We start from the raw sequence: 132,212 nt of genomic DNA, 5'->3' as shown, positions 1-132,212 counted from the left end.
TACCCTGCTGCCCAGGTGAGGTTCTAGCCCACTCTCCCCTGTGCTGTAGCTGGTGAGGGATATGGCCACTTTTTCCCACTCTCATGGCCCCAGGACCAGGTCTCACACTTGGCATAGATGCTGAGGGATGAGGGATGGAAGGAGGACATTCTGTGCTACCACCTAGCAGACACGGCCAGGTCTCCTATGCTCATGCCCTCAGGCTGGCTCACCTGCAACCCGCACATCCAGAGCCTTCTCTCCCGAGTGCTGCAGCAGGTGAGGGGCAGAGACAGCTCTCCTGCTCACTTGACACCTTCAAGGCCTATCCTCCCACCTGTCCAGGTGGCAAGAGCAAAAGGGAAGAGAGGGAAATCTCTCCTTTGCTGATGCCATCACACAGCAGATATGAGGCAGGGACAGCTCTCCCGCACTCACACCCTTGGGGCCAGCTCACCAGCAACCCTCACATCTAGGAATGCACCCTTTCCTTAGTCCACTGAGTCCAGTTCTGCTGCCTGTATGTACAAAGGTTTGGGCCATCTACTGGATTTTGACAAACCTGCCTCTGGGAAGGTTCTTGAGGAAAACTGACTATCTCTGCCCAAGAAGCCATCAACTACAAATAGCCCCTTAACTGCTGGTTGCTCCCCCGCTGGATCCATGCTGGTAATTCGACTGGCTTGATCTTGGGCAAGTCAGAATTTTCTGATCATTGGAGAAACTTAGCCACCAAAGATACCACAGCTGTTCTTCCCTTGAATGGATAAAGGTGTTTATAAATGGTGACTCCTGACTTTAGGGATTGGCTCAAAGGATTTGAGGACAATTTACTATTTCACACACACACAAACACACACACACACACACACACACACACAGAGAGAGAGAGAGAGAGAGAGAGAGAGAGAGAGAGAGAGAGAGAGAGAGAGTTTGGGATATCCAACTCTGGCTTACATTGACCACACCACTCATTAAAACTCACTCAGCACTCAGGAAGCTACTAGGGTGTGATTTCAATTTTTTAAAGCCTATTTTTAATGCTTTAACCTCTTTTTTAGTCCACTACCCTCTAGAGGTGATGGAAAAGAAAAGGATATGGAGAAAATGGACCTGTTTAAACCTGTTTGTTTATTTGCTTGATTTTTGGAACAACAAAAATCATCTATGTTGTTTAAAAATCTATAGTTTAGGGGCTGGGGATTTAGCTCAGTGGTAGAGCGCTTACCTAGGAAGCGCAAGGCCCTGGGTTCGGTCCCCAGCTCCGAAAAAAAGAACCAAAAAAAAAAAAATCTATTGTTTAGTTTATAGGTCAGTAGCGGCAGCTCAACCTATTTATAAATATTTTATAGATATATCAATAGTCTAGTTTGACAGAGGTTAACAACAGCGGTGACACGACCTAGTAAAGACAGCGAGGCCTCAGCTTTGACGTAAGTCAATAGAAGGGACCAAGGAGGAACGACAGAAAAAAGTTCTTGACTGTGTCTCAGAGAAGCAAAGATTAGTCAAGGTGTGAGACCAACAGGTGTCATATAGCCAGCTCTATAAACAAGCCTTGCTCTCTCTCACTCATTGTCCATCAAGTTCTATTTATATTCCCTCTAAACATCACATGGCCTCAACACTGACATCTGTCTCAGCTGACATCACTCTGTCAGTAAGCCCGAGTCCACAAAAAAGACAAAAAACTAGAACACACCACCAAAAGTTTTTTTGGTATGGTGTTTTCTATGGAGTCCCAACAAATAGAGCTGAACTACACAATATAAGACAGACCAATACATACATGTCATCAACAACAAAAACTTTTACCTGGTGTCCTTTCACATGTTTAATAGAATATCCTTTCTCCTATGTCTGCTTCAATAAAACGTTCATTCATGAGTCTTCCTTAGCCTTTCATCTGTATCCACTTCAAGAGAACACTCCTCCACATGTTTGCCCCAACACTACTGACTTTCTAAAATCCCTTACGTTGTCGCTTCACCAGGGTCTCTTACCGATCCAGAACTATCACTGCAATTGACTGGCAGTCAGTAACATGTGAATGAATGCACACGGCATCCAAACACCGATGCAGACTCATAACTGAACTTAAGGTGTTGAAAGACAACCAGTAGTCTTCACTCAACAGCCTACCTAGAAAACCTCTGATCCATCTCAGTCCAACCTACCAGGTACATGGTCTGAAACACAAGGGTCAAATGGCCACATCATACTGGCGTAGACAAGTAGATGCTCCCACATAACCCGATACCTGCTTTAACTAGACCGTTCTTGTGTATTTGTTTCCCAACTCCTTATATTGGTTTTCTATCACAGCTGCTGTTGTGCTAGTTGATGTTATATAATGTGAAAGATAAAAAGTGCACGGGTGGTTAAGATGGCTCAGCGGGTAAAGGTGCTTGCGGCATAAGCCTGAAGACCTGAGTTTGATCCTCAAAACCACAGAAAGGTGGAAGGAAAGAGCCTACTCCACAAAGCTACTTTTTGATCTCCATGTGTGCACACCTGTGCATACACATCATGCACATAACAGTAAACAATTTTCAGACTTAAAATAAATAAAAAGGAAAGCTGTTCCTATAGTGATGAAGCAGAACACTTTTGAAGGCTTTAAGGGGTTACCAAAGTTATTCATCAGGGATGGAGTGGAATTTAAACAGACCAAGGAAAGCTGTGGAACTCCAGGAATGCTTGCGACAGAAGTATCTGTTCAATTAGTTCTTTAATTTTTTAATATTATGTAATTTCATCCATACCCCCTTCATTTATTCCCTCTACCCCCCCCCATATACTCCGATTATGTAAGTTCAACCTACTCAGCCTGTATAATATTACTCATTTGTATATTTTTAGTGCTGACCATTGGTACTGAATGAACGATGAGTGTGCTCTATGGGAAGACCATTTCTCCCACTTTCAACATTCCTCAGCTGCCTGTAGGGCTGAGGCCTCATGGGCTTTTCCTCATCTCACTAGCATGTTTATTGGAATATAATCCTTGTTAGCACATACTTAGGCATTGTGTGATGAGACGTCAGAGGCGTAATGTCCAACATTCCTAGGGGGCCCAGTACATGGTTTTTGCTCTGGTATGGGATTTTGTGGGAGTTCCTGCAGCTTTATTCCACCTTGAGGGAAGAGAAGGGGACTTTACAACAATGTGTCTGGTGGACACAGAGAGTCACTCAGTGGACTCCACTCATTAAGAAGCTTTTGGAAGATGAATGAACATTCAAGCTATCTTAGCAAGATACAAATTATTATGACTTTCGGATTGCCTTGACTTAGAAAACTGGCAATCCAAGTCCACAGTTACACAGGCTTTGGTGAACTGTAAAAGCAGGAAGGAGTGGGAAACCAGAGTGGCCCAGGAAAGGAAGGGGGCTAGAGTGCACCAACTTTACTTTCCCTGCAGCTGAAATGCCTCAGTCTCGCTCCACCTCTTTCCTGGCAACATCATGGCAAAGGGCAGGGATATCGAAGAGAGATCACCTACAACAAATATAACAGAAGACAGAGACCAGATATAACAGAAGAGAGAACCTATAACAGATACTGAAGAGAGAGTGACTGTAACAGATAGAAGAGAGATCACCTACAACAGGTGTAACAGAAGACAGAGAGAGAGCTATAACAACCACTGAAGAGAGCGACTTTAACTTTTATTGTTGCTTTGGGTGCTCTGGTTAGTAAGATGGGGGGGGCTTTTTATTTCTCCCTAATAAGGGTTCTATAAAAGATTAAGACAAAACATCACCTCTCATCAATGAAACGTCTCTTTGCAACAGAGACCACTACAGAAAACCACAATCAACGCAGAATCGTGAAGTCCAGTCTCAATGGATGATACATCTACAAAACCTTCCAGCATCCAAGGCTCAGGGAACACCGTGGAAGGGGGTTAAGAAAAGCCAGAGGATCGGGGAGTTTGCTGTGAAGTTGTGTCTCCTAATAACATCAGAAGCTACACTCAAAAAGTCTCACCCGATGTGAGCTGAACAAGGAGGACACCAGTGGACACGACAAACTTGATGGGGGAAAAGTCCACAAAGAACTTTGATGGTTGCCTCCACAAAGAACTAGAGACAAATGAGGAGAGCACACCAATTGGTTGTGCAGTGCCAGTCAGCCCTGAAAATACATACAATTAGCATGTACTCCATAGGTTTTATTTAAGAAAATTGTGTGTGTGTATGTGTGTGTGTGTGTGTAAATACATGTATGTGTGCACACAATAATAACTTATGATAAAAGAGACCACACAAGTTTGAAGAAGAGCGAGGAAGGGTATATGGACATATTTGGAGGGAGGGAAGAAAGAATGTTATAATTAAATTACAATCTCAAAAATAAACAACAGCAATAAAAGAAATGAAGTCAAAGGTTCCTTGTTCCTTGTTGCTACCGGATTTGCCGTGATGGTCAATACACAGAGAAGAGTGCCTTGTTCATCGCTACTACGTCTTAGATTAGAGTCTCAGCCTAGAACAGGAAAGCCAACTCGTCTGAGAAAATCAGGTTACTACTGGATGCACAACAGGAGTTAGTCCTTCTTCTCTAAGGTGCCATTGCCACATATGTTTTCCCTGAAGGAAACATGGTTTAGGAAAACTTCAACTCAAAACATCAGCTTCTATAAGTCAATCTCCTGGGACCTGCCAGGTGCTCGGTTTTGGGCACATGAATGGCATGTGCCCCAAAATATACCAGATTGTGTCCTCTCCTACTGCCAGACCTCAGCAGGACATTTTGGATGCTGACATAATCACCATTTTCCAGGACGAGAGTGCCACTTGCTGGTTTGGGGTAAATGGAGTAGAGTCAGGACTGGGCACGGTTTCTGAAATATGAACCTCCCTGACCCTGAGACACTCAGTCCCTGAGACCTCATCCGGTTGTTGTCATGAGACACCATGGCTGAGCAAAGATAACCGAAGTTCTGAAGCTCAGGTCAGAGCTTCCTTGGCTGTAAGAGCACAGGGCAGCCCCACCCTCTGTGTTTGTCTCTGATAAGCTTCTACCAGCCCTCCCTCACCCAGGAGTTCTTGGATGGACTTCAAGATAAACACTGCCTCCATCTCTACAGTGTTTCACAAGCCAAGATCTGGAGAGCTATGGGCATTAGCATTTTCTTCTCCTCTTGCCCGTCTGAGCAACCACTGCAGCAAAACACACCTAACACTCAAACAATCAGAATCTGGAACTGACCATCTGTCTGCAACTCTCAGAACACCCGGTCCTGAACGGTTGGAGAGTTCAGCATGGCCCTGATCTGGTGCCTTTTCCAAGGCTTATAGAATATCCAGATAGTGTCAAGCAAGAGTAATTTGAAGACGATGACGACACGGGATCAGAAAGGCAGATTAAAGGTGGAACACCAGTTAGACACCAATCATGTATAGCTCAGAAACTCAGTTAGCAAACACCACCTGTATCTCAAGCCTTGAACTAAGCTCTCAGGGACACGGTGCATGCAGAGACAACGGCCTGAGCAGATCAGGGTGGATTAGTTAGCAGTGCTTGCAGTAATAAGTCAGAGAGAAAAACTGTGGGCCTGGAAGAAGGCTGTGGCATGGGGGACAGGCAGAGAGATGGGCGTCAAGTGGAGTAACTGCAAATACTGCAGGCAAATAGTTTACATTCAACTGCGAAAGTCACAGATTTAGCTCAGACATCATTAAAGAGGGCAAAGTCCCTTCTTGAGCTTCACATACAGCCATAAAGGAGACTGCTTCCGATGGTCATGACAGCAGGAAGCATACAGGGGAGGGAGGGCCATGTAGCAGAGGACTTCCATTCTGGAGTGAAAGGGACTGGAACCCTGGAGGTTAGAACAACAGAGAGTATGGTTCTAGGGACCAGATATGAGTGTGTCTTGACCAAATTGAGCTATGTTGGGATCGAATTCATGCAGAATGCATAAGTGACTTTCAGACTACTTAGAGCCACACAACCATTACCATAACCAAGCCATAACATTTTCATTACTCTCCAAGAAACTCTGTTCCCATCTGTAGCCACTGTCTTCATTCCCCAGCTGACCTTTAAAGGCCTAGAAAACCATAGTGTCTACAGATTTGCCAGCTCTGAATACTGAAATCACACAAAATGTAACATTTAGAATGGCATCCACTACTTAGTATTCTTTTAGTTTTTGAGACATGCTATATTGCATGCACTGACCATACTATCAGATTGTATAATTATTAATGTGAATCTGTGAGGGGGTGGGGTGAGGGGAGGTTAACAGTAGAGTTCAAGTGGAAGACAGAGGCATTTGTGGGAATCACTTCTATTCCTCTACCATGACCTACTGAGCTAGCCTAGGGCACTAAGTTTCGATGGAAGCAAGCACCTATACCTACTAAGCCATCTGACGGCCTACTTGGCCGTGTGTCTTGCTTCTCCAGTCATGAGTATTCTACTTGTCTCCACTATGTGGATGTATGAATGAGAATCCACCTACAAGCCTTTGTGTGAATGCCTGTGTCTACCCCAAGGCACACACACAGCAAAGGGATTCCTGGTATGCAGTTCTACATTTAACTCTGAAAGACTTGCCATTCCCACAGAGGCCATAGCGATCACCTTTACATCCCCCAGAAAGGCACAACTTCTCGACATCTCTGTCAAAACTTGTTTCTAAATTTATTATGGTATTCCTAGTGTGTGTGGGGGGGTGGCCTACATTGAAGTTCTGATTTGATGATCCCTAACAACTGACGATGTTGAGCCTGTTAAAGAGGCTTCTAGAAGCATGATTTCACAGGAGTCTATACTTATATTTTGTCTATCGTGAATGTTTCTTTTAATTTATTCATCATTTGGTAATTTCACACATGTGTACAATTTGTTTAAGGATCATCTGCCCCTCGTTCCCCAGACAACTCTTCTCAGAGCCCCCCCATTCTCCTTCCAATTTCTTGCTCCCTTTCTTTATAACTCACCGAAGCCAATGGGTGCTGGCCATGTATGTGCACATGAGCATGGAGTCACCCACTGGAGCTTGAGCAACCTACCTGAGGTCACACCCCTGAAAAGAACTGAGTCTCCCTCCCCAGGAGCCATCATGTTCATAGCTCCTCAGTCAGGGGTGAGGCCTGGTGAGCCCCCACTTCATGCATGCCTAAGTGTTGACTGACTGTAGGTTTTAGGCAGGCAGCCTCAACAGCATTGATGACTGACTGCCAAAGAACCTCCCCGACCTGGGGCTCTCACAGTCTTCCCACACATCCTCCCTGCAGTGTTCCCGAGCCTCGGGGCAGGGAAACCATTCATGTGTCCTGTGTAGGGTTAAATATTCCATGGTCTCGTTTTCTCTGTATCGGTGGTCTGTTTTCTTGAGTTGTTTTTTTTTCCTAATAAATTACAAATGCAAGCCCCTCTGATACGATGCAAAATCTTCAAGCATTTCCATCCCTTCTGTCTACTTCTTTACCCTTACTCAGTAGTATTCTTGGAAATCCAAGTCATTTTCACAAATTTCAGGGTATGTATTTGTTCTTTTGTGATTTGTGCTTTTGCTGGTTTTTTTTTTTTTTTTTTTTTTTTTTTTTTGGTTCTTTTTTTTGGAGCTGGGGACCGAACCCAGGGCCTTGCGCTTCCTAGGCAAGCGCTCTACCACTGAGCTAAATCCCCAACCCCTGCTTTTGCTGTTTTTAATCTAAGAAAACAATGCTGTCTGGCCCCAAATCACTCAGATTCAGTTGTTTTCTTTCAATTTTATCGATCCTCTCTAGAGCCTTTGAATTGGTGAAGGCAGACTGTGAATGTGAGGATAATGCTACCATTACAACATTAAAGTTTCAGGTCCAGCTGTTCTCAAGGGGACTGTTCCTAAACTGCTATGGGGTTGCAAAGCATGACAGGTACAATGACAGAAAAGAAATCAACTCAGCAACGAGGTACTGAGATGACAGAACAAGAGCCTTGAGAAGTAGAGTAGGCATTACACAGGATATGGCCACACAATTAGGAAGCACAAGGGCTGCTCAAGCTTCTAATGGTTCATCCAGTTCCAGAGTTCTCTGTGGCTCCAGGAACATTAAAACACATTGAACTTTTTAACCTAAAAAATGGCAATATGTCACTTTAATGGTTCTTGTCCTAGTAATCTGTGTATATTCATGTGTGCAGTATACACATATGTGTGTGGGGGTGGGGGTGCACATCCACATCCACCGTGACTGTTGAAAGATGTAGGATGCATAACTCACTCTTCATTGCCTTAAGACAGGGTCTCTTCCTACACCTGGAGGAGCCCAGTGATCCTGGTTCCAACACTCTCACAGTGCTGGGGTCACAAGTGCACATAACCATCCCCAGCAGTTTATGTAGGATCTATGGGTTTGGGCTTGGGCCCTCACACTTTCACAGTCTTTACTGAATTAAAGATAATATTTCTTCAGCTGCGTATTTTGCATTGTTCCCTACTCCCAGGGGACTCAGTCTATTAACGAGTACAATTGTTTCTCTTTTTTCTTCTCTATGAAGAATAGAATTGATGACGTTCATGATAACTCCATCCTTGAGTAGACTTATGATTAGGCCAGTCTGGCTCAAGAGACTCCAGTATTCCTAGGTGCAGAGCTCACAGAGACATGTATGCCAACACAGACCACCTGGCAACACAAAGACTTGCTGCCCACTTCCGTCAAGTCTGGCTTCAGAGCTATTAGAATTACCAAGCTGTGCTGTTTAAACCAGAGTTTGAGTTACTTTGTCCTAGGACTGCCCTAGAACGTTAGCACCACAGTTCCACAGAGAAGCTCAGAATTTGGAAATAGATCCAAACACCCCTCAAAGGGGGGAACCTTCTAAGGGAACTGTCCTCCAGAGTGTCCACAGGTCTTGACACCCAATGGACAAGGAGACCGATTTGCTCCACACAGTATTCTCAAGGACACAGTGATAAAGAGCACTGGGAAGCCATGGAAACCTTAAACTCTCCTAATGGAAAGTAGTAGAAAAATGTAAACTAGCACGGGAGGAAGTGGGGACTGAGGAGGCGGCTCAGTGGGTGAGTGTGCTTCCTCTGCAACCAGAGAACCTGAGTGCAGATCCATGGCTGCCTGTGCCTGTATCCCAGCTTTGGAAGATGGACACAGACAGGTGAATCCACTGGCCAGACAGGCTAAGTAAAACTTCAAGCTTTTGCTTCTGAAAGAGACCCTATCTCAAGGCAATAGGCAAAAGGCTAGAGAAGACATCTTACGTCCTCTCCATGTGCACACCTGGGCACCCATAACCACTGACCTGTGTGCATACAGCACGCACACAAACGCAAAGTTTTTGTTTTAAACTTGAGATTTTGGCTGTACAAACCCTAAATGTTCAAAATACAATATAAATCAATTCTTCCTTGGCACAGCTTTGTTTTTGCATAAAGAAACACGGGCAGCTTAGTTCAACTATACAGTACATAACTCAAGAACGAGCATCAGTCATAGCTAGAGAGTCAGTTCTGTGGAAAATAGTGCCTGTTGCACAGATCCCCAGCCCCATGTATAATCAAAGCGATGTATTCTTATTCTCAACATTGAGGGAGTCAGAGACAAGCAGATCCTGGGCTCACTGGCTGGCCCAGCTGAGCTTAATTTACAAGTCAAGCGAGGGATTCTGTCTCAAAAAACCAAGATAGCTTCCCAAGGAATAATACCCAAAGATGCCCTCTGGCCTCCACAAACCACATACCTGCCCTTCCAATTAGGCAGAGGATAAAACAGATTTATAAATTAATCCTAACACCACCTAGGTTACGATAGATCCATGTCAATTCACTTCATAGACGATCTAAGAGAAATGTTTTATAACACGCAAAAATCTGGCGCTTTCTAGCAAAACGCTACACTCTAGCCCACACACTCGTCAACTCCAGCTCATAGCTGCTTATTCTTCTGTCAAGAGCCCTCTAAGTACCACATAGGGAACGATGTCAAGAGGAGGAAACCTGAAGGGACAGGAGATCAGCAAGGAAGACAAGTGGCTGGAGACGACGGGCCAGTGGCACAGCATATAGTCAGCATGCATGAGGCCTTGCACTGACCCACAACAAGGAATGGTGGGAAAGGGGGATGCATGCAGCTGACGGCAAAACCGTTCATACTCAGCTGTGTGAGAAGGATGACTCAGCACACTCTGTGGTGTGAGAAGGATGACTCAGCACACTCTGTGGTGAAAAGCACTTGGACTCAGTTCCCAGCACTCATGTGACAGTTCAAGACTCATGCAAGGAGTTCCAACAGTCTGGCCCCCATGGGTATTAGGCATGTAGTGAGCACACATACATGCAGGCAAAGCACTTGCATGCATACAATGAAAATAACTGAAAAGTTGTTTTGAAAAACTATCCATTCTAGCCACAGACTTGCACGCTAGCCCACAGGCCTACATGCTAGCCCACAGACATGCATGCTAGCCCACAGACATGCATGCTAGCCTACAGACATGCATGCTAGCCCACAGGCCTACATGCTAGCCCCGCATGCTAGTGCACAGGCCTGCATGCTAGCCCTTGGCTCCTCCTGGCAGTGAGGAGACTGAGGTTCTCCTCTGCTTCCCTTGCTTCATTCAGCCATCTTTTCGGAGACAGGCATGTAATACAATGCAATAGGTACAGGCAGGCTGATCGCAATTACCACTGAGCAATCAAGACAAGGACAAGCCAGACAACTGGGTCCAAACAGTTAGTACGTTAAGCAATTCTGTTAAACAATCCAAAACACTAAATACTAAATATAAAATACCACACAAACAGGCACACCTGGTGTACTTTACAAGCCAGATATATTTTAAAAAGATCATGTTTACAATAAGTAAATTACGTAGTGAAGAAATGTCAAAATGAAGTTGAGTAAAAAGGCACATTTGAAAGTTTAAGAGTACAAAGAGTCCCATGTTTGTTCTCCTAGCATAGGAGGAGAGGGAGACAGATATATTACAATTACATTCTCAGGGGGAGGGTTTCTGTCAGTGGAAGTGATTAACACTGGCTTCTTTTCTCCCCTCTCTGGGGCAGTCTTTTCCTTCCTTGGCTTCGGACAGACAGGTTAATCTTCTGCCATGTAGAGGCGATACATCAGAGCTACCACCAGGGCTGAGATGGCTGGGATCACCCAGTTGGTCCACCAACTAGAAAGACACATGAGCAAAGAGATGTTTGAGTGAACCTCAGTGCAGAGACCGCACCCCCTCTGATGGAAAACTACCACAGCATATTTTCCTTACCTCTAGAACCTCTTTGGCTAAAAGGATGGCTCAGTTTTGCTAATGCTCTCATGTGCACAATGCAGGCCCTAGTGTGCTGGCCTCGCTACTCTTCCCTGCTGTCACCATGAGAAAACTAACACCGTGCTCTCCTTCTATCTTCTTCCACGGAATTTACACAGAGAGCTCTTAACAGCTCCCTCAAAGACGCTGCCTGAAATTAAACTCTGCGTTCTCTATCATAAACCCACAAAGGGGAAAGGGGAATGGTCCTGACCCCTTTTGTTCTCCCACAGGAACTAAACAAGCATGTTAATGTCACTTAGATGAGAATCAGACCAATGTCCTCACTGAATATGCTGTCAGCAAGCTCTACAGCCAAGAGCCCCACCCCCCCCCCACCCCAAACCACAGAGTAGACAACCTGCAGCCGGCCTTGGCTCCACCATTCTCAGATCCTCCTCTGAACACCCAATCTTACTTAGCATCTGTACTAGGTGGATTTAAGTCATTCAAAAAATAGTGTGCCCTAAGTACTTAGTGGGTGGTCGACTTCCAAATTCAAAGGCAGAATGTATAAGCTTTCGATAGGTGGCGCACAAGAGATTATGGGTAAAATCAAGGATGTGGCTTGGAAGAACTTTAATGCAGACAGAAATTTGATTTCAATCTCTAAATTTCAACTTTTTAGGGGACGAAATTTAATACCTACACTTAGCACCCAAGAATGCATGCATGCATCTTCCCTCGTACTGTCAAACAATCTTCATGTAGCAAAGCGCTCAAAGAACAAGTTCAGTTAGAAGATGTAAAGTGTGAGAGGATTGAAAGGATAATCTCCATCGGAGTGGAGTGGGGGCTTTTCAGTTTCACATTAAAAAGAGGAAGCCTAAAAAAAAAATAAATAAAAATAAAATAAAATAAATTTGAAATGTAAAAAAGAAATACCCAATTTAATAAATACGAAAAAAAAAAAAAAAAAAAAGAGGAAGCCTGCCAGTAGAAAGAAGATGGTTTGTATTCTAGAATATTCCCAAGAGGCAGGCATGCCGAGAGGGGCGTGGTTCAATTTGACAGAATGAAATATCAGTGTGTAGCTTTGGGCTTGATTCTACAAATGAAAACAACAAAAGACCATTATTATATAAGTCCACACAGCAGGACTGCCAAAAACGAGCTTGGACTGGAATACGGAGAGGAAATCTGGCACCTGTAACAAGAGTCACCGTGCAGTTGGATTGGTGGGCTGAGCTTGAGTAACAACTGGAAACTGAGCCACGCTTGTGGGGACAGAGTGACCAGTCGTCAAGGTGCTCGTGTGTCAAGGAAGAATGAAGCTGAACCTTTGCTTGTGAGAACAAACGCAGCCCCGATCCCCTGGACGGACACATCCAGACGGAGAGGGTACCGGGGTCACGGGATGGAATGCCCTGAAGTTCTGGGAACGCATACGCAGACCAGAGGCGGAGGGCTGAGTGGGAATCCAAGCCCGGGTCACACAGCAGGCGCCATGCAGCTCTGGCTCCTGAACCCTCCAAGAGACCTTGACTCAAAACACAGCAACCAAGAAGGAAACAAAAAAGACAGCACTGCCTACCTGGAATTAGACTCGACAGTAGTGATAAGGGTTTCCTGGAACACAAGAGAAACCATGAAGTTAGGGTTTTGTCCAAGCATTTAGCCCCCTGACCAAAATCTTGTTTGAAGATAAAAATCATCTTATTTTATTCAACTCTATCTTTTAAAAGTGGTTAAAAGGCAAAATTTTTCCCAAGTTCTTCTTACTAAAAAGCCTAATTTCACAACTTTTCAAGGAAATAAAATTTTAAGAACTATATTTAAATTACTTAAGAACATAAACTTCATAATTTGAAAATATTAATTAATGGAATAATACAACAATCCACACTTTCGACATTTAAGGACTTCAATGTAGAACCTCATGAACACACATAAGGCTGCTGCATCACTGTCTTTTGGAAAAGGAAATTCTTTGAAGAATAGAATATGAAATAAATGTGACATTTATTACATTCAAACATAGTAGGGCATTAAAACACACCTAAATTACACTAATAGTGTGCCAACCAAAATGAAACAATAAGAATTGTCGTGTCCCATGCTAGACCACCTTTTGTGAGGCTTCCTTAACTCACCGATGGCACCAGGAAGACCCGATTAACTCAGAAACCGCTCTGCCTAACCAACTCTGTGTCTACCTTCCAGCAGTGTCTAGGCACAGCCCTTCTCATGAAGACCATGAAAAATGCATACATTCCCAAACCATTCCAAACTGCAGCCCACTAAGCACACACAGGTAGGCTTTAACAGATGTTAGAAAACACTCTTGTAATATTCCACACCAGCAAAAAAACTGTTAGTGCTTCAACAAAAGCAGTCACAGACAAGCCAGACCCTTCAGAAAATCGTGTCTATAGCATTCTGCAGATGCGAAACACATCAGTAAAGCAAGCTGTTTGCAGCAAGGCTCAGCGGTGTCCCTGAGGACAGGTGAGGAAGACTCCCTGGGAGAGGCAAACCCATCTCAGGGACGCATGAGCAAAGCAGCAGAGCAGCGCACACCAACCTGGACACACCTTTAAGATTCCTGACACGGAGGGGAAGAAAAACAAGTCTTAAAAAGAAAACTTCACATCTGTTATTGTCTTAAGCAATTTTAAATCCTAGTAACTATAGAGTTCACAACCACAAGATTACTTTCCATGAATATTATTAACACTGATTATGGCAATTAAATATGCAAGCAATGGTAATCAGTTATTAGAAGGAACACAATCATGTAAGACACCAAAGGGCTCTCTGGAGACACTATGCATGCTGGGAAGTTGGAGTGAGGAGGCAGACAGGACAGGCCACTGGCTCGTGATTCATGATACATGCAGGGATATCTGCATCTCAGGAGACCCTATGCAACCTCAGGCGCCTTCCTTGACACCTCGTCTCAGTGTCTGCGTTGCTAATGTAAAAGCACCAGTGTCAGGTTAAAATACTGCTGAGGCTCAAGCATGCTGTCACGAGGGCGGGCGGGCGAGATGGCTCAGCAGGCAAAGGTACTTGCTTCAGGGCCTTACAACCTGAGCTTTACTGATCCCTAGGGCTCTCGGGGTGGAAGGGGAACCAATTCTCCTTAAAGTTATCCTCTGGCGAGAAGTCTGGTGTGATTCTGATAGGTCTGCCTTTATATGTTACTTGACCTTTTTCCCTTACTGCATTTAATATTCTTTCTTTATTTTGTGCATTTGGTGTTTTGACTATTATGTGACGGGAGGTGTTTCTTTTCTGGTCCAATCTATTTGGAGTTCTGTAGGCATCTTGTATGCCTATGGGTATCTCTTTTTTTAGGTTAGGGAAGTTTTCTTCTATGATTTTGTTGAAGATATTTACTGGTCCTTTGAGCTGGGAGTCTTCACTCTCTTCTATACCTATTATCCTTAGGTTTGATCTTCTCACACCAGACTTCTCGCCAGAAACTATGAAGGCCAGAAGATCCTGGACTGATGTCATACAGACCTTAAGAGAACACAAATGCCAGCCCAGGTTACTGTATCCTGCAAAACTCTCAATTAACATAGATGGAGAAACCAAGATATTCCATGACAAAACCAAATTTACACAATATCTTTCTACAAATCCAGCACTACAAAGGATAATAAATGGTAAAGCCCAACATAAGGAGGCAAGCTATACCCTAGAAGAAGCAAGAAACTAATCGTCTTGGCAACAAAACAAAGAGAATGAAAGCACACAAACATAACCTCACATCCAAATATGAATATAACGGGAAGCAATAATCACTATTCCTTAATATCTCTCAACATCAATGGCCTCAACTCCCCAATAAAAAGAAATAGATTAACAAACTGGATACGCAACGAGGACCCTGCATTCTGCTGCCTACAGGAAACACACCTCAGAGACAAAGACAGACACTACCTCAGAGTGAAAGGCTGGAAAACAACTTTCCAAGCAAATGGTCAGAAGAAGCAAGCTGGAGTAGCCATTCTAATATCAAATAAAATCAATTTTCAACTAAAAGTCATCAAAAAAGATAAGGAAGGACACTACATAGTCATCAAAGGAAAAATCCACCAAGATGAACTCTCAATCCTAAATATCTATGCCCCAAATACAAGGGCACCTACATATGTAAAAGAAACCTTACTAAAGCTCAAAACACACATTGGACCTCACACAATAATAGTGGGAGATTTCAACACCCCACTCTCATCAATGGACAGATCATGGAAACAGAAATTAAACAGAGATGTAGACAGACTAAGAGAAGTCATGAGCCAAATGGACCTAACGGATATTTATAGAACATTCTATCCTAAAGCAAAAGGATATACCTTCTTCTCAGCTCCTCATGGTACTTTCTCCAAAATTGACCATATAATTGGTCAAAAAACGGGCCTCAACAGGTACAGAAAGATAGAAAAAATCCCATGCATGCTATCGGACCACCACGGCCTAAAACTGGTCTTCAATAACAATAAGGGAAGAATGCCCACATATACATGGAAATTGAACAATGCTCTACTCAATGATAACCTGGTCAAGGAAGAAATAAAGAAAGAAATTAAAAACTTTTTAGAATTTAATGAAAATGAAGGTACAACATACCCAAACTTATGGGACACAATGAAAGCTGTGCTAAGAGGAAAACTCATAGCGCTGAGTGCCTGCAGAAAGAAACAGGAAAGAGCATATGTCAGCAGCTTGACAGCACACCTAAAAGCTCTAGAACAAAAAGAAGCAAATACACCCAGGAGGAGTAGAAGGCAGGAAATAATCAAACTCAGAGCTGAAATCAACCAAGTAGAAACAAAAAGGACCATAGAAAGAATCAACAGAACCAAAAGTTGGTTCTTTGAGAAAATCAACAAGATAGATAAACCCTTAGCCAGACTAACGAGAGGACACAGAGAGTGCGTCCAAATTAACAAAATCAGAAATGAAAAGGGAGACATAACAACAGATTCAGAGGAAATTCAAAAAATCATCAGATCTTACTACAAAAACCTATATTCAACAAAACTTGAAAATCTTCAGGAAATGGACAATTTCCTAGACAGATACCAGGTACCGAAGTTAAATCAGGAACAGATAAACCAGTTAAACAACCCCATAACTCCTAAGGAAATAGAAGCAGTCATTAAAGGTCTCCCAACCAAAAAGAGCCCAGGTCCATACGGGTTTAGTGCAGAATTCTATCAAACCTTCATAGAAGACCTCATACCAATATTATCCAAACTATTCCACAAAATTGAAACAGATGGATCACTCCCGAATTCCTTCTATGAAGCCACAATTACTCTTATACCTAAACCACACAAAAACACAACAAAGAAAGAGAACTTCAGACCAATTTCCCTTATGAATATCGACGCAAAAATACTCAACAAAATTCTGGCAAACCGAATCCAAGAGCACATCAAAACAATCATCCACCATGATCAAGTAGGCTTCATCCCAGGCATGCAGGGATGGTTTAATATAAGGAAAACCATCAACGTGATCCATTATATAAACAAACTGAAAGAACAAAACCACATGATCATTTCATTAGATGCTGAGAAAGCATTTGACAAAATTCAACACCCCTTCATCATAAAAGTCCTGGAAAGAATAGGAATTCAAGGCCCATACCTGAACATGGTAAAAGCCATATACAGCAAACCAGTTGCTAACATTAAACTAAATGGAGAGAAACTTGAAGCAATCCCACTAAAATCAGGGACTAGACAAGGCTGCCCACTCTCTCCCTACTTATTCAATATAGTTCTTGAAGTTCTAGCCAGAGCAATCAGACAACAAAAGGAGATCAAGGGGATACAGATCGGAAAAGAAGAGGTCTAAATATCACTATTTGCAGATGACATGATAGTATATTTAAGTGATCCCAAAAGTTCCACCAGAGAACTACTAAAGCTGATAAACAACTTCAGCAAAGTGGCTGGGTATAAAATTAACTCAAATAAATCAGTTGCCTTCCTCTATACAAAAGAGAAACAAGCCGAGAAAGAAATTAGAGAAACGACACCCTTCATAATAGACCCAAATAATATAAAGTACCTCGGAGTGACTTTAACAAAGCAAGTAAAAGATCTGTACAATAAGAACTTCAAGACACTGAAGAAGGAAATTGAAGAAGACCTCAGAAGATGGAAAGATCTCCCATGCTCATGGATTGGCAAGATTAATATAGTAAAAATGGCCATTTTACCAAAAGCAATCTACAGATTCAATGCAATCCCCATCAAACTACCAATCCAATTCTTCAAAGAGTTAGACAGAACAATTTGCAAATTCATCTGGAATAACAAAAAACCCAGGATAGCTAAAGCTATCCTCAACAATGAAAGGACTTCAGGGGGAATCACTATCCCTGAACTCAAGCAGTATTCCAGAGCAATAGTGATAAAAACTGCATGGTATTGGTACAGAGACAGACAGATAGACCAATGGAATAGAATTGAAGACCCAGAAATGAACCCACACACATATGGTCACTTGATTTTTGACAAAGGAGCCAAAACCATCCAATGGAAAAAAGATAGCATTTTCAGCAAATGGTGCTGGTTCAACTGGAGGTCAACATGTAGAAGAATGCAGATCGATCCATGCTTATCACCCTGTACAAAGCTTAAGTCCAAGTGGATCAAGGACCTCCACATCAAAGCAGACACACTCAAACTAATAGAAGAAAAACTAGGGAAGCATCTGGAACACATGGGCACTGGAAAAAATTTCCTGAACAAAACACCAATGGCTTACGCTCTAAGATCAAGAATTGACAAATGGGATCTCATAAACCTGCAAAGCTTCTGTAAGGCAAAGGACACTGTGGTTAGGACAAAATGGCAACCAACAGATTGGGAAAAGATCTTTACCAATCCTACAACAGATAGAGGCCTTATATCCAAAATATACAAAGAACTGAAGAAGTTAGACCACAGGGAAACAAATAACCCTATTAAAAAATGGGGCTCAGAGCTAAACAAAGAATTCACAGCTGAGGAATGCCGAATGGCGGAGAAACACCTAAAGAAATGTTCAACATCTTTAGTCATAAGGGAAATGCAAATCAAAACAACCCTGAGATTTCACCTCACACCAGTGAGAATGGCTAAGATCAAAAACTCAGGGGACAACAGATGCTGGCGAGGATGTGGAGAAAGAGGAACACTCCTCCATTGTTGGTGGGATTGCAAACTGGTACAACCATTCTGGAAATCAGTCTGGAGGTTCCTCAGAAAATTGGACATTGAACTGCCTGAGGATCCAGCTATACCTCTCTTGGGCATATACCCAAAAGATGCCCCAACATATAAAAAAGACACGTGCTCCACTATGTTCATTGCAGCCTTATTTATAATAGCCAGAAGCTGGAAAGAACCCAGATGCCCTTCAACAGAGGAATGGATACAGAAAATGTGGTACATCTACACAATGGAATATTACTCAGCTATCAAAAACAACGAGTTTATGAAATTCGTAGGCAAATGGCTGGAACTGGAAAATATCATCCTGAGTGAGCTAACCCAAACACAGAAAGACATACATGGTATGCACTCACTGATAAGTGGCTATTAGCCCAAATGCTTGAATTACCCTAAATGCCTAGAACAAATGAAACTCAAGACAGATGATCAAAATGTGAATGGTTCACTCCTTCTTTAAAAGGGGAACAAGAATACCCTTGACAGGGAAGAGAGAGGCAAAGATTAAAACAGAGACTGAAGGAACACCCATTCAGAGTCTGCCCCACATGTGGCCCATGCATATACAGCCATCCAATTAGACAAGATGGATGAAGCAAAGAAGTGCAGACCGACAGGAGCCGGATGTAGATCGCTCCTGAGAGACACAGCCAGAATACAGCAAATACAGAGGCGAATACCAGCAGCAAACCACTGAACTGAGAATAGGACCCCCGTTGAAGGAATCAGAGAAAGAACTGGAAGAGCTTGAAGGGGCTCGAGACCCCATATGTACAACAATGCCAAGCAACCAGAGCTTCCAGGGACTAAGCCACTACCTAAAGACTATACATGGACTGACCCTGGACTCTGACCTCATAGGTAACAATGAATATCCTAGTAAGAGCACCAGTGGAAGGGGAAGCCCTGGGTCCTGCTAAGACTGAACTCCCAGTGAACTAGACTGTTGGGGGGAGGGGGACAATGGGGGGAGGGTGAGGAGGGGAACACCGATAAGAAAGGGGAGGGGGGAGGGGGATGTTTGCCCGGAAACTGGGAAAGGGAATAACACTCGAAATGTATATAAGAAATACTCAAGTTAATAATAAAAAAAAAAAAAAGTTATCCTCTGATCTCTGTGTGCGTGCTGTGGCGCACAAGCCCGTGCACGCACACACAGCGGAGTAAATAAACATTAAAAAGCGTTAAATGTAAGGAAATAAAATGCCACTAGCATGCTACCACAACCACTGTCACTGGCAACAATGACCCTCCAAAAAACAGAACTTAAAAAGTATAGACGGTTTTGGATTGTCTATTGTCTCTGTAGCCTTCAAACCCAGAATGCTTGCGGGTTTAAGCTGTAGTCACCGCTCAGCACTAGGATAAAGAGGCACCACTTCTCTGGTAGTCATTTCTCTGCAGGGCTCTGCTGCCAGGGAAGGAACTTCTCAAATCAGCACTGAGCTCCGTCACCTGCCTTCCTTGAAACCTGGGAGGCACCCAACTGTACGGCATGCACCACAACCTACAAAGGTCATGCGAGCCAGTACACATCATGATTAGCTCCATATAAAAAATATATACCAAGCCTTTGCAAATCAGTTCTCTCGGTGTAAGTTCGTCTCACTTAGCATCTCACCTAGCTCCCTCCTTTATTGGAAAAACTGACAGTGAACTTCCTCAAAGTTCAGTGTCTCCTGGAACCTAAGGGACCACTCCTGACAAGCCAGGGGCTGAGCAGGTGACTCTCACACAGCTCACCAGAGCTTCAGGGCCTCAAGGTCTGGGGATCTCAGAGACAAACGTATCCTCATCTAGCGTGGTGCTTTGAAAGTTAATAAGGAAGGGCACCAATACAGCTTGTATCTTCTCTATGAGCAAATGTGGTTGCTGTGGATACACTTAAAGACACGCAATTTCTATGTCTATAAATACCTTACCCTGGCAAGTTAGCTTCCTTTGGGCAGGTTCAAGCTAAGACTCCCTGGTACATCTTCTTTACAAAATTAACTAGATGTTTTAACTAACACTTTCTTTCTCAACACTGAGGACTAATGCCGCATGCTCTACAGCTGAGCTCTAGTTGCAGTCCCAAGTATGATGTTTACTGAAGAACATTAGACCACAGAACACATTCCTAAGGGACCAGTATTGTTTGGCAGAAATAGCAAAGCACCCACACTTTCTTCTGTGTCATTTGCTTCCAGCCTCTCAAATAACCAGCAGGGTCACCCCACTTTCTTCCAGCTGTGCTCCTATGTAAGCAAAGTCACAGGGAACAAAGGGGGGCCTGTCTGTTTGTTGTACAACAAGAAAAAGCCACAAAGCTGTCCCTTTGTAAAATTTTGATAGTAAAAGCATCTGCTTTAAACATCGAGTCAGCAGATGCAGATCCAGTGAGAGGCTCTGCACCGGTAGGTACATCATGCATGATCAAATGAGTGCTTCTGGGAGCTGCCCCCTCCTGCAAACACTGGCAGGAGGACTTTCGTCAATGCTGATGTTAATTCGTGTGCTCTGTTCACTCCAAACATCAAAGCGATTGCAAGTTCAAATAGAAGACTAAAACAAAACAGAGAATAGCAAACACAGCTGGGACATGCGGGTTCTCCCCTCCACACTACTCTTTGGGACAGGTGTACATCCCAGGCTAGCCTTGGACCACTATGGAGTCAGGGACAACTTCTGGTCCGTCTGTAATCACTTCCCAAGCACTCGGGATTATGGCTGGGCAGAATGACCTCCAGTTGCTGGAGACTGAATCCAGGCCCTTGTGCATGCCAGGCAAGCACTCACCAACAGAGACGCCCACTGCACAGTGAACACATTTGCCAACAAATGGCGGCCTAAGACATGCTTACCACCACATACCTGCACAGGCACTGTGGTTAGCAGACAGCAGACCAGAACTCAGGAAACAAACCTCCCCAAAGCCTTGTTTTTCTGCAGGTGACTTACAACAAAACCATTACATACTAATACCTAAGAGGACAGGAACAAACCTTTTCTCTGACAGACTTTGAGGGGACAAATCGGTGCTCCACAAGATAAAGTCGCGTTCTGAGCAATGGTCACACACAGCATTCAAATTCTAGGCACCATTTTTTTTTTAAATCTTTGTGACACATTACTATCACTATGTTAAGTGTGCCCTTTGTTTTCAACAGCAGAAAACAGAAGTGCAATTGCTGTGCGTGGGGAAGCACAGACAGGCCTTTTCCAGCACTGGGTGAGAGCTGGAGTAATCAGGGCATTTGTGCTCACACTGTAGGATCACTGCATATTACGCACTGAAAACAGCGGTGGCTGTGCAATGGACTGTCCAGCAGTCATTGCAACCTCAGAGAAGCTCACCCGCTGTGTGCGCCCTCTCTACTGAGAAGAAGCAAAGAGAAAAATGGAAAAGCTGAGTTTTCTTGCTGCCATTTTTGAAGCAAAACCTTCCTTCACCCTTTATTACTTCCAGGCAAGAATTAACTTTTCCTGCTTATACTTTTTAGGAACTTCAGCTGGCTGTTCTCATAAATTCTTACTCTAGATTTAATGAGCAAATGTGGGCGAGAAGGTCAGCTCAGACTGAAGAAAGGCATGCCAATGTAAAACCAGCCTTTTCTGAACACCTACAAGGACACAGGGATGCAGAGAAGGAAGGGGCACGGGTTGTACCATCAGAGTTAGGGAGGAAAACATGCCTCAGCTTAAACAAGTTCCAACTCCTCCGAAAACGAGGCTTACGTCCAATCTTTCAGAGCAGAAGCACAGTTTTATTTCACAGAAGAAATTGAAATCAGGGTTTCATGCATGTTAGATAAGTGTCTTCCACTGAGCTATCTGGATTTTATTTATTGATAATTATGATGTTTAAAAAGAGTAATACTTCTGTTGTACAAAGTAACATACAAACTCTCCTCAAAAGCACGTGGACGAGTAAAAAAAACCTGAACAAACAAAAAACTCCCAAACTAAACTTTTGCAAAACCAATACGTTACATATTCCCCTTATCTAGAAAGATCTGTGTAGGCTGTGACCTTTGCCCCATTTTGACATGTGCTACATACAATGTAGATACATAGTTACCTCTATCCACCACTCCTTTGAGATACTTGGACAAACTTACCGAAGGCTTGGCTATCTTTGATCTGTCATCCTGTAAGGGATAAAAAGGGAATTGGCATTAAGAGTCAAAGGACATGTGTGAAAGTCTCATTTCCAAAAAGCTGACGTCTACTGAGAATTGAAAAAAAAATTACTATTCAATGATTAGCATAGGCATTCAGCAAAGTTAAATGCAAAATTTGATCCATGTGGTTTGACAAAAAAAAATTAACAGTAGAGTTAGGAACAAGAAGCATTTCCGGGCTGGAGAGATGGCTCAGCGGTTAAGAGCACTGACTGCTCTTCCAGTTCAATCCCCAGCAACCGCATGGTGGCTCACAACCATCTGTAATGAGATCTGATCCCCTCTTCTGGTGTTGTCTGAAGACAGCCACAGTGTACTCATATGAATAAAATAAATCTTAAAAAAAAAAAAAAAAAAAAGAAGCATTTCCATCTACAGTCCCAAAGTTTAGAGTGGATCCATGGCTGTCTTATGTATATACAGAGGTGTTTAGAGGTTTACTAGTGTTGAACTGACTTTTAATTCAGGCGACAACTGAAGACTAAACCTGGCCCTCCCTTCTCTATTCTTGAGTTGGTGGAGATATGCATCTTTGTGCTACAATGGACCCCGAGAAGCCTGCAATACCCCAGCAATGTAATTATAAACTATTTAAACCTCAGAATGAGGACGTCAAAATCCAAGGGCATCTAAATGCTGACCACAGAACGGTCTTGCAGAGAGGTGACCTAAATAAAGTCACCCTCCTAGGAACAGAACTTAAGAGAACAGGATGGGGAGGAATTTTTGCAAGGACAGACCTCACAGATGCAATTCAACCATGTTAGTTCTGGGAAATATGACTATGAAAATGTGTGGGCTGGTAACCCTCCAGATAAGAGTAGTTGACTCTCTCAAATATTATATATATATATATATATATATATATATGTATATATATATATATATATATATATATATATATATATATCCTCCCAGCAAACCCATAAGGCAATACACAGACAGACAGACAGGTACAGGTACAGGTACAGGTACAGGTACAGGTACAGGTACAGGTACAGGTACAGGTACAGACACACACACACACATACACACGTTCAACACACTAAAATAGATTTCTGGGCCTTCTAAAAAGAGCCTGCTTTTATCTTTCCTTCATTTGCAGTTCTTACAAGAACCGTTGTTCAAATACAGCAAGACTCATATATAAATAGGCATCTGCCTATATTCATCTATTTTTAAAGTTTCTTAGTTTGCTTACTTGAGCTGGGGCTGCTCGTTGTTCATCTCTTGTTAGGGAAAGTGTGCCCATGACCACCCTTCACTCTCCTAGCTGTAGAACAAACTACATGGACTGATACTCTCTGCCCTTTGAGTCTCTGCTGACACTCAGAGGCCAAGGACCGTCCCTAGCACAAGGCCTTGGAGCACAGCACTCTGACCGAGTCTAGCAATAAGTGCAACCAAAAGAAACCGAAAAGTAAAGAAAGATTGAATCAATGTATTTATCACAAAAATTTTATCCTGCTAGGCATGGTGATGCACGCCTATAATCCCAGCATTTGAAAGTTAAAGGCCTAAGTGAGTTCCAGGCCAGCCTGGGCTAGTTACTGAGAGCCTGTCTCAAATGAAATATTCTAAATCAATTTAGACTTCCCAATGTCAAACAGCAGCCTTGGAAGAGAAGAAGCAATTTCCCCAAGAAATGACTTACTGGATGGAGCTCCCCGATGATGTATGTTTTGGACAGTTCTCGTGCATCCGTAGAGTGCCCGACGTCCTCAAAGTTCTCAGTAGCATCACCCCCAGCTTGCTCTCTTAGGACTTCTTCCCCACCAGGATGCTGTTTAAAGAACAGGTTGCATGAATACTAAAATCTTTTCAGGCAGATGAGCTAAAAGGAGAGGGTTAGCTTATCTAGTCAGTCAGCCCACTCCAGAAGTCACACACGACAACGGCTGACTTTCAGGATGTACAGCGTGGACTCTAAACATGCTTCCTCCCTCTCCACTTCCTTGGGGATGGTACAACAGAACCTTCCTGATGTTACTTGTCTCCAAGCTACAGACCCAGCAACACCAGTGTTACATGGATAGCCTTAAAGATGTTGTAATGTTTGTTCTGCTTTTCTAGAAAGTTCCCCAAACTTACCCCCTTCAACTGATGCTAAACTGTCTCTTCAGCGTCCTACTTAAGACTTCAAACTTGGGACTCTCTCAGTATGAGTGTGGACCAAGGAGAGACAGTTGGTCAGAGATGAGGGAGGAGAGGACAAAGTTTCCCTTCAGGGCACACTATGTACACATGCAATGTGCAGCCGACACCACCCACTGGATAGGTGGGAAAGCCCAGGCTAGGCACGATACTCTTTCTAGAGGAATGTAAGTAACTGTTGTCCGTACAGTCAGAATATCTGGGGAGGGGAGGGAGGGAGCGAGCGCACAGGTCGGCAGGAAGAATCTTTCCCTTCGAAGAGTCATTTCAGTACTCCAAGATGCTCCAGTTCATTGTTAATACAGAGGGAAGCCATGAGTCTATGATGTACAACCAGTGATGAGACCTGGAGACTCCCAAGAAAGAATTCGCAGGCAAGCACTTGGTTAAATCATCCAAACATTCCAGCAGGAAAGCAAAACAAAACAAAAAACACTTCTTAAATTAAGCTTGAAGATGTACTTAGATCAAACTCATCCTGACCTTTAAGCAAGTCCTTAGGGTATAAAAGCCACCTCCCTGTTCAGTTGGGCCTTCCTTCTTCCCAGTAACAGAAAACAACAGGGATACTCAGCATTGTCAAAAGGTGCCTGTTCCTTATACTTCTTTACTTGGACACATCTAGTACTAAAGCTTTACTACATAAAGCAGATGACATTTCAGGATATAGAGTCTGTACTGCCCAAGTGTTTACTACATGCTATGTGTGCTGGTTTGAATGAAAATGATCCCTGTAGGCTCATATGCTTGGATGCTTGGTCTCCAGTTAGTGAAACTATTTGGGAAGGATTAGGAGTTGTGGCTTTATTGGAATATATATATCACTGGGGATGGGCTTTGAGTTTTCAAAATCCTGATCAGGCCCAGTGCTTTCCTCCCTCTGCCTGCTGTCTGCAGATCAGGATGTTAAAGCTCTCAGCTACTGCGTCAATGTCATGCCTGACTGCCTCCTGTCTTAATAACCATGGATTATCCATCTATAACTGCAGCCAAGCCTCTGATTAGACATGATTTCTCTTATGAGTTGCTTTGGTCGTGGTGTCTCTTTGTAGCAACAGAACACCAACTAAGACACTTTTGAGAAGATACTAGTCAGGGTTGGAGAGGTGGCTCAGCAGTAATGAGCATTTGCCTCTTGGAGAAAACCCGATTCAGACACCAGTACTCTTGTGTGGCTCACGGGCACTTATAATCCTAGTGCCAGGGGATCAGTGTGTATCTATCTGCACACAAGGGGCCTGCATACATACATCCAGGCACATATACATACACAGACCATTTTATAAAAGGAAGAAAATCCTGGTACTTATCTCAAAGCTATGAAGGATGTATTTTGAAATGTGCCAGACACATACCATATTCCAACAAACATGACAGGGTCTGTACTACACCCTTCCCAGTATTAGTATCTGTCCTCAACATGACTCCTTGCATTGCATAAACGCTTCTCTAATTCTCTGAAGCATGTTCTCCTCCAGTTGTTCTGACAATAAGACTCTCACAAGCATCAAATAGACACTAAAGGCATCTCACAGGTATGGCAATGGTACTCAAGGTTTTCTGATTCTGGCACAATCTGGAACTGTGAATCTTGATCTGGCTGAGGAACAGAAAGGCAGGCAGAGGAGAACTATTAGTGACCAACATCCCCCAGAGTCCAAAGGTAGCACACCATTGGTCCTCACTGAATGACTTAGTTCACAAGTTCATCAACTCGGGACTCTTGCTCAGGACAAGTGAGCCTCAGTAGATCTGCTGGAGTTTCACTGTGCACCAGGGACAGCCTGTTTTCCAAAAAGACACAAAGGAGGTGATGTCATCAAGAGGCCAAACCTACTCCATCTTGGGACCGGCCTCCATCTAAAAGAAAAAGGCCTGAGAACTTGATCTGTAGCCAAACCCATGCTGCACCCAAGTTCCAGGAAGAACCAAATATCTTGTCTCTGGCCCACACCCTAGAGTTACTCCCTAGCTAGCTGCTCCTAGCAACAGCCAATCAGGACTAGTCCGGCAGTTCCAGATATACCTTGAGACCGTTCGTTCATGGTCTTGCTTCACAGCACATACTGTTGTCTTACAAGTCAGTTAGATGATTGCCAGGCTAAACTCCCCTCTCTTGCTCCTGGCCAGTTCCCATGAAATCTTGACCTGCTGAGGGCTCAGGGGCTTCACCCTCCTATCCTGCTAAGACAGTGACTGCAGGTGGGCCCAAGCTCCAATAAAGATGTTAATGTGATTGCAGTCAGGTCGGCCCCTTGGTGGTCTTTTGGGGCTCCTGGACTGACAGTGCTGTGGTGGAGGGAGGCATGTTCCACCTCAGTTATGCGAATCGAATCATGACCTGGAAATTAAGCAGTGCAAAAGGGCAGCCCTCAGCACCAGCTCCAAAAAGAAAGGAAGCAAAGACTATGTTTACCTGAAGCTCCCCTCCATTTCTCAGGCAATTTTCTAAGGGAAAAAGAGAAAATACTTTGGGCTATTGGTCTCACTGGCCACTGCTACATGTGAATGTGTGTAAATAACTTAGTAAAGACACAATAGCGAATAAACTAACTGATGTCGAAATATTTTTAACCCTAAACACTTTTTTGGAAGAATTAAAAAGGAAATCAAAGCCTGAAAAATTGGTATAAGACAAAATAAACTTCAAGTCTTGATAAGACAACAAAGATAAGGGACTAATGTTTTGTAATATCTAATATTTTCCTTGATTATGTGACTCACACAGAAAAAGAGAAAGGGCTTGTCATATAAATTAAGTCCAAGCCACACTTGCCTGGAAGTTGGCGATTCTTTTGTTATCCTCTCACTCTTGTCAGTAGATATGCTGCAGTTTAGCAAGGGCTCTAACTGCAATAAACAACTGGAGTGCACAGTGTTCCTGTCCTGCGTTTTGGGCACATTGTAGAATTTGGGAGTGGCTCTCAGAAAAAGCTACGAAGGACTGGCAGCTTAATAAGCACCTGAGGACTTCTCTGCAAGAGTCAGGGAGAAGCCTTGCACAACTGTACAGAACAAGGGTACAGGTGATGCCCACGCCAGAAGGCCGTCCTCCAGGCAGCTGCGGAGCCTGGAGAAAGGAAGTGAAGGGTGTGGGAGGGGGTGGGGGGAGAATGCACACAGCCAGTCTTTCTGTGAAGGTTTCCAATGTTCCAAAAGGAATATTCCATTTTCAGTGTGTGGCTCTAGATAATTCATAGGACAAATACTTGGGTTGTGTCCCCAAAGACAAGACTCAAGAGTAAACAAAGACAGCCATGGCTCCTGTACCTGGAAACCATAGTCTAACAGGCAAACATGAACAATGCTCAACTGTGAACTACAAATGAATGCCACTTCTGAAATCACAGGGTGGGTGTGACCACAACAGGACAAAGAGTGTCACCAATGGAGAAGAAAGAGCAGACACAACTGGAGGAGTGAGGCCTGGTGTCACAGCAGAAAGACTGTCTAATGCAGGGGATCTTGAGTTCAGGGTCAGGAAGGAAGCCAGCCAGGGGCCCAGGAAGGAGAAGGCCAGGCCAGGGGAGGCCAAGGGCTTCCGGGTCTCTTCAAGGATCTTGATCCTTATCAGCTGAGCAATGATAAGTCACGGTGAGGAAGTCAGACTTCACTCTGAGAGGAGTCCTGAGGGCACGTGAGGACACTATAAGTAACCCAGGCCAGAAAAGACAGCTCAGCGTGCCAAGCTCCCTGAGGAGGAAGATGGGAAGATGAAGGGTGCAGATGGGGTGAGACAGAGACGATGGTGTGCAGGAGACAGAATGGATGGATACGAGATGGAGGTGTGAGGGGCAAGGTGTGAGTCTGTAGGTGACAGGACTCCTGGTTACTGAGGACTGACTCAGATTTCCGATGAACGGGTGACTGGATGCTTACAAGACTCAAACTACAACCATTACAGCTGCAGGAGCTGAGAACAGGAATCCTAGGAACCAGTTCTAATCTGGTTGTGGAGACAATGCACTCTGTCCACAAATCTTTCCAGACCACAATTCCTTTCCTGTTTTGTGAATTCCCAATTTCTTTAGCTGCCCTCAGACATTCTCATCCTGCCAGTCCATGAGGACTCTTAGAGATTAGGGAATACCAGTAAATAGCCTTCACCTTTTGAAAATAAATAGAAACTCTGTTTTAAAACACTAAGAGTTAGCTGGAGAAATTTCCTGCCACACCTCCACCTCTGCACTAAAGATACAACCAGGAAGTCATGGTATAACACCTACATTCCCAATGGGAAAATCCTCAAGTCTAAAGCTTACTGAGTGCTGACTGACATGATACCCCAGTTGGAAAATTCTAAAATTTGACTTCACGTAAGGGGTTATGGTTGAAACACAGGTATGTTAAATGATATGAAATTACCTCAGGCAGCCTGTGTAAGGATGTGGCTTTGCCATGTGTTCTGCAAGAATGAAGGGCATTCTCAACAACAAGGCTGTCGACATCAGAACTGTCTATACCACACTGGAGGGGTGCACGGTTGTTAAGGGACCCAGAAGAACCCTTTGGATTTCTTCAGTTACAACAATTACATCTACTTAGAGCTCTGTCTCCTTAGGAGGAAAGAAAAAGGGCTCTGGCTTGAGACATGGTGGGAAAATCAGAAGCTGACAATGGTTCAGACTCTCTGCAGTGATCCACACAGATCACTACTCCATTACTAGATGCAATCTGTGAATGCTCACTTCCCCATCAGGGTTTATATCCAGGAGAATGTCTCTTGTTCAAATTCAAAATTTCTTAGATGGGAATCTGCAAGGTTCAGATAAAGACAAGTGCTGCCTATTCTGTTCCTCTAGAAACAAACTCTCATCTCACTGTGCACAGTTATTTAGGTTTCTTCCAAGTTTAAATTTAATTACTACATCTGTTACCTAGTCGAGAAAACTAGCTTGTCAGATATGGTCCCTAGAGACATAAATATAGTTTTACAGCTCATGAAATTTCAAACAAATTCAGTGGCAAGTGTCTTGACATATATAGATTAGAGAACTATTAAGAGGGTTCTATATTGTAGACTAATCAGTATAGAATACATGTCTAGACAGAAAAGTGGGAATTAAAAAAAAACAAAATAAAAAGCAAAGCAATGAGTCCTTTCTGGACAGTTAAATTGAAATTCAGAGAGTATGAAAATGGAACATAGGTCAGAGAGTCCAGATTACTGGCTGACATGGGAAGAGCCTGAGGATTATTAGCAAAGAAAGTAGTTTAAACAAAGAAAACCACGAAAGACTGAAGAATAAAGTAGGCGCACATAGGGTGTCAAAAGCCAGCATGTTACAGGAGACACTGAGGACCAGCTGAGGTCTGAAGAACATGGCAGACAGACACACGGAAGGAGCTTGTCCACCCAATGCAATGGGCTGAAGGGCCCAGCACATGTAGGCTAAAAGCCATGGCAAGCCAACTCCAGGAAGCCACAGCAATGCTGCCTGACAGTGTTGCAATAAAAAACTGTCATCCCTGCTTGATCTGATCCAGCCCAGGCCAGTCTGCCAGCCTTGCAGCACACCACTCTGAGATTCCTGCAGCCTGGCCTCTTCCTCTGTAGCCCAGAGCCAAGCTCAGAACCACACATCTGTGCCAAAGAGCCTGACTCCAAACAGTAGGCGAAAAGCCCAGAAATGCAGAGATTAAGAAGGCCTTGGGGAAGCACCTTCCTAGGGACAGAGGAGCAACTGGAAGGATGGGGCCACAGCCACTTGTCTGACTCAACATGGACTGACTGTCTTTTTAAAAATGTGAGCAAAGTAACTTTATATATAAAAGTAAAACTTTAAAAACCTTTATAAAATTTTCTCTGGAGAATATGATCAGAAATCACTCTTTTAGACTCAAGAAACGTAACCTTTACCTTCCTAGATGCAATTAATTTAAAGGACAGAATCTCTCAATCTCTTCTTTAATTTAAAGGACAGAATCTCTCTCTCAATCTCTTCTTCCTTTCTCTCTCTCTCTCTCTCTCTCTCTCTCTCTCTCTCTCTGTCTCCCTCCCCCCCCCCACCCTCCCTCTCTAGCAGAGAGGAGACAGGTCAGGGTCTGCCCTCTGAGAATTGCTGACCAAAACCTAGAAAACAACTTCCAAAACAAACAAACAAACAAACAAGCAGAAGCTTTGCTATGTAAATGTAACTAAGGGACCCAGAAGTCACTTCACAAGCCACGCTCTGGGGTTTGAATCTGTCTCTTTCATCCCAAGTGTTCAAAACAAGTTTCCCAAAGCAGTGAGAACAAAACCCCAGAAGAAAAAGCAGACACCCTCCCTAAAAAAGAATTCACAAACAAAAACTTATTAAAGATTATCTCGAATCATTAAAACAAAAATTCAAAAACTGTTTAAGTAAGATTCATTTCTGGAGAGTTTTTCTAAGACAATGAAGTCTGGCGTCTTTGAAGTTGGTTTGGGTTCAGATGTCTGTCTGTTCCTCTGCAAACTGTGGAGAGAGAAGCCAGCAGCTCCAAGCAGCATGAACTCATCAGTTCACTAACTCCTCACAAGTACAGCCTGGGCCATTTGGAAGATCTTAGATGGAATGCAATCGCCAGCTGACATGCAGGCTTGCCCACTAACTCAGATATCTGATTGCTAGCCCAAACCCCAAGAGCAAGGAGGAAAAGCCAGGGATCGGGTTTACATCTGTGCGAGCAGAATCCAGGACCTTACTTTCTTCCCAGGAAACACAGAGGTGTGGAGCCTTGGTTTGAAGTCCAGCTGCCTGAATTCCTGCCCTAGATTCTCTTTGTCATCTAAGCCCTCTGCTTCTGCCTCTAAAATTGGGATGAGGGTAGAAATAGGCAGCTTTTAGGCATATGGAAAGACTTGAACTCTTCCTGATAGAGTTGGCTTTTCTTAAATGTAATGTGTCACTGTCATTTGACATTATTGTCCCTACTTTGTTTTCCCAGCTGGTAGAAGAGCGAGCATTGAGTGATTTTTTTTTCCCAGGGAGATGTGAGGACAAGTCTATTCACCCAGGATGAGCATTGACAACAAACCAGTGAAATCATCCTGTAATGGATTTATTGGCATCATATAAATCTGGTATTGGTACATCACCAGAAAGCACACCCAGCATGAGTGAGGATTCCCAGGAGCTGCACATGTGGGTTCCCTGGGCAGCTTTCAGGCAGCTACACCTCTTTTCCTCAGCAAGTGTTTGCTCCTCATGTGACCCTGTGGAGAGTGTTAAGTTTCATGAGCCTCTTAGCCTCCCCTTACCCTTCAGGATGGGATGTTTTAATCTGGAGGAAACTACCTGTTAGACCCAAGCTGTTTCTCAGGCTACAGTGTCTTCCTCTAGTCTCACAGTTACTGCAGGCACCCTACTGAGACACAGCTTGTTAGTCCCCCCCATCCACAGACTTCAGGTGCTAGGATCTCTCACCTGGAGAAGGTTACAAAAAAGTTGGTATCATAGGCCACACATTTGTTCCCCACCCTCTTCCCTGCCTCCTGCCTGACAGAGCTATGGGCTTACACACTGAAACCTCTACTCTCAGAGAAGTGTGAGAAGAGATTCCCACTTGTGCTACATGGGCCTCGATTTCCCTCTACCAGAGTCCTTGTCTTGCTGTCTCTGATGCCAGGGGCCTGAGCTCTCCTTAGAACTGCTGCCATGTTGTTGTCTGGCTGATAGTGCATGGTGTTAAGTAACTCTTTAATAAACACCTTACTCCTTAACTTGTCTCAGTGTCTTTTTCCAGTATCCCTGGCTCCCAACATGAGACCTTTCACTATACACATGGAAAGGACAGGGATTGAGAGCTGGGTGCCAGAAAGGATAGGAGGCTTTGGATGATGGATGGATAGGTAGACAGACACACAAACAGACAGACAGATAGATATAGACAGACAGACAGACAGGAGATAGTAATTTTGAGGTGTTACTGTGAAATGCAGGAATCCCAGGCAAAATTGCTGATCTGCTTCTCCAGTCTATTCAGAAACAAGAGAAGTGAGCAGATATCACTTTTTAATACTTTGTAAATAAACCTCCCATGATCTTTTATCAAAACCTTAAAGTCTCCTCTCAGACTAAAGATTAAGCAGCAAAACAGTATTAAGTCTGGGACCCAAGACTGTTCAACTAATAATGTAGTTTCTTTTCTTCGCTATCCCATGATCCTGCTCCCAAAAAATTGTTGAAAGCAAATTCTAGCTCCAGAGCCCAAGGAACCCCCATTCTTGCTAACTCCCCTTTAAATCAGCCTCCATGATTCTGAGAGACAGACAGGGAAGGAGGCCACGCCTAGGTCGTAAGTGCAGTGAATCTCTGGATTGCCAGGCCAGCTTCCTCCACCAGGGACTCTGCCTGACTCCTAGCCTCTCAATTCTACTAAGCCAGAGAGTCTAAGAGTTCACAGAAACATCATAAAAACAGTGAGCTTTTTAAGGTCAGTTATGAAGAGGACATCTGTGTAATATGACTGTCAGCTGTGAGCTGGCAGATAACTAGTGGTTTTCTCTCCTTGAAAAAGGAAAGAAAAGTTCCTCTCTTTAGAAATAAAATAGTGTTTGGACTAAAACATTCTATAATGCTGACTATACGTATGCCTGGTCAGTGTGTCCTGGCCAATGTGTTTAATCTACCTTCACTAAGCTGTCTCATTAGGTAAGATATAGCAAGTTAAAAATTGGAAACATTATTATTCTAATTCCCGAAGGGCACAAAAGCCCCTGGTTCTGATGCATTGACGTTGAAGTAGAGGGAAGAAAGGCTGGGGTCAGGCTTGCTTCCTAGGAACAGGAGAACCACAGATTCCAATCAGTGATCACAGTGGACTCTTGACTGACTACCTAACTTCACTAAGCTTAGCAAAGCTACCAAAACCAGGGACCAAGAGGCAGATGACTTTGACCTGAGAGGGGCTGCTCTTCCTGAATCTATCCTGAGTCAGAAGAGCCAAAACTCTTCTACCTCATGGACATCAAAGATAAAGAGGAGGGCTGACTGTGGTGCCATTCCGTCTCCCCTGCTTCCTCCTCCATAGCAAAGCACTAGGGGCTTCTTCTTCCAATTAAGTATTAAGAATAATGAACAGGACTGAACCTACAATGGCCGAAGGAAAAACAAAACAGGCTCCCAGGAAATTACTCAATGTGACCCAACAGCCATTCTCCATGAGTTTTCTTCTGTTATATCTTTTAAGATTTTATTCATTCAATCAACTCACATATACTGAGTCCCTTCTCAGTATTGCTCTAGAGATTAACAGATGCCTATGAGTAAGACTGAAAAGCTCCAGGATTCACAGAGGGCATCCTTTAGTGGAAACAAAGTATGTGCTTCCAAGTCATGTACGAGAAAACAAAGACAAGGCTGGGGATGTAACTCAGTGATACAGTAACTGCCCAGCATGACCCAGGCCGTGCTGTGACCACCGAAGTGGGGAGGTGGGGGGGAGCGACCGTAAGGAACTCAGGGATTTAGATGGACTTCCAGCTCAGAAGAATGCAGTCAGGATAGGTTTTGGCTATCTAGCTTCTGTCTATCGGTTTGAGATCTTATTCTGTAGCCAAGGCTGCTCTGGAACCCATTAGGAAGCCCACGTTGGCCTCAGATTCACAGCAATCCTAACTTCTCACATCATGGAATTACAAGTGGGAGCCACCAACCCAGCAAGATGGTTGGAAATGAGCTCAAAATGGACCACAGAAATTCTTTGAAAGTTAAGAACAAGGTTTCTTTCTTTTTTGACCACTGATACCCAGTCATTCTGGAACCACTTGCTGAAGACTGCCCTTCCTCCATAAAACTGCCATTATATTATTGTGAAAAATCAATTAGAAATATCTGTGCTCATCTGTTTCTGGATTTTTCTATTTCTATTCCACTGATCTATGTATGTGTCCCTCTGCCAGTGCCATGCTCTCCAGAATACCGTAGTCATAGCCTAAGATTTTTAATTAGGTAAAGTCATCAGCCATGAAGCGTTTAAGGAGAATAAAGTGATACAAGTTGGCTTTACCTCTAAAATGTCAGTCTATTGTGATGAGCAAACTCAGGGTCCTAGGAGACCTGGCCAGGCATGAGATGACAGGGATTGGCCTGGTGAGAGCAGCAGAGCTGGTAAGAGTTGGTCAGTTCTAACTTTAATGTGATATGATACACTGAAAGCTGTGACATTGGACAGGATAGTCCAGGAAGAATGAAATACCCCTGGTTTAGGGTGTTGTATATGGAAGTCAGAGATAGGTGGGAAGGGAAGAAGAGGAGGCCAAACATGTGACCAGGGAGGCAGGGGTAGCAGGGAGCTGGTATCCAGGAAGCCAAGCAGGAAACAACTGTGTGACATTCAGCTGACACATCAAGACACTCACACAATTTTAAGAGAAAGGAGCAGATAGAGTGGAGGCGAGCGGATGGAGATGGTGGAAGAGACACTGGGGAAGAGCTATCCGGAGAAGCCATCATGTGTATGTACGTTTTTGGACAGGAGGGGGAGGGGGTTACCATGTTTAATAATGAATCCAATGGCCCAGAGTGGGGAACCTGTTTACGAAGATCAGAAAACAGAAGATAAGGAAGAAATGTCATCAACTGAGAAAGGAGAATATGGCAGCATTGGCTTAGACAGGAAGAGGCAGGAAAGTATCTCTGAATGTGCTATTTGTGCTAAACACCACTCTGTCGTACAGCACAGGACCTGGCTCAAGTGTTCTTTGCTCTGTGGTTATATAACAAGCCAAATTTTCACAACTAAGTCCCAAAAGTGATGTGTGATGAGCCGTTCAGTGCAGTCTCACCAAGTGTCTATGACCAAGAAAAGTTCCTAAGGCCATTACCAAGTGCCACTGGTGGGAAAGGGGTGGGGCTGAAATACCACAGGGGTAGAGACTGGGTGGCAACCGTCTTCCTCCAAAGGGCTCTCACGGTTCACCGTCCACCGCAGAGGCCTTTGCTGAGCAGACATGCACAAAACCTGCCATCCAGAGGAGACAAGCACTCACTCACTTCAAGCGCCCACTGATGACATTGTCAAGACAGAGAACTGCCCTTTTTATGGAGCTGTAATCTGCCTTTTGGGGCAGTGGTCACAGAACAGAGAACACGCAGGGAGGGAAGTCTAGCTGGTTTGAGAAATAACAGAGGTCTGGTGGAGAGGAAATCGTGTGACTACCTAAAGTAGAAGAGAGAAAGGCAGGCCCAGTCACCTGGCTTTAAATCCTGGCACATTGGGAAGCCATCGGAAGGAATCACGGGGAAGAAATGACCGTCCTGCACAAGGGGGAGGTTTGTTTGCTTCTGGAAAGTGCATCCTCAGAGTAATGCTAGCATGTGTTAGCTGGCTGAAAGCTCATCATTCCTCAGAGTAATGCTAGCATGTGTTAGCTGGCTGAAAGCTCATCATTCCTCAGAGTAATGCTAGCATGTGTTAGCTGGCTGAAAGCTCATGGTGCCACCATCAATCTGAACAAATACCAAAAGCTCACTCCAGATCGAGCAAGGCGGTGAGGGCACAGCCACGTGTCTTCCAAGGTCCACCGATTAAAGGGACTCTGCAAGTCCTCCACAGCCCCTCACTCATGCCTGTCTCGTGGGAACTGCTCCTTTCCAGATGAAAATCACACAGATGGCTAAGCCAGGCCCAGTGACCAAGAACAAACTGGGCAAGACTGCTCAACAGCCTCTGTGTGAACTGGAATGGCTGTTCACATGCATATGAAGGTCAAAAGTTATCCTTGGGGGCTATTTCCCAGATGCTGTCTCCATTGGTTTTGTTTTGTTTTAAATAATTTATTTATTGTATATGAGTACAGTGTAGCTATCTTCAGACACACCAGAAGAGGGCATCAGATCCCATTGCAGATGGTTATGAGACACCATGTGGTTGCTGGGAATTAAACCCAGGATCTCTGGAAGAGCAGTCAGTGCTCTGAACCGCAGAGCCATCTCTCCAGCCCTCCAAAAGGACTCCTACCAGCCTGGAGTTGGGGAGGTTAGGTGGCCAATGAGCTCCAGGAATCCTCCCAACTCTGCCTCCTAGCACTGGGATTACACATGGGCACCACCACATCCAGGTTTTAATACAAGCCCTGGGGATTAATCTCAGGTCCTCCTGTTTGTGTACCAAGCACTTAACCAGTTGAGCAATCGCCCTAACCCCAACAAAGGTTTTATAACCAAAACGCAGTTGGCATAACAGCCTGCTACATAATGAAAGTTATAAACATCCAGTAATGTCCCTGGCAATAGCTTTTATTACTTCACTAAAGAGGAGGGAATTCATAGGTGACATTTACTTACACAGTAAAAAGATAGAAACGGGCAAAATATATTTTGTGACTGAGGCCATGGTGGGAGAAAAAACTGGTACCACAAGGTCTGCAACCATTCAAATAGGCTGCATCACCAGTCAGCCAGCCAGCCAAAGTGGGCCTGGAGGGTGTTACCACCTCCTCAGGTCCTTTCCTCCTGATATCCATTCTTCCCCCCCCCCCCCCAATATCCATTCTTCTTTTAGCATCTCCCCAGCCTCTGTGGTGATTTGCATATTGTTGTTTTGACACTCACCTGACAAGAACTTATTCTACAGATGTAAGAAAAGTTCAGTCCCATCTTTGTGATCCTCATGACCAGAGGCCACAAAGGCCAAGTTCTGTAGGCCACCTACAATGGCCACCTACTAGAGTTTAGCACACCCAATCTCTAACTCATTGGTTCCAATAGCAGCAAAGGGCCCAGGAGACAGTTCACAAATACACTTGACACAAATACACAAATACACTTGGTGGATTCCCAAGAAAACAATAACCCAGGGCAACACAGAGAGTGCACTCTTTTGGAGAGGGAGTGGCTTGGGGCACTGCTACTTCAAGTTCCACTGGATCTGTTGTTTCTCAGGCCACTTGTCAAATGGTCTTGCACCCAACACAAAGTGACAGTGCTGGTGCTGGTGATGGCTAATGTTCTGTGGGACAGTTTGGTGTATTCCTCAAACCACAATATTAGCAGAATATACATGCAAGGTGCCAAGCATTTACCTGTTCATTTCTTTTCCTGATGACAACACACACTCATATAACTTAGAAGAGGTAAATAAATCAATCATAAGCAAGTTTCTTGGTCACTGTGAGACCTTTAAAAGACTCAGAAAGAGAAAACAAAAAACAAAAAACAAAAACAAACAAACAAAAAAACAACAACAACAACAAAAAAAGCTAACCCTCCAGGCATGTGGGCCCTTGCAAGTGCCCACAAGGACCATGACCCCCAAGTACATCAGTGATACTTATGGAGATTAAATGTAAAAGAACACAACTTCTCACCACAAGGATCTATGGTAAGTAATCAAGGTAGACTAAGCACAAACCCAGCAGGAGGGAGGTGGCCTGTATGATAAAGTCTGCCTGCAGCCAGGACAATGAGCTCTAAGGCGAATCCTCAACAGAGTTCAGTGGGACAAGTGTCAGAGGACAGAGCACCAGAGCGCACAGCTGTGAGCAAGCGTGGCACACACTCACACTTGTGGCACTAGCTGTGCACATTCGCCAGGCTGTTCTGTGTGGTGTGCAATTCTGGGCAACTGCAATTTTCTTCTTCTCACTCTTGAGTGTCACCCAGGTCTTCACAGTGACACATCTTCCTAGGAAAGTCATATTTCGGGTGAATATTTGAGTTCTGAGTAGCTTCTTTTGCCGGGTGAACATTATAACTATTAATTTCCAATTAAACCAATACCGGGCCTAGCATGCAGCAGAAACTAACGTTAATGACAACTGGTAAGGGAAATGTTTTTTCAAATCCACAGCTTAGATCATGTCCCATAATCCTCTGCCATTAAGCTATACTGTCACCCCAGGAAGACAGTAATCAATGGACGTAGGTAAGCTGACACCGGTTATCCCGCACTGAGAAGGCTGAGGTAAGAGGACTGATCCCAGGCTGAAGGCCAGCCTCTGCAAGACCTTGCTTCACAATAAAAAAAAATCACAAGAGTGGGCTGCGGCGTACTGGCTTATCTGGCATGCTCAAGGCCCTGAGTTCAATTTCCAGTACAAACCAAACCAAACAAAACAAAAACAAAAGCCAACCTTTTAATTGTCTGAACGCCTTTTCTTTCCCCGGTTTTCTGAGTGTTTTTCACACATATTATGTTTCCCAATGTTCTAGGGCCAGAACCACGCAGCTCAACATGTTCCCTGAGTGGAGGAGGACCACAGTCATTTAGACTCTGTTACACAAGAGAGGTTGTCTCTCAGGGTTTCAGAGTCTTCTAGAATAATAGGCATCCATATTAAGTAGTGATTAGCGTCTTACCTAGTCCCTATTTACCCTGGCTGGCCTGTATAACCTGTTTTACTTCCTTATTTACAAAATTTTCATCAACTTAAAGACAAACAGAAAATGAGTTAGTTGCCTCGAGTATGATCTAGTGCCTTGACTTTGTTTTGATTTTACTATTGCTTTTGTCTTGTTTTTTGATGTGTTAAAACAAAACTGGAATCTCTTTTCAGAAAAGAAACACCTTCCCCAACAGTGGGAATGCTTAAAAGACACATAGGTGCAGTCTTACGAGGTGCTTTCCTACCTATTTATCCAGGATGCCTAAGTCACCACCTAAAACACATCATTAAGGAGGAGGGTTTCCTCTTTACATCATTAAAGGTACATGTGGCTGCCCCAAACAGTGAAGACCTCTCCATTTCTCAGAGACAAAGGTGGGCATCTTAAGCGTCTCAGGAACACAATAGTCCTCAGATTCTGAATTCTCCATCAATGGAAGGTAAACAGCCATAAAAAGCAAAACTTCATTAAGATCCCAAAAAGCTCAAGTGAGTCAGAAGCTAACAGTCTTCTGCGAGGTAGGAATATTCAAGACTCCCTTTAAAATCACAGCATCACTAGACAAATATTCTATGGGGAGGAGAATCAACTTGCCTTCCGCACAGTCTAGCAGATATCAGTGTTAAATGGGATTATTACATGATGCTCTCTTCCTCCCTTCCACAGCTGTGCTTAAACCCTGCCCAACCACAGAACAGGGAAATGCAAACTTGCTCCTTGGCCCTTAACACCTGTTTTCATTCCAAATAATGGTCTCTCAGATTTCTATAATCATTAACCTGGCTAATACCATGATCTTATATGACAAGACTCAATTTCATAAATAATAAACTAAAAACCTAGGGGGCAGGACTAGAGAAAAAAAGGTTCAAAATATATAGGTAATGAGGCTTATAATCCTGTTGGCAGGCAGCTGGGAAGCAGAGCCCTGCTGTGGTTTAGATGGCCTCCCTGCTGGATTTCTACCTCTGAACCTCAGAACATTAGTTCAGGAAGACAGAGTTCACATTGCACAAGTAACCTTCAAACTGTGCTCCTGACTAGAAAGATAATCTTTCTACTACTCTCCTATTTCACGATCACCTTCTGGATTTACATCTCACCTAAAACACACTTCAAGCACTCAACTACACAGGACACCACAAAGGGGAAATCACAGCTCAAATCTGGCCCTGACTGCAGTTTCCAAATGAGCAGAAAAACTCAGCATGGTTTGTGTTCAACAAACATTGTTTTTTGTTTTTCTAGTTTTGGTTTCTGGAGACAAATTCTCACTGTCACCCAGGCTGGCCACTCTAACTCTTAGGAATTCTCCTGAGTCTTGGAGAAGCTGAGATTACAGGCATGTACACTACACTAGTCAAATGCTTTAATTCTATGTCAGCTGCAACCAGGCGCTGCAAGTCTCCCATTTCTGTGAGGAATCTAAGGCACAGAGAAGGCAGGCGGCAGAGAGGGGCCAACCAACCACAAACCACAGCATACGTTTCCTCAGCAGAAATGAAGGATTCTTGATGGAGGGCAGAGCAGCCTCAGGAAAGCATGGCCACCTAGATGGATGAACCCAGAGCCTGTGGAGACACAGCTCTGTGGTGACAGAAAGTTCCAGAAAAGTAAGAAGGATGCACCTCCCACCCTTTTCATTTGTAAATTAACAAGGATTGACATATTCTTTGGCTCATGTACCTCCTGAAATTTCTGGGACCTTGAGACGTAGAAAGTGGGGCACAGGGCCAGACACTCTGAGCCTTGTAAAATATTTGTTTTAAGACAAAGCATGAGATAAACGACCTAGACCTTTGAAGCTGAAGGAATCTAGAAAGAAGAACTGTGGCAACATGTTGAGGTGTGTGTGGAAGTGGTAACCCACACTGCAGGAAGCAGTCAGGCACAGGGAAGCATACAGTGCCTGCTGGTGCACTGAGGTCCTAAAGGCAATCCATGCTAGAGGAGGAAAGCCAATGACCAAGAAAGATGCTGTGTGAAACAAGCAGTGTTAAGGAGTGTAGCAAGCTACGAAATGTCAAATGGCAAGAAAAGAAATACATCAGCACCAGGCAGACCTGGATATACCGAGAGGCCTGACGGTCTCAGAAAATGCTCCATTTCAACATAGAAGAACAGTCGCACACCGTGGGAGCAGGGTAAGAAAAGCAGGTTGGTAGGTCCTCTGTCCCTCCAACCCTTAAAGCAACAGGACCCAACCATTCTCTGTGCTTCTTGAAAACCCTGACCTCTCCATCACCGTCCTAGATGACTGGTTCCCAGGGAGCTTCTCTATTTCGCTCAAGAAGTATTCTTCCCAAGCCATTCTCAGAGAGAAGGTACCAAACACGTAGGCAGAACAAAGGAATTTGTTTTCCAGCTTGTTTCCCAACTAAGTAGCTTCTTGTTAGCCCTGCAGCTGAGCTCAGTAAGTCTGTGGGGTCCTCTCACGCCGTCCCTGACTCATGAGAATAAAACAAGAGAACTTTTGAGTATAAGTTAATAATCTCATCCCTGTTACCTACTTCAAAGATTGATTTTGAAAAGTCATACACAATTATTTGGGGGGCAGCAATTCCCTAACAGGAGCTACTGTATGTCCTTTTCTTTTTACAAGTGCTGCACTTTATTATAAACACAAAGTCAAGGGATGCATTTTGTTATAAAATTCCAGAATTACATATGTAATGTAGGAGGGCGGGCAGACAGAGGGACGGTTTCACATGAAGAGGCAATCACCTGGCCCTCAGCTTCACAATACAGGACTGTTAGTTTAGAAGCTGCTCTGGCCTCAGCAGAAGGGTGGCAGATCTGAGTCCCCACTTCAAACCACTCCTTATTAAATTGGAGCCCTATTTTTACCATTAACAGTCAAGTATTTTACCATGAAACTTCAACTCCAAACTTTCAAGTTTTTTCTGTGTTTAACATTCTCTGCAAAACAAACGTCTCTTGAGGTAAATTACAATTTAACACTGACCCTCTACTTTTGCCCAGCCCACCAATAAATAACAAAGGTGCAAATCACCTCCATCAATAAGCACTCTTATTTACTGGGAGGAAGCGGAGTGTAGAGGTCTTGTGACTATGAGTAACAGTGCATCTGGAAGGAATAAAGAGAAGGACTACAAGCCCATGGGCTCAGCAGCAAAAACTGCAATCTTGAGACCAGCATTGCCAGAGGCAATGTTTTCCTCTAACTTGAGCCATTTTACAACTTCCAAAGTAGCTTAAAGATGAAGTTCCATTTTTCTGACTGTACCCTGCTGCCTACTTCTTTTCCCTAGTAAATGCCCAAGACACATACTAGGGAGTCTTTGGGCCACTCACCTGGTGCTGGGGCTCTTACACAAGTCACTACTCCATTAAGGTCGACATTTCTTCAGGCTCTCAATGACATTTCTTCACCTTCCCTCTCACCATTGAGAGGACACTAGTGAACTTGAGGCTCTGGACATCAGAGTAGCCCTGGAAGTACCCCCCAACTTCGCGTACTTCTAACCCTAGGGAACCCTCTGGGGGAATTAGCTTTTAAGACCAGAGGTCCTCCAACTGGCTAATATTAGAAGTCCATTCGAAAATGGAGGAGTTTTTTATTCCACATGGAAAGAACCTCATATGAGAACAAAAGAAAGAACAAAAGAAAAAAGAATCTTTCAAAATCCTTACGCGGTTGTGCACTCTCCCAGCAAGTGGGTAGCATTTATTCAGGACACTCCTGAGCACCTTTTCAGGATTCAGCTTTGGCTCCCAAATACTCCGCCCATCGGAGCCTACAAAAACAGCTCACACGGCAACGGTGCTTCCCGACCTCCCAGAGGCATGCCCAGATGTGCGAACCTAAGACACGCAGGAGCACAGACACAGGTGTGCACAAGCAGGTGAGCATGCTCAGAGGCGAACACAAGTGTGCAGACGCGGAAGGCCCTCCTAAATGTTCGCAAATACTTGAGCACTCAGATGACGCATTTTCGGACCTCGGTCCCAGGTCATGCCTGGGGTACTCACAGCGGGGGCCACCCTTCCCCGCGCCCCACTGGAGCGTTCGTGCCCAGCTCACCTCTTCGAGAAACTTGGTCAGATCGTACACCTTATGATGTAGGATCACCCAGGTGCTCTTGCTGTCTTTGTGCTTCTGAATCTCCTCCAGAGTGTAGTACTTCACATCCTTGTCTGACTGCTCGGCCATTTCGGAACAGTGAGCCTTCCGGGCCCTGCAACACAGCCTTGCAGGGTAGTGCAATGATCAGGTCTGAGCTGCCTCCGCCCGGGACATTCCCAGCCCCACCGGGACGCGCGCCCAAGGACCGGGCTGGGGTGGTGCCTCAAACTGGGCATGGACCTGATGGCCTCCGGGGATTGGCCAGTATTGTGCTCCCGCCTTCAGCCGACGCCCTCCATTAATCCAATCATTTTCCCTCCAGTTCAGAGAGCGGTGTTGATTGGCTAAAGGAGGAGCCCTTCACTTTTACCCTGCGCGTTGGGTGGAGAGGCGCTTTTCTGAGTCTGCGCAGGAGTCAGCGGGTGGGGTCACTGGTAGCTGGGGAGGTGCGATCAGCGATCTGAGCACCCAATTAAAGAGGAAGCTTTAGGGCCAGGGCAAACTCCATCCTAACCTTAGGTTCTTCCTTTAGACCCGACTTCACATTAACTCGCGTATTTCCTAAACAAAGCGGCCCTACATCCTGATAATAACTTGGAACGAAAATTGCAGTGGTCCAAAGTAACCTTCTGAGTAGTTTTCCTTAACCACAGATGAGTGGAAAGAGCCTCTTACACAAATGTCACAGATTAAGGTCTGGGAATAAATGTGTGGCCCCAAATAATGAGCCCCATGCATTTCGCTTCACTGGCATCTGCAGGGGGATGGGGGTGGTTCATCTAACAGGCAAAGGAAATTGCTACATTAAAATTAGAAGCATCAAATGATTTCTTTAACCTGAAATAACTTCGGTGTCACAAGACCCTGACATGGCAAAGACTTTCTCTTATCCTTCACCATACTGTAAATTTAAGTCCTAAATAAGGAACAGCACTAGACACAGCGCTGGAGTCCCTCCCCCAGCTGGCACTCCCCTACCCTTTTGACAGGAAGTCAATACCATATATAAATTACACATGTCTAAAACAGGAGTGGGGGGAACTTATTTACTTATTTTAAAAAACAGAAAACTAAACTTATTTACTTATTTTAAAAGCCCTTCTAGGTCTTTTCAACAATGGTAATTAACTCCAAAACCATTACATTAGTGATAGCCACATCAGTGATCCTCCCAGAAAATCAGGAAGGTCCTGAACTCAGTAGGACTTGGACAGAAATAAGTTCCCTTTCCCTTAGTCTCTCCAGGAGGACCTGCTTTTGGGGAAATAAACATTGCTCAAGGCATTCCAAACTATTTTCATTGTTTCTTTCTTTTTAACCACAAGGAAACATTTTCCGATTGTAATTGTTACTCAGAAATATTTCTAAGGTAAATTCTTTGTATTAGGATACTAATCAGCTTAGTTCACATGCAACATATGAATATTTTATTTTACACCAACCAACTAAAATATAATGTAGGACCATTTCCAAGAAGTTCAATGGAGGATTTCAGGGGGTGGATGGAAACAGTTTCTCTGTGTAGCCCTGGCTGTCCTAGAACTCACTCTGTAGACCAGGCTGACCTGGTACTCCAGAGATCTGCCTGCTCCTGCTTCCTCTTCATTTTAAAGCATAGTTTTATGGAAAGTTACAAGTATGCAGTGGGTACATCCTCTTTCTCTGTATCCTTCACCCAGTTCCCCCAATGACCACATATTAATGTAACTAGGTAACACCAAAACGAGGCAGCTCACACCTGCTAAACCAGCACTCTAGAGACAAAGACAGGCTAGCAAGTTAGAAGCCACCCTGGGCTACTTTGAAAGTTCCATGCCTACCTTAGTTATATAGCAAGACCTTATCATGAAGAGAGGTTCACTCCAATACTGCAAGGTTCCCTCTAGTTTTAGTACTGACGCATGTGTATATGTGTGGCCTCCGTATAAACAAGCATAACTGCTCTGTCACAAGCTTCAGCTGGCACTATATTCCTGAATTACACTCACATCCTCCTGTATTATCCCTAACTCCTGGTAATAAGGAATCTGTCTCATTCCTGTATTAGTTTGTATTCATATTACATAAATGGAATCATACAATAACACATTTGAGATCAACACTGTCACTTGTCTTATTGTCCGGGAAACCATCCCAGATGTGAACTGCATCAACAGTGACTTCATCATCTTCATTGAGAAGTGGCACCACCATCCTGGAGGAGCTATCAGATGGATGAGGCATTGCCCCTCAAGTTGGAATTTCCATATGAATCTAATGCTGGGAAAAGGAAAGGGCTGAAGTCTGGTGTCAGCCAGAGAACCAACTTGTCCCCAGGAAAAGGACTTCACACAGTTGTGACAGGTTGTCAAAGCCCTTTGCAGGGGAGACTGGAGCTGAGATGGGTTAGGGACTAAGCTTAGCCAGAACTGTTTAGCCGTGCTTAACTTTTCCCTACCGTGTAAGCCTAAGCTCTAAGTCAGACAAAAATGAACTGAGGCAGGGTGGAGGAGGTAGCTAACTCTCTTTAGTTGTCTCTTTCCCAATGCTCTCCGTCATTTACTACTACTTGTTTGTTTGTTGGCCTGTTGAGGAATGTTGACTGGGCCTGGCTTGTTAGGGCTGCCAGGGGTCAGGTTTTGACCATAACAGTTCCAGTCATCTTTCACTGTGTGGATGCACTGTGTTACAGCAGCTCGTTTAGAAAGTCTCTGCTTAAGGAACATTTTAGTTATTTCCAGTTTTCGATTAACTATAGAAAAGTTGCTATGGGCGAGTTTTGTGTGAACGTAACTTTTTATCAAATGTCAAGGAGTGTGGCTGTTGGGAAATACAAGTAACTGTTTGATTAGTTTGTCAGAAAGTGCTAAGTCATCTTCCCCCTCACATTACTACAGCAATGCCTGAGGGACTCAGGTTCTCACTGTGCTCTCCAGCTTTGTCTTTATTCTGTATTGTCCTAACTTCCATTTAATCAGCATTCAGAATCAGAATCAGCTTTCCCTGTGCTTATCTGCCGCCTGCACTTCATTTTTCTTTGCTTTTGTAATTTTAGTTTTGAGAGTATTTTGTTTTATAAAAAAGAATCTTATGGATGTACTAGATCATTGTCAGAATTGTGGATTTTTTTTTAACCCATTCTGGCTTTTCCTCTCATCATCTCAGTCCTTGTCAAAACAAATGGTATCACTTTTTTTTTTCTTTTTTTTTTTTTTTTTTTTGGTTCTTTTTTTCGGAGATGGGGACCGAACCCAGGGCCTTGCGCTTCCTAGGTAAGCGCTCTACCACTGAGCTAAATCCCCAGCCCCAACTTTTTAAGACGGTCAATTTTTATTTAGTTCTTTGTGTTTGTTTTGATGTTTTCTATGCAGTCCAGTCCGGCTGGGAATGTACTGTGGAACCTAGCCTGCTTCTAACTCCTGGTTAAAGAGCTCTTTCTGTCTCTGATTCTTGAATAGCTCGGACTACAGGTATACCTCACCAGGTGTCAACTGCAATGCGTTCCAAGTGCTTTCTTTGTGTAAAGTAAATGACTTACACTGGAGTTCTATCAAACTGCCCAAGCAGTATTTGCTGAGAAGACTTAAAAGGAGTAAGAAATGCCCTGCACATGCCTTACAGTAATTAATGTGTGGCTTATTTGGCTTTACCTAGCAGTCGAACAAACACAAGAGCTGACTGGCAAGAGAAAGCACACGAGCTGTTCATTTCATGGAGGTTTTCACAAGACACTAAAGTGGGGTCAGGGGGAAGCAAGCACAGTCCTTTTATACGTTTTAGATAAAGAACAATAAACTTTTGTGGTGATGACAGGCAAGTGGACCTCTGAACTCTGGTGGTCAATTCAAGGGAAATCGGTAAGAGGTAGAGGAGACGGGCAGTGGAAGACAATGTCTACAAGTGTATTGCTGGGATTTTAATGAAAATATCCACCAGAAACAGGAGAGGTGGCTGCTCTTGCAAAGGACCTGGGTTCAGTTTCCAGCACTGGCACAGAGCTGCTCACAGTTATCTATCTGTAAGTCCAGTGCCAGCTGCCCCAGAGCCTTCTCTGACCTCCAATGTCACCTTCATGTATGTGGCACTCATACAAACAGGTGCGCATGCACACACATTTTTCACAGAATATTGTTCATTAGAACTGTATGTTGAGTTAGGAAGGACTGTTTACTGCAGTCCCTTCCGATATGGGCACAGAGTATTTGTGCACAGATTCTTCTTAGATATTTTTCATCAGCCCTTTTAATTTTATCATCACACGAGTTCTATATGCTTCTCTGGGTATATATCTAAATTACTGTTTTTACATCAACTTTTAGGTCTTCCTTATTATCACTGTGTGAGAGATGTGTGTGTGTGACTGCACAAGTAGGTTCTAAGGATTGAATTTGTGCTAGCAGGTTTGCTGGGCACGTGCCTTTTGCCACTGAGCCATCTTGCCAGTCCTAGGTGTTCATTTTCTAGCAATTATAAATGGTGATGTATTTTCTCATATACACCCCATATTCATTTTCAGTATATAATTACATAACTGGTTATACTTTTCCTGGCTCTGCACTTTGATGAACTCAGCTTCTTTGCATATGTGTTGAAATTTCCTTGTAGGCCACTGTATCATCTGACAATGCTTTATTCTTTTTTAAAAATCCTTTATCTCATTGACTAGAACCATCTTGAAAGGTGGCTATAATAACATACTTGCTTGCTGCTGCAGTAAAATAACTGGGGGAAAAACACTTTAAAGGACAGTTTTTTTCTGGCTTACAGTTTGAGGGTATGGTCCAACCTGGTGGGGAAAGCATGTCTGGAGAAGTTTGAGGCAGTCATTCCTGTTGTATCTATAGTCAAGAACAGGGAAGAGTGGCTGCGGAGATTGATCTGCAATTAAGAACAGTGTCTGTTCTCGAAAAGGACCAGGGTTTAATTCCCAGCGACTGTCTATAACTTTAGTTCCAGAAAATCCAATACCCTCTTCTGCTAACCACAGGCACCAGACACTCATGTAGGTAGGACACTCAGACATGTAAAACACATCAAGCTTTTTGTTTTTCAAAGAAGCAAAGAGAGTTGTTCCTACCGGCCCCGCCCCACCCCCCAGCCCCTGCCTTCCAAGTGCTGGGAATTAAAGGTGTGGATGTTCTTTGCTAAGTTGAAAAGCTTCTCCATGACCACCAGCTTTCTGAGTTTTGTCACAAGGAGGAATAGAGCTTTAATCTTGTTTTCCATCAGTAGAAATGGTCATGATTCTCCTTCTTTAGCCTTTTCCTATGAGGAGATGAATTGTGTTTTGAATATCAAACTAGCATTGTTTCTAGAATAAACATCATTTGTATGTGGTATATAATTTGTGTGTATACTGTTGGGTTCTATTTATGTTTTGTTTACAATTGTGTGCCTGTGTTGAAGAAAGATGATTCTATCTCAGCCTCATATTAGCTGCTGTAGTTTGCAGGATTGAATATTGAAGGGATCTAGTTGCATATAATAAGGTGGACCTGTTGCCTTGTTTTAAGGGATTTGGTAAATACTTTTATGTATTTCTTGGAATTCCTAGTTAAATAATTATGTGGGTCTACTATGGGTCAGCAGACTTCTTTTTGAGGTTTTTTTGTTTTGTTTTGTTAGTACCCAATATGACAGGCTTGTAATAAGTGTACTTTTAAAGATATGGCAAAATTTTCACGAATGGAATCTCAGTATCTGGCGAATTCAGTCAATCCCAATAGGACATACTGATAATAAGTGTACTTTTAACTAAAGGACTGTTTAATATGGGTGTTTCATAATGGGTGGGTTATGTTCTTCTTGGCCCTGAAAACTCCAGGCTAGCCTCCATGGCACATCTCCTCATAGAAGCACAGGGATTATTGACATGTCTCATTGTTTGTGGCTTTAAGTGGGTTCTGGGGCTCTGAATTCTGGAGTCCTCAGGTTTATGCTGCAAGCACTTTGCCCACTTGGCCATTGTCTGAGTTAGGGTTTTACTGCTGTGTATAGATACCATGACCAAGGCAACTCTTATACAGGACATTTCATTGGGGCTGGCTTAAAGATTCAGAGGTTCAGTTCATTATCATCAAGGTGGGAGCATGGCAGCATCCAGATAGGCATGGTACAGGAAGAGCTGAGAGTTCTACATCTTCATCTGAAGGCTGCTAGGAGAAGACTGGCTTCCAGGCAGCTATGAAGAGGGTCTTAAAGCCCATGCCCACAGTGACACACTTCCTCCAACAAGGCCACACTTCCAAATTGTGCCACTCCCTGGGCCAAGCACATTCAATCCACCACAGCCACCATCAGGATCAGTGGGAGAGTTTGTCTCACTAAATAATGTAGAGAACAATTCAGTAAGACATCCAACACCAGGCCTGGACTCACATGTGCACACACCTTCACACCCACCAGTGCACATATACACACAAACCAAAACCACTACACATATACACTCAAAAACAAAACCATCTTCGGATTGGTGACCTGAATCCTATCTTTACTTTTATCGGGTGTATGATAAAGGTGTGACGATCGACGGCCTAATCAGCAACTGTTGCAGGCCGTTAATTCATGCTTCCCCATGAGCTTAACACAGTGGCATCAGTAAAGATTACACAGTGCAATTGTTCTTACTCCATAAGACTTCCTTACTCTAATACACAGGTATGAGGAAGCGGTCTACCTGGCAAGGTACTGCAAACAGGCAAATTTACACACAGAAACCTATGGAATTAAAAGTTCACAAATATTTACAAATGCCATTCGACTATTACAGCAAGAATATTGTAATAAACACTTAGAAAATCAATTCCACTCTTCACCTTCTGCAAATAAAAAATATACTCTAAGAAATACTTGCCCCCACCCTTCTTTCCCTGCTTTCCTTACCAAATAAACTTTTCTACTAAAATGGACTTCAGTTTAGATATGAACACAGAAAATCTGCATACAACTGTGCCTTTAGAATATCATGTTTTGATTTGCACTTCCCTAATAACTAAAGACTTTGAACATTCTTTAAGTGTGTCTCGGTCATTCAAGATTCCTCTGTTGAGAATTCTGTTTAACTCTGTGCCTGATTTGTGGGTTGTCATTTAACTTCTTGGGTTCTTTATAAATTTTGGATTTTAGCCCTCTGTTAGATGTAGGGTTAGTGAAGATCCTTTCCCAGTCTGTACACTGCTGTTTGACCTACTGACAGTGTCCTTTGTCTTACAGAAGCTTTGAAGTTTCCTAAGGTCCCATTCTCAATTGTCAGTCTTAGAGCCTGAGTCACTGGTGTTCTGTTCAGTAAACTATCTCCCGTGCCAGAGTGTTCAAGGGTATTTCTTACTTCCTCTTCCATGACATTTACTGTGCCTGGTTCTATGTTGTAGTCCTTGATCCACGTGGACTTGAGAGATTCCATCTCATACCCATCAGATGGCTAAGATCAAAAACTCAAGTGACAGCACATGCTGGCGAGGATGTGGAGCAAGTGGAAAATTCCTCCATTGCTGGTGGGAGTGTTAACTTGTACAATTCTTTTGGAAATCAATTTGGCAGTTTCTCAGAAAACTGGGAATCGTTTTACCACAAAACCCAGCTATACCACTCCTGGGCATGTACCCAAAAGATGTTCCACCGTCCCACAAGGACACGTGCTCATCTATGTTCACAGCTGCTTTATTTGTAATAGTCAGAAACTAGAAACAATCTAGATGTCTCTCAACTGAAGAATGAATCTTGAGAATATCATCCTGTGCAAGGAAGCCCAGTCACAACAGGACGTGCATGATATATACTCACTTATAAGCGGATATTAGCCATAGAATACGGGATACCCATGCTACACTATACAGACACAAAGAAGCTAAGCAAGAAGGAAGGCACAAGGGAGGATGCTTGATTCTCACTTAGAAGGGGGAATAAAATACTCATAAGAGGCAGATGGAGGGAGGGATCTGGGGGGGGAGACAGGGAGAGGAATGGGGGTTCAGGATCAGGTGCAGCAGGAAGGGACAGGAGACATGGCCAGATGACCATGAGAATGAAAGGAAACCTGCAACTGACAGGAGTGGAAAGGCAGGGGCATCTCCGGGAAGAGATGGAGGCCAGAGATAAGGAAGGTGCCCTAGAATCAATGGAGGCAGCCTTAGCTGTGACTCACCCATGGTTGGGGATATGGAACCTGAAGAGGCCACTCCTGTAGCCAGGCGGGAACCCCAATGGAGCGATATGGACACCAACCCACCCACAAAACTTCTGAATACCACATTAGTGTAGGATAGCTTTTCCTTTCCAGAAACACCTGTCTCTTGTGCATACTTAGTTATATCTAAATAATTGTCCGTCTAACGGAATTCCCAACTTTTCTAAAATATGTATTCATTTAAAGATAAAACATCTTTCCATGAGTTGAAGTTGTTCTATCCCATGACTATTCATAAACACCAACAAAGCTACTGAGATCCCTTCAGAGTCAGAACGAAGTACAATGAACTATCGGATCTGACCATACAGCTAGCAAAAGTATCTGGAGACGTGGTCCTTCAGAGGGAAGAGCACACTGATTATTTATCCAATTCCAAGAGGTCATCCCTGAAAACATGCATACAAGTGACGGTATATGGACTGAACAGGGTGTGTGTGTGTGTGTGTGTGCGTGTCCCTAATAATTAATGAAAAGCCATAAGTTTGAAGGAGAGCAGAGATTGATAAATGGAAAGGTTTAGAGGGAGGGAAGGGAGAAACACTGTAATAAAATTATAATCTTAAAAAGTAGACAACTTTTTTTTAAGTATCTGGAGTTCATTTGCGATCTACAGCCATTTATCACAGTAACTTCAGACAATGATAAGTAATTACATAGAGGACACTGTACTATAAATTTATTTATACTAATTTTGCATAGTTATAAGTAAATAACCAAATGTTTGAAGAAGGAGAATTATTATTAGCTCACCGTTACGGAGAAGTCAGCGCATGATCACCTGATCCCACGAACTTGGACGGGTCTTTGTGCTCAAATGTTTAGTATTCGGACTTGTTTCTTAAAGGAAGGAATGCTATACCCACTACCCAATCAGAAGGCTGGGAGCAAATGCGCTTACCAGCCTGCTGACCACTGCTCCAACTATGGGGCTAGAGATGCTTCTGGTACTGGGTACCCCCCCTACACCTTTACCATGAGCTTGTTTTTCTCAGTCAATCTGTGGGACCTATTTTTATGCACTTTACAAAGAGTGAAGAAGATTTATGTATACTCTGTTGAGGTCACGGAATTGAGTTGATTATCATCAGGAGAAGTTTGCACCAAATTCTGCTCCAACAGTCCTAAAATAAGTTACTTCGGGTCAAACTTCAGAAGTTTGAACTAACACTGGCTACTGAGTCGTGAGGAACCAAACTGCCTTCTTACCTACTCTAGCTTAGGACTCTGCTGGCCAGGGTGGTCACAGAGACCCCTACAGCAAGCAAGAACAATAATGAAATAATATGAACAGGAGAATTCCACATACCATATTTAATTATGCAAAGTGTTTAGGATCCTTGACAGTCACAGGACTAGAGATGATGATGTCACTCAAGTCAGAAACTAGGGGATTACATGGCAGTAAATCAAATCTATCACCAACAAACTGGCTTTGCTTAGAAAACTATCACTTATTTTTAAACAAGGCCACACTTTAGTTTAGCCTTTCTGAGACATGTTTTTTTTTTCCATTCAGAAACATTGTAGTGCCATGATAAACTATTAGTATATTTAAGAAGCAGAACTCGGGTGTGAGTTACTTACATGCAAAATCTATTAGTGTTGGAGACCTTAATCAGCAGTTAGGGTGAGCTCACTGGTGGAGGATTTTTCTTTCTGGACATGAATTCTGATAAGCACATCTTATCTGAGTTGTTGCAGTCTTGAAGAATGCTACAGGTAAATTTTATCACAGTTATTCGCATGTCTGCAAGGAGAAAGCTCTTTGGAGTCTTGCAAAAGAACTTATCGAAAAGAGCAAACAATTCTCCCCAATTCTCCCATTACTTCCCAACTCTCAATTTCTGTGGGTCTGACAAGAATGAGCTCACTCTGGCACTACTACTTTTTCCTACACTGAGTAAATTCTTCTGGGACAGAAAATACTGTTTGCTTAATGCTCCATCATCAAGCACCTAGAAGAGCAACTGAGTATGGTGTGTGCTTAATAACTATCTGTCAAATGAGTCAAAGGAGCTCATTTCAAGCTTTTTAGGACCCCACAGTGGTGGAGCTTTATTCCCATAATAGGAATCCTGGAAGTTGCACCGAGCAACGAGAATCTGAGCAGAAAGGTGTCCTGTAACCAAACAGTATGCCATCTACTCACCTCAGCCAACTGTGTAGGCTGCTGCTTCACGGCTGTCCTTTTGCCCTGACCTGGGCACCGCCCACTCTTAGGCATCTCGGTGACCTGCAAGGTGCTAATGGAACTCTGGATTAGGTGGGGAAAGCACATTGGTAGTGCTGAGTGGTAACGGAACATGCCTGAATGGATTGGATAGTAGGGCCAACAACTCAGGCCATGCTGAAAACTGCGCCCTTTGCTGAGAAGGCACCGAAGTACCAGGTGCTGTGGAAGAAAACAAGGCATGGTGGCATGCTGTCAACAGAGGGCATGCTGGGAACAAGAAATGTGCTAGAGCAGCCATAATAAGGCATCGAGAAGCACAGAGCCTCTGGGATCGCTAGACCCGGTGGGAGCACATGGCCCAAATGGAACAGAGAGTTGTCAACGGCTCCATTTTGACTAATCCTGGCAGTGACACGGGCGGGTGCTGCCTGCCCTGGGTGAAGTCCTAGCCTGTTGGGGCCTGACCCCAGTGCGGACCCTGCAGGGAGCAGGAAACTGCCTGGGGCACCACTGTCCTAACCTGAGAGCCCGAGGGTCAAGAACACAAGACCTGACCAGAGAGGGGAAAGGGATCCCGGGACTTTCTGGGGAGCGGATAGCGCAGGGACTGATGGGAGAGGCCAGGTCCGAGCGCAAGGCCTGATGGGATTACCAGCTCCGCGTGCGACTTGGCCGGAGCTGTCTGAGGAGAGCAGGTTCTGACTGGAGCACGAGGCTTGCCTCCAGCACAGAGCATCCCTGAAGCACCGGGCTGCAGGACAGTGCTGAGGAGAGGACAGAGCGCCGGCAGGCAGACTGAGGTACAGAGAGGGCCGGCTGCGGTGGTGGCCATAGAGGGAGCAGCTTTGATGCCGGCCTGGCCTCCCTCGCCTCCTGAAGGGAGGCTGTAAAATAAAGAACAGTAATATATTCTTTAACCTCGGAGTGGTATACAGAGAGAATCTAAAATAGCGGAGCTCTTGGTTACACGTTTTTATATTTAAATTACGTGAGAGGCACCAGGCCTTCTGAAGCGTGGCGTTTAGGACGGCGAGGCCCTCCTGTCTGCCCCGAGAAAGTCGCGGCTCCGCATCCTGAGGACCGCACCCAAGACCCCGGTGTAGAACAGAGCAAGCTCTTCTTGGTTAGCTCTGGCTTTGGGACCAGGAGGAGATGATTATTCCGTTAAAACTCGTGTGTTTCGGTTTTTAAAAAGCGTGAGACACTTCCAGAGCCGCCTTTTAAACTTTGGTTTTAAAGACGATGGAGACATTGCTGTCGCTGAGAAAGTGGAGCCGAAAGGGGGCAAGGGAACTTATTCCCAGGGCCCGTGGGAAGCATGAGTGAATCCAGCACGAAAATATTCCTGAAGAAAATGTCAAATGCTTCCTTCTGTGGTTTAAGTGAGCTGGAAGTGTCCAAGCCGAAGCCCACGGTCAGCATTCCTCCGAGAAACACAAAGGCTTTTGGTGAAAGAAGTCGGACTCCAGGGCTAGTCACACATAAGATTTCAGGGCTAGTCGTTTCTTTTTAAAGAGAGAGGGTATGTTTGTGCTAAGTTTAACGTTCTAGAGTCCAGGTTACCTCCCACAGGTGTATATGTGCACCTTAAGGTAGTTGACCGTCCCCAGCCTGCTCTGCGTTTACATCCCAATATTGTGAGGTGAATGCTATACACCCCAAAGGCAGAAAGTGAATTAGCAGCTTTAAAAGCCTCCCCCAAGTAGAGGTGTAAGCCAAGTAAACTGTTAGAAATGAAATCTATTTAACAGTTAGCTAACATTTTCTCTCATATAAAACATAAAAAATAATATATTCCTCAACCTTGAAGTAGTTTATAGACTCTAAAATAGCAGAGGTCTTGGCTATACACTCTTATATTTAAACTGTGTGGCAGGAAAGATTCTGTTTTTCTGAAAACAAAACTTTAAGGATAGCCAGGATCAGTAGAATGAAATTATTAAATACAATATGGCCAGAACCTAGAAAAGACTTAGGCAGTTAACAAATTAGGGATTTTAAAATTATTATTTGTATTTAAATCAGCCAATCAATTAGTGTTGTAGAACTGAAGATCTAGAATCTTGAGAGAAGGATGAAAGTGTTGTAATTTATTGTGTGCTGCATAACTCCGTGAATCTAGCAAAGAAAAAGCATTGAACTTGACCCTAACTGGAGAATTGCAGGTGAACAGTATCTTAATAAAACTGTGCTAAATACAAGTGGTTAGAAATGGGGTGAAAACGGTGGAGATGAAACTGATGGTTTTGTGGCTAAGGTTTACTAATTTGTTTTTTATTTTCTTATTCTAACATGACATCAATCATTATCTGCTGAGTATTGATTAGTATTGACTTATGCTAAAACTGTGCATGTGCTCTTTTTGACATTTGATTTTGAAGGTCTGGTACCCGACATACACTCAACAGGAAAATATGAACGAGCCCAAGGTGCAGTCCCTGTTCTTCATCATCCTTCCAGATTTACACAAACTCTGCACCGTCCAGATAACACTGAGTGGCAGGGTGGCAGAAATAGACATTAGGAGCACTCAGATAAAGATGTGCAGGTAAAAACATACGTCTCCTATCTAAGCTTTTAAGCTTTAAAAATCCTGTTATTGCTACTTTAGAAGGTTATTCTTCAAAACATTTATTAAATCTGTGTATACACTTTGAAAGCAAAGAACCCAGGTATGTTGGATTTAAAGAGGGACTTAAAATACTTGAGGAAAATATCTTGATGTTGAGTTTTTATATTTGTGACCTCTTGACTGCTTTAATTTTGTTCTTGTTTCTAATTCTTGGGGCTGGAGAGATAGCTCAGCAGTTGAGAGCACGGGCAGCTCCATCAGAGGACCTGGGTTCAATTCCCATGTGTAAGCTCACAACTCTATGATTCCACGTCTGTGGGATCTGACACTCTCACAGAGACATACCGGCCAAACAGTAATGCACATAAAACAAAATAGTAAATTTTAATTCTCTATAAGACTTAATTCATGAATTAAGTCGGGCTCCCCAAAACTTAGAGATACTAAGTAATAAAAATTCACTATCTGCTCATAAAGATACTAAAAGATTAATATAATTTTCATACCAAAACATGACAATGGAGAATATTTCTCTAAGAATTATCTTGTAATACCGGATCCCAAGATAATCTTTAAGGAACAGCTCAGCCTTAACCTTATTATTAAGGACTCACATTTATCCGTTCCTTTAATTGAGGTACTCAGAGAAGGACTCAAGACAAGATTGTATCTTTAAATAAATGTATTTAAATATAAATTTAAAGAATAAAACCTTTAATCCTATACTGTAACCCCAGCAGTCTAGAGGCTGAGAAATGAGGATTGCAAGTTAAAGGCATCCTAAACTATGCAGTTAGATCCCTGCACAGAACAAAACACTCAGGACGGAATGAGGAAAGCAGTCTGGGAGTGGACCCTGTTTTGTATCTCCCCACGCACTCCACCCTCTTTGTTTGGGTGAAATTTAGTTATACTTACTACAAATTACCCTGAGACCTTTGAAAATAACAAGAATAGGTAGAAAGCGAGCTTTTAGACCATTTCTAAGTATTGCAGTGACGTACAAGTATAGAAGTCGACCAGTTCGTTTTGAAAATAGCGTATTTCCTCTCCACAGGCAGCTGCTACTTTCACATGAAGATATTCTAACAGCACCTGTGCCTGGAATATTAAACCAAATTTCAGTAGTGATGTCGGTGAGTATTACTGATTATTTGAAACAGTATTGATTAAACAGTATTCAAGTATGGTATCAGAAATTGAAGATGGTTTGCAAGGATTAACTTCCCCATATTTTAGTTTGAGTGAATGCCCCACTAACTGATATGCCTTATGTTTAAATCTATTTTATGACTCTAAATTAATATTTAACTTTATCCGGCATAAATGCTGAGATAGAGACCACTAATAAACAGAATGTGTTGTAGTGCAGTATCTAAGACAGAATTTGCTTTAATGCATTTTATCAATGTTTTAGTTATACTTAAGTTTCTCGTCTCAGTAAATCAACTTTTTGTCATTCTTGGAGAATAGTATACAATTTATTTCTATCACATTCTCCCTCTAGTTTTTCCCTTCAAATCCTTCTTCCTCTTCCCAACTTGATAACCCCCCCCCAAGAAAAAAAACCAGAGCCTGCTGACTCTAATTAGTGCTCCTGTACTTTCGTGGGGTAGGGCCATCTAGTACATGGTCACCTCACAGATACCACACCCCTAAAGAAAGCTGATTCTCCCTTCCCTAGAAACCATCACTCTCAATAGCTTCTCAGCTAGATGTGGGACCTCATGTGTCCCCCACATCCATGCTGGCACGTTGATTGTCTTGATTTTGTGAAGGCCAACACAGCTGCTGTGAATTTGTGAGTCCAGTGACCCTGTAACACCCAGAAGAAACTATTCCACTGCAGTTCTTCGTGACCTCTGTCTCTTACAGTGTTTCTGTCTGCCCTGCCCACTCCGTGAGGTCCCATGAGCCTTAGGTGTAGGGAATCTGGTATAGTTATCCTGTTTAGGCCTGAGCAGTTCTTAGTCACCTACTCTCTGCACATTCATCAGCTATGCGTGTCTGTATTAGTCACCATCTACCCCATGAAGAAGCGTCTGTGGTGAGGACTGAGAGCTGTACTAATCTATGGGTATAAACATATGTAGAACACAGGTTGTTACCCTGTCCATTTAGCAAAACAATATCTACCAAGTTAAATAATGCTCTTTAAACATTTAAATTTAAACTTCTATTTAGGTCCATGTCTAGACAGAATGTGTCATTCATGTCTAAGCATGCCTTGTATATTTAAAAGGGGTTAAGTATTTATATAAAATTTATTTCCTTTTTCCTTTATAAGACTTGAAGATCAGGTCAATATCAGGGAACTTCACCTTGACAGTGTACCTGCAACAGATCCTACTTCAGGGAAAAAGTGGTTACCACAGTGTCTTTCTTCAAATGGATAGAGAACAGAAATATAGAAGGATAGCCAGAATCTATGCCCTCTGTTGTATTTTTTTTCTTTTTTTTTTTCTGGAGCTGGGGACCGAACCCAGGGCCTTGCGCTTGCTAGGCAAGCGCTCTACCACTGAGCTAAATCCCCAACCCCCCTCTGTTTCATTTTGCTTAAGATATTTATGTGTAACAATATTTTGTTTTATGTCTATGTTAAGTTCTTTTTACAAATATGAACTTTCTGTTATAGATACCATTTTTTAAATCTGGGAGACTTAATGCCTATATTGAAAAATATGAAGCTAAGGTATGTGTTTAAAATAATAATAATATAGATGCTACATTGGTTGTATATTCTACTTCTTTTATCAGTGTCTCAGTTTGCTTTCCATTGCTGTGATAAAACACTGTGACCAAACAGCAACTTAGGGGAGAAAAGGGTTTATTTGCCTTACACTTTCATACCATAGTACCACATTACATCATCAACAGAAGCCAAGGCAGACCATCAAGGCAGGAACTTGGTGGCAGGGACTGAAGCACAAACCACAGAGGGGCTCTGCTTACAGGCCTGCAACATGGCTCACTCAACATGCTTTCTTACATAACGCAAGACACCCACAACGGGCTAGCCCTCCCACTTCAATCATTATAATAATAATAATAATAATAATAATAATAATAATAATAATAATAATAAAAAGAAGGAGGAGAAGAAGAAGAAGGAGAAGGAGAAGGAGAAGGAGAAGGAGAAGGAGAAGGAGAAGAAGAAGAAGAAGAAGAAGAAGAAGAAGAAGAAGAAGAAGAAGAAGAAGAAGAAGAAGAAGAAGAAATGATACACAGACTTGTATAGCAGTCAATCTGATGGAGACATTTTTCTCAGTTGAAGTTCCTTCTTTCCAGATGACCCTAGTGCATGTTGAGTAGCCAAAAATAAATAGATAAATAAACAAAAATAAGTAAATAGCCAAAGTCTAACCAGCTCAGTCAACAAACAACATTTGGAGTATCTTTTTCATAAATTATTATTATACATGGGAAAAGACCAAGATTTTTCCAAACAATTATTTTGTGCACATTTATGGAGACACAGAAGGAAATTAATAGTTTTTCTGCATTTTTAGATAGGAAAAAAAATGAAATTCCGAGAGATTGAATTACTGCCACAATCACCTAGCTACTCTATAAAGAAATAAAATGATAGATGGTGTTGTACTAGTGGTGAACTTCTTTAAAGAGAGGAAGTTGGGGCAGTGCCTCACAGCTTCAGAGGGCTGAGTACACTGTGGAGGGAAGGTGAAGAAGCTGAGAAGAGCTGCTCATCTTATGTTCTCTGTGTGGGGGAGAGAGAGAAGGCCTGAGCTCTCCAGCTTTGGCCTCATCTGCAGCCTGTGGGGATGGCACCACACAGCTCACACTAGGTCCTGCCCCTCAATCAGTTCTCTCTGGAAATCCTTACAGACATGCCCAGAAGCACACTTACTGGTCCTTTCCGGACTTGTCTAGTTAGTCTATTGACGTTAGCATTAGCCATCAGAGCTATGGGTCAGTCAAGACCCTACCACCAGAGTCACCTAGTGAAAAACAAACACCCCACCTTTAAAAACCTCTACTCTTGGCCAGGCATGGGGACACATGCCTTAATGCCAGGACTTGAGTAGCAGGAGAATTAAGTTCCAGGTTAGCCTGATCTACAGAGTGAGTTTTAGGACAGCCAAGGCCCAGGAAAATGTTGTCTCAAAAGATGAAAGAACAAACATAATAAGCAAGAAAACTTTTTTTGGAAGAAGTCATGTCTAATTTTATTATTTCTTCACTAAATGTTTTTATGAAACTCGTCCATAGGGCTATCTGAAATTTAGATTCTGAAAAGGTTAACTGCAATTTTATTTTAACAGGAAATAGGGATATTAAGTTATTTATTTCAAGGATTATGTCCTTTTCTTCTAAACTCTCAAAATTGCTTTAGTAGTCTCTTATTTTCTTTTGTTATAAAATCTGACATGATGTATCCTTTCTGACTTTTAGCACTGATTATATGTGTGTTCTTCTGATTTTTTTTCTTTTCTTTTTCTTACTCTTTTATCAGTCTACCTAGAGAGTTGATAGTCATTGATGGGAAATTACTCTAATGCCAGCCCAGGGTTTCTACTCCGCCTTAGACCTTTTAGTTCTTGGGTGAAAGACACTCACAGCCTTTATGTTCACAATAATCTTAAACAACACAAGAGTTGGGCAGCTGCCTACCCTCCATGCTGTTACAACCTATTTTCCTATCATAACCCCGAGTTATTACTTACTATTTACTATGTATCATCTGGGCTGCTCTTAACTCCAGTTGGCCAGCCCTCAGGGCCATGTTTCTATGGCTCACCTAACCCATGGCAGCTTCTCTCCTCCTTTCACTCCTCCATTCACCTTCTTCTTCTCCTTTGTTGTTCCTCTTCTACCCTAAGCCCAGGAAACCTAAACCCCAGGGGCTACCTGCAGACTCTAGGGCTTAGGGACCCATACTTAACATTACAATAGCCTTTCCTGCACTCTCTGATCCACGATTTGTCTCCATATTTCCTCCCTGGAGTATTTTGCTACCCCTTCTAAGAAGGACTGAAGCATCCACACTTTGGTCTTCCTTCTTCTTGAGCTTCATGTGGCCTGTGGGAAGGAGTGGGTGGGTGGGTGGGGGAGCACCCTCATAGAAGTAGGGGTAGGGGGGATGGGATAGGGGGTTTCCAGAGGGGAAACCAGGAAAGGGGATAATATTTGAAATGTAAATAAAGAAAATATCCAATTAAAAAAATAAATAAATCATTACAATAGCTAGCAAAAGGCCAAACCTCAACAGGGATAAAGGAGGGGGCTTGGTTTCATTGATTTTTCTCTATTGTTTTACGACTTTGAATTTCATTGACCTTTTTCTTTTTTCTTTTCTTTTATTTATAGTATTTCCTTTTTTCTGCTTAAAGTGATCACTGATGCCACTGAGAAGTCATTCTTTCTGACACAGGCATAGTTAGAGATATGCTTGTTCTCTGAGTAGTTGTCCCTTTGACTTCCTAATAGCTGTTACAAATAGGCTGCAGGTTTCCAAACGGGGCTTTCCCAGAGATCTTTCTGCTGCCGACTTCTCATTCAGTTACTGTTTAGAAAGACACTTCATAAAGTTTTAATTTTTTAAAAAATGAGGTTTTTTAGGGTCAAGAGTATAATTTATCATAGATTTAGTAAATGTCCTTTGTCGTCCTGACAAGAATATGTATTCTGGTCTTAGTGTATTAAGTACTCTATAAATGTTAAATAGGTCTTATTGCTTGATAATGATAAATCTACTAAATTCTTGTTGTCCTCTGTTTGTGTCCATTACTGGGATCAGGGTATCAAATCTCTGTCTGTAACTGGATTTCCCAGTGACTAATACTGGAGGACAGTTCTTGGCTCACCTGCTTTTATGCTTGTATTTCTTACAGATTCCAGGACAGAATTTTTCTGGATTTTACTCCACACTTACATAGCAAACAACTTTGGTTTTCATCCTAACCTTCAGCAGTTTCCTCACATGTGTGCTAATCCTTATTCAGCAAAATACTCCGTGAGCACTGTGCTCATCTGCTGTCTCTTCACTTCAGAGCTGGCCTCACCAGCACTTTCTGACTTCCTTGGCTCCCTGTGGACCCTTGGCTCTATCTCTTCAATTCACAGAGACTAATGGACTCTCTAGATTGTTTCTTCCAGGACTACAGCCTGGAAAACACTTCATACAATAAGCCAGGAGAAATGATGGGGAATGTTACCCTCTGTTGAGGAAAAGCTGAAAAGATAGGGCTCATCTTGTTGGTCCTCCCACCCCTGCCATGAAGAATAATTCTTTGTTCCATAATGTCCAGTATTTGATGAACCATTGTTTCAAACAACTTGCCCAGATTTTTTTCTTTTAGAAATGTCAAGAAGATAAATCTGATTCCTATTACTTGTGAGTCAGCAACAAAGGCCTTAATATTAAAGATTAATTTTGAATAAATAGATACATATTTGTTTGATGTGTGCTTTTGTACTTAACCTTGTCTAATGTTAAACTACAGGGAACGAAATGAAATACATCACAATATCGTTCTTGCTTGAGTCCCTCTTTGCAGAACAGGATACATGGTTAAAGACTCAGCACAGCTCTTGAGTTAGGCTTAGGCATAACCAGGAAACTGGGCATAGCATTGCCACAGAGGTAGCTTCACAACGAGTATCTCTTTAAAGTCTTTAGCCTTCGAGTAAACAGTACTAGCCGTGAGAACAACTACATTTTTGATCTAGAATTGCTCATTTTATTGGATGTTAATCTGCAGACGTTACCTGAGTCTATGGATGTACAGCAATTCTCTCAATTTGCTCATCTTTCCTTTAATGTTTTAGATGGAGGCTCCACAAAGAGTAACTCCTGCAATTCTTCAGAACTGCCTTTCCTACTCACTCATGGCTAGACTTGCTCCGGCCTGGAATAGAACAGGTCATCTCTTGGTACAAGGTGACTTTGTGTTTACCAGTCGTTGGGACTTTCTGAGCTAGATGACTTCAGTGTACCTCTGTTTTTTATTTCAAGGATTCTTACTTTTAGAGAAGAGTTTTAGCTCCAACTCTTATCATTTTCAGGGAAGCCCACAGTAACCTTCTTACGTGGGATAATACTCAGAGGCCTGTTGATGCCGCTTTAAATGCTTTTATTATTTAATACTTGATACTTAAGAATAAATATGTTATGAAGGATTTGATGAAATATACACAGAATGTCAGTATTGTTGAAATACTTTAGGTCTAAAGGGCCATCCTGAATTTTTGATGACGTCTGATGGTTTTCTAAGTATTTTATAGCAAGACATAAATTTTTGAAAAAAGTATTGGGTATTTTGGTCCTTTTCAATGAAGAGATACTTTTTGAATAATTATATTTTTCTATGAGCTGTCATATATTTGTTTTATAATTTTCATATCTTTGATACCTTTTCTTCAAATGGTTATACTTATCAATAATGATTATTTCAGTACTTTAATAATGTGATATATCCTGTGAATTTTTTAAGGAAGAGATTTTCTTTCTAATATGGGAAAGCAAAGTGCAGTTGGTAAGTAAAAATGTATAAAACAATAGACAAAGAATTAATATGATTAACAGTTTAAGAGCCCATGTTAGCTTGTCACGGTCTTGATGATTACCATGTGTCAGAAGATACTAGCACATAATCAGAATCAGAATTTCACCCAGGAAGTTACTTCTCATTCAAAATACATATTTACCTACTTGAGGAAAAAGTTACTTAATCAGAAGAAAAGGTGTATTTAATTTCTCTACTTAAGAAGATGATTGTGAAAATCTTTAATTCTGCAAATATTTGAATATATTTTCCTAAGCTATATTATTAAATTGTGTTTCTTATGTTAAAGCTTACTTTTCTTAGAATTTTATTTTTATTCTGAAAATATTCTCTAAAGGAACCTGACTAATCTTAAAGATAGACTATAGTGTAACTTCCGATCTAATTGTTTGACTGCTGCCTAGTTGCCCTGAAGGTAGGCCGTCAGTTAGACAGGAGCAGTCGCTCTGATCTCACTCTGGATGAATCTGTTTGTTACCTAAATTTAGCTTCATTACACTAGCATGAGATCCTAGCTAGGGCAGCAAGAAAACAATTTAGAAGAGTAAATTTCTTGGGCTCCAGTTAGAAGACTGTTTTTATGTTTTTTAAATGTAATATATTTAGATAAAACTCAGAAATTTTAAGGTTATACTCACTAAAGTTTTACAAAGTAAATGCAGCCTCCTCACTGTTCCCTAGCTCAAAACATAATGTGGTCACTATCCCTGAGGCTCCCAAAGCTGCCTTCAGATGCCGTTCCTCTAACATGCCAGCACAGCTTTCTTTAGGAAGCCTGGTGGAAGGCCGCACTGGAATTTAGTAATGGATGTCAGGTTGGCAGCAACTATTTAGTGAGTGTCCTTTAAACTGTAGGAAGTATGATTTTTCTTACTGTTATCCTGTCGTAGTACCTCCCTCCCACACAGATCAATATTGCTTCAAATTTTTGTCTTAAAAGTGCAATTTATAAACTGCCAAACCTGTGGTTCACTGTTTGAACTTTACTAGATGTATAAAAATCTCTTCGTAACATATATGCTAATATACAAAGTAATATGTGTTACTATAAATGCTTTATTTGATAGGATGGAATACTAACTCCAGAAAATTTATGGTTAATTCTTTTTCAGTATTAGACATCAATGTAACAGAAACACAAGTTTGTCTAAGTATAGAAGTCTATACTATCAGATTGCCACCTCCTGAGGTACAAACTATTTGATTTCTATAATTTCCTATATTTACTATAAGGTTAATATGTTTTTATTACTAACATGTTGTTTGATTTTAATTATTAACATGGAAGTTGATAGAAAAGTTTTTGTTACCAAAACACATGCAATGTCTCCTCTTGCAGGTAGGATTGACACGTATATATTCATACATACGTATGTGGATACAGAAGGGGACTATTTGGAGGGAGAAGCAAGAGGAGAGAACCAGCAGGAGTGCAGGGTAGACAAGAGAGACTCATGGGGCAACCATGAACAAAGTACAAGTAGACACTTAGACTAAATAAATGTCTTAGCGAAGCACGGTGTTTTGTGCTAATGTTTAAACGGGTTTAGTGGTAGTTCGTTTTTCCTATTTGTTTGTATGGCTTTGGTATTTTGAAACAGTCTCACTTTATAACTCAAGATGCCTAGCAGTTGGTATCTGCCTGGCTGGCCCTAAACTTGTAAGTATCCTTCTACCTCAGCCTTCCGAGTAAAGGATTGTAGTCGACAGATACCATACCCAGAATTTTTAAAAAATTAATAAATAAAATGCATGCTGCTAAATATTTGACATGTCTATGTTGTTCTAAATTCCCCAATATAATTTTGCTCATTTAACGAAGGATTTATCGTAGTATTCCTGTCAAAATTATCATGAGACACATCCATAATGTCACTACCTTATCTTGTCTCAGCACCCATTTTTGCTGCTCTTTCACTTCCAAATATTAAAAGCAGTTTCATGCCATGGGAACTATACTCATCTTCTGCCCTTGACATTCTAGTAGCGTTTTTGCATCTCTTTTTTCCGCATCTGTCTTTATCTTCTATATTACTGATTCCCACAGCCTCTCACATAGAGCCTTACCCATTAGTAGTAACCTGTACATGTTTCCATTACTGGATGCCACTGGCTTTTTGGTAACAGAGGAGGATGGAGGAAGAAATAGTGATTTTGCTTTCCATGAAACATTTGACAATGCCTAGAAGCTGGTTTTTGGTTACTAACGTGTAGGGAAGGTGGGTGTGATCTAGCAGTCTGGAGCAAGGAGAACTTCTGAATGTACTATATACCGAACAAAACCCACCCCTCCCCCAGCAAAGAATTATTTGACACAAAGTGTCAATAGTGTTGAGTTAAACTCTTCTTTGGAAGTTCTGTAAGGGGAGCACAGCTACTCATACCCTTGGCCAAAAAACCTCTCCTCATCCGTAAAGGATTGCAACCCAGCATGAAGATTAGGCAGGACACACGTTAAATGGTGAGGGAGGAAGGAGATAGACACATGCCTCGCCAACTTCATCAGACTCATCAATCCTGTTGATTATGGGGTGACAGATGCTGTTGCTAGATGCCACTCCCCACTCCAGCTTGTCTTGTATACATCTCTTCCTGGTGTTAAAAATGTGCTGTGTTCTCCAATGACTATATAATCAAATCCCAGCAGCTTATGATAGAGGAGGACCTCATTGAATTGATGCAAGCTCTCCTTACATGTAGTCTCATCTGCCATCACTTCTTCCCAGTATCCTGTGTTAATTGTTTCTCCAAGGCAGAACAGTCCTCCATTCTTTCAAGTTTTGGCTCAAACTGTTCTTTGAGCTCTCAGTATGTGTCTCTAGCTCGTGTTTTATGACATAACTCATCATCACCACTTGTGAAGACTTCACAGCTCTCATGGTTCATCTCTGTTTGTACTGGTGTTTATGCAAGTGTATCATTATGCTGGGAGTGTTAGAGGAAAGGTCTGTGTCTTTCTAACTTTTCTTTCCTGGAAGCTACACAACACTTGTCAGTCACTACTGCAAAATTTTTAGGAACTAAAGTTGGAGTGGCATGAAAGACCAGCTTCTAATTTAAATTATAGGCAACCTCAGTATTTAAAATCTATTCATCCAAGTAGAAATTCCAGTAATTTTAAAAACATTGATCTTTGATCTTATTTAGAGAACTTTTAAAGATAGTTTATCATGATTCATTGTGAGAAATGGTACTTCAGCCCTTCTTTTTGTAATAAAAAAATCCACATGTTTTCCCCAATAATAGTAATTTCTCCGTTTTTACACTGTGCTAAATTATACTATTTTTCTAAAACTCAGGTAAGTGTCAAGATAGAAGTTTATATGCATAAACTGCCACAAATTGATACATTCAGATTGTAATTTAATCTGTAATTATAGGAAGGGCATGTTCCAGAAAGGCATTATGTAATATTAACTGTTGCCTTGGAGTTTAATTATATGGAAATTAAGACCTGGAAACAAATTTGTGTTTATTCTACAGACATTTATTGAGTATCATTATGTACATATACAAAGTGTTTCCTCCCAAAGAATTTATCAAGGCCAGGAGAGAAGTCAGCATAAAGATGAGAACATTTACAAAATACTCATTAATATTTGCATACCTAAGACATTCAAAATCACATAAACATTCTCAAATCTTCATTGAATAGCACTCCCACTTTGAGCATTCTACTTAACATCCTTTAATCTCAGATTATTTGCAAATTTGAGATAATAATATATAGCTCATACAGATTTGAGGAGGTTAGTGAGATAAAGTACATCAAATGCTTCATACGACATAGATTCATAACAGAAGGTCAAAATTGTCACAACTAAGCAAATTGAGACATGGGTTAAATAATTCCTGTAGGTCACAAAGAGAGTCAAGATGCAGAGTTTTTCTTTCAACACTGTTTGGCATCATAGTTTCTCTACTTACCCATAGTTTCCGTGGTCACATTTGTGTGTGCCTTGGTAGAATTAAATACTGTTTTAGCCACTGTTCTGTTACTGTGGTGAGACACCATGACCATAGCAACTCTTATAAAAGAAAGCATTTAATTGGGAGCTTGATTACAGTTTCAGAGGCTTAGTCCATTAGCAGGGAGCATGGCAGCAGCAGGGAGCATGGCAGCAGCAGGGAGCATGGCAGCAGGAGGGAGCATGGCAGCAGGAGGGAGCATGGCAGCAGGAGGGAGCATGGCAGCAGCAGGGAGCATGGCAGCAGCAGGGAGCATGGCAGCAGCAGGGAGCATGGCAGCAGGAGGAGGGAGCATGGCAGCAGGAGGGAGCATGGCAGCAGGAGGAGGGAGCATGGCAGCAGCAGGGAGCATGGCAGCAGCAGGGAGCATGGCAGCAGCAGGGAGCATGGCAGCAGCAGGGAGCATGGCAGCAGGGAGCATGGCAGCAGGAGGGAGCATGGCAGCAGGGAGCATGGCAGCAGGGAGCATGGCAGCAGGAGGAGGGAGCATGGCAGCAGCAGGGAGCATGGCAGCAGGAGGAGGGAGCATGGCAGCAGCAGGGAGCATGGCAGCAGCAGGGAGCATGGCAGCAGCAGGGAGCATGGCAGCAAGCAGGCACAGTGCCACAAAAGTAGCTGAGAGCCATAGCTCTCAGTTCTGATACACAAGCAGAGAGGGTGAGAGAGACAGAGAGAGAGGGAAAGACAGAGAGAGACAGAGAGAGAGAGAGAGAGAGAGACAGACAGACAGACAGACAGACAGACAGACAGACAGACAGAGACAGAGAGAGACAGAGACAGACTTGGCCTGGGATGGGCTTTTGAAACCTTAGAGTCCACTCACAGTGATACACTTCCTCTCACTAAGCCACACCTCCTAATCCTTCTAATACTATCAAAGAATTCTACCCCCTGGTGACTAAGCTTTCAAATATATGAGCCTATGGGAGCCTTTCTTATTTAAACCACCACAGATACCTAATATCTATAATATATATTGAATAAAAATAATAGTTAGATAATGTTGATTGGCTAGTGGTAGAGTTTGATAAGAGCTGTATTACTTTAAGATTCAGGTGAAAGAGAGATGTCTGAGCAAATTTGCCTTTGATGTCATTGGAACTTGTACACTATTTTGTACCATTTAGTTCTTAAAGCCTCATCTCTTTCCTCCATTTCTGAAACTGCTTTCTCCAAAGTCCAATCCTATTGATCCTTGGCTTTCCTATGTCTTTTGCCACTTGGATATCACTGTTTTCTGGGTTTCATCTGCAGCCAACACACTAATACCTTTTACATGTTCTTGCATAGTTGTGGCTGTGTCCTTTTCAACTCTTTCTCATGACTGTATTGATGACACCCTATATCAATATTCTATTGCTGTGACACAATATCTTGACCATGCATCTTACAAAAGAGTGTGTTTGGGGTTGTGGTTCCAAAAGGTTAGAGTCCACAATTGTAGAGCAAAGTACAGCACACCACACAGCTTCAGGAATTGACCTAACTGAGGTGATGAAAGAAAGAAGAAAGGACAAACAGGCACATGCACAGAAAAGCTAGGTGGAATCAGATGGGTTGTGCTCAGTCTAATGGAGAGCACCAAGTGTAGCAGGAACTTGGAAACCAGGAGCATTTATTCTATATCTGTATCAAGGCAGTGGGTCTCTGGGAGCAGCTGTACAAGGAAGCAGTTTAGCACCTCCATAGGAGGTCTGGAGGAGAAAGCTGTGTTTGGTAGTTTCTACATACACTGGGCAATTGTTCGTAAATACTTGTACTTGGACCAGATGAAGGCTTTGCCATGCCTCTGAGCCTCAGCCAGCAAAGGTTAGCTATTCCCTGTTTCTGGGGCCTTAGAGTCTTTGACCTGACACTGCCTTCATCAGCTTTCTGCTGTAGAGCCAGCAGGTGGTAGGCAGAAAACTTAGAGTTCACATATTGAACCACAAGTACAGCAAAGAGCAAACTGGAAATGATAGGATGCTTTGAAACCTCAAAGACGCCCCTCAGTGATACACTTCCTCCAGCAAAGCCACACCCCCTAAACCTACCCAAGTAGCATCACCAGCTGGTGATCAACTATTCAACCATCTGAGCTATGGGGACATTCTCACTTAAACCATCACACATCCAGACTTAATGCTATCTAAAAGTGAGTGTGTGTATAACCCTAGCTTCACTAACCTCCTCTTCCTTTGTATTTACTGTTTTGCCATCAAAGGACAGTAAGTAAAGACAGTGAGTTTCCTCCATTCAGACTTCATTGTTACTTTAATACTTCCCTTTTTCACTTCCACTGTCGAATCTGTTACCTGCCTTGGTCTCTGCAACGACCTCATCTCCACGTCCAGTATTCTGATTTGGACCTATTCTTTTGCCTCAGCCTTTCAACTAATCTCCACATAGGCCTTGTTTCCCATCTTGCTTCTTCACAATGTCAATAGATTTCTATTTCTAAATCAAATCTTCCCAGCCTAAATATCTCTTAAGTTCTCAACATTGCTTAGAAAACTAAGCTTGAATTCTTTAGATTGTTATGAAGGAGAAGAAATATTTATTTTTACGTACCTTCTCATCAGTTTGATAATTTTAAAATATTGCTGAAGTGAATAAATACAATGGTTAGCATTCTCTCGAGATGTATATTAATAGTTGAGGAATTTCTTAGTGTTCAGAACAGTCTACATTGATAAGGACTAATGCTGTATCTTGAGCCTCTGAATAATGTTGTTATGTACTCAAGCTGTGTAAGTAGATACATGTGAGAAGCCTTTTACTTTAATGCCTGCCTTTTGGATTGTTTCACATTCTGTTTCCTCTCAAGCCAGTCATTGTACCTGGTGCCAGTATATGAGGACATTCCAGTATATGGCCATCTTTATCCACTTATTCCTTTCTTCCTACCTTCTTTCTTCCTTCCTTTTCTTTTTCTATAGCATAGCTTAGGAACAGATTTCTCACACACAGTGCATCACATCAAAATATTTACCTCTTAAGACTAAAGAGATGGCTCAGAAGCTAAAAGAATGTATTGCCTTTCTAGAAAACTGAATTTGGTTCTCAAAACTCCTATCAGGTTGCTCACAAGCATCTACAATCCCAGCTGTAGGACACCTACACCCTCTTCTGGCCTTCCTAGGCAATCATCTCCCCTACATCATACCAACTTAAAAAAAAAGGTGGCATTGTGGTGCATATTTGAAGTTTCTCTGGGCCCTTCTGCATGGCAAATAAATAGACAAACAAACAAAAGACAAATAAATAAGTAAATAAATGAGGGAGGAATACATTCCCAAGGTTGTCCTCTGGCCTCCTCTCACATATGCACACATCTCCACATATTTAAACATATACATGGAGATACAAATCCAAGGGATTTGACTTCTATAAGTTAGCACAGTAAAATTGACTGGATCAAGCATAAAATACAAGTTCGGGTTTGGAAGATGAATGGGAAAACATAACCTTGGCATACTGTGCAGGGGAGAGGTAGGATGTGTTGGAACACTGCCTCATGGAAAGTGGATATATACATGATTCAAAAAATAGTAAATCACTAAAACATTTATTAACCTCTGTCAGTTTGAATTATTTTAATGTTTCTTTTTCTGTGGCAAATTTTCTGAGGACTTACATATTGAAATCTTATTTCCATTAAAAGCTACAGGAGTTTGATATTTCTCAGCATATTATAGAGGATTTTCATACCAACCAGAATGCTGTCATTGAGAGACACTCCATTTTAAGCAACTGGTGCTACATTTTGCCCAGGTAAGATTTGAGGTAGCAATGTGGAGCTGGTGTGATGGCCACCTCTCACCATTGTGACCATAATATCTTACAGAAGCACGTAAGGGAGGGAAGGTTTATTTGGGCTTACAGTTTTACTTGGTTCAAAGTATCATGCTGTGGAAGTCACGATGAGACAGCATAGTTAATGTTATCAAAGGTCAAAAAGCAGAAAACAGAGAAGGCCAGGGTGTGGCAGGCTTTATATTTTCCCTTTTATTCTGTCTGGGTCTCCAGGCTATGGGAATGTGATGCTCACATTTTGGGTAAATCTTGAATTAATTCTTTCTAGAGTTTTTCCTCACAGAGACAACAGGGAGTGTTCCTCGGCAATCTCCCAAGTAATTCTAAATTCAGTTGAATTGAAAACAAAGATTACCCATCAAGAATAGATTCGAAATATAGTAATGTTCTATAATCTGGCTTCCTTAACATTTTGTGTAAAACTATAAACTACTTTGAACTTTAAAAACATAATTATAAGACTATAAAGTACTGGAGTAAGGCTGGAGAGACGGCTCAACAATGAAGGACACTTGCTCTTAGAGACCCTAGTTCAGTTCTCGTCACCCACGTGCTTGCAGAGGATCCGGCATCTTCTGCAAACGTGAGAGCCCTGGAGCAGCTTTATTATGGAAACAGAAGCTGTAACTTGCCCCCTCTGAATTACTAAAATAATTTGTTTTACATTTACACTTTTGTTAGATCTTCTTTTAATAAATACATAAATTACCAAATCTCAATATCGTAACAGTCCTAATACCAACATTTATGACTCTTACCTAATAATGATTTATTATAATGAAATGTAAACTGGTTTTGTTTGTATTATCCTTAGAAAGAAATAGTTTCTGAGACAAAAAAAACTATTAAGAAGGAACTTGCTCAGGAAAATTAAGTTTATACATAGTAAAATATTGAGAGAAAGGACATGATTCTGACTCATTCACTTCTTCACAGTCTTCTCACTGGTGGAAGCTTTTGTAATGGCACATTGTTTGCAGTTTGGCTCAATGGTTCCTCACCATTTTGGATATTAAGATTTAAAACAAGTAAAGACTGTATAGTAAGTCCACAGTAAGGTCCCTTTTTTCATAGTAAAAGGTTGAAAGCTTTTCATTAAGATCAGGAACAAGACAAGAATTTCACTTACAGCTTCTATTCAACATAGTATTAGAAACCCTACCCTGTGCAGTAGGAAAGGGAAGAAAATTAAAGTCATTGCAATTGGAAAGGAAGAAGGTAACCATTTCTATTGACCAAGAGTTTGATGCTACAAATAGAAAAACCATAAGGATCCCATCAAAACCTAGAACTATGAAGTGAATTTTGAAAGATGCATGCCACAGAATCAACTTATAAATATCTATAGTATCTGGTGTGTACTTAATTTCACAATGTGGGACATAGGAGGAGTGGATTCAAGACAAACCTGGATTACGTAGCAATACTGGGTCTCAGAACACCACCAACAATAAGAAAACCAGCAGCATTTCTATATTCATCAAGGAAACAATATCATTCAGAGTATCTACCAAAAAGAAACTGTAGAATGAATCTAACCAAAGAAGTAAAAGTTAAAATTACAGAACACTTCTAAACGGAATTGACAAAGACACAAATTATTAGAGTGAGAACTCAGTCATGGATTAGAAGAATTAGAATTGTGAAAACGCCCACAATACCAGAAGTAATCTATAGATGTTATATAATCACCACCAAATCATGTCATTCTTCAAAAACTAGAGAAAAATAATTTCATATAGAAACAGAAGGTCCCCAGGGGATAAAGCAATCTCAGAAGCATCATACTCTGATTTTAAACTATCCTACAAACTTGCAGTAATTAAAGCAATATGATGCTGGTATATATGCAGGCATCTTAGACGTAGAGAACGGAACAGTGTGTCTGTAGGTAAATATGTAGTTATGATCAATGGATTTTCATTAATATTTCCATGAAGACAAAATAGAGAAGATGGTCTTTTCCAAAAGTGGTGCTGGGAAACTATATCCACAAATAGGAGAATTAAATTAGACCATTATTACTCTTTTATATAAAACTCTAATAATTTATTCCTAAACAGAAAAACTTTGTGACTTTGATCTGAGGATGAGTTTTCTTATATTGCCCAAAACATTGTATTATAGAAGTAGAAATGAATCAGTAGAACTACATCAAACTAAAAAGCTTTTGGACATCAAAGAAAACAGTCAAAAGAATTAGGATCACCCATGAAGAAGGTGAAAATAGTTCTAAACCATATTTCTCATAGAATATTTTATGCTTTTATAATAGAATGCCACATCCTGGATAATTTGTAAGCAATACAGACATTTCCCATATAAGTCTGGAGGCTAGGAAGTCTGAGATCCAAGTGCTAGCACATTAAGTTTCTAGTGAGAGTTTTTTCACTGTATCATTCCTCAGTGAATAGGCAAAGAGAGGGTCAGAAAGACATGCAAAAAGGCAAAAATTACTATTTTATAAGGAACCCAAACATGAGATAATTGCACCAATATATTCATTGTCAGAAGAACCTTTACAGCCTAATTCCATCTTAAAATGGTTAAAATATTATTTACGTTTAGGAGGGAACAAACACTCCATCTACATGAAGGAAGATATACAAGAACTCAATTCAGTAGCAAGAAAACAACTTGATATTCAAATGAACAAAGAAATAGACATTTCTTCTTCTTAAAGACAGGGTTTCACTGTGCAGCCCTAGCTGTTCTAAAATTTGTTATTAGACCTTGAACTCACAGAATTTCACTTTCCCTCTGTCTCTTGAGTTCTGGAACTAAAAGCAGGTGCCACTACACCCACCTTCAATAGAGAAAAGAAGATATCCAGATGGCCAATAAATACATGGAAAAAAACTTCAGCTGTAACAATAGGAAAATCCAAATTAAAGTCATAATGAGACATCACTTCATGTATGTTGTAAATGGTATTATTAAAAAGAAAAATATCAATAGATGTAGAAAGGGATGTTGACAAAATCCAACATCCCTTCATGATAAAAGTCCTAACGAGAGTAGAACTTGAAGAAGCATACTTTAACGTAAGAACAGCTATATAATGCCACACCCACTAGCCAACATCCTAAATGGGAAAAAAATTGGAAGCAGTCACATTAAAATAAAAAACAGAGTGGTGTGCTCTCTCCCCATTGCTCTTCAGCACAGTCCTTGGAGCCCTAGCTAGAGTATTAAGATGGGAGACAGAGCCTAAAGGGTACAAATAAGGAGTTAAAGTGTGTGCAGACGGTATGATAGTATATATAAGAGGTCGTAAATATTGCACCAGAATGTTAGAAATGATCAACACTTTCAACAAGGGGCAGGATATAAAATTAATTTACAAAATTAACATCCTTCTGCACACTAGTAGCAAATGTGCTAAGAAAGGCAACCACAGAAACATGCCATTGACAGTATATTCAAGGAAAGCAAACAAAAGTGGGAAAGAACAGGAATAAACCTAACCAAGAAAGTGAAAGATCTCTTCAGTGAATTTTTTTAAATTTCTTAATAAATAAAGGGAGGAAGTCACTAGAGAACGGAAAGACCTCCAATATTCATGGATTGGTAGAATTAAGTGTATGAAACTGATTGTCCTACCTGCAGATTCAATGCACTCTCAATTAAACTTTAGATGGTATGCAGACACAAAAACTCTGAGTTTCATATGAAGCCATGGATAATGACAGCAATCCTATAGTTAAAAAACAATTCTGGAGGGATTGCCATACAGGACTTAAAGTTATACACAGATAGTAATATAGACAGGATGGTATTGGCACAAAAATGGAAATGTAGATCAATGGAATGGAATAGAAGACCCCAGCTCAAATGTGCATAGTGAGAGCATCCTGATATTTGACCAAGATGCCAAAAATTCACATTGGAGGAAAGACAGCATCTTCCACAAACAGTGCAGAAGAAACTGGATGTACTCATGTAGAAGAAGGATTTTAGATTCATTTCTATTGTCATGAACAAATTTAACTCGAAATAGATCAAAGACTTCAAGGAGAAACTTGAAAGTCTGAAATTGCTAGAAGAAAACATGCTGTACCCTACAAGATGCAGGTGTAGGAAAGGACATTTTTACTAGGGCTCCATGGCCCAGGGATTAGTCCTAACAATCGACAAATGGGAATTTATAAAACTAAAAGCATGTGTGTCGTAAAGGAATAATTAAGCAAAGAGGAAATCTACAAAGCAGGAGTGAATCTTTGCCAGCTCTACCTCCAGCAGAGGGCTATGCAAAGAACTAAGATGAAGAATCAAGGAACAACCCAGAAAAAGGAGTGCTATAAATCTGAAGTGGTTTAATGTAGCAGTTAATGAGAATGTTCCCCCCCGCCCGGGGCTCTAGCATTTGAATACTTAGTCCCCAGTTAGTGATGCTATTTGGGGAGGGATGGAAGAATGTTAGCTGAAGAAAGTATGTCAGCAGGGGCGGACCTTGAGAGTCTAAGCCTCACTACACTTCCACTTCACTATCTCTGCTCTGTGTTTGTAGTTGAAAATATAGACTCTGAGCTTCCTGCTCCTGCTGCTGTGCCACCACTTGCTGCCAAGTCCTCACCATGAGGGACTTGACCCTGTGACTATCATGATATCACAAGCAATGGACAAATAACTAATACAGGACTTTAGCAGAAAGTTCTCAAAGAAAAACAACATTGGCTAAGAAATGTATTTAAAATCGTTCAATATTATTAGCAAACAGGGAATGTAAATTAAACTACTTTAAGATTTCATTTTGTCCCAGTTAGAATGGCTAAGATTAAATAAACAACTGATAGTAAATATTACTGAAGATATAAGAAAAAAAGGGAACCATTATTCACTGTTAGTAGGATTACAGACTGATGCAGCCACTATGGAAATTAGTGTAGAGTGAACATATGGTCACACACACACACACACACACACACACACACGCACACACACACACACACACAATCTACCACATGCCCACTATACTACTCCTTGGTATGTACCCCAAGGACTTGATATCCAACACAGAGATACTTGCACAACTGTCTTCATTACCACTTTATTCACAAGAGCTAGAGAACAGAAGCAACCTAGATGTCCATCAAGTGATGGATGCATAATGAAAGTGTGGTACATATCCACAGTGGAATTCTATTCAGCTATAAAGAAAAACTACGTCATGAAAATTATTTAGGTAAATAAATGGAACAAAAAATATATTCAGTGAGATAACCCACACATGCATTTTAGTTAAGGTCTCCATTGCTATGAAGAGGCTCCATGACCAAGGCAACTCTTACACAGAACAAGATTTAATTGGGGCTGGCCTACAGATTCAGTCATTATCATCAAGACAGGAAGCGTGGCAGCATCCAGGCAGGCATGGTGCAAAGGGGAACTGAGATTTGTATGTTGATCTGATGGCTTCCAGGAAAGAACTGTCTCAAAGCCCACCCCTACAGTAACACACTTCCTCCAATTAGCACACACCTCTTAATAGTGCCACTCCCTGGCCCAAGTATATTCAAACCACCAGAGTGTGTGTGTGTGTGTGTGTGTGTGTGTGTGTGTGTGTGTGTGTGTGTATTCCATAGATAGATAGATAGATAGATAGATAGATAGATAGATAGATAGATAGATAGATAGATAAAGAGAATATGTATTGATGCAGTCACCCCACAGAGCAGTGTAACACTTTCCTCAGGAGACTTAGACTATTTAACAAAAACTAATGTAAGGCAGGGGCTACTTCTCTTGAGTGATCTGGGAGTCCATTGCTCTTGGCTGCATAACATCTCCCTGAAGCCAGTTACCATGTACTAGAAGATGCTATACCAGATGCCTAAGTAGAAAATCTACCAATAGTCCTACCCAACTGTAAAGCCTGAGAACCACAATATTAACAGTACTTGCAAGACATCAGTGCAATAGTGGTACTGGTGTCCTGAAGGCATCTAAGCAATGTCTAATTAGAACTGGAGCTATTCAATTGGAGGTAACTCCTGCCTGGTACCGTAAATTTACCCAAGAATCTATAGCTGGAAGGGACCCATATTGTTAAAGTAATATAGATTCTAATTGTCTTCCACATACTCATCCTTATGCTCCGAGATAATAAGTGCAGCTCTCACATCTTATAAAAGAGGCTTCTTTTTGCATCAGAGACTATTAGACCCATAATCCCATACAGAGAATACGTGACTGTACATCCCCAGCCGCAAGGGAAATCTGGAACACAACACCTGCATGGAACATCGCGGACATTTGGGTGGACAGATTTAGAAACAGACACTAGGACTTTTTCTGGACAGCAATTGCACCCATGAACATTTTGGTTGACTGTAAAAAAAAACCTGCAAGGACCACACCAATGTGGATTGGAAGAAAAATTCATAAGGTCCCACTTCTATATAAAAGGCTGTAGGCAAAATTGGGAGAACCAATTTTTGGTGTTGTTTTGTGTTTTAAGGACTAGACCCCAGTCCTAAAGCATCAGCAGCAAGCATGCAAAAAGTACAGTATTAATTGGATTCAGCAGGTGATGTATTCATTAAACACACACATGTGCACATATATCTAACAGACACAAAAGAGATCATATTTCAGGCAGTGTTGGGAGGATAGGGAAGTTGAGGGAGGAGCAGAGATAGAGTAGAAAGGATGGACATGCTATGTAGTTAGGTATAAAATCTTTAAATTTAAAAAATTAAAGAACAATATAAGTACCATATGTAAAGGGAATGCCAGCATGCTGTTCATAAGAATGTAAATTAGTACAAATATTGTGTAAAACAATATGGAAATTTCTCACAATGACAAAAGGAATTTTAAAAAAGTAATACCATATGATCATTAATCCTAATAATATTTATATGATCCAAAGGAAATAAAATCAATATGTCAGATATTTCTGCACTCTCATATTCATTGCAGCTCCATTCATAGTAGCTGAAATGTGGATACAACCTCAGTGTCCCTCTAGGTGGAATAGGAAAAGATGTGGCTTGTATACAATGTAGCAAAGTTCAGCCTTCAGAAAGAAGGCAATCTTGTCATGTGTGACAATATGGATAATAAGCCTAGAGCAAATTATATTAAGTAAAGTAGACTAGACAGACAAATTCACGTGATCTTATATGTAGCATCTATCAAACTCATAAAAACAGTATGATTGCAGTTACAAAAGGTAGGCTGGAGCTTTGGACAAGACTAGAGAGATGCTCATTAATGTCAATCTCAGACATTAGAACTGTGTTAACAACATCCATTGTTCAACACTATACTTTGTATCAAAGACTGTTCTTGAAAATCTCTACAAATAGACTTTAAGTATTTTCACCACAAACATATACATATGTGAAGTAATGTATATATTAATTTGATTAAGAGATTCCAGAACCTATTTGTATTTCAAAGCATGCTAAATATATCTTAAAATGTATATCATAAGATAAAAAGTTTAATGCAATTGTATTTTGGACTAGATATGTCATTAGTGTGTTGTTTATATTTGGATAGTAAAATATTTGCTAGGTCTGTTGGAATACTTTCTAAATTACAATTTCTCAGATAATATTGAACATTAAGCATTGACATAATGTTGTATCAATTCTCATTTTTCATAGTATGAAAATGGGGCAGATAATAAATTTTCTTCATACTGCACCCCCTGACTGTCCCTTTCATTCCTTCGAAGATTTCCAGAGGCACTGGGATGACCTGGTAGGAAGCAAATATGTGTCACACTAAATTTCATTTGATCTCTTTTCTTGCCATGAAACCTAAGAATAGCCTCCTTCAAAATGATTTACACTGTGTGCTTAATTTATAGTATGGCTATAAACTTCCAGAGGACTGTGGAGATATGAAAATATACTGCAGCATCTACTTCAAAATGATTGACAAGAGGACCTTCACGTATCCTTTGCACACCAGCGATAGCAGATGCTCTCTGTCTGCCTTTTGAGCCAAACCTTGGTCATGCCCCATGCTGTCATTATTATGCTGTCATTATTTAACGGAGCACAGTTAGTTGTTTTCAGTTTAGCTTAGAGGGTATGATTAATAAGAGTTCTTGTGGCTGTTTCTTTCAGGTGTTTTGTTTTGGACACAAGTCTCATATAGCGCAGGCTGCCTGGAAACTCATTAGATGACCCAGACTATTCTTGAATTTCTGATGTTCCTGTCTGTACTTTTCAAGTGCTGTTATTATAGGCATAGAACACAAGCCCAGCTTATGCCAAGAATAGGATTGAATCCAGCACTTGCTGTAAGATAGGCGTTCACCTTACAGCTGAGCTGCATTCTGGCCCTCTCATCTTGCAATAAAAGACACATCATAGCTTAGTTGTTGCTAATATGAAACCATGGTGGTGGCAGGAAGGAGGTTGAGATAAGGTCTTGTTATGTAACCCAGGCTAACCTTGAAATGGTCATCCTCCTGCCTCAGCCGCCTTAGTACTGGATCACCACCATCACAGGCTATAAGGAATTTTCTGTAAAGACTATTGCAAAAACTTAGACAGAAAAGAAAATTCAGAATAGAAAAAAATAAATATGCACACATATTTCCTATTAGAATGTAAGAAACCAGTCATGGGACTCTCCTTAGCCAAGAGCTCCCCCCAGTGTTCTGTGGATGTTATTGGAAGGGTAAAGTTAAAGGTTACTGAGCTCTTCCTTTTTAGAAGATTTGACTTGCACTTAAAACAGACTTCACTGACTTAGGAAAATGACTTTCTTAATATTGCTTTAGGATGTACACAGAAACAGAACACAAGGTGTTTAGGTGGAGCTCTTAAATCTTTCACCACTCTGGCAGCCTGGGATTTAGAAGTAGAAGAGCCATAGTGCTCAGGTAATCTACACTAAACCTACAGTCGACACTTGGCAGCAATTCCCTTTCATTAGGCGCCAGCACCATCGCACGTGTTTCTATTCCTCAGTAGGAAAAGAGACTTTCCTTGAAAGACTGCTTTTGAAGTTTGAAATAATCGGTGGTGTGTCTTCTCTGTGCCAGGTTGTTCCTTGGTTTTGAGGATGGGAGCAGGTTGTTGTCCACTATTTTGTCTCTACTCTGTATGGGGATGGCAGCTTACACACACACACACACACACACACACACACACACACACACACACACAATTTGTTAATAAAAAAAAAGTTAAGGGGCTGGGGATTTAGCTCAGTGGTAGAGCGCTTACCTAGGAAGCGCAAGGCCCTGGGTTCGGTCCCCAGCTCCGAAAAAAAGAACCAAAAAAATAAAAAAATAAAAAGTTAAAATAGAAGGAAAGCCTTTTAGCTTTGGCACCGGTAGAATATGACATAAAAACAGGAACTGTTTGTCTGTAGTGTCAACATTATCACCTTTGTAAAAATGAGGACTGCCGTATCCGGTGGGCAGAAAGCGTCCCGATGCTCTTTAACCATGCTCAGGTACCCTCTCAGCTGCATCAGAAGTCAGCCCATGCAGTTCTTCCCAAGAGTAGATTTGGATGGAGTGTTGAAAAGCTTCATTTCAGATTTAAGATTGAAACTGCCACATTTATGTGGGTTTCCCGTAAAGATGACATATAAGCCATGCTATTACACACAGGAGCTAACCAGGCCACATCTACAGGTAAGGCGCACTGCATCTCATCCAGTTGCACACTAATTACCCCTTTCTTGGGTCTCTCGAATTCTTTTCATGAGCCCTTTGCAGCTCAGCATTTCACAGGCGTGGTTTGTGGTTAGTGGCACTCAACTGTTTGCCCTGCCATGGGACATTATTGTATTTCATGTGTAGGCACTCAACTGTTTGCCCTGCCATGGGACATTATTGTATTTCATGTGTAGGCACTCAACTGTTTGCCCTGCCATGGGACATTATTGTATTTCATGTGTAGGCACTCAACTGTTTGCCCTGCCATGGGACATTATTGTATTTCATGTGTAGGCACTCAACTGTTTGCCCTGCCATGGGACATTATTGTATTTCATGTGTAGGCACTCAACTGTTTGCCCTGCCATGGGACATTATTGTATTTCATGTGTAGGCACTCAACTGTTCTCCCTGCCATGTGATCTTACTATATTTCATGCGGTACACGGTAGTTTTTGATGTGTTCTATACATATCTAGATGCTCACGGTCTGGGTTACCGGAAGTTAAAGAGTTTTGTTAGGTGTTCATCTGGACAGATGAACTATGGGTTCAGGCCTGAGCAGTAGCAGTTGGGTGCCTGCTGCCCACTAGGTGGAGTCAGGGGAGGACTTCTCTGAAACCAGCAACAGGAGAAAAGCAGTCACCAGTGGTTGCCTCTGGACTGACTTCAGTAAACCAGCAGATCTGACGCCATGCAGATGGAGAAGTGAAAAAAAAATGGCTGTTTGGGTTTTGCTGCACCCCAGACTTAGCAGAAAAGGGGAAGAAGACACAACTTGAAATCAGATTCTGAATTTTTATGTTTATTAGAGCTGGAAATTTTTAGGGGAAGAGAGTTTTAGAATCTGGCTTTGGTGGTGGTGGTGATGTTGATCTTATATAATACATCTCAAGCAACCGCCCAGATTCGCTCCTCTTCCGTTTCCCTTCAGAGAAGAGTAGGCTCCCAGTGATATCAACCAAACATAAACAAGATGCAGTGAGTCTAGACACAAACCCTCGGGTCAGCACATGCACGTGGTGATTGATTACTCATGTGATCCAGTGCAGCGCCCTGCTCTCACCCTTCCTACTGTAACCCAGCTGTGTTCAGAAGGCAGCATGGGGGTGTTCTTGGTCTTTACCAAGTATACAGCATTAAAACTAGGTGTTAGTTATGCCCAGTTTTGAACCTTATGCAAATGAAAGCCTTGTGTTTGTGTTTCTACGTCTGACTCTTTGCTTTAGAATAGTTTGTGTCATCCATCCATGCTGTCCCACTATACTGTTGTGCACTTTCATTTCCATGTGGTTACATGCGTGTACCGTAGTTGGTTTATTCATCCAGAATACTGTTGACTGACAGCTGTATTGTTTGAGGGCCATTTGCAATAATGTGGTAGTGAACATTCCAGTGCACATCCTCTAGGCTCGTGTACATGAATCCCATCAATGTAGCATCCGTATTGTATGCCAAGTTTAGGACACATGACAGGCTACCTCCCAAAGTGGTGGCATCGTCTTGTGAGCCTCCTGCTGTTGTTCCTTGCCCCTGTTCAGGTGAGGCATTGCCAGTCTCCACCTCAGCAGTCCTGCAGACATGCTCATTACCATGGGCCCTTAATGTTCTTGTGCCTGACTGGTTATGTGTATTGGTCATTTGGATGTCGCTTTGGGGCTTGGCTACCAGTTTTCATTTATTCTGACAATATGCTAGGTTTGTTTATCAGCTGTGTAGAGCACCTTGTCTCCCTCCATTCTGCAACATGTTTTCTTTCTCTTAATGGTGTTTTGTAATAGCAGTTTTAATTTATAGTCTAAATGACCAGGGCATTTATGATGCCATACTTTTGTCTCACCTTAAAAAATGCATGTGCATTCCAAAATCATGTATGCTTTTTCATGATGCCATGCAAACATCCAGTTGGAATTTATTTTATATGTAGTGTGATGTGGCAATCAGATTTCTTTGTTAATTATATCTCTGTTTGCCTACTAATGGTACTGAAAAGACCATTCTTCCCCCAGTGTCCTACAGTAACACCTTCCTCTTACTACAAAAGCCAATGCATATCTCTGAGCTATCATCTATCTCTGATTTATTTATTCTTGTAGAAATGTATACTTGCTGAAATATAATTACTTTTTATCTTTATATCTATAGTAACTAATGTTATATGAGCATTAATTTTTAAAAGATGTTTAAATCTAGTGAAGAATCCTAGCTATTTGTGTGGGCAAGTGAGAGGTACCTGGTGGTTGAACTTAGGGTCCCAGACATGGTAGGCAAGCTCTCTGCCACTGAGCTCTTATCTTCAACCTCCTTTACTCCTTGACACCGGGCTCACTGCGCCGTGCGGGTTGCCCTTGATCCTCCCACTTCAGTCTTCTGAGCTGCTTGGATCATAGACCTGCAGCACAATCCCAGCAACATCTGAGCTCTCCCTGACCCATGAGTCTCTGTAGACATCTCACTTCAGTTTGTCAGCTTGTGCCTACTCTTAGATACATGCACATGTGACCACAGACATTGTTGAGATCTATGAACTTGTCTCATCTCTTCTGTTTTCAAATATACTTAGAAATATTTCAGTAATATTACATAGTTTATGTACTTATGTTTTATTTATATTTATTTATATTTCTCATTTAATAGTTTTAATGTCATGAATGGTCTCTTAAACTTTTATCTTTTACGTCAAAATATTTTCAGATTCCCACTGACTGCTCTTTTGAACCCTTCCCTTCTTAAGAGTATCGTTCTTAGGGATGAAGAGATGCCTCAGTGGTTAAAAGAGCACATTTTTAGGGACCCAATGCCTCTCGCTGCTATAAGCACCTGCACACATGCGCTCCCGCAAGCGCGCACGCGCGCGCGCGCATACACACACACACACACACACACACACACACACACACACACACACTACCACCACCACCAGAAAAAACAGAGAGTTTGGAATTGCTTTTATTCCTGATGACTTGAATTTGACATTGTGCATTATAGGTTTCTCAGCTTATTATCTTAAACGATAAGAACCACTGTGGGGCTGCTGGATCTTATTCAGCACACTCTACTGAGAGCGCTGGAACCTAGCATCAGGATAGCATTGCCTTTCCTTCAGACTCCATGAGCCTGAGCACATTTTGGAAAGCTCCTGTGTTGCATCAACTCTTGTGGATTGCCTTCTGTACTGAAGCATAGCTGGTGTATAGCAAGCACTGTGCTTATGCAAAGAGTCCCTCTCTGTTACTGAGCTCGTCATCAGGAGGACTCCACAGGCCACACCAACACTGGAAGCTGTATTTGGAAATCTACCAGGAGCCAAGAGCACTGCAGAGACCACTCACAGCCTCTCTTCTGTGACTATGCTATGGGCCAGCTGTTTTCACTTGAGCTGGTTTCTGCTGACCATGGCTCCCTCTGCCTTGCCTTCCTGTGCTGAGCTCTGTGGCCAAGCATCACACCCCATGTCATTTCCTTCAGCATTTCCATTGTCTTCCTCAGATCCAATTTACCAGAGCCAGCGGTATATTTTGTTTTAAAAGTTTGTTAATATTTATTTGGTGTGCATGTGTGTTTTGCCTAAGAGAAGGTGCTCTTAACCACTGAACTCTCTAATATCCCAGCAGATGCCAGCTTTTCCAGTCTGGTCACATCCATGTCACCTGTCACTAGCTAGCCTATGGACTGTATTCATGGGCAAGGAACACCCCACTGAAATGCAAAACTTTTCAAGTTGAGCATTTGTGGTTGCAGATGAGGCCACTTCCTGAAAAGGGAGTGTGCGAGGACAACTGCCTTACTTGATACCCATATTATACTCTCAAATTTTAGATAGATATAACTGTTGTGTTCCTTTTCTTTTGAGCACAGTCTCACTATGCAGCTTTGGCTGTCCTGGAACTCACTATGTAGACTAGGCTGGCCTTGAACTCACAGAGATCTACGTGCTTCCCAAGCACTGGGATTGCTTAGAAGCATGTGCCATCAAATCCAGCTGGCGCAGTGTCCCGCGCGCGTCTTCCCGCCGGCAAGAACACGCGGGTACATAGAAATCCTTACTGTGACCAACTTTATTATAATCTTAGAAGAGGAAGGGCCCGCCACGCCAACATGGCGCGCTTATAAACACCCTAGTGCGGTGCACCCACACCTGATTGGTTGTTTACCCATGATCTCATAAGGCACGCCCTGGAGTGGGCAAAGACCTGGCACGAAGGCACTCTTGCACATGCGCACAGTTAACTTCCTGAAAGGGAGCCGGCTGGCGCAGCGAAGGCTGGCGCCATCTTGTAATGGCGGAGGCTATCCTGGCCTTCCACGTGGGGCACAGTGGAAGCCAGCGCCATCTAGTGGTGGCGAATGTTATTGCGGCCCTCTACAGCGTAGTATGTTTTAAAGTTAAGTTGCTTGCCCAATCCAATCTAAGGAATTGTTGCTGAATGGACATTACATCATGCATTTGTGTTAACTACTTATTGCATACGTCATATTTTAAGTCCATATCTGTTCTATGACTAGTAAATCCAGACCATTGGCTAAGTTCTGATTCATGAATGTATAAAAGCACTTAACTGAAATCCTTGTCTCCACACTGCTGTTGACAGTAAGAATTGATTCCTTGTGGTCTGGCTTTTGTGGTGGGTGTGTCACTGCTGTTGTGGTGTGTGTGTCACTGCTGTTGTAGTGTGTGTGTCACTGCTTTTATGTGTACATCTCAAGTAATTCTCAGTAGTGACTGTTGTGACTAAGAATTGCTTCCTCAATGTTACAAAAGGGCCCACAGCACAGGGCACAAGTATCTTAACCAACAGAAAGTTAAATATATTTCTGATTTAAAACCAAAGCCTGACAGATTCTTAGCCCAATAACAGAAAAGGAAAGAAAAGGAAAGAAAAGGAAAGAAAAGGAAAGGAAAGGAAAGGAAAGGAAAGGAAAGAAAAGATGAGTCTTAGATTGGTGACCGAGAGCTCAGGCTTTGAACAGGCTGTCTAGATGTGAATCCCTTGCCACTGTGGAATCAGAGCAGACTTTAGAGGTGACAGTGGAGGTGGTGAGAGGACTTGTCTCTGATTGGACTGTGGGAGCACTCTAGGGTGGAGTCCAGGGCATACTTTCTCAGAGGCGGCCCTTAGCCACACAGGTGGATCCTGAAGCAGAGAAATTAGCAGCCAAAGCAGAGTTATAAGTGAGGAGTTATAAGTGAGGTGCAAAATGGATGTTTGAAACAAATATCAGATAAAATGTTATTTTGTCTTATGCAGAGCCTATAGAATGTTCTTCAATCGTAGGCATCATTTAAAAAGCATGTCTACATAGTCCAATGTCACTGCTCTACCCACCAGGGTGAATGATAAGTCTTTAGTGCCACCAAACACAGGTCATGCCCTGTCTCTCATTCATCCCAGAGATTTATTTTTAAGACTTTTGTCAAGTTAAAATCTAAACCGGACCATTTCAGGTCATTTGGTCATTATAAATGCTAATCTGCCTTGTTATACAGCAGTAATTATGGCCGCTGTCTGCTAGAAACAGGAGCATTGCTCAGGAGGATAGCCTACAGTTTGGATTTGAGCACTTGCTTCCTTGTGTATTATGTCATTTAAAACTAACATATTCTTCCACCTTCCATGTTCTTATAGGCCAGGGGCTCTGCCTTAAGCAAGATGAACAAGTATGGTGCCACAAACAGACCTGGCTTTAATAAGTGGTAAAACTCTGGTTGGTCATTCTGACTGCTTTTCAGTTTACCCCTCCCCAGACATTTTACAGCACTGCCTGTTACTGCTAGTGTAGGAAGGTTGTGACACCCTGGATTACTTTATTTCCAGATGTTGCAGTTGCAGGGTGTGTGTGTGTGTGTGTGTGTGTGTGTGTGTGTGTGTGTGTGTGTGTATGTGTGTGTGTGTGTGTGTGTGTGTGTGGTGAGTTGCTAAGCCTTAGCATATCTCTTTTTACCTCAACCTATCTAGAGAGGCACACTGATAGATACGTCCTGATTTCCCATTTTGCACCTCACTTACAACTCATTTTCTCTTAGGTGTTTTTTTGAAACTTTCCATAATTAAAGCAAACCTAGCCAGGCTAAGCACTCCTACTAATTTAATTTTGCAGAAGATCAGCTTCCTTTTGAGAGCTCAGAGGGGTTGTGGAGCCTGTTTTTGTCACCACAAAGAGCAATGGTCTCTTGACAGGGCTGGCCACAGCTGTGGGAACCTGCTTTGGCTGTTAATTTCTCTGTTTGCTTCAGGATCCACCTGTGTGGCTAAGGGCGGCCTCTGACAAAGTATGCCCTGGACTCCACCCTAGAGCGCTCCCACAGTCCAAATGTCTGGACGAAACAGAAGGACTTTCCCCCACAGTAAAACTTCAAGTATATAGCTCATATAAATTGCCTTTTAACAGTTACCTTAATAGTGGGCCACCATGTATATTTGTAAAACTTTTAGTTTATATAATCTTATCACTATACAAAGTTGTATATATTATATGCCAGTGCTAGGAACTAAAGGTCGACCAAGCTACATCTTCTAACAACCTAGACACATGTGCTTATTAATCAGCTCCTGGCTTCTCAAAGCTTCCGTTTGTTGACCATTTGAGAATTCTGTGAATTATTTATGATCTCATCCGTTGTTCACATAGGTCCTTTTTATTTTTCTATACATTTTGAACATAAACCTAAAAATTTCCTCCCTTTTGTCTGTGTACAGTATTTTAAAAATTAAGACAATGAGTAAATAATACATTGACAACCTAGGAGCACAACGGTCTCCTGGAAACTCTTCTCACCAGACACGCACTCCTCAGACAGAAAAAAGGGCTGGTGTGAGTGGAACATATCGCAGGCACAGATTCACATCCTCTCAGTGCTAGTAATTTGCCCTTATCCAAATCTGCCTTGAGTGTTTCTTTGGGTATCTTTGGGTACATTTTAAAAATCATACAGTTTGTGAAAGCCAAGGATCTAAAAAGGAAGTATTCTTTGATTGTCAATAATTAATTTCAACTTAGTTCTTAAATATTTCTTTCAAGGCAATAGAAAAACACATGCTCTCCACAGTGACTCCATCAGTTTTGACAACTATCTCTTGGTATTTGGTAGAATTTCAACCAAATTGAGCCATCTTTCTTATGACGGCATCTGTGTGCTTATGTAGCATGGATAATACAAAGAGAGTGGTCTGTGGGGAAGTATGTTGGTCGGTTATCTGCTACTCTCCAATAGCAGATGAGCGGATAATGTCTGTCTGCACTGGACACCCGAAATCAGTGAGTGAACGGTGCAGTTTCTGCCTGGTGGTGGCTGAGCTCAGTTAAAATTTATAGTTGAACGCTTTAGCAAAGTTGGCTCAGGTGTTGCCCCACCCTGCCCTCTTCTCCTTCCAAATAGTTGATATGTGCTTCTGATTAGCAGGCAACCACAAAGTCAACACACCCCAAGTGCAAGTAAGAAAATGGCACTTCAGGCTTCATAGGAGCCTGTTCCAGACCAACAGAGAAAGCAGAGTAGAGGGTTAGAAGCAGTCCACCATATCTATTGTGAGTAGGAGAAGCCTCCTTCTTGACCTGAGATGATGGTGGTAGCCTTTACTCATATGGTATCTTGACAAAAATGCTACACAGGGTTTTGTTAGATAACCTTAGTTTTACATTAGCTCCCTGTATGGAGACTATTCTGAAGAAAGTCCACACCCTCTTTTTTATTCTTCACAGGCATTGTGTTTCCCCAAAGTGTATATATTGAAGTCCTGTTTTTTCTTAATTTCAAGCCACTTCATTTTTATGTGCCTTGTCATGCCTAGTAGATAATTGGATCAATCTTATAATTTTCTGTGCCTGCTTATAATTCTGACCCTCCCACAAACTCCTGGTCTCATCTCAGCTTCATTCAAAAATGGAACTTGGTTAAAGAAGGAAAGATTAACTGTTCTGAATTGCATATTATTCCTATAGCATTTACAATTTTAGCTTGTGACATATTTTTAATCTGTAAGAGTGAGAAGATGAATCTATGGCCTACATTTTACCTTCTGCTAATTAATAGTGTGAACAAAAGCATCATGGGAGTAGAGGAGTATTTGGCCCACCAAGTAAGTCAATTGTTGATGAAACTCAGAACAGGAATTCAAGTAGGAGCAGAGTCAGGTTTCATGGAGAAACAGTACATACCAGCTTGCTCTCCAAGGCTTGCTATGCTTGCTTTCTTGTATAAACCAGGACCACATGCCTAGCAGGGGCACCACCCACAGAGGCCTGGACCCTCACACACTGATTAGTCAAGAAAATACTCCACAAGAGGCTCATGGGTCAATCTGATAGAGGGAGTTCCTCAATTAAGACCCCCTATTCCCAAATGACTCTAATTTGTGGCAAGTTGACCAGAATTAACTAGTATAATTGTTCTTTCACAAAAGCTAAAGCTCAGTGTAGATTTATTTCCAAATACTAGGACGAGTATTTTAAATAATTGAACAGAGAAGCAAACTGCCACACACCTCCAATGGAATAGTCAAAAGAAGGGAAATTCTGATACATGTTACAACACAGCTAAATCTTAAAACAATAATATATTAAGTGAAATAAGCCTGACCCTGAAGAAAACATTATATCACCCTGCATGAGGCACCTAGAATGGAAAATACATAGAAGAAAACATTATGTCACCCTGCGTGAGGCATCTAGAATGGAAAATACATAGAAGAAAACGTTATGTCACCCTGCATGAGGCATCTAGAATGGCAGACACAGAGCAAAGGAAAATAAAGCAGGACTTACCAGAGTCCCAGTGTCAAGGGAAATGTGAATTATTTTTTACAAAGTACAAAGCTTTTCATTTTTTGTGTGGGATGAAGAAGGGGCTGGTGATAGTTCTCACACCCAGTTCAGTAATAAGTATGATTGAAGCCTCTAAGTGATGCACCTAGAATGCTAACATTTTATTTGTTTTTGTTTGTTTTATTTAAATATGGAGCACTTCATGAATATGGCTGTCCTCCTTGTGCAGGGCGCTAATCTAATACTAACCTGCTCTGTATTGTTTCAGCATCAGTTCAGAGTGAGCATGGTAAAATTTGATTTTCTACGTACACAAAGTTTTCGAAGAAGAGGACATGTATCTTACTACTCAGTCTGACAGATACTTGCTGAGTTAGGACTGGGCACTAGAACCTGTAGACAGCTCTGCCTGAAGTCAAAATCTCACTTACAGATGCCATGCAAATGAACCCTCACTTCCATGAGGATTTTTTCAGCAAAAATTTCTTAGTAACTTTAGAAAAAGTAAGAGTAAATAAGCCATAGTTCTTTCACTCCAAAGTGCCAATATCTATTTAAGGAGGTAGGACACACACACTAAAATATCAGAGCACAGTACTCATGGGAGATGGGACTTTAAAGAGAGGAGAGACCACCGCTTAGAGCAGTGAGAAAAGGGAGCACTGGGAGCCAGAAGCTTGCCTGAGCACATCTGGAAGACAGTGTAGAAACAGATGGTAGCTGTGCGTAATTCTACAGTTGATTAACTTAGCCTTATACTGTGCCATGAGAAATGTACACGTTACAGCAGAAGCTCAGTTATATTCTTTTTCTGGACTGTTCTATGTATTTTAGTGTTACTTTGTTCTTATTCCAATGCTTTGTATTTCTTTTCTCTTTTCATTTATAGTATTATTACATCTTTAAATTTCCCTAATCTCTGTCCTTTCAGGAAAACAAAGTCAAACCATCCAATCTGACCACTAAAAAATTCTTCCGAGAGTCTCTAACTCAAGCCACATTGGTGAAACCCACAAGAGCTCTAAATTTCATCCCACAGTCAACAGCCGCCAAGCACAAAGTGGAGCCTTCTGTTGGCCAGCAGAGGTCAGGCTTGTTCTCAGCTGGTTGCCACCAGCCTGGGTCTTTTCAGGACAGAAAGCCCTACTGGCCTCTCAAAGCACCACAGCTACATTTGGTTGAGTCAAAGCTCACCAGAGAGAATACACAAGCGGAGAACAAAAATCTTTGCTCACAAGGTAACAGAGCCCCGCCATTCATACCAGTTTTCAAAAGGAAATCTGAGCAAGTGAACAAAAACGTCTCAGCACTTAGCACCTTGAAAAGAAAACAGAGTGGATTTACAGAACCCACCACATTGGCGCAGGAGACTGGGGCTACTCAGGGAGGCAAACCTAGTCTAGGTGCAGCCACTCGAAAAAGACCGAATAGCAACATTCGAGTACTTGCTGGAAACTTAAGTCAGAAGGGCTCCAAACCTCTGCAAGAAAAAGGCACCGAGTTCTATGATCGGAAGAAGGAACAGCCCTTGTCTGATTTGAGACAGACTGTGCACCTTAGAGAAGCTAGACCATCGTGTACTAGAGCGGTGACACAGACGTCAAGAAACAGTGTAGCTGGGGTGAAAAACAATGTTGACATCCACCCTGGTGGAAAAGACAATCTAACGAGCAGATTCATAACACAAATTTTGGGGAAAAGCCACGAGTCTCTAAAACTCAAAAGCCAGCCACACATTTTTGAATCAGACTTAGAAACTGAAGACTCCCAACTCCAACAGCAGCAATTAGCAAATCAGGTTCAAGAAGCCGACGCAGCTGAACACAGCCCAATAGAGAGCAGAGCAGCCCGCAGCCGCAGACAGACAGTGTGCCTTGAGTCTTCAAGGGCTTCTACAAAGCGCTGTTCCAGTGCTGCACACCAGAGGCAATATAGTTCTAAGACCCAGGTAAATAATCTGCACAAATTCAAACTAGGCTGGATTTTTAGACCCTAAAATAAGGGTTTGGAGCTGGAGAGATGGCTCAGCAGTTAAGAGTACTGGCTGCTCTTTTAGAGGTCCCAGGTTCAATTCCCAGCACCCACATGGCAGCTCACAGCTATTTATAACTTCTTTTCTGGGGAATCCCATTCCCTCACACATGCAGGCAACAAAACCAATGTAAATAAAATAAAAATAACAAATTATAAAAACACACAAAAATTTATTTTGAAGAAAATAATGTAAATAGCTTGCCCAAGTGGATGTAAAGACATAGTAATTTAAAAAGCCCTCTCTGCTCCACCCTAAGAAGGACACCTAAACCTCTCTGGTTTTCCAAACACTGCAGACAAGGGAGCAGGAAGGGTGTGAGCTGGATGGCAGGAGCGCTATGAAGCAGGGCGTCTGGACGTGGCATGGCCACTGCACCCACAGACTCACTGTAGCTATGGTTCCCTGCAGAAGATTGGGCTCTCCACATCTCAGCATTGACAGGGAAGGGCTCACGAGTCCCAACCAGAGTCTGAGCTATTAGTTGCTGAGGGAAGGGTGTCATTTTCTTTAGTGGCGTAGTCACAATAAACTGCCCATCCATAATTACTTGCAAATAACTCCCCACCATGCTCACCAAAATGAAACTCAGTTGATCACCAAAATAAAGATACCAAAGTAGGAGCAGGACTTGTTTGAAAGGGCTCTGGTGGAAGAGGGAGCATTTGAGAAAGTACTGGAATGAAAATGACCAAAATTTATTATACACATGTAAGAAATTGTGGAAGAATTTTAAAAAGAGAGACCAACTCTCTTAAGAAGCAAAACTGTTAGGAATATAGTTTGTAACAAAATGGTGTTCTTCAATTTGATACAGGTTTCTAATACAGCCAAGCCCAAGAATTTCCTCAACATCGCTGCATCTGAGTACAGCGAGGGACATAGACTGTCCACCAGGTAACTGCAGTGGGCAGCACTTAGCTCTTAAGTTACTCATGTAGAGAGAGCTGAGCTTAGATTAGCAAGGAGACAGGAACAGCACGTCCTGTGAACAAGCAACTGTTTTATGTTATGTATTCCCAAGAGGAGTGGCATTGAGAAAGGACTCCTCAGGCTTTCTTCTCTCCAGTTCTGGGGTCTCACAGACTAGGAATCCAGCACCACACTGCATCCATAGCAGCAGGGTGAATATGAAGAACCATGATCCCTCTAGCATGTCTTTGTGCTTGGGCATAACCCAAAAAGGACCTTAAATGGAGCCCAGAGATGATCATCGAGTTAAAGTCTTCTCCCGAATGCCATGGCGCCAGCTATGCTTAAGCTTCAGACTTAATTCTCACTTTGGGTCCCTGACACTGAGTCCACAAAACTGTACATCTGTAAATAACGTTTGATTCCTTGTTGCCATCTGCTCTATTCTAAGAGCAAACACATTGCTAAAACATCCACAAGTATTCTTCACATAAAACTATTGGCATACATTCAGATTCTTAAGAGCCAACTAGAAAAACAGTTTTCTTTTCCAAATGCAATTTCTTCCTATAGCAAGTAGAATTTTGAACATGATTTGAATTAGCTAAAAGGTACATAATTCTATTCATACATATGTTATGATGTGGTATTTTATATAGTTTTAAACATCTTCATTTTAATGTTCTCATGTCGTAAAGGAAAGTAGGGTAAGTGCCTTAGAAATGGCAATTTGTCTTTTTAGAGAGAAATCTGTTCTAGGTTCCATGTTGTCTTAGAAGTATGTCACTTTCTTATTTTGGATTACTTAATGTCTGACACAAAGTTAACATGAATCATTTTATTAGGAAGACTAACATAATGAGAACATGGTAGTTTCTATAGTGTTCTAGGGGCAATACTCTCACCCAATTATCAGCTAGACACTTCTGTAAAAGCTTTTGAGTAATGAGGAGTAGTTAAGTAAACAAGTTAAAAATTGGGGACTGGAGAAGTGGCTCACCAGCTAAGAGCACTGGCTACTCTTCCAGAAGACACAGGTTCAATTCTCAGGACCAATATTGTGGTTCACAACTGTATATAATAACTCCAGTTCCAGGGGATCTAATGCCATCCTATGACTCTGTGGACATCACGCTTGCACATGGTACACAGTCATACATGCAGGCAAAACAGCCATACATATAAAATAAAATAATACATTTCTGGAAGTAAAACCCATCTACAACTGCGCTTTGCAGGGATAACTAGGAATACTGATGAAGTTCCTCCAGACATTGCCTGTGGCCAAGCAAATGGCTGTGTGTACTGTTCTGGGTTCTCTCATTTTACTCAACAATTATCTTTTTAATTTTTGCACAGTATTTCATTGGATGTGGACATGTCCCATGTTTAACTAGACCTCTATTGGTTGATGACGTAAGACATTTACAACCTTTTAATATTATAAGTCATATAAATGTTCGCTGCAGAATGTTGTAAGTTATCAATATGTTATGTTATACATTGTTTTTAAAGAAATACTTTTATTCTGTAACCCCAACTAGCCTGGAACTTGCTACATAGACCAGGCTAGCCTCAAACCCAAAGAGATCCACCTGCCTCCACTTCCCAAGTTCTGGCATCTTTTGATAGTTGAAAATACCTTTATTTTGCCCTTACTATTTTCTTTGTTTGAAGTGATTCCATTTGATTTTGGGGCTTCACAGATCAGTAGTATAAAGATAGTAGACAGTAGTGTGGAGAAACTGCTGGTGGTTAACATCTGGACACTGTCACCTCTGTTCTGTCCAGGTGCTTCTACTGTAACATTTTAAAGCAAATTCAAGGCATTGTGTAATTTTACTCATGGACATTTCATAATATAACTCTAACATAAGGTATAATGGATGTTTGATAGAAAAGAATATGTATGAGCATTTATATTGTACGTTCTGAGAGTATCCCCTATGCTTGTTTCCAAAGCAAGTATATCACTTGCAGTTCTACGAGAACAGAGATTCTATTTTGTAATTACTGTGTTTCTTCATAATCTTGGGCAGATTGTTTTACTGTTTATTTGGGGGACAGATGGTGTTGTATATTGCCACTAAATTTCACTTTTGTTTTTATATATGACCATCAGAAAGCCCCCAGAGGCATGAGGTCAATTTCACTACAGAATTAGAGCCCATATTGCAGCAAAGATTTCTATGCCCAACAGTATTCATTAGTCCTGCTAGTGGGTCATGCTCTGTGTCCTCTCCTGAAATGGATGGACTTGCTCTGAGGGTGAGTATAGTCTTTAGCAAACGCAGGCTTAGGGTTATATATGTGATGAAGTAAGTGTCCAGAATCACCTGCGTGTCCTCCACAAACAATTGTCCAACATATAAAGGAACAGAAAGGAGAGGCATGAATCGTGCTGTTTAGATGAGACATTCCTCACTCCCAAACATTTTAGGCTTTAATTAGACTTGATGATAACATGATTAGCATATATTTGAAAAGTCAGAACTCTTTATTGAAAATCCTACTACAAAAATCCATAGATATATGAGTGCAAATACAAAGCCAAAAATCAAGTTTAAGTTGAACTATGATTGTTTAAACATGGCTTGTTGTTGCTACCAATTCATCAAAACACTGCAGTTAAACAAGAGTGAGTTTAACTCTCACTCCTGAAGTCATGCCTACCCATGATTTGCTCTATACCTTTACCGTGAGCACTAACGCTTTCCAGACCTGTTAGTTCCCGACATGTCTTCATACGAAGAACAAACATGTCATTCAAAGCCCATCTGAACCTCTCCTTTCCCATGAAGTTCATGTGATAAAGAGCCAGCAGGCCACAGTAAGACTAGGACACTGTTTTGCTTGTGTAGAAACATGGTTGGTTTGAGAGTGATGTATTTAAATATGCATGTGTAGTTAACATAGTCAGGCACACATGGTCATTCATGGATAACCCTTACCTGGCTGCTTTCTGGGGCTGCTACATCATTGTGCCTTAGGCTGTGAACAAGTCATATTACTCAAATAAGTACACTAGTTAAAAGATAAGTCTACAGCTGAAGCAGTGTGTAATGTTTCCCATTCTTAAGAGTCTTAGTAATCCATCCTCTATTAGTTTGAACTACTTAGAACTGACAGCTAATATTTCTTTCCGTTTTCTTTATAGAGAGGGCATCATGTACCCCTGTTAGCCTTGAACTCACTGTGTAGCTTGGATTGATTCTGTCTGAACCTCTTCTTCCAGAGGGCTAGGTTCTTATAGTTTGCTCATTTGGTCATGCTGGAAATTGAATCCAGAGCTTTGTTCGTTTTGGCTTTCAGAAATTGAAGTCTTTTTAAAATATTTATTTTATTTCATGTTTATGAGTGTTTCTGCCTGCATGAACATATGTGTATCATGTGTGTGCCTGGTGCCTGAGAGGCCTAAAAGCAGGCAGTCTACCAGCTGAGCTATACTCCAGCACCAGCATTTCATTTAAGGTAAGGTTTCACATGCATGCGAGGCTTGCTATGCTAAAACCAATCTATATGAGTCTGTTTCCATACACATATGTACATGCACACACATGCACACACACACAGAGCAAAATTCTGTGTGCAAATTCACCAGAGAAATCAGCGAAGATCTTGGTTCATATTAAAGATTTTGATTTCTAGGGGCCTGAGATAACTCGGCCGTTAAGAGTGCTTGCTCCTCTTGTCAAGGATGCACATTTATTCCCACGTAGCCACACAAAACCATCTGTAAGGTGGTTTCCAAGGGGATCTGGGCTCTAACACCCTCCTTTGGGCCTCTCAGGCTCCAGGCATACACATGATACATATTCATAAATGCAGGCAAAACTCATAAACAATAAATATTTTTAAAAGACCTCAACTTCTGAAAGCCAAAATAATTGCACTGCCAATTGAAAAAAAGCAAATTTTCCTTTTTTAGGTTTGGATGCTTCGTTTGCAGTATGGACCCCTTCCAAAAATTCATTCCTTATTTTCAATTCTGTATTACAGGGCCATTATACTTTTAAACCATAAACAATTTTATGCTTGCCTATATCCAGAGGCTTAGAAATCAACCACCACACCAAAACAAACTTATGGAAATAGACCTAAGTTAATGCCAAGAGTCTTATTTATAGCTATGTAAAAATGTTCCTCATGTATAGGAGCCACTTACTATATTTGTAATTGCTTTTATATTTTTATTATGTTATAATTATTTTTAGTATGTGTTTATTACTAAATGTAGCAAATAAAAATTTCAAGCTTCTCAGTGGTTGGTTTTTATTTGGCTAATTTATCAACCAATTTTCACTCTCTGTTTTCACATGACATAAGATTTGTTGTAATGCTGGACCTGCTAATATACAAGCATCTGTTGGAGGTTATGAATAATCAGCATGAGGACTCAAAGACGCATGACCCTTACATAGTTATGCTTAGATTGTTCATGCTGTATATTATTTCAGATGGCAAACAATAAAGGCATTTCAAATGCATGCATTTTTCAGATGTCAGAGTAACTATAGACAGAAATGGATAAACTTAGGTCCCCTACAAATTCCTTTTCCACTGTAGTTCATTTCCTAAGGTCGGTTAGCTCCTTAGTACATCATAGAGTTTTCTCTCAAAAGACCTTTATTTCTTCATTTAAAAGTTATTCATTAGCTGGGTGGGAAGCAGAAGCAGTAGGATCTCTGAGTTCAAGGCCATCCTGGTGTACAGAGCAAGTTCTAGGACAGCTAGGACTATATGGAGAAACCCTGTCTCAAAACAATCAAAAGAGAGTTATGCATTAAAGTATTTGCTATGGGCCAAGCATTAGTGAGGTTTATAAGGAAGTGGTGATATTGTCTTAGAGCAGGGAAAGATGAGATTCCCGAGCACAAAGAACAGCCTGTAGCTCAAGAGTATCCAGGAGCTTAGAATGGCTGGAGTACAAAGAGCCAGCCGGAGAGTGTGCTGACCACCTGGGTCCCACGGTCCCTGTAAAGAGGATTTGATCTATTCCAACTGGCGTGGCCTTGAGCTCACAGAGTGGTCCATTCTGACAGGGTTTGGAAGGATACTCTAGCTAAGGTGTTATGAATAGCTCAGGGAATGGGAAAGAAGGCGGGAGACCAGAGTCCAGGCATCTGATAAATGCCAAGACTACCATGGTTGCAGTTAAGGAAGTTAAAAAAAAAAGTTCTGGGGCTGGAGAAATGGCTCAGCGGTTAAGAGCACTGACTGGTCTTCTAGAGGCCCTGAGTTCAATTCCCAGCAACCACATGGTGGCTCACAACCATCTGTAATGGGATCCAGTACCCTCCTTTGTATGTCTGAAGAGAGTGACAGTGTACTCATATACATGAATAAATAAATACATTTTAAATAATGGTTCTTGATATATTATGAAGAATAGAACCCATTGGCTTGGGGTTGGGGGATTCAGTGGTGTCTAGAATGATTCTAATGTTCTCAGTTTGTTTACTTGAAAGGATGAATTTCTTTTAAAAAAAACAGATTTTGGAGTAGAATGGAGTAGAAAGAATAGAATTGACTATTGGACTTCACAGTGTATAGGCTATTGATGACCCTGATGAGCAATTTCTGTGGATCAAAGAGGGCAAGGATTAGGAGCCATCCTTCCTCATAATGGAGCCTGTGTTTTCTGTCAGTCTCTACCAGCATAATGGAGCCTGTGGTGCCTGAACCAGGCAGAAGCACAGGGGCTTTATGCCCCAATACATACTTGATTCTTCTCCTATACTTGAAATCATTAGGGGGAAAACGAATAATGATTCTAAACCCTTAGTAGGAAAATCCTTTGTTTTAAAAAATAGAGTGATCACTGCTTTCACCAAAGTGTTTCAGCTTAGTGACAAATTAACCCCTAAAATGCACTAGCATTCCTTCTACTTGAAACACTAGCAAAAAGAGAGGGAAGTGCAGACGTTTGTGACTTATTATAAGTGAAATTTTGTAGTTTAGAAATCATTTATCGATGGTTTGAGTGAGAATGACCTCCATGGGCTCATATGTTCAAATACTTCCTCATAGAACTGTTTAGGAAGGATTGGGGGTATGGGCCTTTGTTGGAGGAAGTGAGTCACTGGGGGTGGGCTGGAAGGTTTCAAAAGTCTATTCCATTCCCAGTTAGCTCTCTTCATCATGGTTGTGTCTCAAGATGTAAGTTTTCAGCTGCCATGCCCCTCTCTATGATTGTCATGGACTCTAATCTCCTAGAACCATGAGCCTCAAATTACAGATTCTTCTTATAAGTTGCCTTGATTATGGTATCTTATCACTGCAGTAGAAAAGCAGCTAAGACATAACTTATACAATTTACAAGCACTACTCTAGGCCCTAATATTTCTGTATTATCGGTATTCAAAACAATTTCTAAGTATTTACAGTTAATTATCAAGTTCAAAAAAGCTTTCTGATAATCATTGTTATTTATACCAAACCCTGAAAAAATACCTATGATATTAGTTTGTTAAATAGACTTTGTAATTAAAAGTACTTTGCCACCATTTCCATTTAAATATTATAATATGAGAAAATTATGGTAAGTTTGAGTTAAGAAAACTGATGGATTTCCAAAATCTGCTCAATCCAATACATCCAACTGTGTGGCAGGATCAGGCTAAAATACAGGGTAATGGCCATGAGAAAAGTAAATGCACCTCCCCTGAGCTGAGAAAACCTAGAAGTTGGTCTGGTATGTGACAAAGACAGGCAACTCCATGCACTAGTTCCAGTCACCTTCACAGCGGCAATGTCCCCTGTGCTTTCCTAGTCCTCCTCTCACAGGAAGGGAAAACTCTAAGAGTTTTTTTTAAGACTTTTTACAAGTTAATTATGTGTACATGTGAGTATATGAGCATGTGACCCTAAGTGTCTGCAGGCCCTAGGATTCTCTAGAGCTGGAACTGTGAGCTGCCCATGTGAGCCACACTGCTTCTAGGAACCAAACAAACTCCAGTCCTCTGCAAGGACGCTACACACTTTTACCTGATGGGCCATCTCACCAGCTCCACATTCAGAGTTCTTATAATCCAAAGTCCAACTTGCTTCTGGTGCTTCCCCTCTTAAGACAAACAAGCCCTGTACAGCCCACAAGGTAAGGGTACCCCTGACTGCTGGGAAAGGCTAGGTGCTATGTGGTGAGCTGAGCCCCTCTCCTCCAGGAAAGATTGTCCTGTTGTAGTTAAGCTCTGGTCTTCTTTAGGACAGTTGCTTTGTAGGGGGGAGATCTAGCATCATCCAATGAAATATGTTTCTATGTCTGAAATATAGAAAATGGAAGAAGAAATTATTTATCTTCCTGATCTGGTACCAATATGGGAAATTCTGTCTATTGGCAAGAAGGCATTTCTCCTGTATAAGGTGGAAGTCAATTTGTGTAACTGGCAAGACTTTAGGTACTACTGCAATTTTAAACTAAATCTATGAATAATCAGAGTTCTCAGAAAATGTCACTGCTGAGCTGGCTAGAAGTAGAGTACAAATTTTACACATGACCTACCGTAGCATGAAGTTAAATGCTCTAATTACATCAGGCCATTTGAGGAATTTTCATTAGAAAAAGTAAAGCATAGTGAGTTGAGCTGTAGCCTTGGCCTACAGTTCTCTTATATAACTTTTATTTTATGGAATTTGGTCCTAAGAAGTCAGTTTATGTGCATTCTGATATGAAGCATAATGCTTGTACCCCGTTTCCAGTTTAGTTAATACATAATGAAGATGCAGACCTGAGAATAAAAGGCAGAGGCAGGGCATTCTCGTATTAGGCATGCACATGACTAGTGTTGGCCTGAAATAGCTATGTGTCACCTTCATGATTAACTATAAAGAACAAGAAAACAAAAAAATCCTTCTATTAACATAAAAAACAAACACAAGTGTTATAGTAAGAGATGTTGAGAAGTAACTAGAGCTTAGCATATCTATCGACTTATCAAATACCCCTAACCCCAAACTTACCCAAAGTAGGAGACAGACATTTAAAGCTAAATTATATAAGAATTATGGAGTAAACATAATCTCTATATATTCAGTGTTGGAATGAAAAGAAAAAGGTCAAGTTCACTCAGTACCTTATGGGCACCACCAGAAGCTTTAAAGGCCTCCCAAAGAGGCCTGTTTGGGTCTCTCTCTCTCATATCCAAACCACTTTCAAATCTCAAACTCACAGAAGCTGTATGAGATAAATCTTTTTCGTGTGTGTTTTAAGCCACAGTATTGGAGGTAATTTGTTACCTGGTAGAGGATAAGAAATACTGCAGCACATTGTATGTGGTGGTGGTTATGCTTGACTTGATTGGCTTGAGAAATATCTAGGTGATTAAGAAGCACGGCTAGGAGTGTGACTGTTAATGTGTTTCCATAGTCCCTTGAGGGGTCTGACCTCAACAAATACTTAGTTCATTGATGGGATCAAAATCTGAGCAGATTCTTAGGAGGTAGAAGGGCTATGGAAGGTTGGGATATCCTGTTCTGTGAATTGTTCTGTTCTGCCATCCCTCCATGCCATGATGAACTGAAACTGAGCTAAATAAAACTTTAAATTGTTTATGGTAGGTAGGCATTCTTCACAGCCACGAGAAAACTATTATGGTGTAGGGGGGAAAGCCACTCAGTAAGCACTAGACAATATTAGTATAAAACACAAAAAAGGATGGGTATAAGAGTTTGGCTGAGCACCTTTCTTTCCACCCCTCCAAATCAGAGTATATTACGTGAACCTTTACTTAGGGAGACATCTGCTTCCCCAAGACAGAGCATCGATAACAGACATAAGTCCAATTCCATCACAGTCTACTTGGTGAAGCAATGAGTTATGGGGCTTTGAAGAGCAAGAGTGAAGGCTTATATACAAGACCATGGGTGACACCCAAGTAGCCACACCAGCAGAAAATGCTGTCCCTACATGGATGATGACACTCTCATAGCTTGTGGAGTCCCTCTTGAGCTAGCTTTCCACACACTAAGTACTCAACTGCCTCCCAAGACCATGAGATTACGAGCAATTAGGTCAGAATTGTATATGGGAGGTTCAGGAGGGAGCAATTGGAGAGTGGTAAGTGAGGGTACAATGAACCTCTTTGCCTCCTCCAATGATGAGGATGGCTGCTTTGCTCATGCTATAGGGCTCTAAAACAGAGGACAGCGAAGCTCTGGAGACCCCAAGTAGATCTCTACACCGTGTGGAATATCCATCTAAGTGTCAATTAATGATTAGGGCACTGCATGTTGCGTGTTATTCCCAAAAGACCCACTGTTAATTCTCTCAGGGACCCCACTTCCCTTGTATCCTGTTCTTGCTGTGTCGTAAGACTCTTCGGTTTTATAATTGTTCTTCTGAGCTCTGCTGGGCTTCAGACCCTGTCTTATGTGGATAAAGATAAGGCAGCACTGATCCATACTGACTGTCCTTGAAGACGACTGAGGCTTTAAGAAGAAAGTGCCATGCTTTATGCCAATAGAAAGCAAACCAGGACAGACATTGGTACCAGGGAGTGGGATACTGTCGTGATGGACCTGCCCACGTTGTTCTGAGGGAGGCTTATGCAAGGATTTTGGACTAGAAAAGTCATTGAGTGCTGAGAGCTTGATGAATTATTCTATGAGAGCCATGGGGATTTAGCTTATGACGTTTGAGACGTTTGGAGATGTTTGTGTGGGTTTTGCAAATAGCAGAGGCAGAGAAGTGGGACAGTGAAGCACTCTGAGGTTCAGAAGATTGTGAGTGAGCCCCAGATGTCAAAGTTTGGCGCTACCCTGCTGGACCTTGGTGTTGCTTCAGTGTGATGGTTTTTGTTCTCTCCGTCTTCCCCTTTGAACTAAGGAAGTATTTAATCTTGGCATGGTTTGCTTTGCTTTGCTTTGTTTGTTTTTTAGTTTTACAAGGGCACAGAGTTAAGACTTTGATCTTCTAAGTGTCAATTTTTTAAAAGATTGAGTCAGACTTCTTTTTATGTTGTGATATCAACATGAGTGTAAAGGGGGTCAATGACTTATTGAAAGTGTTTCTAGTAATTCTGCATACACGCCTGCTGGATTTCAACTTCTGTTTTTGCCAACTAGACAACACACTACAGTCACATGGGAAGAAGGAACCTTATGAAGAATTGCTTCCATTAGATTGGCCTGTAGGCAATTTAGTAATTGATACAGGAGCCCCCATCCGAGGGCCCATCCCACCATAGTCAATGCCTTCTCTTGGAAGTGTTGAATAAGGAAGGCACCTGCTCAGGCCAGTGGAGAAAGCTAGTAAGCTGCACTTCCCTATGGTCTTTGCTTCAGATTTTGCCTCCAGAATCTTGCCTTTAAGTTCCTGTCCTGACTTCCCTCAGTGATGGACTGCAATGTGTAAGCCAAATAAATCTTCTCCTTTCTAGTTTGGTTTTGGACAGTGATATTTCACAGCAACAGGAAGCAAACTAGAACAAGAATGAAGGAAGCTTGGCCTGGTTTTATTTCTGCTCTGTGACTTTAAAACATGATACAACCAAAGTGCAAAGAAGACATCCTAACACAGTTATTTGAAAGGATGTGAGTAGTCTATGAACACACAGCTTCTGAGATGTTTCCTCAGAGTAATATCCGTTTTCGCTATCCTTTTTTTCTCTCTCTCTTTCAGCATTCCTATATAAACTTACTTCTTTTAGGAACATGTATTTCACTCAGTGGTGAGGAGGGAGTCAGGGTGACACATGGAACTGACATTCTTGACAAAGCTCTTTAAAAATCTAGATGTGGGGACTGTAGAGATGGCTCAGCAGTTAAGAGCACTGACTGCTCTTCCAGAAGTCCTGAGTTCAATTCCCAGCAACCACATGGTGGCTCACAATCATCTGTAATGGGCATTTGATACCCTTTTCTGGTGTGTCTGAAGACAGCGACAGTGTACCAACATACATGAAATAAATAAACAAATCTTTAAAAAATAGAGGACATAATGCTTTAAAAAAATCTTCCTAGCCTACAATGCTGAGACTTATATGAGAAATAACTGTTAGTTTCTCACAGTTACTATCAGAATGGCCAGACACTCAGCTTTGTCCTCAGGGAGCCCAACGTCTCCCAGAGCAACATGTTTCCCTGCCACCCTCTGAACTCCAGATCCATGCGTGTGGTCAGAGGTGAGGGATGAAAGGTTGGATGCCTAAGAACCCTCTGTGTAGACTGAGAATTGAGCCTTCTGTGTAGACAGAGAACTGATGACATGCTTTCTGTGAAAGCTCAGAAAACTTGTACAAATGGCAGTTAATGGTTATGACCTGTTTTTGTAAGGTATCTATAAAACAAAGGACTTTTATATGTTATAAAGGAGAGCACTCTGCTTCTTTCCTTCTAAGAAATGGCTTCAGTGCTTTGTAAACCAAAGTAACCACACTACATATGAGGCTGTAGGAATGAAACAAAGGAAGGAATTTTAGTCACAGTTCTCTCTGACCAGATTTACCACATTTCATTTTTTTTTCTGCCATCATTGTTTTGCATTCCCTAAGGAAATAGCAAGATGAAACCAAGAGCAACAGAAAGTAGGATATTTGATAACCCGGGCTGCACATACCCAATCAGGTCACACAATGATTAAATTTAGCTCTCGTTAACCTGATTTCAAATGCAGCTCTGGTCTGAGGGATGATGAGAAACAGAATGCTTGTTCCACATTATCAGAAAATATTTTCATCAGAACATGCGGCTTTTGCTTCCCCTGTCTGACAGGAACATCAACTTGACACAGGCATGCTCTCCTTTCAGAGATCACTGGCTAGCCCATCTGTTGTAGCAGCTCAGTGAGTTTTATGTGGTGCAATGGCAGAGAAGAAAGTTCCCCTGATGCTAGGAACTGTGAAGTCTTTGACAGGTCACCTCATTCTTTATGTTACCTTGCTCAAAAAGAGGCCTCAGAGTGGAGGTAAGCTGTTCGAGTCCAGATGGGGAGCTTGGGACAACTCAAAGTCGGTTCTCTAACAAGGCTGTGTAATTTCTTTGGGGAAAGTGTTGGGAATCAGGGAATAAGAAATGAGGATTTCCAATCCAAATTCTTTTACCTGTTTTGATTAAGGAGTAATTTTTTTTGGAAGGCTGTAGATATTCCAGATGACTTCCCAGCATCTCTCCAAGCTGCCTGCCATGTACTGTGCAGCAGAATGTTAGAGCTGAAAGTGGCCGTTCCCCACAACAACCCAGCCCCCATAATTTACAAGGAAGGAACTGAGGTGTGGAATTCCATGGTAACTGTGAAAATAGATAACACTCCTCTAGAGCCTCATTTGGCTCCCTTAAAAAGCTAACCCTTCTTGTTGTGAAAAATATCAAAGACTTAAAGAAATTTGTTTACACGTTTATGTATATATTACTTAAAGGATAATATTTGTTACAGCTCATCAGAGGATACTGAGTGATAATGAGAAATAAATATGAACACATTAGAAATATTAACAGTGAACCTGCCCTTTTCTAATTACACCAGCGTCTGGAGAGTGGTCATTCAGATCAAATCTCAACACAGTGGAATAGTTAAGTCTCAGGCACTGCGGTCCGTCCTACCATCACCACAGCTGTCTCGCAACACTAGTTGATCACATTGCAAAGTAGACAACTTCAGTCCTACTGTGAAGAACAATAGGAGCAGTAGCTGATGGAAATGCAGTGAAGAAATCCGACAGTCTGTCTGGACATGACATGGCTACTGCTCATGTCAACCCACAACTGCTATGGTTACTGCACGAGATGAAGCCAGCCAAAATGTCAGCGTGTAAGGGAAGGAGCCCTTGAGGCCCCACCCCTTCAGGAGGTGATATTGGTAGTTAATGGCTGCTGAAGAAGGGACAGTCACTCTCCTTTAGAGAAGTGGTTGTCAGTAGGTTGCTCACAGTCTAGTAAATGACCACATAGCCATGTGCATATGGTAGGCATTAACAGTGAGTTGTTAGTAACAGTGAAAAGGCATGAAGTTAGGAAGGAGACACAGTGAGGAGGAGGCTGTAAGGGGAGCACTAGGGAGATAGGTTTGGACGACTATAATCAATACACATAGAATAATATATGAAACTTTGAAAGAGCCAAAGGTTATTTTTTTAATTTTTTTAAAATCCTGGAGTCTACAGCTTAAATTCCTGTAAATTCTTAAAACACCCAATTTTAAGCAACTTCGTAACATTTTAAAAGAGGAAACATTGTAATTGTTTGTCTCTGAGAATGTCACAGCTTGAAAGAAGAGGTGGGATGGGTGGGGAGCAGCTGTTGAGCAAGTGTAGCAGTCCTTCGGTTGTTTGCAACAGTTTTAAACTAAAACAGCTTGGAAGCCCTTCCCCGTCTCTTTTGAAGTGTATTTCTTCTTTGGTCTCTACCCCTTGGCCGGGAGTTCATAGCTACCGTGTTCCATGTCTGAAACATCACATTTAGGTCTCTATCAACATCTCCCAGTGCTGTGTGGCACTGATTACCCTTGTGTTCTGTTTCTCCATCTGGCTGCAGCTTTGACTCCCACAGTCCTCACTTAGCCTCAGCCTAGTGAGAAGGGATGTCATTCCGCTCATAATATGTCTAATGAATAGAGGGGCTTCCATGTGTGTGACGTGGCCGAGCCAGGACAGGCGTTTGCCATCTCTCTACATTAATATCGTTTACTCGATGTGAATGAAATGTTGGCACAGCTCCCATGGAACCAGCCACCAGATTTTCCCTGGTACAGCCGAAATCCCATGAGAATTTTTTTTTTTTACAAGTTTTCTAAAATAAGGTCACTTATAAATGTCACTGTTCACCATAAATGTGATTCAGAGTTCTTACTTTTTAACAACATTTTGTTTTGGAAGTTTCTCCTGACTTTCTGTCACACAGTCAATCCCTCCTCAAGGTGGACATGGGAGACGTGTGTGTGTGTGTGTGTGTGTGTGTGTGTGTGTGTGTGTGTGTGTGTGGTGAAAGTGTTGAAGCTGACGGATAGCTTTATCTAAAATGATTACATGGAAAGAAATGCACAATGAATATATTTAAGGACATGATGGGGGGAGGAGTGGAGATAGCTAGGGTCATCAGGGTCTATGTTGAGCCAACAAAGAGTCTCTCAGTAAAATGGTAGCCATGCTGAGGTTCAGAGACACCATGGGCTGCATCTTCAACCCACTGCACCCCCCCCTAAGTGTTACAGGGCTACAGAATTGCAAAGCTACATTTTCCACAGCCTAGAGTTACCAAAGGATGTGGCTGTCCTAGAGGACCCAGGGTCATGGGAAGAAGACTGGCATACGGCTTGATGAAGAGCAAAGGGGCATATATGATGTTGCCACAGACACCGAGAAAACAGAGCTGCCTTCTGCGGTGAGCCTCTCTCTGGATCATTAGAGGAAATTTCTTCTGTGAGCAGGAGATCTGAGAGAACTCCTGAGAAATGAACAGTGAAGACAAAAAAAGAAAAGACATTTACAAACTGGAGGTGTACAGTGTCCCAGGTATTCTGACAGTAGTGGGAAAACCAACTCGGATAGAATGGAGGAATGTGAAAGTAGCTGAAAAATTAAGAGATTAAGCTGTGCTGGGCCAAACCATTGGATGGGGCCTTCCCAAACTAATGGCTTCATTTTACACATCTGCTGCCCTTCTACCAGATCCTCAATCCTCATGCTGAGAGAGAGGGAAAGGGAAAGAAAACAAAGGCAGATGTTTTCCAGCAATGGAATCCAACAGCAGGTCCCCAGACCTCCATTATCCCATACTGATTCATTCAATGAATAACTCTCAAGGACCACAGTGCCTTGAATGCTGGCTTATTATCAAATCATGAATTTCAAGTAAGAATGAACTGAGAGTATAGGTAATCCAGAGAGCTCTAACCAGAGACCTTCCTGAAACAACGTGGAGGGGCGCTGCCGGACCCTGAGGTTTGAATGAGCAAAAGTTCCCTCCTGTGGCTGGAGCGCTGTCAGCTGCCTAAAGCCGGAGACAGGTTGAAGCCTTTCCCAGCCGTGTCCAGGTGCGTACTGGCAGCCTTCCAACCCTAGGAACAGTAGCACTGCTGGTGCCTCAGGAAGATACATGTAATTTTGTTCACTGCTAAAGCCTCCACCCAGGACCCCTTCATCTGTCGTGATGTCGTCTGACACTGTGGAGTGTCAGAATGGGTCACATGTCACCTCTGATTGAAGCTCAATTTTACTTGACCAAAGAAGTAAATGTAAGCTTTTGCCTTCGGAGCTATTTAGACAGAGGCCTAGCTAACTGCACGTGCTACCGAAGCCATGCGAGAGCAGATTTCTGGGAAGGTTTAATGCAAACAGAATGGAACCCTCACTCTACACCCAGGGTCTAGACCAAGAACAAAGAAATCTTGCTTTCAGATGCTGTTCAAGACAAGGTTTGGGAACTTGGGAGTCGAGTAACAGGAAAATAACCTCAAGTCTTTCTTTCATAGTCTCAGGACTCTGTTTGGGAAGAGAAAGATTAGAAATAGTAGCGTGCCCTTCTCATCAGGAACCCAGTTGGGGGCAGATTGGCAGATTGTTAACTTATTACACACACACACACACACACACACACACTCAAACACAAACACATATACATATACAAACACACACATACACAAACACACACACATAGACAAACACACACACATACACAAACATACATATACACAAACACACTATATACCCACATACACAAACACACACATATACAAACATACACACATACACAAACATACATATACACAAACACACTATATACACACATACACAAACACACACACACAAACACACCATACACACACATACACAAACACACACATACACAAACACACCACACACACACACACACATACACAAACACACCACACACACACACACACACACCCACACCATGCTGTCCAATTTGGTCCCTTTTCCACTGATTGGCAGACTCTAAGTCACTAAGTTTATAGAGAGTTTCATCTTTGAGACTACATTCATTATGATAAGATGCAAATCTCCGATTTGAGCTTCTGCCTTTTCCCCCATTACAATTTGTGCTTGGGGCCACTGGACAGATTTTTTTAATTGAATGTGTCCAGGAAACCAGGGGTGGGGAGGCAGGTTATGTCTCCTCCCATTGCTGTCTTCCCCTGGGATATTCTGGATAGGGAGTCTTTGCCACCTAGCAAAGTTGCCTCCCTTCCTGACTGATCCTGGCTAAGATCCTGATTTGGGGCCTTGACATACAGGTAACTAAGCAGCAATTTTTTCCTACCCACAGTCCACTGGGGCTTTGCATCCTGGTTCCAGGGAGGTCTGGCATTCTTATTGACTCTACACAGCTCGAACTTCAGGACACAACATTACAACCACATTCATTGGCCCACACTGGTTGTCCTTTCTCCCGTACCCACCCTCTTTGCTCATGGCTCTGCTTCAGGACAGAAGGCAAGAACTTCTCCAGTGGAGAAGGCCATAGTGTGCCCTGTTCTTGCAGACACTGGGGACTCTCTAAGGGGCCTATTGGTCTTCAGGGAAGCAGCAGATTCTTCCTCACCAATGGGAAACAAGGAGTATGACCCAGTCTTCCCTCTGTCATCTCTGGCAATAGTGGGACTCATCCAGTTGCACAGATAGGGGCCTTTCAGCACCTCTCACACTGGGATCCCAGCCCATCTAGTTCCTTCCATGTTCCAGGGTAGACTCAGTCCTCTATGTTGCCTTGAAAGCTCACGGGAGATCCCAAAGAGTGGCCAAAGCTCCTAACCTCAAAGACTGCCAACAGGAACATTAAAATCTAACTGGAGGAGGGCACTGGTCTCCGCTCAGTGGACTGAGTAAGGCAAACCAGAACAACCACATCTATCCTCTCTGGAATGAAGGTCATCTCCCAGGGGACTCTGCACCCTCTCGGTTTCTCCTCATGGTCTTTTTACTCGGACTCCTCCTCTCCTAGGAAAGCAAACCTGCTAAGGTCACCAAAACAGGTCCTCAACCCACCTCAGAACTCTTGCCAGGAAATGGTCTGTCTGCAGCCCCTTGAGAGGTGTAAATTAATTCCTGAGTGAGGAGAACTATCAGTTGTATTCCCTGGAGAGCTGTCCTAATACCAAGATCCTCAGCTTCCTCCAACTTATTCTCAGAACTCAAGGCCTCCAGCAAGTGATGAAAAGCTTTACTCAGAAATCTAATGAGCTCAGGGGGAAATTCTCCTAAAGACACGACCGGTATCCGGGACACCCACCTACAAAGCACAGCAGATCACGTGAGCTGCATGAGCTCAAAAACATCCAACCACTCAGAACTCGAACCTCAGATCCAACCCAGAAGACCTGATTTTCAAAGGGACCCTGACTTTCTTGTTTTTTAATTGGATCTTTTCATTTATTTACATTTCAAATGTGATCCCCTTTCCTGGTTTCCACAAACCCCCTATCCCATCCCCCCTCTTCCTTCTTCTATGAGGGTGTTCCCCCATCCATCCACACACCCCTTCCTGCCTTCCCATCCTGACATTCCCCTATACTGGGGGTCAAGCCTTGGCAGGACCAAGGGCTTCTCCTCCCATTGATGCCCAACAAAGCCATCCTCTGCTACATATGCAGCTAGAGCCATGGGTCTGTCCATGTGTCCTCTTTGGATAGTGGTTTAGTCCCTGGAAGGTCTGGTTGGTTGGTATTGTTGTCCTTATGGGGTTGCAAACCCCTTCAGCTCCTTCATGAAATTCATAGGCAAATGGATGGAACTAGAAAATATTATCCTGAGTGAGGTAACCCAATCACAAAAACAAAAACAAACAAACAAAAAAAAAACCCTTAACTGATAAGTGGATATTAGACCAAAAGCTCAGAATTCACATGAAGCTCAAGAAGAAGGATGACCAAAGTGCAGATGCTTCAGTCTGTCTTAGAAGGGGGAACAAAAATATTCATAGGAGGGGATTCAGAGACAAAGTTTGGAGCAGAGACTGAAGAAATGGCCATTCAGAGCCTGCTCTATCTGGGGATCCATCCCATATACGTACAGCCACCAAACCCAGACACTATTGCTGATGCCAAGAAGTGCATACTGACAGGAGCCTGATATAGCTGTCTCCTGAGAGGCTCTGCCAGAGCATGACAAATACAGAGGCGGACGCTCACAGCCAACCATGGAACTGAGAATGGAGAAGTCAGAGAAAGGACTGAAGGCCCTGACTTTCAAGGTGGAAAGCAGACTTGGCAGAAGACAGCCACGAGGAGAAGCGAGGCTGTCGAAAGAGGACAACTTCCAAAATACCATTGTTAACTTTCTCAGAGAGGAGGGAAATATTTTATCTATAAACACGAGTAAGATTATTTCTCCAAAAAACAAACAAAAAAACACAGCAGCAATAAAAGGACTCTTGGTGGCTAAACAAAAATTTAAATATGTAGAAAAATTAAAAATAAGGGCAGAGCAGTTTGTGATCATGGGGTGATCAGTCAACAATCATCAGGGAAAGATGTAGGATTTCCCCTGCCCAGCTGCATTCGGTGCTTTCTATGAATTCAAAAATCTGGTAGTTAAGAGGACTATTCAGCCGATTAGAAATGATTCCAGATAAGACAACATTCCCTCCTTCTTTCCCCACCAATGTTAGTAACTTCCACTCCTGAGACCTAAAAGAAAAGCAAGCCAAGCATCTCAGGACCTCGCTGCACAGTGTCTGTGACTTTCTTTATAGACAGAATACATTAGGCAGGTCAGCTGCAGACTACAGAGATGGAATAGTTCCACAGTCTGTGGTGAGTCTGAGCCTTGTGTCCCATGTCCTTCTACTTCCTTAAACAGTCAGGGCACAGGATGTTATGTCTTTACCTGTCAGACCCATGCATCCATTTTTCTTCCTTCCTTCCTTCCTTCCTTCCTTCCTTCCTTCTTCCTTCCTTCCTTCCTTCCTTCCTCCCTCCCTTCCTTCCTTCCTTTCTTCCTTTCTTTCTTTGGCACATTCTTTATCGATACCTGATTATATAGACAGACACAAGGGAACCCGATAGCTAGACTCTTATCTATTATGCAGTTGTAAGGACTGGAATCCTTTTAGAGATGACAGAGACTACTGGAGTCCTTAATGTGCAGGAGGCTGATCAGAAGTTGGGAGCCCTGAAGAAGAAACGGGGCCTCACCATCGGTGGTCTACAAGCTGGCCTGGGAGGTTGCCTGTCAGCAGCCGCATTCATCTGTAAGTGGAGGGAGAGGATGAGATTGCTGAGGTCCCATCCCTTTGTTCTTCGTTGTTTTCTTCTGCTTCAGCTATCTTTATTCCCCAGGCAACTCCTGCTAGCCTGACTACCCTGGATTGCAATCTGCTGCTCGTTCACCAAAACTCCCTTCCTCAAGACTTGATTTTACATACATTGCCACATCAAAGACTCTACACATGACCCACCGGGCTGATTTGGAAGGGGGAATGTCAGAATAGCTTCATTGCACATTGTGAGGTCGTATGAAACAAGAGATTAGACAGCACATTATCCCTCCATCCCTGTGTACAGTCAAAGAACTGTCCTGATTATGACCTTGAGGACCAATTAGTGACTGAGAAGCACACCACAGAGAGGATATTAGGTTCTCAGGATCTGATCATGATTTCATATGTAGGAGAAAGCCAGTGAAGCCAGTCCTGACAGGAGTTCAGACCATCTTGTTTCATCCCATTGAGAAATGTCCAAAACCATGTGTTTTGGGTCCTCTGGATGAGAGACCTGTCTCTAGGCATTAATTTCTTAGTACCCAGAAGGAACAGTCCTGTTGTTACTCCTGGCACTCACAAAGTCTGACCTCCTTTTCATAGATACAGCATGTACCAGAGTCATAACAGGGATAGGAACCAAAGAAGACTGACTTGAGCTGCCTTACAGCTGTGAGTGTGTTCATGAGCTCAGCACAAAGCTGGGACAATCTCCCTACTTCTACATAACTCAACTCATAGCCTTCTACTGGAGCAGGGCACATTTCCATGATCAGCTGGCTCAGGTTGGTAGTGTAGTGCAGAAAGTCCTTCAGGACATCCATGGAGATGCCATTGTCATACAAATTCATGCTACATTAGGGCATTGGGTCAGGGAAAGCAGAAAGATACTGAGGTGAAAGTCATTCTTCCTACAGTCTTCTAATTCCAGAATCTGCAGTGTATCTACAGCACTCTCTGAGAAAACGTTTACAGGCATGACATTCAAATGAGTTAAAGCGACACCTCTCAAGCACAGATGTTTAAGCTGACTGTAGTTCCAACGCTGAGCAAGTGACTCCAAGTCTGACTGAGGGAGCCAGCACAGAGTGATCTTGAGGGACAGCAGTGGGGCCTCCAGACACCTGGACAACTCTTTCATGTGGTCTGTGAGAAAATCGACATCATCAATAGTGAGATGCTGAAGACGGCCGAGTTTGGGGAACAAAGAAATGATCTTGGTGACATTCCCCTCCTCCTCAAGTGTGTGAGTACTTGTTCCAATGCATACTAGCGTGAGTTTCTGAAGATTTCTCATCTTGCTGATGCAAGGTACAAACTTTGCCAGTTTGGACAGATTTCCCACTGCATTCAGTTCCAACTCCTTGATGAACTCTAGCTGCAAAAATTTTAGCACAATCCTGATCTTGGACACTTGTGTTATTCCAATCTCCAACTTCTCAAAGCCCAGATGCAGGAAATCCTTCCTCTCCTTTGTCCACTGCCACAACTGTATTTGGTGTTTATCTTCATGCAGAGAAGACATGAAGGAAAGGTCATTGAACACCCCTAAATGCTGCTTCCTCGTGTACCTTGAGTGGCCCTCCACTATTTACTCCTCAAGCATAGTTTCTACTAAGTGGTTTCTACCCTCTCTTGCATCCTGCATATCCAAGGAGGCATGGTGTCCATCCCTCAAGTCAGCCACTTGAAACCTACACGTCCTGGGGCAATACTTCCGTTTCAGTCATGTGTCTTCTCCATCCAGTATAGCCTGGAAGGTCTCCGAGTTGGGGTTATTAATCAGCAACCCAACATGAAGAGTAGGGCCAATATTCCACCAGGATCTTAACCATCTTTGCTTTTCTTTGAGTACAGAGGTGGGAAGTACTCCCTTGGTAGGTACTCCAGAACAGGGATAGTCAATACCTCACTCCTCACCAGGCTCTGAGAAGCCAGCTTCAGGAGTGTGGGTAGGGAATCAAAGACCATTCTGATGGATCTTTAGGGAGATGATCCTGATTAGGACACAGGCAACAGACTCCAGGGATCTGAGTATCTTCTCTGGCTCCAATAACCTCTCTCCCTCTCTCTCTCTCTCTCTCTCTCTCTCTCTCTCTCTCTCTCTCCATTCATTATTTCTTCTTCCTCTTCTTTTTCTCCTACTTTTTAGTTTCTTTCTTCCTTCCTTCCTTTCTTCCTTCCTTCCTTCCTTTCTCTCTCTCTCTCTCTCTCCATTCATTATTTCTTCTTCCTCTTCTTTTTCTCCTACTTTTTAGTTTCTTTCTTCCTTCCTTCCTTTCTTTCTTTCTTCCTTCCTTCCTTCCTTTCTCTCTCTCTCTCTCTCCATTCATTATTTCTTCTTCCTCTTCTTTTTCTCCTACTTTTTAGTTTCTTTCTTCCTTCCTTCCTTCCTTTCTTCCTTCCTTTCTCTCTCTCTCTCTCCATTCATTATTTCTTCTTCCTCTTCTTTTTCTCCTACTTTTTAGTTTCTTTCTTCCTTCCTTTCTTCCTTCCTTCCTCTCTCTCTCTCTCTCTCTCTCTCTCTCCCTCTTTCTTTCTTTCTTTCTTTCTTTCTTTCTTTCTTTCTTTCTTTCTTTCTTTCTTTCTTTCTTTCTTTTTGAGACAGGATTTATCTGCCTCTGCCTCCGGAGCACCGGGATTAAAGGCCTCCCGGCTGCATCTTACTTTCTTATGTGATTTGCTTATATAGCATGTTAAACTTCACAACTCATAGGTTATAAAAGAGGACAATCCTGTTTCTTCCCAACCATTATCACTTTCATATGCGGTTTCCTCCCCCGTGTCAGGTTCTCATCGACATCTTGTGCACGCTCTAGCGACACTTGACACGTGTACGAGTGTCGCGCGCCCAATGTCCCGCCAGCAAGAACGGCAACAGGATTCTTCTGTGAGCAAGCCTTTACTGTGTTACAGCTCTTCTTAGTGTTACAGCTCTTCTCAGTGTTACAGCTCTTCTGAACAGGGACTCCGAGCAGCAAAATCGCTCGGCTTATATAGACAACAGTATGCTAATTATCTCTCAGGGATTGGTGGGGCTTGGATCACCCCACTACTTGTCCTCCAGGGATTGGCGGAGAATGAATCACCTCATTAGCATATTAACGGTCTACTAAAACCTGGTGCATAAACCGCACATGTGCAGTACCGCTATTCACCACTAGAGGGAGCCCTAGCAAGGGGACAAGCCTGCACATGCGCAGTGAGTCGTTTATATCCAGACAAGGCTGGATGTCGTCGCCATCTTTGTTTCGCCGCGCCGCTCTCTACACACGAGAATATCCCTGCTTCCCCACAACCCATTCTCCACAGCTGCATCTTTCAGTGTCATTCTGATCACGCTCTATCTGTCGTCAGTATGTGGAAGTCTGCTCTGCAACCGAGCTTTACCTAGGATTCCCTCTCTAGGTGTGTGGTAGTTTGGCCAGCACTCCACTGATGACTGCTTGAATCACATGGTCTTCACTGTTGTCTTTATGCTCTGGACATCCCCCTCTGTGCTGGGAGTCAACCTCATATGCCGAGCTTTTTCTTTTCTTTTCTTGGATATTTTCTTTATTTACATTTCAAATGTTATCCCCTTTCCTGGTTTCCCTCTGGAAACTCCCTATCCCATCCTCCCTCCCCCTGCTTCTATAAGGGTGCTCTCCCACCCTCCCACCCACTCCCTCCCACCCACTCCCTCCCACCTCCCCACCCTGGCATTCCCCTACACTGGGGCATCAAGCCTTCACAGGGCCAAGTGCCTCTCCTCCCATTGATGCCCAACAAGGCCGTCCTCTGCTACATATGCAGCTGGAGCCATGGGACCCTCCATGTGTATACTTTGGGTAGTGGGCTAGTCCCTGGGAGCTCTGGGGGGTTAAAAATTAGACAGTTTCCCCATTGGGGAATTGAACCCCAGGCTCCTGCCTGGCCGGCGGGGACACTCAACACTGTACTCTCAAGGAAGAGAGCTTATTTTCAGTAGTTGAACATTATATTCCATGGGGCCACACTTACTCTCAGAAATATGCTGCTTCCCATTTCTGCCGTGTTATTTGCCATATACATTATTTTCAATGTAATTTGGCTCAAAGGAGAGATGCGTTTTTAATATTGGCAGACATCGTCACATAAAACCACATGTCACCCTACTGATCACCACAGTAGTTTAATACTGAAAAAATAAAAATGACTGAGAAAAACACAAATGTGGCTTAGACGGAAAGGAACATATAGAGGAGGGAAAGTCTAGAAACTAGACCAAAAAGAAAGCTGTGGAAAAGGAGTGAGAAAAAGAAGAAAGTTGGGGAAATCTTAGAATCTAAAGGAGAAGTGAAAATTATTCTTAAAACAAAATTATCGAAAGGAATGGTAGGGACTATTTTGGGGAAGTAAGGGACCTGGTTGTTTTTTAGATGGAAGAATCTTCCACCGTTGGCGAAATTCTCAGCATGTGAAGGCTCAGAACAGTGGAGAGCTTTGCGTTTGTTTGTTTGTTTGTTTGTTTGTTTGTTTGTTTGTTTTAATCCTACAAATTTCCAGAAAGAAAAACTAAGCAGCTACAACCAAGCAGGAAGCTGAGCCCATCGCAAAGCAATGGCAAAGGCACAGCAGAGAAGCTTGAGAGGAGCTTGCTCTTCTCTGCTCGGAGAGTAAAGTCAGGGTGGGGCTTAGACGTCTGCCTAGCCCTGGACTGTCACTCAGAGCTCACCAAGGAGTCAGACAAGCAAGGTCTGAGATGACTGGTGTCCATGTTTCCTTTCCCAGTAACAAGAAAACATGCTCTCATAGGGCAAAGGGCACAGTTGGCCTGAGAATCAGACTGTCTTTGTGTCACAGTTGGCCATGTGTCACGGGTGGTCTCGTGTAGGAGAGAGGGGCTGAACCTGAGAGACAGCACCAGATAGCAGTATAACCCTTGGTTGGAAATGGGCGTCCACGACATCCACCTGGTACTACAAATGGTAACACAAAGCCAAGCACCCCGGAAGGTAGAGATGCTCAAAACCTCCTTCACAGACAGATCTCTGGTGGTCTACACAGATTGTCCTTATTTGGAAAGAATCTGGAGGCTTCCAGATGTTAGTTTGCATGTTAACACAGTTGTCCAGACAGCTGACTACACATTAATTCTTTCTCTTCTACTTATCACATCCCATGTTCACCCCTATTGGATCAGTTTACACTTAATTCTTTTCGTGTTCTAGGATATGATGTTATTGTATGTCACTTAACATGTGCTGATATACTATGCCTTCTCAAAAGACAAGCACTCTTGAGCACCCAGGTTCACGCCAGTCCACCAATACTCCACGTCTACTCCCCAGGTAGCCCCTGGCCCTGTCAGTAGTGAATCAAGCTAGTGATGAATGGCGAAAACTGAGAGTCAGGAAGGTAAAGCCCACTCTTGAAGTGTACAGAAAAACATGGCCAGAAGGTTGACATTTCCACTTAAGAGACAAGGTAAAATCCCACCCCTAACCCACAAGAAAACAAAGAGACGCTCTGCCAGACTACAGCCAGAAAGCATGTGGCCGGAGCCAGATCTCTGGGTTCTCATGAAAAACTGCTACTCGCATCTATTAGCTGCTCCCTGGAGAGCATGGTCAGTACTTAGGGTTCCACTTCCTGTATTATGTTCTCATGTTTCTCAACTTGAAATGCCGGGGCAAGCATATCATTCACAGCACAGCCCTCAGTGTTTGACAATGTCAGGTTTAATCTGTTATCTCCTGGCACCTGCATATATTAGGAGACAGGGGGAAAATGCTTAGCAAGTGCCCGTGCCTTAGGCGGCCTGTGAGAGCCTTAGAAATGCTATTAAGGAGTCATTGTTACTCAGCATCTCACCCATGTGAAGGCATGGAAAACCTGTGTCATGTCAAAGTTCGTAACTGTTCAAGGTCACAGGGTCATGCTGTGTATCCAGGTGCCCACTGCAGCCTGTCTCCCACAGACAGCCCAAGAAAGGACCTGCTTCCCCCTGGAACTTGACTCCTAGGGTGGCCCTACTGCCCTCGATAGTTTACACTGACCAGGGAGACCCAGTGTCCTCTCACTCTCACCTCTACATCTCCACACATAACACCACAGTGGTAGCTGTTAGAAGGGCACATGGGCAAGGCAGTGAGCCATGGGCAGGGCCCATGAGTCTTTGACTGTGCAGTCAAGTAGCTGATGGTGTGAGCGCCGCTGGAAGAACCCAGAAAAGAGAAAGATGAGATGAGGAAAAGTGCTACTCAGTTCCCTTGTTTTAGAAAAGAGAAGGGCAGTGAACATCATGTGTGTTCCTGGCCATGTAGGTCGGCAGAGCTCATGGATGGACGCACAGGAGTTGAGATAGGGTGGGAAATGAGATCCTAGGGGAACCACACACGCTGCAACTGGCTGGTTAGAAATAGGATCTGATGGTTCATTTTCAAAGGTGCCTTGAGGCAGTGTAAATCCAGCTACAAATGAACAGAAAGCACCAGACGTTTATTAATGGCTGCTAGTCTAGAGCCACCCAAGCTCCAAACGACCTGCCGACACCCATGCTAACTGCTAAGCTCTCCTGTGTGCATGTGCACACATATACACACTCACACGTAGTCATGCATGCACGCATGCACCAAAAACTAAATCTAAATGGAAAAAGGACCCAGTCTAGAGTTGAGGACACATTCCTATTTGTGGAGAGCCTGCTTTGCATGAGAAAGCCCTGGCTTCCACCTCAAATGACACATAAACTGGTTTTGGTGGCAGAGTCTATCATCCCCACACTTGAGAGACACGGACAGAAGGCCCAGGCATACTCAACTGCATAAAAAATTTATGTCGCGCCAGGCAACCTGAGAGAGGACAGTGTCAACCAGAGGCAGAAATGATCTGAATGTGTGGTGACATATTGGCAGTCCTTCAAATCCACCTTTCTGCACTGCTCTGTTTGCCTTGGAATCTACTCTGCCTTTCTCTGCCCCACAGCAGCACTTGGGGATGAATGGAGAAAGACTGTCCCATCAACTGGGGTCCTTCTCATCCCTTTGCTCCAGAGGGTTCTAGAAGGTTTCTTTTTTTTTTCCGCCATCTTTATTAACTTGGGTATTTCTTATTTACATTTCAACTGTTATTCCCTTTCCTGGTTTCTGGGCCAACATCTCCCTAGCTCCTCCCCCTCCCCTTCTATATGGGTGTTCCCCTCCCCATCCACACCCCATTACCGCACTCCCCCAAAAATCACGTTCACTGGGGGATTCAGTCTTGGCAGGACCCAGGGCTTCCCCTTCCACTGGTGCTTTTTCTAGGCTATTCACTGCTACCTATGAGGTAGGAGTCCATGTATAGTCTTTGGGTAGTGGCTTAGTCCCTGGAAGCTCTGGTTGCTTGGCATTGTTGTTCATATGGGGTCTCGAGCCCCTTCAAGCTCTTTCAGTCCTTTCTCTGATTCCTTCAACGGGGGTCCTATTCTCAGTTCAGTGGTTTGCTGCTGGCATTCGCCTCTGTTTTTGCCATATTCTGGCTGTGTCTCTCAGGAGAGATCTACATCCTGTTCCTGTCACCCTGCACTTCTTTGCTTCATCCATCTTTTCTAGTTTGGTGACTGTATATGTATGGGCCACATGTGGGGCAGGCTTCTAGAAGGTTTCTTGTGCATCAAAGAATATGAAAAGGAGGTATAAGGCAACCAGAATCCTCCAGTCAGTATGAAGAAAGAGGGTGGACAGAATGGCTGTGTAGTGGACATGCGGTTTCCTTTGGGGGTGAAGGGAAAGTTCAGGCAGTGGTGATGGTGCCACAGCACTGCCAATGTACTGAATTATATACCTTAAAGTAATTTGATGGGTAAATTTTATGCTGTGTGTATTTTACTTCGATAAAAACTGCTAATTAGTAAGCCGGCTGCCAGCACCTCCTGTCACTTAGAAGACAGGCAAGTCTTCTTGCCAAGGACCTGCCTCGCACTGCCTGTGGGCGTCCTTCGCTGGACGGAGGGGCACACACAGATCAGTGAAGACTGTCCCACTGGTGTGGTCACTGCAACCCTGTAACTATTATTACTACTGCTGTTCACATTGCTATTACTCCATCCCCCTTACTGCTATTGTTCTGGCCATGATCACTATTAATATCACCGTCGTCTCTACCACCTGAAGAGCACTGCTATTCTCACTACTACGACAATGGACACCGTCACTACCACAGACATCACTGCCACCATCATTACCGCTGCTGGGATGAACACCGTGGCCTAAAAGCAACCTGAAGAGGAAGGGTTTATTTCAGTTTGCCACCATTTGTAGTCTGTCATGAAGAGGTCAGGGCAGGCACTGAAGCAGAAGCCATGGAAGAACAACGCTTGCCCCTAGAGCTTGCCCAGCCTGCTTTCTTGTAGCAGCCAGGAGACTTGCGGGGTGGCACCCCCCACAGTGGGATGGGCCCTCCTGTATCAATCCTTAATCAAGAGAAGGCTTCACAGACATGGCCAGACCAATCCGACAGGGGCAGTTCCTCCACTGAGTTTCCCTGATAACCCTAGCTTGTGTCAAGTTGAGGATGATGATGGTGGTGGTGGTGGTGATGATGATGATGATGATGATGATGATGATATAATCAGCCAGAACATTACTCTAACTGCTGTGGTTGATATCATCTTTCCTGTTACATTGCTCTTACTACCGCTGTTTTTATTAGTACTGTGACTGCTTTTGTTATTACTATTACTATTATTATTATTATTATTATTATTACCACTATTATTATTACTATGGGTGTTTGTGTTTATATAGCTAAGTGGAAGATTAGTGGATACAAAGCCTAATATAGAACTCATCTACAGACCCTAGAAGCACGGGTGCTAGGGTCTGGATTTACTGAATAGCTATGAAAAGGCAGAGGTGGATATTACATTAAATTCCATCAGATTATGTTATTTATTATATATCACATGGGCTTCTGAAATCTTCCAAAAGACAATTTCCCCCTCCAAGATGGACTTGCTGGTCACAGATGACCAATGGCCATTTTTCCTCTCCCTGCCCCTCCAAATCTCTTAAACTCACTCAATTACTCTCTATCCTGAGTTTTACCATTTTTGTACACACCAGCCCAGCGGTCTACTGAAGAAGACTAGCCCACCACGTGTGCTGTTGGTGTTAGTGGATTGACAGTTTAACAAGGTTCAGACTTACCTAGAACGCAAACCTCCAGGCACACCTGCAGTGGATTACCCGGGTCATGTTAACCTCTGGGCATAGGTAAGGGATTACCATTTTTTAGGTTGACCAAGGTGGGAGGACTCCTTGGGATGGGATCCTGGACTCCGGGAGGAGAGTGGGAGCTGAGCGCAGGCATGCACCTCCGCTTCCTGACTGTGGATATGATGCGACCAGCTGCGTCAAGTTCCTTCTGCCTTGACTCCCCCCAACATGATGGACTGGGAACTGTGAGCCAAAGTGGACCCTTCTCCTTAAGTTGCTTTTGTTGGGACGTATTATCACAGTAACAAGAAGGGAAACTAAAGCACTGAATATGCCACCGCCCCCCAGGCTTCAGTGAAGTGTTCGGTGTATACACAGACCATCCCTGAGCCGTGATATTCTGGCTGTAAGATGGGTAGAAAGTATGCCGATGCAGCCATTCTACCACGTTCAGGACTGTTCCCAGTAAATCTCACAACACACTCAGTATTCTCTTATAAAGGGGAGTTTCGTGCTGGATGGTTTTGGCTGGGCTTTAGGCTACTGGATTTTTGAGCAAATTGGGGGTAGCCTGCATTAGCTAAACTGTAGCGTCCTGTAGAATAGGTGTAGTGAGTGCATTTCCAACACCTGATACAGTCACATTGCGACATGTTTACCCAAACAGTCCAGGCATTAGGTTGAGGAACAGCTGTGTAACTTCACTTACATACTCCGAGTAGCACTCCCTCCTTCCCTCTACCTCACTCGAAGTATCCTCCAAAGTCAGTGAAACCTCACAGCTCTCAGCCAGCTGGGCTGCACTGTGGCCAGGCTCCACATGGTAAAGGGTCTTCTCCATTAGACCCACACACAGTAGGTGCTCTGTCATCTCCCTCCTGGTCTCCTTCTCGACAGGATACAGAAGAGGAAGGACCCACTTCTAGGCAAACGCATTTCCAGGTTTCGTGTTTCTGTGGCTCTGCTCTGTTCTTTCCTTGGCTTCACCCCAAGCCTCTTGGGCAATTATTTTTGGCTCATTCAGAAATGGCTTTCAGCCAAGTTTTTGCGTCCTGAATACTCGATGTAGGGCTTGTCTGCATGTAGCGTTTATGGCATTACTGGCTGGTGTTTCTTGGTAGTAAGTTTTTGTCCCTAACCCAGTTCCCTACTCATGTTCCAGGCAGCCTGCTGGCCTATCGGGGTACAGAACAAAGGTGAGTTCTTCGGCGAAGTATCTCAGACCTCAGTCTGGAAAATAATGTCTAGAATGTCCGCAGTGTTGATCTGTCCAGATTAGCAAAAGACCTCTTGAACCCCTAATGCTGCACTCAGTGGCAGGGCTAAACGAATCCAGCATGGGTCTGGTTTCTGTCTCCAGTAACTGCAGACAGTTCACATAAATGGGGCTGCAAATGCATTACTTTCTCTGTGTGGGTCCCAGCTCTCTGGTGTTTGTTTGCTTTTCTGTTTGTTTGTTTCTAGGCATGGGAGGCTGGGGGGAAATGGCTCCCTGTGTAAGGGGCTTGCTGAGCTCGCAAAGCGACCTGACTTCCACTCTCAAGTAACCAAATAGCATAGACAGGCATGTTTTTATCACCTCTCTTCTGTATGAACGCCCAAGGGCACACATAAACACTTGATCCGGATTGCTCCCTCAGATGGACTCTGTCTCAGTTGCTGGATCCAATCCCTTGCTCATGGGAGCTTTACTCACACAATGTGTGAGATTAGCGGAGGTTTGAGCCATTTCACTACAATCCAGCACCTACTCTGGCACGTGTTTCAGAAGTCTCACAGAGTCCCCTGGATTCCGCATTCCTGGATCCGTTTTAGACCTTAATTTCTCAGCCTACATGGCAGCCAAACACGAGGTATCCATTCCGCCCCTGCAGTTGCAAGTTGCCTAAGCCAGGGAGCATGCTCCTGACCCTACTCAGGCATGCAAGTCGTCCTAGCCCCAGAATTCCAGACAGGCAGTCCTTCCTGATAGATGCATGCCAAACCCAAGGTCTGTACTAAGCACAATGTTTTCAGTGGAGGAGAGAGACCATCTACAGATACCCTGACTTTCTTCCCATAGGTAGAGCCAGAGTATTGGGTTTATACAAGGATAAAGGGAGGGAGGATATGTTCTATGGAGGGCTGAGGAAAGGGGGTGCCTAAGTGGGCCCATGCTGAGACATCCCTTCCCCCTGAGGGACCAGCCATATGACAATATAGTATAGAATAGAGTGTATTCAGGGCATGGGGAGGGGAGTTAAAAGGGTAGTAGGGGCAGAGAAAGAGAGAGAGGGGGTAGAAAAGTAGAAAAGTAGAGGCTGGCCATGAGAATTTGTAGAGAAGGGGGGAGGGAATGGGGAGAGAAGGGACAAAGGGGTAGAGGGTGAGAGCAAGAGAGAACAAGAGGGAGAGGAGGGAACAAGCAGTCCCTTTTACAGTGTCAGGCATACCTGGCTGTTGCCAGGTAACTGTGGGGATGGAGCTTAGACAGAATGCTAACACAGAGTCCTGAGCGTTCACAGGCCAAGAAATTCCCAACCTGGTTCTCAACTGTGACTCTGAGTCTCATTCATCTTCCACCATGGAATTCCCAACAACGTCTTAATTTCTATATGGTTTTAAGTCCTTGTCAAGCATCTTCATGTGCTTGGAAGGGGCTCTTATATGAAAGCCTGCCTCCTAGCCAGCTTCACCTGCCATGATATGTTGACCAAAGTCTATATAGTAGACATTATCAGCCATCTAATGGTAAAATAACTGACTCAGGCTTGAAGGGAAAGCCCCAGGGTGTCACGACTTATGCCAACAGTTCATTCCCTGCTCTGAAAGTTGCCACTGTCCTCTTTATGGAGGGTGTGATGGTTTGAGAAGCCTGACCCTGGGAGTGGCACTATTAGGCCTTGTTGGAGGAAGTGTGTCACTGTGGGGCTGGTCTTTGGAAGACATTCCTCCTAGTTGCTAGAAGTCAGTCTTCTCCTGGATATAATGTTTCCCACCTTCATGATAATGGACTGACCTCTGAACTTAAAAGAGTCCTCGTTGAATGTTGTCCTTTATAAGAGTTGCCTTGATCATGGTGTCTCTTCACAGCAGTGGAAACCCTAAGACAGAGGAGGAATTCCTAAATCTCCCAGACTTGTGTCTGCCCTGCCTGTGTTCTGAAGCTGCAAAGGAGTTGCCCAATTTTCTCCAATCTGTATAACCTTTCAAAGTGTGTTTTATTCTTATTCTTCTTTTCATTGTGGTAGAATATACATGGCATACAATTGCCATGCTAACCACCTTAAGTGAAATTTAGTGGTATTTAAGTTCTGCATAAAGTGGTACCACCATCGTGTGCAGAGCAGCTGGGCCAGCCCCTCTTTGGCAGCTGCATGGCTCTCCCCAGTCGATGGCTTCTGGAGTGGGTGCAAGTGGAGGAAAGCAACTTCCCTTGGGGGACTGGCCACTAGGAACTGCACCATGCTCCCACGAAGATAACACAAACTAGACTTGTGTTTAGTTCATTTGTTTGTGTTTGTTTCCTTTCTTTTTTCTTTTCTCCTCCTCCTCCTCCTCTTCCTCCTCCTCCTCCTCCTCTTCCTCCTCCTCCTCCTCCTCCTCTTCCTCCTCCTCCTCCTCTTCCTCTTCCTCTTCCTCTTCTTCCTCCTCCTCCTCCTCCTCCTCCTCCTCCTCCTCCTCCTCCTCCTCCTCCTCCTCCTTCTTCTTCTTCTTCTTCTTCTTCTTCTTCTTCTTCTTCGCAGGTGGGTCCACCAGGAGTGGAGCAGACATGGGAGGACTGGGAGGTTAGTGAGTTTGGGTACATGATGTCAAATTCCCAAACAATTAAAAATGAATGAGTGAGTGAGTGAGTGAGATGATAAAGTGGTAGCCGGTATCCTGATCCTCTATCTGCACATCTCTCCTGTGCCTTTGAACTTAGACTCTATTCCCACTGAACACGGGCAGCTCCAGCAACCATGGCCCTACTTCTAGCTCTCACAATCTCTTCTACTGGAAATATGTGTTCCCAGTTCCAGCTTTGAAATGCAAAGATTTATAGCAGAAGTCCTCCTCAGCCTCTGAGAACACTGCCAATCTATGGGTTCTACCTATGAAACACATGAACTCAGGAGCAGAAGGGGAGAGGGAGGAGGGAGAGGAGAGGAGCTGAGAGGAGAGGAGCTAAGAGGAGAGAAGACAGGAGGGGTGGAAAGGGGAGGGGAGAAGAGAGAAGAGGAGGAGAGGAGGGGGAAGAAAGGAGGGAAGGAAAGGGAGGGGAGGAGATGAGCTAAGAGGTGAGAAGACAGGAGGGGTGGAAAGGAGAAGGGAGGGGAGGGAAGGCAAGGGAGAGAAGGGGAGGAGAGGGGAGGGAGGAGACAAGAGGGGAGGAGAGAAGAGGTGAGAAGAAGGAAGGGGAGGAGAGGAGAGGGAAGAGGAGGGGAGGGGAAGGGAGAAGGGAGGAGGGAAGGGGAGGGATGAGAGGAGAGATGTATTTTCCTCAATCTGGAAAATAAATACATAGAGTTTCAATGGAAATTTCATAAATTTATAAGAAATTCATGAGAAACTTTTGTGGAAGAGAAAACGGGAGGTGGATATGATCAAGATACACCACATACACATATGATATTGTCAAAGAATAAAAGCATTCTAAAAAGAAGAATATTTGATACAATGAAAACATAACAAGTTGGTGCTGAAACACTAAGAGTGCTAGGGTATGGGGTGGGCAGCCTGGCAAGGGACATGGGAAAGGGTGCACGCCTAGCTGGACAGGTCTGTGCAGATTTTCCCACCCTCCACTCTGGGACTCTGGTAGGACTGCTTCCCCCTCTATTCAAAGCCTCCCATTCATAGGCCTACAATGCCTCACTTGATCTAACCGATGACCCAAATAACTTTAAGTAGCTCTCCATGGGTGGCCGACTAGTGATGGAGGGTGTGCAGTTACAGCTGCCCACACTGGCCGCCTTTTCTCTCCAGAGCCTATGTGGGGTGGGGGAGCAATGTCCTGGTTAAGAAGTTCCTCTAACACCCTCTCCAGAGAGAAGAGGGGAACGGCCCATTTGTCCCTGCCATGGCCAGTGCAAGCAAGGAGAGGAAGACAGAAAGAGGAGAGACAGGGTAGCAGGATTGACATCCACCTTTCCTGCCTTGAGGGGACATGCATGCAGTGAACGAATTCATCCAGGCCAGAGAGGCAGAGGTTGAGAGCTTATTAGACATACTACAATGTTTCCTGAGTATTCTGGGCAGTAGACAAAAACTACACAGAGCAGCATAGGGGAGCACAGTGTTTGTATGAGAGGGAACTTCTATGCCAGCACTTGGGGAATGGTTCAGTGCCACAGTAACCTGGCAACAGCCATGTATGCCTGACACTATAAAAGGGGCTGCTTGGGAAGAGCTTGAAGGGGCTCGAGACCCCATATGAACAACAATGCCAAGCAACCAGAGCTTCCAGGGACTAAGCCACTACCTAAAGACTACACATGGACTGACCCTGGGCTCCAACCTCATAGGTAGCAATGAGTAGCCTAGTAAGAGCACCAGTGGAAGGGGAAGCCCTTGGTCCTGCTAAGACTGAACCCCCAGTGAACGTGATTGTTGGGGGGGAGGGCGGTAATGGGGGGAGGATGGGGAGGGGAACACCCATATAGAAGGGGAGGGGGAGGGGCTAGGGGGATGTTGGCCCGGAAACCGGGAAAGGGAATAACATTCGAAATGTAAATAAGAAATACTCAATAAAAAGAAAATGAAAAAAAAGGGGGGGTTGCTTGCCACCTCCTCACTCTCGCTCTCTTGTTCTCTCTTTTTCTCTTTCTCCTCGCTTGCTCTTCCCTTTCCCCTCTCTTCCCCATTCCCTTCCCCCTTTCTCTCCATGTGCTCATAGCAGGCCTCTACTCCTCTCCTCTCCTCTCCTCTCTCTCTCTCTCTCTCTCTCTCTCTCTCTCTCTCTCTCTCCCTCTCTCTTTCTCTGCCTTTCTCTGCCCCTACTACCCTCTTGACTCCCCTCCCCATGTCCTGAATAAACTCTATTCTATACCATCCTGTGGCTGGTCCCTCAGGGGAAGGGATGCCTCAGCATGGGCCCGCAGAGGCACTCCCTTCCCCTTACCTCACCACACCTACACAGAACACACCCCCCTTTATCTTTTTATAAACACATCACATTTTCTCTACCAAGTAGAGACTGAGAAGCAGGAAACTTCTCAGACACTGCAGGCAATGACAGGTAGCACATTTATTAAAAGCTAAGATGAGTGTACATCACGACACAGAGAGGAAGACTCCCCAAAAGACACAAAGAGAGGAAGACTCCCCAAAAGGGAGAGACGGCACCTGGAAACCAAAGTCTATTTCCCTGAGGGGTGAGGGTTTGGGTGGTTTTGGTGACCTGGGATGGGACCGATCATTTTGCATTGTTCAGCTTAAACAAAGCAAGGGTAACACGTTTAGGACCAACGTCAACATACCTGACCAGCTCGGACCAATCAGACAGAAAGGAAGCCCATGCTAGTAGGAAGAAAAGACCACCAGGCTTCAAAAGGAATAAGCTGGGGGTTTACCACGATTGTTATCCATCTGAGGTCCCTTTCCTTGTCTGTCACTCAGGGATGTATCCAGCTCCTAGCTCCCAGTCGGTGTGTAAATATTAAGATTATCAAGGAAAACCAGAGTGGCCCAGTAAGGCCTCATTATTATTGAGGAGTTCTCAGTAATGTGAATGCTGGAGAGGAACCAGATTGTGCATTGGAGGAGAAGAATCTACAGTATGCTGACCTTCCCCTCCAGCTAGAATCCCCAAATAATGGGGTCTGCATCATTGGGAAAGATTCTGAGGTACAGCGGCATTTCCTGCCCATCTGCTAAGGCTCTAAGATTGAAGGTCCAACAATTTCAACATGACTCCTAGCCTTCTCTCTCTCTCTCTCTCTCTCTCTCTCTCTCTCTCTCTCTCTCTCTCTCTGTGTGTGTGTGTGTGTGTGTATGTGCATGCGTTTGTGTGCACACATGCGTGTACACGTATGACTGTCTTCCTCTGTCATTCTATTTGTTTTTCTGAGACAGAGTCTCTCTCCTCCCCATGCTAGGATCATAGCTCTGGACCACCACAGCCAGCTCTTGTCTGCTGTGCTCTTTTCTCACAGGGCTCTGGGCTGAAATGCCAACCCTCATGTCCTGGTGTTCAGTGCAGAGGATAACTATCCACCCAGCCTCAGAGAGAAGATTAGAGTGGTCATTTTAAGTAGGAAAATCAGGCTTGGGAATGTTAACTGCATTTTTATGGAGTGTAATCATCCGCCTCGCTATCCACAGAGCGCGATCGTTAGGAACACTGTCACATTCAATAAATGTGTGTGAGCCACAGCCATGAGCCAGGCTCCAGGCTGGACGCTGGAAGCCGAGCGATAAGGAGACCTCGGCTCTGACGGTGAGATCGTAGAGCAATGACAACATAACTCTGCACTAATTGTTTCTGACAGGTAGCCGCATCTGACCTACACAGGGAAGCAAAGGGATTCTCCAGTCAGTGCTATTGCTTTCCAATATAGCTTGTGCTGCCTGCCTGCCAGTCTTCAGGCTAGCAGTCCCCTGGATCTTTTTGTCAGCACATCATGCTGACACCCAAGACTCCAACCCAGCAGCAAATCTTCCGTGTTAAAAAGCAGATGAAGGGCGTTACAGCCAGGACGGGAGCTGGCTTCCAGAGGGCCACTGACACATGTCACCGTTCAGCCTGTCCTTTCCAACAGAAACATGAGCTGTTCCCTGAGACCCTGACTTTCTGCAAAGGCCTGTGAGGCTTTGCCCTCCCTGGGGCCTCCTCTTGGCTGCTCTAGTCACACAGATTCTTTTCCCTTTGGAAAGTTTGCGAGGGAGCGAACACATTCCCACACTCAGGGGGGACCCAGAACTGCATTTCCAAGCCATCAGGAGCACCAGCTGCTCAAAGGGGGTTTTCATCTTCAATGACTTTATTTGGTGCGAAAGACAAACACATTATTCACCACTCTTTAGAATGCCTGTTTGCAGAAAACAAAGTAAGAAACAAGTAAGTCCCCTTCTACTCACAGCCTTGATGCACATTCAAAAAGCCTTTCCTTCCCACCTTCCTCCCAGCCCTTGTCAAGGCTTGTAGTGATTTGTAATCTGTGAGTCTGTGTTTTAATATCTGCAGCTGTGAAGCTGGGGAAAAAAAAAACCGCCTCAGGTTCACCTTAGGGAGCACTTACTTCACAGGAGAATAACATTTCTCAGAACAGTGTGACTTTGGGTTAAATGGCAAAACTAAGCGTGGTGAAAAAGGTTTCCATTTGAGTCGATGGTGCCCCAGTGTAGACGTGACCTTGGGGCTTAGGTGACAGCAGTAACTGGAACAGGTCTCAACTTCTGTCACTCTGAGCCTCTGGCTCAGATGCAGAGGTAGTAAGCAGGGCAGAGGGAGACCCTTTCTCTCAGGTGACAGTCACATGGTCTGCTTTCTCAGACTAGGAAGTCCCCTGACTTCAGAGGATGAGACAGTGTAATGTCTCTTCACAGAAGGGCTCAGTGGTGGTCTCCAGCTTGACAGTTCCCTCAGCAAAGCTTCCCTGCACTCTACTCAGCTCAGCCTGGATGTGTTAGGAGGTCAACGGCCTATTGTGCATTCCTGTGCGTTCGTTGAGACTGGTGTGTGGCCTGCTGATGAATGACCTCCACAAACATGCCCAAATCCCAATCCCTTGAGAGCAGGCTTATATGGCAAAAGGCACTTTGCAGATGTGGCTGGGAGTTCTTTTATTGTTCAACAAGTATTTATTTTCCATAATAAGCAGGCCTGGTCTACAGCTGGGTATCCAGCCATGAATAAAGCAAATACGAATTCCTGCATTGATAAGACTCTTTTCTGAGTGGGACAAACTGTTGGTATTCTGTCTAAGCTCTACCCCCACAGCTACCTGGGAACAGCTAAGTATGCTCTGCCCCACAGTTGCCTGGCAACAGCCAGCTGTGCCTGACTATAAAAGGGGCTGCTTGCCCCTCCTCTTTCTCTTGCTCTCTCTTTCTCTTTTTCTCTTCTCTTCCCTGCTCTTCTCCTCTTCCCTGTCCCTTCTCTCTATACCCCTCCTCCCTTCACATGCTCATGGCTGGCCTTTCCTCTCCTCTCCTCTTCTTCTCTCATTAATTGTCTCCAGGTGGAACCATGTTGGCTTGGTGTGCTTTGCCGAGGCATGAGCCGAGACTTCTACACCAACACTGGTTCTAACACAAAGAGACAATAAAAATAGTAGGAAAAAATAAATCAGAGAAGGACGTGGAAGGGGGACCTTAGAACCGGAGTAGCCAGAGTTGCCACACTTTAACCCAACACACCAAATATGGCATTTTGTAATGAGAAAGAACGAGAAAGCACATGGAAACCCCAAGGAGGGACACCACAGGCAGACGGCTTATGGAGGAAGCATGTCTGGCATATTCAGGAAACAATGTGACCAAAGCCAGCTTGGGGAGCCGAAAAGCAGAAGGAACAAAGGAAGAGGAGTACGAAGGCCTTTAAGTCATGTGAAGACGTCTTCCCTTTTACACCAGACAGCCCTGAAGCCAGTGGAGATTATGAATACACATGATTCATTCTTTGAGACTTTCCTTCAGGTAAACAATGTTGATCAAATCAACCCCACGCTCTCCCCATCAGACCCCCTTGTCATGTCTGTCTCCTTCCCAACCTCACATTTTCCTTTCAGAGCCCACTGAGTCCAATCAGGGTTGTCCCCATGTGTATGGGCAACAGCAGATACCACTTCCCTTAAGAAAACTGGCTGTCCCTTCTCCAGCAGTCCTCAGGTGGATGGGGTTTCCTCAGCCCCTCACTCAGCGGTGCTAGAGTTCTGACTGGCTTGGTCTTTCACAGGTCTTGCTTAGACAACCAGAACCACTACAATGTGTGAGTGTAGAGCCCTGTTGTGTGCAGAAGACAGCTCTTCATGGCCATTCTGGCTCTTAGTCTTCTTAATCCCTCTCCCTCAACTTTCTCTGAGCCCCGTGAAGTGTGTGACATAAGTATTCCCATCTAGGGCTGAGCAGTTACTCACTCTCTGAACTCTACTGGCTAGCGCTCTATATTAGTCAATGTCCCCTGCAAAAACAAACTCCTCTGATAAGAGTTAAAAGCTGCACTGAGCTGTAGCGAGAATTTTGGTTTCTTTAAAAACAAACAAACAAGCAAAGAAACAAACAAAAAAATGAACACACGCAGAGATAAGAAAGTGTTTTTGTTTTAATCCCAGGTAGGGATACAGGAATGCTTCAGATTATCCACAGCAGCTGACTGCGGTTGGCCTCATGCTCTAGGAGGGGTGTGATTTCGCCAGCTGCACACAGTTTCTGCAATTGGTGTTTGAAATTCTGGGGACTTTTCAGAGCACACATAATGCTAGAGCCCCAGTAGGTGGGTTGGTTGTTGGGAGTTGGTGGTTGGTTGCTGTTGGTGGTTGCAATTTGTTAAGGTAGTTGTACGCAAAGAAGAAAGAAGAAAATATTAGATATCCTGATGACAAAGATCAAACGTCCCCTAAGGACCTTACACCCTTAACCAGCAGGATAACTATCATGGCGTCCCCATTCCATTCTCTCCATTATCCTAGAGTTATGGACTTGAAAGGGTGGGAACAGGATGGAGAATGGTGGAAGAAAGAATAACCCACAAAGTAACAAAAGATTGGATCTATGAGTAAAGATGTAAGAAGGTAAAGGCAGTTTGATTCTGTGTCCCTTTGGATTGGTGGGATCACAATCCTAGAAACACAGCTTCCAGACGCTGAGCAGGCTAGGAAAAAGGTTGACCCTGCTACCCCACAAAGGAGCCAATCCTGTGACCCTGTGACCCCAGCCCAGGGACTCTGACTTTGGACCTCTGACTACCAGAGTAGTAGGAGCCACTTGTATTGTTTTAAGCTCCTAAGTGTGTGGCATTTGTTACATCAGCAATGAAAGGCTGATACACTGTATGCAAACTAGTTACTTTTCTGTTACTATGACCAAGTATCTGATAGAAGCAGTTAAGCAAGGAGAAATGACTAGGCTCACAGTTTGAGGGTTTAGTCTATGGCGTAGGAAAGAAGGTGGGCTGGTAGCAGGAGTGAGCAGCTGTGCTTCACCTCCACACAATATGGCAGAACAGGAAGCAGAGAAAGGATGTTGCTGCATGTGCAGTGTTCCCATTTGTCTTGGCTTTGTTCAGATTGTGACTGTGCCAGGTTCTTCCTTCTTGGAATGA

The 132,212-nt window shown here is 42.9% G+C and overlaps 2 protein-coding genes and 1 pseudogene across 5 annotated transcripts; 1 reads left to right on the top strand and 2 right to left on the bottom strand.

The window, feature by feature from the left end:
• Positions 1-10,757: 10,757 nt before the first annotated feature.
• Cyb5a (cytochrome b5 type A) lies at positions 10,758-43,379 on the bottom strand. 3 transcript variants are annotated; one of them, XM_039097081.2, is made up of 6 exons: positions 43,094-43,379; positions 24,255-24,383; positions 22,538-22,567; positions 13,781-13,801; positions 12,791-12,825; positions 11,092-11,118 (listed from the first exon to the last, which is right to left on the bottom strand). In XM_039097081.2, the coding sequence occupies exons 1-4, from the start codon at positions 43,220-43,222 to the stop codon at positions 13,793-13,795; spliced, it is 297 nt and encodes a 98-aa protein (XP_038953009.1). In that variant the 5' UTR covers positions 43,223-43,379; the 3' UTR covers positions 11,092-11,118; positions 12,791-12,825; positions 13,781-13,792. The 3 variants fall into 3 exon arrangements, with proteins under 3 accessions (NP_071581.1, XP_038953009.1, XP_063133614.1); NM_022245.2 differs by lacking the exon at positions 13,781-13,801 and having other exon boundaries at positions 10,758-11,118; positions 43,094-43,293; XM_063277544.1 differs by lacking the exons at positions 11,092-11,118; positions 12,791-12,825 and having other exon boundaries at positions 13,781-13,828.
• A 10,687-nt stretch (positions 43,380-54,066) lies between these two features.
• On the top strand, positions 54,067-96,939 carry C18h18orf63 (similar to human chromosome 18 open reading frame 63). 2 transcript variants are annotated; one of them, NM_001419729.1, is made up of 13 exons: positions 54,113-54,275; positions 55,857-56,023; positions 57,105-57,183; positions 58,683-58,739; positions 62,837-62,948; positions 63,502-63,543; positions 64,686-64,762; positions 71,186-71,295; positions 78,954-79,050; positions 79,160-79,245; positions 80,764-80,947; positions 90,666-91,682; positions 92,584-95,209. In NM_001419729.1, the coding sequence occupies exons 2-13, from the start codon at positions 55,890-55,892 to the stop codon at positions 92,665-92,667; spliced, it is 2,079 nt and encodes a 692-aa protein (NP_001406658.1). In that variant the 5' UTR covers positions 54,113-54,275; positions 55,857-55,889; the 3' UTR covers positions 92,668-95,209. The 2 variants fall into 2 exon arrangements, with proteins under 2 accessions (XP_063133112.1, NP_001406658.1); XM_063277042.1 differs by lacking the exon at positions 63,502-63,543 and having other exon boundaries at positions 54,067-54,275; positions 92,584-96,939.
• A 13,127-nt stretch (positions 96,940-110,066) lies between these two features.
• Positions 110,067-114,930, bottom strand: Pramel7-ps3 (preferentially expressed antigen in melanoma-like 7, pseudogene 3; annotated as a pseudogene).
• Between the last annotated feature and the right edge of the window lie 17,282 nt (positions 114,931-132,212).

The sequence above is a fragment of the Rattus norvegicus genome, chromosome 18, assembly GCF_036323735.1.
Source record: "Rattus norvegicus strain BN/NHsdMcwi chromosome 18, GRCr8, whole genome shotgun sequence".
Taxonomy (NCBI): domain Eukaryota; kingdom Metazoa; phylum Chordata; class Mammalia; order Rodentia; family Muridae; genus Rattus; species Rattus norvegicus.
The sequence above is the reverse complement of the archived record's forward strand: the minus strand, read 5'-3'. Positions and strand labels throughout refer to the sequence as shown.

Coding starts and splice junctions, on each gene's coding strand:
- Cyb5a (NM_022245.2), bottom strand. CDS start 43,222: ATGGCCGAGCAGTCAGACAAGGATGTGAAGTACTACACTCTGGAGGAG. Junction 12,826..22,537: donor CAAAGATAGCCAAGCCTTCG/GTAAGTTTGTCC, acceptor CTTGTGTTCCAG/GAAACCCTTATCACTACTGT. Junction 11,119..12,790: donor ACTGTCGAGTCTAATTCCAG/GTAGGCAGTGCT, acceptor GTGTCTTTCTAG/TTGGTGGACCAACTGGGTGA.
- C18h18orf63 (NM_001419729.1), top strand. CDS start 55,890: ATGAACGAGCCCAAGGTGCAGTCCCTGTTCTTCATCATCCTTCCAGAT. Junction 58,740..62,836: donor TTGAAAAATATGAAGCTAAG/GTATGTGTTTAA, acceptor TTAATGTTTTAG/ATGGAGGCTCCACAAAGAGT. Junction 71,296..78,953: donor TGGTGCTACATTTTGCCCAG/GTAAGATTTGAG, acceptor CATTTTTCATAG/TATGAAAATGGGGCAGATAA.